The sequence below is a fragment of the Hibiscus syriacus genome, unplaced genomic scaffold (assembly GCF_006381635.1).
Source record: "Hibiscus syriacus cultivar Baekdansim isolate YM2019G1 unplaced genomic scaffold, ASM638163v2 tig00111088_pilon, whole genome shotgun sequence".
Taxonomy (NCBI): Eukaryota; Viridiplantae; Streptophyta; class Magnoliopsida; order Malvales; family Malvaceae; genus Hibiscus; species Hibiscus syriacus.
The window spans coordinates 2148848-2293026 of record NW_024062978.1 but is presented as its reverse complement, the minus strand read 5'-3'; the positions used below and the strand labels follow the sequence as shown (position 1 = coordinate 2293026).

The following is a 144179-nucleotide window of genomic DNA, read 5'->3' as shown; positions in this document are numbered from 1 at the left end:
CATGTAAATAAAGATTAATCTTGAATATTCATCCCCCTGGGGATACCTCTTTTTACAAAGGCTTCTGTGTATGAGATGACGAACGACATTGTTTTATTTATACTTTCAAAAATATGTATATATATCCCTTGTTGTCCCCTTTTGAGACTATAATATATTTTTTCTGATTCAACCCTAACCAAAGATCAACCTCCACATTGGGGGGCGAGAAGAATGATATCTGCTCACAAGAATAAAGATTGTCAAATCATTTTTATTATGAAGACAAATCTTTATGAAATAAAGAGAGTTTTGAACTACAAGGTATGTCAAATACAAAGTACTTGAAGATCAATCCATTCAAGAATAACAAAAGAATTTTTGAAATACAAGAGGAAAAGGAGGTGCTCAAAGCAATTGAAGAGAAAAAAAAAGGAAAAGGAAAAATTGAATCAAGATGGGTGACTCATTTGAGCCTTAAGTTACAAGGTTGATCAAGTGCAATAGGTTCAAAGATTCATATTCAACAAGAAGAGCAAGAAATGCTGGAGATGAATGGATCTTATAGAAAATTCCCCAACAAAGCAGATCCAAGTCAAGCAAGGCAAGATTGAAGGCATCAGAATAAATTGACCATTGGTTCAATTACCCTTAAACACTTGTTTGATCCTTTTTATCCCTTTCTTTTAAAACCATGAGCCTTAGCCTACGTTACGTACCTGAAAAGTCCATTCTAATCATACATGGATTTCTATGTGAAATAGACTATCTTCAGATTTCATTTTGCCTCTCAAGATTGATTTTTTATTTGCAAAAATTGGTTTATTTAAATCTTTAATGCATGATATAAAAAATGATAAAAAGGGGGGTTCAAGATGTAAATTTTTAAATAACATCTTGGAACTAAAGGAAGATTTGAGTTGAAAACCTGAAAAGGCAGCTCGAATATTGAGTATTGCAACAAAGACATAAGAGATGATCTTAAGCTCTTGATGAAGCACCACATATCCCAAAGACGTTCCTGAGATTCTGGAACCAAGAAGTATCTCTATGAGATTAGCATAACAACCATTCCTTCAGATAGTGGAAGCTCAAAGAGACATATATGCTGGAAAAACCTGAAAGACCTTACTTTACCAGAATCAACCTAAACCTTAAATCAGTCAATAATTTTGACACTTGCTATAGGACTATGTTTTTTGATTTAAAAGTGTAGTTGATTTATTTGATATTCATTAAACTCATTGTTTATGATTTGATTCTATTGTGAACCTGTAGGGGGTAATATTTTACAAAATTCTTTCATTCTTCAATAAAGAAAGGGGAAAAACATTTTCAAATAGGACAGTCTCAAATAAGGAAAGTCCTTGAAGCAAGTTGTTGTTTATTCTATCTCTATTGTAGAAAAACAATGCCAGAATGATGAATCATTTCACATTTCTTGAAAGTAAGTGGTTCAAGGAGCCAGAAAGTTTGGAGAATTGAACCTGTTATGCTCTCCTGTGACATTATTAGAAATTCATCAAGAGAGATTATCACTTATCTCATGTTGAGGGCGATAAGCATCACCAGACAAATTATTTTCCCCAGCCATCAATCCATGTCTCTAGCAGATTCTCCAATCACAGAGTCATTAGTCCCATTAAGGTGTATTATGGGAATGAACAAGTCACCACTTGCACTCTGGTTATATCATGATACTGGCTCAAGTCTTGATATATTATTGTTGCTTCTTCCATGTCGATCATTTTCCTTATCAGGATTGTATCCATTATGTCCTTTAGAAGATTGTTGAACTTGAATTTGAGGACTCATGGCACAAAATAAGACCTTGGAACAGATTCTATACTTGTGGGCCTTTCATATGTGATAACATTGGTTATAAGATTCTAAAAGTGGAGACAACCAGTTTTACCATCAACTAAACCTTTCCATGGTTCGGGAAGAGTGAGATATAGCAATGCGTATTGTGAAGAAGCAGAAGAGGCAGTCATTGTAGCAGTCATTGCAAGAAAATGCACCAACAAAAATCTTCTAGTTCATCCCAATGATGTTTATTTCTTCCGGTAAGGTTGTTACACTGGATGCCACCAACAACAAGGTCGAATCCATCAAATCTACTCATTAATTACTCCAACCGATCACCATTCAGTTCTTGCACATTTGCTTTCAAAGGTATGCCAAGACAGTAGAAGACAACCTCTACATCACTAATTCCAGAGAAAAGAGACAGGACATTGATACCACCGAGGAACATGTCTCTAGCAGATTCTCCTCCTTGTGTATGGTTTTTAGGGAAACCTGGAATCATGTCCACCTCATCAGGTTCAAGAGGAACAACTTTATTCCTTCCAACCCATACCAGATTCTATTTTCGACACTCACCAATAACATACTTTTGGACACTCGAAGGTGGCTCATCGTCATAAGCTTCAAGAGCTTTACGGATCCTTTCTGTCAATTTTACACTTCATGTATATGTTTGTAAACAGTTCAACTTTGTTTTTGGATCCCAAGAAGACCATCATTTTTTCAATGAAAAAGCGTCATGTATGGTGCGTGAAGGAAGCGGAATAAGAGGAAATTTGTTCTCAATTGGCAGATTATGAATATAGCCCCTTTTCAGTACAGTAGAACAAAGATACTTCGAATCTACAAATTATGGCTCTACATTGTATAAGTACCGTGACATTTCGGTCCAAACACCAACTGGAGCAAGTGCCACGTTCTCGTAGTAGAGATAAGGAGGCCCAATAGCATCTTCTCGAAGTGTTCTTTGAGTTATCTGATCTAGTTCGGTATGAACTCCCAAAACCAATCATTAGATTTAGAAGATGAACTGCATGATCGTCTTTATTAAGAAGTTTCTTTTTAAGCTTCATCTGCTTTTTCCTTTTCCAAAAATCATAGCCTGAGTTTCGTCTTTTCTTGTAATTGGGGTCATTGCATAATGACTTCTTATCTTATACCGGAAGAAGTGCGTCAGCAGCCTTAGCCATTTGAGCAGCACATATAAAATCTGTCAACTCTGCAATTGATGAATCCGGACCACATCTCTTCATGGCTATCGAAGCCTCAACCTCTGAGTACCCCCATTTACGTCCAGTATAACAGTTTATTCTCCTCATCAAAATCAGAATTCATGATTTCCTCAGTATCAAAAGCACTATTAATATCTATGAAATCATCCTGAAAGATTTCTTCATAATCAAAGAAAAGTATATTCCAGAAATAGCCTTCACTGAACACAAGGTTCACTGTGTCAGCCTGAAATTAATTACCAAACAATTTATACCACTCTGTCTGATTAGATCCCTCCAGATCCAAAAATGGGCACCTCATTCAGAAAAGGCACATACCTCAGACATTGCCGTCAAAATGATTTATTACTTCTTAAGTTTGTGATAACATGAAGAGAATTCCTCAAGTTACTTGACGACTGTTGTTTAGTGACATCAGAATAAGAGTATTCAAGATAAACAGATTTGAGGCACAGATAAAACCACAAGTACCCACAATAGTACATTATCAAAATTGGACCTCGTGGGGATCATGATATTGAAATCAAACATACATTAAAAGTAAGCCTTACAATTTAGAAGAATAAAGATTGAGGGAATTTTGAAGGCCCAATTCAGACAGATCTATGGGGGACATCATGAAAGCCCATTTCAACCAGAAATAGAATGGTGGGGCATTTTGAAGGCTCATAGTAATATGAATATTTGGGCATTCTTGGAGGCTTATCTCAGCAAGAAGTAATGTTGAGCACACTTTTAACATATGTATCAGCAAATGTTAGGGCATTTTAAAGGTTACTTCAGACAGATCCATGTGGGGCATTTTGAAGGCTCGGATCAACAAGAAGCAAATGTTGGGGCATGCTGAAGATCCATATAATCTTATGGAAAGATCATTGACCTGAGCAAATATTCCAATGAGACAAAAATATATGAAGAATGAAAATGGTGAAACAGTGACAGTCGAGCTGACTATACATAATTTCTTCATTCATTAGGCAGTTGCATCAAGGTCCTGTTGTTGAACGAATATTTACTCAACAAAAATGGTTTCAAATACCTAATCTTTTTAATCATGTGTCACATGACAGTATGTTCTTTGTTAAGCTACATCATGGTTGCATGAATAAAGATGGTCCCCATGCAGACCATTCGATCTAGGGTTCAGTTCTTCAAAATCTCAGCTTTGAATTTTGTATTTCGTGTGTTAGTGATGATTGGAAATATGTCTTTGAGATTCCTGGCCGTTAGTTTCAACCATACTGTTGAGGTTACGAAGCTGTTTTTCACATCAGTTGTTGTTTACTTGATGACATTGAATAAAGAGGCTCAGCTTATGTTATTCCCGTTGTTATTGGTGTTATCATTGCTAGCCATGGTGAACTGAGTTTTCATCTATTTTGGTTTTATCATGTGCATTTCATCCCCAACGGCCAAGAATTTCATGGATATCATTTTGTACATGGATCCTATAGCTGATGTGTTTCTATTTCTTAAAACACTTATTTTAGAAGAAAACGTGATTGGTATCACACTTACCCGAGATGATATCAAGATCAGTTGGTATCTCTTATTCAATTCAACACTAGCATATTTTGTGAATTTGACCAACTTTTTGGTTGTGAAACATATCAACATCTCACTTGTATTCCCACTGAGTTTTGTTCTCAAATAATCTTGTGATGTCATACAAAAGTTCTAAACACTATGAAAGAGCTTCCCTGATCAGAAATCTATGCAGAAGTCACAGCTGGATAAATATGTTTAAACTAGTTATTTTGATGCTGAACCAATATTATAATCATATGGTTTCCATTTATTGATGCAAGATAAAGTCTAACTTCTTCAACCCCAAGGTCAGAAGTGAGATATGATGAAGATTTCTTTCCACAGAAGGGAAGCATAAATTTTAACAACAAGAAACTAGTGGAGCCAATTAATGTTGAACGACAAGTTGTTGTTAAGCATCTCGACATGATATGGTCCAAGTTTCCTTGTTCGAGATCTGATTAGATGTGGAGACATGAAAGGAATTAAGATAAATCCTCCTTGTGATGTGTTTCAAGAGTCAAATCAGAACAAACTCTACTCTCCTAATTAATCCGCTGAGTCAGACATATCTACATCTACACTCTTCAAAGATGATAGATTTTCTTTTCAAAGATGATAGATTCTCTTTTCAAAGATGAACACTTTTTTGGATTTTTACACAAGTCCAAGCAAAGAAAGCCGATGATATGAAAGAAAAAAATGGGGCAACAAGATCATAGTTCTGATTACTGCAAGAGTTCTATAAATGAAACATTTCTTCTGAGACTCACATTAAGCAAAGAAGACACAAAAATACAAGTTGATCAAAAGGTTCTTCAAAGATACAAGCTTGATAGCATAGGTTGCTACACTGATGTCCAAAGGTAACCCTGGCAATAAAAGATGAAGTGAATGAAGACCGAGTTCACCACTTTGAAGTCATATGAAGACTGCATCAACATTCATGCATTCATAAGAACATCATTTGCACAATAGACAATGCATTACATTGATACATCTGATTGCATTCAAACATGAAGTTTTACAGATCTTCTTATGAAAAAGAAGATTCATGATGAAAAATGGCTTACAAGAAGAAGGTAGAATTCAAAACCTCAAATACAGGAACTACGCAAACATCTGAAGAAGAGATGGACGTAATCCACAAGAATGAGCATTATCTTGAGATTGGGGCATGTTACCCAATCAACCAAGTTATTTCAATAAGGAAACGCTTTCCAAAGTTTCTCATTTAATCTTTTCTAAAAATGAAATTATTGAATAGTAAGAAAACGATTTCTATAGTTTCTTACTTAGTAAACTATTTCCCACATCTGTAAGACCTTCAGTGCATGATGCTTTCAAAACCTTCGGGTCATCTGTAAGCCCTTCAGTGCCATGATGTTTTCAAAACCTTCGGGTCATCTGTAAGTCCTACAGTGTAGGATGTTTTCAAAAAGCCTTCCGGAGCTTTTTGATATTTTCAAAGCCTTCAGGTCATCTGTAAGCCCTTCAGTGCATGATGTTTTCAAAACCTTCGGGTCATCTGTAAGTCCTACAGTGTAGGATGTTTTCAAAAAGCCTTCGGGAGATTTTTAATATTTTCAAAACCTTCGGTTCATCTGTAAGCCCTTCAGTGCATGATGTTTTCAAAACCTTCGGGTCATATGTAAGTCCTACAGTGCATGATGTTTTCAAAAAGCCTTCGGGAGCTTTTTAATATTTTCAAAACCTTCGGGTCATCTATAAGCCCTTCAGTGCATGATGTTTTCAAAGCCATCGGGTCATCTGTAAGCCTTTCAGAGCATGATGTTTTCAAAACCTTCGGGTCATCTGTAAGCCCTACAATGCAGGATGTTTTCAAATCCTACTCAAAAGTAGGGATGGTAATATGACCCGAACCCGACGGGGAAACCCGAAACCCGGTTAAGTTCGGGTCGGGTCGGGTTGAATGATATCGGGTCGGGTTCGGGTTCGGGGATATTTTTCGGGGATTTGTTCGGGTCGGGTTCGGGGCAAGGTATCCCCGCCCCGACCCGCCCCGATTATATATATATATATATTTTATATTTTTTATATTAATTATATATATAATTTTTTATATTAATTATATATAAAATATTTTCAGGTTCGGGTATAATATTTCGGGTCGGGTTCGGGGACGGGGCAAAAAAACCCCGACGGGGCGCCCTGATAAAAACCCGTCGGGGATCGGGTCGGGGACGGGGACAGGGATTCATTTCGGGTTCGGGATGGGGCGAGCAAAACCCACCCTGAATCCGACCCGTTTCCATTCCTACTCAAAAGAAGCCAAATGAAAAAATTATTGTCTTTTTCGTCTTTGCTCTACAAGAATAGAGCAAAGATGGGCATCTGTAGACAATAATTTTTCAGTTTTCTTTTATTATTATTATTTTTTAAAATTATTATTATTATTATTATTATTATTATAAATATAATTATAATTATTAATATTATATATATTATTATTATTAAAAATACAGGCCCAAGCCCAGTTTACAAGCCCAACATCGGTGGCCTAGCTCAACCCTAAAACCAAATTAGGGTTTTCATCTTATCCTAGCCGCCTCAATCTCGGCCGTTGGATCTGGCAAGATCCAACGGTCCAGAAGCCTCCAAAGAAAACCCTAGGGTATCATCACCCTAGGGCCACATTGTCGTCTCCCTTGTTGCTACCACCCTGCCGCCTCAGGAAGCTGCTGTCACGCCTCGTCGAAGATTCCAGCGGCTACCACGACGCCCTCCACACTTCAAGCTATGGTGAGTCACCACCATAGCTATGGTGACTCACCGAAACCCCTTCTTGGGATCGGTCCGAAGAACACACCGACGAGGCTTATAAAAGCCGACCATCTGCAAATGAGAAAGAGGAGAGTAAGAACCCGAGAGGAAAAAAAATGAAGAAACCACGACATCAAACCACAACGAGACCAATAGCAAGAAAAACCCGAACCCAATTGCAAACATTAAAAGAAAATAGAAGAGAGTGGAGCAGTTTACCCTTGTAGGAGTCTCCAAACCGCCGTGCAACCACCAAAAGCCGAAGATAAAAGACTAGATCTAGGCCGAACAAGAGACTTTTAGGAATAAAATGACTCAAAATCGGAATAAGGAGAGTGAGAGCTTTATTTTGGTGTATTGTGGGATTTTTCGGCCACCGTGGTGGTGATCGGCACCAGAGCACGGTGGTCGGCCGGAGATCATTTCTCGTCGATGACAGAAATTTAGAGAGAGAGGGGGAGAGAAATTTTTTATCTCTCTCTTTAAGAGAGAGAATGAGAAAACAAAAATGAGGAAGCTTGGCCCTTAAATGCCAGATTTTGGGTTTATATACCCCTCTCCAAACGACGTCGTTTTGGGGAGGGGTATCTGTGTAATTTCATAGGGGTAAAACCATGTCCGTAACCCTTTAGAGTTTGTAAACTGTCATTTTAGTCACTGAAATCAGTTTATGTTCCTTTTAATTTCAACTTTCAATTTTACTTTATTATATTTTAGTCACTGCACCGTAGTTATAAATATTTAAGGGTAAATACTTTATTTAGTCCCTGGTAATTTGAATTACTTTTATTTTGATCCCAAATAATTAATTAGGTTAAATTACACTATTAGTAATTATATATTTTTATAATAATTCGAATTATGTCCTTTAATTTTGATATTTTACTTTTTAGTCACCAATATTTTGTTTCTTTTCATTTTTGACCCTGATTTTTTTTTGCAATTTAATATTATTGCTTTTAATTTATTCTATTTTAATCATTATTTATTTGCAATATTATTTTGTTATTACTTTTATATTTTAATTATTGCTTTAATTATTATTTTATTATTTTTATCTTAGTCTTGTAAATATATATATATATATATATATATATTTGTTTAAATAATAATATTTATTTATTTTTGATATCAAAGAAAATGACAGTCTTAAAGCAACTAGATGTACTATTCTGATATTTTAAATAAATAAATAACTTACTTATAAAAACCAGAAAATACATATTGTTTTATTTAAATTATTTTCTTAGAAAAATAATCATATTTTAATATTTATATATTTTTTTAATATTAAGAAATGAGTTGTCTTAAAGCACCTAGAAGTCCTTTTCTGATATCCTTAAATAAATAAATATCATATTTTTATAAATTATATATACTAATTTATTTTAATTATTTTTATAGAAATGTTTTATTAATATTTATTTATTTTTTAATATTAAGAAATGAGCTGTCTTAAATCACCTAGAAGTCATTTTCTGATATTTCTAAGTAAATAAATATCTTATTAATATATTTTCTTAAAATTATATTAATAAATTTGAAATAACAGGATTATGAATTAAATATATTTTTGAATTTTTTAAATTTCCAATAATAGAGACAATTTATAATTAATGAGTACCAATTTTGGGCGTTGTGAGAGTGTTAATCCTTCCCCAAACGTAATCGACCCCAAATCCCTTTTTATTATTAAAAAGAATGAATTTTTGGTTAAAACGCAGATCAATTTATCTTTTAACTAATGTTTTCTTAAAAACTCTTTTAAAAGATAATTTTTAGGTATTCGACCTACCTGACCCAAAAGGTCGATGGCGACTCCTTAAACATTTTAAAAAAGCCATTTAGTTACATCACTTTTTCCGCCAAATAAAATTTCGTGCCCGAACGAAAACCGGTTACGACAATAATAAGCCTGAATTTGAAAGTTACTGCTAGTAAAGCTTTCCATTAAAAACAGGGGATGAATGATTAATACATTATTGACATAAGGGCAAATAGTTGATGATGGACCAGATTAAAGGAAACAAAGGAGGGGAAACATATATAGAAACTAGCTTTATAATTGTGGTTGTCGTCATCATGCAAATTGGAAAACTGGGTTCCTTTCTGCCCCTGGTCAAGAAGAAAAGGCAAGCCAAATAATGAAAAAAAGGAAACTCAATCCAATGGACCTGCTTTCTTCCCTACAAATTCAAACTCTTCACTGACACTATTGTCTCGGTTTCGTTCATCATTATTGTTTGTTTTCTTTCAGCGATTGGCCTTTCGTTGTAATTGTTTAGTTCCATTCAAATGCAATGCTGAAACCAGAATTTTTGTGGCTAAAATTGAATTATACTTTTTTATGGGAGTCAAAATACAATTTTGCCATTATATTAGTTTATAGCTTTATAATTTTTATAAGCATTAAATTGCAATTTTATTATTTTATGGGAATAACATGTAACTCTACCATTTATACATAATTTTACCATTTTGGAAGAAAATAATGTATGAAATATTTTTTTCGTTCTTTTTTTATCTTGAGATTTTCATACATACAATCTCATTCATTCCACTGATTTACGTTATTCATTATTATGTGTGATAATTTTATTGGTCTAAAAAATAATAAGTTAATTATTATATTATTAAAAATCCCAAATATTAATAAATTATTTCAAGATTATTAAAACTAAATCAAGAAAAATAGTGAATTTTTAACGGTGACATGTGTAGGATAAAAGAGAATATACAAAGCACAATGATATAGCTGATGAGGCCATTTTATCAATGAAAAGAGCCCCGTAATAGAAGCAAAATTCCATGCTCAAACAAAAAAAGAAGCAAAATTCCAACATCATTTGTACAACAAGCTTTTACCATTGGGTGTTTGTCATGTCAGCCATACATGTAAAATCCACATAAAGCCAAGCAAGTCTAGAATGTGGACAAACATGAACATCATGGATTAAAATAGGCCTTTGATTCCAACAGCGTGGCTTTATGCCATTTGTTGTTGTCGTGCTGATTATAGGGGTTGCTTTTAGGGTCTAAAAATTCCAGAAGCTAAGATGATTAGATAGGCAATGCTCCAAAAAGGTTAACATGTGATTAGGCGGATCGACCAACCCAAAAACAAAACGGACGACTCAACTTTCCAAATTAATGAGCAAAATCCGGTATGTAAAACACCAAATTTCATCTGGATAGGTCTATACACATGGCCCACGTCGACAACACCAGTTGGTGTCGACGGATTAAAAAAATACTTTTTGAGGATATACATATATTAATCACATTTTATTTTATGAGATTATAAATAAAATTTCAGGATGAAAATAATTAATAAAGTATATAGCTAATAGAAAGAAATTTGAATTTGAGGGTGGGCAATGAAGGCATGCATCCACCACAAAGCTTAGACAGATATGAATTATGGCAAGTGAAGGGAGGATATGAACTTAAGCTAAGATCACCGGTTTTCATGCAAAGATTGTCCGATCCTAGAATGGGTTTTAATACTCTGAATGTGTAAAAAGATTGTTGTTGTCTGAGGCATTCAGATTTAAAACTTGCAGTACTTTCCTTTTTGTTTGAGGTTTGCAGGTACATGGAAATACAGTCCAAGGGAGGATATTGCATGGAAACTCAACGTTGGAGATCATGAATGATATCTGGAGCAGTGGTTGGCGTGAAAGGGGGAACCCAAATTGTAGGCTCTATTTGGGATAAACTGATGGCTTAGAAGGTTCCCATTTTGATTGCAGGTAAACGTTCTTGGATCTGTTTAACAATGAAGCTGACTAAAATCATCAAGCTTTCTTTGAGTTTTGTTAGTTAAAGCCAGAGCTCACTTCTTTAACACCCATGAAAACTAAGATTCACAGCTGAACCTCTAACTCTTGTTGTCCAAAGTTGAACATGAAGTTATTACTTGTAACACAAGCTACTTCTCTAATCGACCTAAATGTAACATTAACCGGAAGTTTGATGTGAATTTATGAGTAGCTGATAGCTTTCTTCTGGTAGGGAAACAAACCTTCATGCAATATCCAATTTTACTCCATTCACAAAACTCTATAATATTTAACACGCATGGCTAAAGTGTACAAAGCTTGGAAGTTTTACAGAATCCAACTTGCAAAGGTAATGCTATAAATACACAATCGTGTAACTCGAGCAATATATATTGTCTTGGGTGGGGAATCAACTACCAATTGATTGAGATGGATGAGATAATAAGTCTCTTAAATAATGTTTAGGATTTGAATTATAGTAATATGAATGAAAAATGTTGATTCTAAGAGAATCGTCAAATGGTAGATCTTATCGGTGTTTAGTATGGAGTATCATTAAACCAAAATATGACATAATTGTGTGAATGTTCCCAAAACAAGGAGCTCTTTCTTCACTGCCCGGATGATGACCGAGTTCAAAGCTCGAGTTACCAGCAATTCTCCGTGGACAGTGAGATTCTAGTAGTTCCTGTCCATTATTTTATTCATCAAATTATCTCCAAACATAAGCCTGAAAACATTGATTAGTTGTCTAATGACCCAATTATTTCAAATTCATGAATTTAATTGTAATGCTAACTCATTTATCCAAATTCTTCTAAATATAAATGTAAATACATTTAGTATTTGTCTAATAAATTGAGGCCATTTTACTTTTTCTTACCAAGCGGCGTAAGTGTACTGCAATATCAGCCACAGTTCTGCACCTTATCCAAGTTCTCCCTAAAACCCTTGCAACCAAACCCCTTCTTCGATGGCAACCTAACCCAAATTCTCCATTTCCCATTATCAAACACTTCCAAAAAAAAATGCTTCAATCTTTTAATTCAACCAATCCTTTAATGGAACTCTCTTCTTCTCTTACGCCTTTCCCAAAAAAGCTATCCGAAATCTCATTCTCTTCATCCCTCTCTCCCTTCCCACTTCAACTCTACCAAAAGCCATCGAAACCCAATAATCTCCGCGTCTTCGCTGTTGCCGTCGACCCATTGCAAGATCTTCCCAGAAACAGCCCGCAAAGACTCCTAAAAGAGCTTGCCCATCGTAAAAAAGCAACAGCTCCGAGGAAAAAAGTACCCCCAAAAAGGTTCATTTTAAAGCCTCCCCTCGATGACAAGAAGTTGACAGAAAGATTCCTGAACAGCCCACAATTATCCTTAAAACAGTTCCCTTTGTTAAGTTCTTGTCTGCCTTCTTCGAAGCTTAACAATGCTGACCAGACTTGGATAGACGAGTATTTGCTCGAAGCTAAGCAGGCTTTGGGGTACCTTTTGGAGAAATCCGAAGAGTTGGGAGATGATAATCCTGCGAAACAGTTTGATACTTTGTTGTATTTGGCGTTTCAGCATCCCTCCTGCGATAGGACTAATGCCAGGCACGTTAGGTCGGCCCACTCCAGGCTTTCGTTTTTGGGGCAGTATGTTCTGGAGTTGGCCCTGGCGGAGTTTTTCTTGCAGAGGTATCCGAGGGAGTCGCCGGGCCCCATGAGGGAAAGAGTGTTTGGTTTGATTGGGAAGAGGAATTTGCCTAAGTGGATTAAAGCTGCTAGCTTGCAGAATCTAATCTTTCCTTATGATGATATGGATAAATTGATTAGGAAAGACCGGGAACCGCCTGTGAAGTGAGTTCTTTCATCTGTTAATCATTTGATGAATGATTTGCTTATTAGATATCAGTGTGTAGAATTCATAAGTTTTTGAAGTTTCATATGACTCGAGGGTGGGGCAGGCCATCTGTTGGTATTTCTAGCTCCAAATCCAATGTGTTGAATGAGTGATTTTCATTTTGATATTTGATGCACTTAAGTGTTACAAATATGGGATAGAAATAAAACCATTAAAGGCCTCTTTAGCTATGCGATGGTTTGACCTGTCTTTTTGTTGCACATGGTGGTTGTTTTTCCTTGTATCATAACTCGAGTAGAATTTTAGTTTCTAGAATCCAGGCTAGGTTAGAGCAGGACCTACTGCTATGCTTTTTAGCCATGTTGGACTCATAACTGCATGGCTTTCTAGTTTTTTTGTCTTGGTGCTGTGCTTTTTGCAAGCCACACATCAATTTGCAGTAGGTACATTCCTATGTTGTCCTTATGATTTCATCTTCTTGGTTCACTGCTAGTTTTGCATGGCAATGTGATTTGGAACTGATAGCATTTGACTAAAATAAGACTATCAATGCTTGCTAGGAAAAAGATATGTATTTAGTTCTAGTTTAGCTGCTTGATGGTTGCAGCAACTGCTCAAATGTATATCTTGAGTATTACAAAGTTGAAGCCAAAACTTGCTCAAGCATATCAAGTCTTGCACTTGGTAAATGCTGCATATGTTTGCTTTGTGCTCTAGATAAAACAGAAAGTGTATCAAATTGGAAACATATGATAGGAACTGCTGTGCTTTTAAGGCGGCTCCCTTCATTATTATGCATATTCTTTGTTATCTGCTAGTGATGGAAGCTTCCAAATTTATTTGTATTTGTGGGGAAAGGGGTTTTGCACATTAAGCAGTTCATTGAGTAAGATCTGTTTGTTAGGATGTAAAACATATTGAAGAGATAGTCTCAAATTTCCTATTTTTAACTACAAATGCCCAATAACACCAGAACAGAGAAGATCTAGAAGATCAGAAGTTATGGACCTCTGCTAAATATCAATGTCAACAATACTATAAAAATGTCAGGGTAGAATAGGAAAGTGATGGCTATCTTGTATTGCAATCGTTCGGTGGTTGACGTAAAGTTATATTACCTTGTATTTTGATAGGCATTATGTTGCAGTAATCTGGTTTACTGGCAAGAGCTGTTTAGATTTCATAAGAGAAACATTTTAAGTGTGGGTGCGTGCTGCATGTATGTACCGAATACGCTTGAGCTTCTTGAAAGCTCATATCACTCAATGCATTGGTTGATGACATTGCGAGATATGTAACTGCTAACAACATACATGTATTGGCTACTTACTTTCGTTCTTATGTCCAGGTCTGTCTATTGGGCTTTGTTTGGAGCAATATATTTATGTTTTGGTATGCCGGAAGTGTATCGTGTTCTTTTTGAAGTATTTGGAATGGATCCAGAAGCCGAGGAATGCCAGCCACGGTTAAGGAGACAACTTGAAGATGTAGATTATGTTTCTGTTGAATTCGAAGGGAATAAGCTCAGTTGGCAAGATGTTGCTACTTATAAGGCAAGCTTTGATTTTCTTACCCTTCGTTTGTAGGTAGCTTATTAGTTAAAATGGAAAGCAGTAGAGGAAAACCAAAATATAAGAAAATGGATGGAGTAAAGGGATTATGTGTTGTTGCCATGTTTCTAGGCATGAGAGCCTGGGTAAGCATTTCATTCACACTGATAGTACGAGGAAACTTACCTAATTTGTTTTTGTTACAGCCACCTGAAGATGCCCTTTTTGCTCATCCAAGGCTATTCAGGGCTTGTGTTCCACCAGGTATGCATCGGTTTCGGGGAAATATCTGGGATTATGACTGCAAACCTCAAGTTATGCAGACACTGGGGTATCCCTTGGCACTTAAGGATAGAATTCCCGAAATTACTGAAGCCAGGAACATTGAACTTGGACTTGGGCTACAGGTTATTTGACTGTTTATTCTCATTCTCTAGATCCAATACATCATTTACTCATCTTTCTCCTGCTTGATTCTTCATGTTGTTTCGTTTATGGCATTACAGATTTGTTTTATGCATCCATCAAAATACAAGTTTGAACATCCTCGGTTTTGCTTTGAGCGGTTAGAATATGTTGGCCAAAAGATCCAGGTAATTGTTTTTGTAGCTTTTGCAATGTTGGACACATGCTTGGGCCTGTATTTTCTTTCTATTATTCAATGATACTGCAAAGAAAAAGAATGTTATAAGAGTAGCATCTTTTTATGGTTTTCTGTTTTCAAACTTTTAGGATCTTGTTATGGCCGAGAGATTGCTGATGAAGCATCTAGATGCCCCTGGAAGATGGTTGCAAGAGAAGCATCGCCGCGTGCTTATGAACAAGTTCTGTGGGAGGTATTTGCGGGAAAAATATCTCCACCGATTTATCATCTACTCGGAGCAAGTTCAAGATGCATATGAGCACAATCGAAGGCTCCGAAACCCTGCCACAACTGCTGTTAATCAGGCCCTCCATGGACTTTCATACACAGTCTATGGGAAGCCAGATGTGAGGCGCCTTATGTTCGAGGTTTTCGATTTCGAGCAAATTCAACCGAAATCTGTGTAAATATCTGGGGAGTAATTGTGAAAGCCTAAATCAATATATACCCTTAGATGATACAATGAAACGTATCACAAAGCTACAAAGTGTTGTTATTCTGATGGGGGGGAAAACCCGGACTAGCTGCAATTGTGATATTAGGAAAAAACCGACCAAGATTGGTAAGCAAGAAACACCGTTATCACTGGTGATTATTGTTTTTGGAAACACGAAGTAAGTTTGTTTTGTAGTTTAGGTAGGAAATATTTCGTTAATTAAACTCATTTAGTCTGATAAAAACAGCAGGTTAGTCTTATTATCGGTTCCGCAAATTTACTTTCGGGAGGCAATGTCCGATAATGTTATTAATGATCCAAGTTAATATAATGTTAGATTGGTTGAAGGAAAACAATATGCATGATATATGTGGAAAGACAAGGGATAGAAAGTGTTCGAATATAGCCTATAATCTTTCCACCAACTCCATCAAGTCTGAATCTATGGTTTGATATGCCTCTTAAATAAGAACTTAATACCTGTTGTAAATAAATTAATAATTTTTTTTATATAATCACTTGTATTTATCCATAAATTATTTCATTAAATAGAATTAAATATTGTAATGATCCTTTATTTACTCTAATTTATAATAGTAAAATTTAAACTCTAAATAGTATTTAAGCTCAACCTCATATTATTTGACCAACTAATTGGTATAACGACTTTAAAAGATATGTGATATTGTCATCCAATTAATCAGTGACATGTGGAGGTCAAACAGAAGTAAAATAAAGTTTAAAGGTCAATTTATATATAAAACCTAAAAATATTTTACTTTATTTTTTAAAGAAATAAAAGCAAGACAAAACATCATGGTAACAAAACTAGTTAGGATGAGTTTTAAGCATATATACATATATATTCTTTATATACAAATTGATCCCTGAATTATTACTTATTTATAATTTGACTATGTAACCCCTTAAACCCGACCTAAGTGATACATGCTGAATCTATAGAATTTACGTTGAAACTTGTCCCTCAAGAAATCCGTATTTGATTTAAAATTAAAAATTACCATTTAGCTTAGAAACATTTTCTTCCAATTTCAAAATTCAATATTTTATTGAAAATAATCGTTCAAAGAAAATATGACATAAATGATAAATATTCGAAAAGTCATGATTGAATAGTCCAAAAATAATTGTAAGGTCAAATGTCCCAAATTACATAAATAATAATAATAATAATCCCCAAATAAAATTATGAATATAAATCCGAAATAAGAAATTTGAATAAAATCTCACACTGAAAATAATAGTTTTTCTGAAAATAAATATCGTAACTCTCTAAGTATTGGATCGCCTAAGTACTAGTATTTGAAAGAGAAATTATAGGGTGTAAGCTATAAAGCTTAGAATGTCTCTAAAGTGCAATTAGACAAACAAGTTCAAAACACAAGCATATTCATAATCCGAGACATAATATTCATAGTCCGAATGAAATGCAAATGTAAATGCATCCATACGTCTTACACACCATCCGAAGAGTAGGTTTTCCAGAGCCACTCTTGTAATGTCCCGAATCTCAAGTTAATAGTTGTCTATGTTTTTCAATATTGTTGCTGAAGATTAAATTTTTGTCATAATTTTTCTTGTTAAACTAACATTTTGGTTTATATAGTACATCATTAGTTTGTTTCTTTGTACCTCGCCCATCTCAGTAATCAACCTTTGTTTTTACAATCTACATCTGGAGCATCACTTTGTAACCTTTCTAGCACCTGCTAGGGTTGTTTATTCCTATCTTTCTTGGACTCGGGTATGAGTGTCAAACACGGGTGTGTTCAAGTTTTTTCAAGATTATGTATTTGAAGGGTCCTTGGAGGATCACATCTCCTTTTCCATGTCCAGATATAAATTGAATGCAGATGTCAGACACATGTACTTCTTGAAAAATGAAGAGTTGGAGCAACGTAGGTTTATTCACTACTCTTTCTAGGTTTTGATTTGAACGGTTATTCTCTTTGTGACTATCACTTGGTAGGAGATAGATACCAGGGGATACTTTACATGAACTGTCAAACAAAATGTTCTATTTTTACATTTCCCCCCTGTTTTTTCTTAACAATATATCGCCAGTTTACCAAGAATGCAACAGAGCTTTTGGCTGCTATTTATGTAATTTCAGGTGGTAGGAACTCATGAGTTGAATGCATATCTAAATAAATATCATTTAGAGCTTGATCCTCAACTTGAGGCACTTGTTGGAAGGTACATTAAGCATGAACTTATCAAATATACAAGTTTGCTTTAAATTGTAAACTAAAGCTCTGATTATCCTAAACAATGTTGTTGCACTTCGAAGTGATGCAGTTCTGCACACAGATTACATCCCACTGGTTGGGATTCATAGTGTCAAATGGCTGTATCATTAATTTATTGATATGTTGCTCAGGCACACCCGAAAACACTGGTCCAAACTTTTTAATGCAGATAATCGGCATCTTGTTTCGCCAGAGGTAATTTTTCTTCTTTTGGCAAACGTCTTGGAATTGAATATAATAAGCTCTGTTATGTTACCTTGTTGCCTAATAATAATTATAATCCATATTCATTCTTTAAGCCCTTTTGACTTGCAGGCGATTGATTTTCTGGACAAATTGCTTCGATATGATCATCAAGAGAAGCCAACTGAAAGAAGCTATGGTATAGATCGATATAAGCTGGGATGATTGATCGCGCTTCATGCTGCATAAAGTTAGTTATTTTGTTTGTGAGCATAAAATGTATTTCTTTTTTTGGCTTTTAACTTTCGACTTTCTTCGAAGTGTTTGCCCATGATGTATATCGAACATGAACATGTGTCCAACATATATATATATATATATCAATTTATTTCAAGGTTTCATGCGTTTAAAGTCTTCCACTAATCAAGTCTGTAGTGGGCTGATAGGGTATCTTAATTTAGTCCAACTGATATTGTTAGTTTGATACCAAACAACTCTTCTCCTCCCCTTATAAAATTAATCTTTTCAGAGATACCATTATTTTTTTTATAATTTTGGACTAAATACAAGATAATATCTATTCAATAAAATTTAATAAGATTTTCAACTATTTAATGATAAACACTCATACCCTCAACATATGTAATGTTCGAGTTTGAAATCTCTATAGATAACAATAATTCTTTAATCATTGAGATCGCTTGACTCGTGGTATGATTACTATTCATATCTATTATTATTACCATTACGCTCGTTATGGTGTCCAAAAGCGTATACCTCGACTTGACCTCAAGCACGAAATGCTCCAATTCCTCTATCATGGCAAACCCTTTGGCTATTGAATTCTCAAGGGTAGAAATCGCTCAAGTCGGGTTCTTGGATTCCCGGGACGAGAAAACAGCATATTGTGGTCTATGTTAGACGGAGTGGTATGAATAAATGGAATGCAAAATGAATAATTTCAACAAGTTTACGACAGCAATTCTCCAGAAACAAAGCTTTAAATAAACAACAATGCGCACTTTAACATTGATGCAGGATTGAACCAATATCCAATTTATCCATTTGAAAGGTTTTGAGGATCAGTCAGTTACTTTAGGTTCACAGGTCGTCCTTAGTATCATGATCAAGGCTTTTACATGACTAATATCCAGATTTAAAGTCTATATTCGATACAGCTACATCACTTCTTCAGATGAGGGAAACATGCATATGCATCAGACTTTGGATGCTTTGCTTCCGCATGTTCCCGGCACTTCACCTCAGATGTTGTGCAAATAAATGTCTGCATGCAAACCTTGCACTGCATTTTGCATGAATAGATCGCCACAATCAATCACCGATTATTAGAGCACCAAACAGACAGGAAGCTCGAGTGCTAAATCATTGTAATTCCTTCAATTACATCCGTATGTAGAATGGCTAGATTTTAATGTAATCATCTAGGCCCAAGTTCAAAATAATGCTTTCCTCTCACTACAGCCTCATCTGCTAAAGGTTTGAAAATCTACAAAGTACAAATAACAGGTACTTCCTTTTAAAAACCTAAATCTGATTAGAACTCACTACTGCATCACACCAGTGATTCTCACACTTGCAAATGCTTCATAAATAATGCAGAGACATCTCAAGCCACTAATGAACTGACAGTACTATATCAAACTCAACATTCTATCCGTAGCATGATAGGAGAGAAATTGAGAGGACAAAAAAACAACCAGCTCCCAACACAAACATTGCTTACAGAAAAGAATCAAACCTAAAAATTCATAGACTAACCATATACATGAAAAGAAACAAAGCCATTTCAATTTTCAACTAAGAAGTAAGAACTGTATTTAATATTTCAGACACTGGTCCAAAGACAGCTTGTCATTGTAAACACAAGCATGGCGACCATTCTACAACATGAAGATTAATTAATTGCATGAGAAGATCACTTGGAGCCACTTTCATAAAGGGCATGTTAGCTTTAAGGGTTGGGGATGAGAGAAATTTTAATCCAATGATTAAGCTACAACATAACAATTACATTATAATATTTAAATTCTTATCCATTTTTTATCTTTCTTGCAGAACAAACCCTTTTTCAAAACTAACCAATAACTAACCAGCCAAAATAATAATAATAATAAAACAACCCCACATAATTTGAAGGGACAAATTATAAGAAAATTCTATTGAACCTTTTCCTCTGTCTAAAGAAAGATATCTTCATATTTCCCCGGGAGGGGGATTAGAAGATAAAGCAATTGCAACCCACAAAAGAATTAGCAAACGGCAACAAAACAAGACCAAAAAAGCAAAATTATATGGACACCAAAATCACCTGAATCGTCATAGCTTTCTTGTTTGATTCTAGCTGGCTTCCTGAAAACATATAAATATATAACCAATAGAAGGATCTAATTATCTGAAAGCAAAAAAATTCAGCAGTTTATACATTTCTTTCTAGTTTCTGATGAGAAAACAAAAAATGAAACCTTTAGCGGCGGCTTTAGCCTTCTCGAGGTTTTTCTCACGCGCCATCTTGGACTTTTGGGCATTGCCTCCTCCCATATCTGATCGATTAGGCGATAATATGAACCCTAATTTGGTGATGGAGAGAGAGGGAGAGGATTCAAGAGACAATTGCTTGTTTTCGGGCAAAAATAAATAAAATTTTGGAAATAATAGAGGAATATTTATAGAGTGGTGAGAGAACAATGATATCACTTTGCCTTTCTGTTTTTCACTCTTTATTTAAAGTAGTATTTGTTTTAATTAATCTCTAACGTTTAATTAACGTTCAGTTATTTTATTGTAGTTATTAATGTTTAAATCTATTATTAATAATAATTTATATATAAGGATAGTTTTTTATTTATGAAAATTTTAAACATGTATTTTTAATAATATTTTTAATGGTATTTTAATGATTTTATATTTATAAATTAAAAGTTACTTTATTTTTTAAAATTAATTTAAAATAATTTTATTTAATACCAACAAAATATAATAATTTTTATTTTAAAAATATTATTTTTATTACTTTTAGTGTCAAAAATAATTTTTATTTTTAAATATCTAAAGGGGTTACAAGTAATTTAAAGAACAATAAAGAAAATATAATCATACAAATGATTATAAATAATATGTTGTACTTTTTATTACTTTTAGTGTCAAAAATAATTTTTATTTCAATTTTTATTTTTAAATATCTAAAGGGGTTACAAGTAATTTAAAGAACAATAAAGAAAATATAATCATACAAATGATTATAAATAATATGTTGTACTTTTTAAAATTATAAATGCAATGACTGTACATTCAAGTCCTAATAAATAGAATAAATTAATACAAAACATCAATTAAAGAAATTTAAATTAGAATAATTTTAGATAAAACACATATATAATTAGAGTGAGTTGAAATATTTTTTAAATAATTTCTCCTAAAAGAGAAAAAAAAGATTTTATTCGTAATGAATATTGTATTCATAACCTAAGAGAAGATATAGATGTTATCTAAAAATTTTTAATCATATACTCTAAAAATTATTGATTGAATTAAAATAAATTAAAATAATATATATATGATACTTAATATTTTAATTATATATGTTCAATAATGATTGATTTATAAGTCCTTTCTACCCGGTATTAGGGTTCTCTGTCGCCTTGGTCAGTTTGTTATTGTTCATTTTTTTGCTTCTTTTTTGTTTTTTGATTCGCTGATTTTATTTTCTCCATGGGTGATTTGGAGGAGGCTCTGGATAATCTTGATCTTGGTGAGGAGGAGGAGGTGATGATTAAAATCGAAAACTCTAGCGCACAACCCATGTAAGTTATAATAAGTTTGTAAATTAACGTATTGACACTACGTGTGCAAACTATAGAACTTATAATGAATGGAAAGAGTTAAGTGATATTATGAATAATTATTAGAGTAAAAACAGTTCTAAAGTAAAAGATTAATGGTCTAGTTGTGCATTTGGCAGAAATGTGTCAATTATGCCAGTTAGATGAACGATTAAATACCGTTGAGTAAAAGATTAATGGCCTAGCAGTGCATTTAGCAGAAAGGAATCAATTATGCCAGTTAGATGAACGGTTAAATACCGTTGAGTAAAAGATTAATGGCCTAGCAGTGCATTTGGCATAACGTGTCAATTATGCCAGTTAGATGAACAGTTAAATACCGTTGAGTAAAAGATTAATGGCCTAGCTGTGCATTTAGCAGAAATGTGTCAATTATGTCAGTTAGATGAACGGTTAAATACCGTTGAGTAAAAGATTAATGGCCTAGTTGTGCATTTGGCAGAAATGTGTCAATTATGCCAGTTAGATGAACGGTTAAATACCGTTGAGTAAAAGATTAATGGCCTAGCTATGCATTTGGCAGAAATGTGTTAATTATGCCAGTTAGATGAACGGTTAAATACCGTTGAGTAAAAGATTAATGGCCTAGCTGTCCATTTGGTAGAAATGTGTTAATTATGTAGTTAGATGAATGATTAAATATCGCTGAGTAAAAGATTAATAGCCTAGCTGTACATTTGGTAGAAATGTGACAATTATGCTAGTTAGATGAACAGTTAAATACCGTTGAGTAAAAGATTAATGGCCTAGCTGTGCATTTGGTAGAAATGTGTCAATTATACCAGTTAGATGAACAGTTAAATATCGTTGAGTAAAAGATTAATGGCATAGTCGTGCATTTGGCATAAATGTGTCAATTAGGCCAGTTAGATGAACGGTTAACTACCGTTGAGCAAAAGATTAATGGTCTAGTTGTGCATTTGGCAGAAAGATGTCAATTATGCCTGTTAGATAAACGGTTAAATACCGTTGAGTAAAAGATTAATGGCCTAGCTGTACATTTGGCAGAAATGTGTCAATTATGCCAGTTATAAGAACAGTTAAATACCGTTGAGTAAAAAATTAATGGCCTAGTTGTGCATTTGGCAGAAAAGTATCAAATATGCAAGTTAGAAGAAAGGCTAAATGCATCTGGATGAAAGACTAAAGGAATACATAAGTGGTATGAAAGGATGACATATATATATATAATGTACAACAATGCATAATTGGTATGAATGGATGTTATAAAGGAAAAAAATAAACATTATATAATGGGCATGAAAGGATGTCCCAAATAAAAAATACAAAATGGTGTATTAACAGTATTTAAGGTGTCGCCCATAATGATTATAAAAGATACTTGATCAATTGACACTTTGGTGCAATACATGTATAGTACTTTCTCATTTAATGTACATAGGGCAAGAATAATGGGGGGGGGAATATTTCGAAGGATAAATATGATGGGTCTACTAAGAATAATTGCAATGATTGTATTAAAGAATTATTTTTGAACTGAGAAGGGCTTATCTGGTCCTTAGGGATTATACAATTTAATTCGTCATTCATTGGTTATAAGATATTTATGTATAAATTGTGATATCTTTACAGTATTATGTCTCACTAAGTAAATACTTAACGTGTGTTGATTTCACGTGTAGGGAACGATCAAGGTTTTACCAAGTAAGGAGTTTAGCAGTAACAACTTTCATTAATTAAAGGTTGACTCATCAGTAACATTAGAACAATCTTATTCATTTTGATAACTTAGTTGGAATGTAATTAAACTACAGTAAATATTTTGTAATGTATTTAAGTGATTGTTTTAGTATTTTACTTCTATGAATATCATATTTTGTAGTTGTTCAAATTGAAACAAAATTTTACGAGTTTGCAAATGACAAAATGTTTTATAAAATGATGTGACCTTTGTATCTCGTGTATGGAAAGGTATATGGGATATGAGTGTTACAATAAGCATCTTGTAACTCATCAAAAGAATATGAATTTAATTCATTTAAGTTAGAAGATACATTTGAATCTTCTTCGATGGCCATAAGGCATAGGTTGACTACTTCATCTTCATCATTGGAGTCATCTTTATCACTCCAAGCTGCCACAAATGCCTTCTTCTTACTTGATCAATTCTTCTTTAGGAGGGGACAACCATACTTGACATGCCCCGTTCTTTGACATTCGAAGCACACCGGGAAACCCTTATTTTTGTTTGATTCATGCTTCACTTCCTTAGAAATCATGAATCTCTTAAATCTTTTGAAGAGCTTGGCAATCACTTCTTCATCATCATCAACTTCATCTACCTTTTCATTTGAATCTTGATTGCTCTCATTGGTGGATTTGAAGACAATGCCTACCTCATTTTTCTTTTCTTTTTTCTTTTTTTCATCATCTTCATCTTCATTCACCATCAACTCATGAATGAGAAGAAAACAATAAGCTCATCAAGAGTGAGAGTCTTTAGGTTCTTAGCTTCCATGATCTCTATCTTCTTCGATTGCCAAGACTTTGGAAGAGAGTAAATCATCTTCCTTACAAGCTTTTTATTATGGATCACTTCTCTAATTCCCTTGAGACCGTTGACAATCATGGAAAATCTAATCATCATAGTTTTGATGTCTTCATCCACTTTCATCTTGAAATTCTCATAGCTATTGTTGAGAAGACTGATTTTGGTTTCCCTCACTTCGTTGGTTCCTTCATGAGTGACTTGGAACTTGTCTCAAATCTCTTTGGCATTAGAACAAGAGGAGACTCCTTCATATTTATCCGGGCTTAATGCACAAAATATAATGTGCATAGCCTTTGCATTAAGTTAGAATTTCTTTTTCTCTCCATCACTCCAATCATCCATCTCATCGGTTGGAATTGAGTATCCCTTAATGATTGAGTTCCAGGCTTCTAGATCGTTGGCTTGAATGAAGAACATCATCTTATTCTTTCAATAGGCATAGTTTGCTCCATTGAAATAAGGTGGCTTGTTGACCAATTAAGAGTCTTCAATGTAATAAGAGTCGGAGGTCGAATTCATCTTCTCGATTATGTCTGGAATTGATATAACTTCTTCAAGGATTGTCTCAAGGTTGTTAAATCTTCTAATGAGTCAAGCTCTGATACCAATTGTTGGGATATTTGAAGCTCAAATTGATAACCGAAAATGTGCCAAGAGGGGTGAATTGGCTTTTGAGAGTTTAGGGAGTAATGAGTAAAAGGATAGAACAATTTTCATAGCGATTTATAGTGGTTCTACTTATCAACCAAGTCTACATCCACTACTTAAGCTCATCACTTAAGGTTTTACGACAAATCTACTAATTTGTTCTTTCTTTTTCAATGATAAAAAGATAACTCTTACAATTCCCTAATTTTTCAATTGACTAAACTAGAACCAATCCCCTTTACAAAAGGTAAAAAGAAGTAAACAATAAAACCTCTCTAAGGTAGGTGTTTACAAAGATTAGGCTCACAAAAACATAACTATTTACAAGAAAAAGGAAAATAAGAATGAAAAACTCTTATCTTGTGTTTGATTACTTGGATAGGTGTTCTAACCCTTCTTCAAGTGTTCTCAACTTGTTTTTATATGTTGGAAAATGTTTGTGGTTGTTTCTAGCTGTTGGGGATCATTTTTCAGCAAAACAAAACTGCCCATGACAAGGAGTATCGACACTCCTTTAATGAGTATCGGTAATTCCTTTATTATTTTTAAATCAACTAGTCGTTACTAGTTGTTGGGCTTGACCAATATCGATATTGTGATCATGGTATCAATGCTACTATGTGAAATAGTATCGATACTTATTTTGTATTTTGGAATTTGAGCAAGCTGGTAATATCGATACTACCTTGAGAGTATCGATACTTCTCTTACCTTTGGTATTGCTACCACATGAATAGTATCGGTACTGTTCATACAATATCAATATTGTAAGAATAGTATCGATACTAATTACTCAGAAAAACATTTTGAGCTCAAATTCTAGTTTTAATGGACTTTGAATTATTTTTGAAAACTTTTAACAAATTCAATTCAAGTCTAAAAACATTTTGCCTTAATTTGTTATATCAAAATATTATAAAACATGGTTCAACAGTCGTGTTTATATACTGTGAGAAATGTCTACAAAATGTTAAGCAACGCAACAATGGTTTTGGATCAAGATTCAAAATAGGTGATTTATCAACTATGGGGTTTAGACTTCCCTAGAAAGGTACACATATTATTATGGAAATGTTTTCATAATTATGTGCCTACGTTTAACAATCTTTATACCAAACCAATTGCTTAGAATAAATTTTACCCCAGATGCCCCTAAGTGATCGAAACTATACTTCACAATGCTATGATTATCCTTATGCCCGTCAAGTTTGGAATGGCTTGGGTTTTACTTTGCAAAGTGTTGGGGAACATGTAAATTTTGTAGGCTGGTTTAAATGGGTCATACAACATGTAAACAATACCAAAAAATGACAATTCATAATTGGCATTTGGGCGATATGTCATTCTAGAAATTATTAATTTATGAAGGAAAATCTCAAGAGCCTAAGAAGTGATTAACTTCATCCTTGGCTATATTTCTGAGCTAAATTCTCTGTTCGACCCCCTCCTTTATCAGCCCCCGTCGAATGATGCTGTTTGGACTCCCCCACCAGCAGAGCTTGTGAAGGTAAATGTTGATGCAAGTTTCCTGCACCAATTAGAAAAAGCTTGTATTAGTAGTGTGATTTGGGATGTGGAGGGTTAAATTATGAGAGCAATCTGTAGAGTTTCTTACATGGTTAGCTTTGCGTTCACTGCATAAGCTTTGGCATTCATGCATGGCATTAATTTTTCTGTTGAAATGGATTTTCATCGGGTCTTGGTTGAAGGAGAAAAAATAAAGGCTTTTGAAATTTGCCACGTCCATTATACCCCAAGGCAAACAAATCAAGTTGCTCATGCACTGGCTAAGAAAAAGGGTAAGTGAGACTACTAACCATTTTTGGGTGGAAGAAGCCCCACCGTTTGTCACCGATTTAGCAACAACTACTCGTCGGTATTTAGATCCACCTTAAGGGTGTAGTTCTGGGTGCGGCGCCTAAAAAATGGCTAATATACGGCGTGACCGGTTAAACAAGTGACCGGTTAAAATTTAGACCGGTTATGTTATATTATTTAACCAGAAATATTATCAAGTACAATAACATATTAGGTAACGCTTATATAATGTAATAGATAGCGCTTATATAATAAAATAGGTATTTAACGGGAAATATTATCAAGTACAATAACATATTAGGTAACGCTTATATAATGTAATAGATAGCGCTTATATAATAAAATAGGTATTTAACGGGAAATATTATCAAGTACAATAACATATTAGGTAGCGCTTATATAATATAATAGGTAGCGCTTATATTGACCTATTTTATAAGTAAATCGGTATATTTATACCGGTAACATTGCAAATTTATCTATTACATTATAATTATCGGTTTCGATATTTCATAAAGTGTTGAAACTTTTTATAAAAGTATCGACACTTTATGCTTGCACCTCGTTGGGCATTAATATTTCATTCTGGACAAAAATATCGACACAAACTAAAAAAATGTCGATACATGATTTAGACATATTCTCTCATAAAACCGGTATAATTATACCGGTTTAATTGACCATTTACCTATTACATTATATTTATGGGTTTCGATGTTTTAGGGATCGATATTTTTTTAATAAATGTATCGACACTTTTTAAGGGTACACCTTTTTTTGCATTCATTCTAGACCGTAAGTATCGACACTTTATGCTTGCACCTCGTTGGTTTTAATATTTCATTCTGGACAAAAATATCGACACAAACTAAAAAAGTGTTGATACATGATTTAGACATATTCTCTCATAAAACCAGGATAATTATACCGGTTTCATTGAACATTATACTTATGGGTTTTGATGTTTTAGGGATCGATACTTTTTTAATAAATGTATCGACACTTTAAGGGTACACTTTTTTTGGCATTCATTCTAGACCGTAAGTATGGACACAACTTTAACAAGTGTCGATACTATATGCTGACCTATTTTAGCATAAAGCCGGTATATTTATATCGGTTACATTGTAAATTTACCTAATACATTATAATTATTGGTTTCGATGTTTTCGGGATCGATACTTTTAATAAGTGTCGATACTTTATGTTGACCTAATATATTATGCGTGCACCTCGTTTGGGTCGATACTTGTTACATTGTTAATTTACCTATTACATTATAATTATTGGTTTTGATGTTTTTTGGGTCGATACTTGTAGTTATTGTACATACCTAAATATGTACTGCGAATTTAATGTTGTACCCACCCTTTAACTACCACTACCAATACCACATCCTATTGAAAGCAGCACGACTGAAACATGTTCAAAATGAACCTTTGCTTACATCTCCATCAACTCCTGGACCACTGAACTTGCACAACAAAATTTTTGCCATGGATAATACTGATGTAGACAATGTTAAGCCAACCGAGGAATGCCATGAAGTACATAATGTTGATGAATCTGACAGATTGGTTGGTCAGCTCTTCTGTTCACGTGATCAAGCTTGGTACTTTTACAAGGGATTCGCACGGGAACATGGGTTTAGTGCATGTAAGGGAACAACACGGCTTGACGTGAAAGGGAATGTGAAGACACAAGAATTTTGTTGTTCCAAAGAAGGGTTTCGAGTATAAAAAGTCAATATTGTTGATCATCAACGTGCTCATACGCCAGTCACAAGAACAAGATGTAAGGCTAGAGTCGTAGTTACAGTAACAAATACAAACGATCAGCGGGTTATAAGTAAGTCTGATCAGAAACATAATCATGCATTATGCACACCTGCTATGACACCATTTATGTGTTCTAATAGAGCTGTAAGTAAGGCTGATATCGATGAGGCAACAACATTGAAAGAGGTCGGTGTTGGCACGTCACAAGTAATGAACTATTTAACGCAGCAGGCAGGGGGCTATCATAATGTTGGATTTACACATAAAGACCTCTACAATGCACTTCAAATAGGTAAAGCAAAGGAAATCGTCGATGGGGATGTGAATGCGCTTATTGCCTACTTTGATTATAAGAAACATGATGATCCCGGGTTTTTTATGACATACTCGGTAGACGAATCGGGGGCATTGTATAATCTTATTTGGTCGGATTCTACATCGAGATCGGATTATACATGCTTCAGTGATGTAATTACGTTCGACACAACGTACAAAGATAATTTGTATGGTCGACCAATTATGCCTATTGTTGGTGTCAATCATCACCATAACACAATTGTGTTTGCCACTGCCATAATCGCTGACGATACGTCTCAATCTTTCGAGTGGTGCTATAGAATTTTTAGAAGCCATGATGAATAAATCACCTATTTCAGTTGTCACCGATGGGGATAGGGTAATGCAGAGGGCTATCAAATCTGTTATCCCTTATGCTAAGCACATATTATGTTCTTGGCATCTTTCTCGCAATGCACAAGCTAACATTGGTGACCCAAAGTTACAGCAGCATTCTCAAAATGCATGGCTTCCTGGTGGACAACCAAGGAATTTGATATTCAATGGCGTTCGGTTGTTTCAGAATTCAACGTCCAAAAGCATCCATGGGTGATTGAGAAGGGAAATACACGACGCTTATGGGCACAATCATATCTAACCGGTCATTTCTTTTCCAATATTCGCTCAACACAAAGGTGCGAGTCTATGAATGCTTCACTAGCTATTGCACTGAAACACAAGAAGACATATTTAGATGTTGTTCGTGCAATTGAAGATGGAATTAGTAGAATGCGTATGAACGAGTTGAAAGCGGATTACTTAAGTTCCCATACGAAGCCCTTCCAGATCACAAAACTGGTCGACCTTGAAAGCCATGCCGCTGCGATTTTTACCCGCGAATCTTTTCGTGTGTTCCTAGATGAACTTATACGGGAGACATTGTACCGGATTGAGGCAGAGATTAAGTCCTTATCAGATGAATATCAACATTATATTTTGTCAAAGTACGTAGAAAAAAATAGGAAATTTGAAATTAGTTTTGATTCTCGTACGAAAACTCTAATTTGCTCCTGCAAAAAATTCGAGACCGTTGGACTTCCGTGTCGCCATCAACTTCACATTTTGAAGCACTTGGACTACACATATTTTCCCGGGACTTTGATTCAAAGTAGGTGGACTAATGATGCGAAGGCTTCTGCACCCAGTTATGTTGATTTGAATGTGTCTCCAGAAGTGATGCAAATGGCAAGGTTCGCTGCTCTACGTTCAACGTCAAGTAGGTTATGCTACATTGCATCAAAGACAGACGAGTCTTTCAAAACCGCAAGAGATGAGATGAAAAAACTAATAGAAGAATTAGAAAACTCGTTTGGTTTGAATGATTCAGTCAACCAGAGCATTGTAGTAAACAACGTTCGTGACCCTCAACGAAAACAACGCAAGCGAAAAGAAGTGCCGAAGAACAAGGTCGAGAAGAAAATTAGTTGATTGGGTACTGCAACGGTGAGGGATATAACAAACTAACATGTCCTCAAGTCAAGCTCAGTTTGAGTACAAGCACACAGCCTACATCAACTGATTTTTTCGAATACAGAATGGAATGACAACGATCTCCATATATCGTAAGTATCAACATGACTTCTATTGTGTATAAGAAACATGTACATATAAATATTTTGAATGAATGAAGAAAAACCGCGTTACTTAAAATTAGCGACACAATATTAAAAAGTGTCGATATAGGTTGTAGACCTATTCGCTCATAAAACCGGTATATTTATATCGGTTATATTACAAAATTATCTTTTATATTATAATTCTGGGTTCCGATGTGTAAATGTCGACACTTTTTGACAAGGTATAGACACATTTTTCTTCCATTCTGAACATAAAGTACCGACACAATATTAAAAAGTGTCGACATAGGTTGTAGACCTATTCGCTAATAAAATCGGTATACTTATACCGGCTATATTACAAAATTATCTAGTACATTATAATTCTGGACATAAAGTACCGACACAAAATTAAAAAGTGTCGATATAGGTTGTAGACCTATTCGCTCATAAAACCAGTATATTTATACCGGTTATATTACAAAATTATCTATTACATTATAATTCTGGGTTCCGATGTGTAAATGTCGACACTTTTTGACAAGGTATCGACACCTTTTTCTTCCATTCTGGACATAAAGTACCGACACAATATTAAAAAGTGTCGATATAGGTTGTAGACATATTCGCTCATAAAACCGGTATATTTATACCGGTTATATTACAAAATTATCTTTTACATTATAATTCTGGGTTCCGATGTGTAAATGTCGACACTTTTTGACAAGGCATCGACACATTTTTCTTCCATTCTGGATATAAAGTACCGACACAATATTAAAAAGTGTTGACATAGGTTGTAGACCTATTCGCTAATAAAATCGGTATACTTATACTGGTTATATTACAAAATTATCTAGTACATTATAATTCTGGACATAAAGTACCGACACAAAATTAAAAAGTGTCGATATAGGTTGTAGACCTATTCGCTCATAAAACCGGTATATTTTTACCGGTTATATTACAAAATTATCTATTACATTATAATTATGGGTTCCGATGTGTAAATGTCGATACTTTTTGACAAGGTATCGACACATTTTTCTTCCATTCTGGAGATAAAGTACCGACACAATATTGACACAATATTAAAAAGTGTCGATATAGGTTGTAGACCTATTCGCTCATAAAACCGGTATATTTATACCAGTTATATTACAAAATTATCTATTACATTATAATTCTGGGTTCCGATGTGTAAATGTCGACACTTTTTGACAAGGTATCGACATATTTTTCTTCCATTCTGGACATAAAGTACCGACACAATATTAAAAAGTGTCGATATAGGTTGTAGACCTATTCGCTCATAAAACCGGTATATTTATACCTATTATATTACAAAATTATCTATTACATTATAATTATGGGTTCCGATGTTTTTCAATCGACACTTTTTGAAAAGGTATCGACACATTTTTCTTCCATTCTAGACATAAAGTACCGACACAATATTAAAAAGTGTGAAAACTTTGTTGTGGATATCATGGAAAACAATGATATAGTAATGTGTTTCGATACATTTGCAAGCAGATGTAAAATACATTAATAACTAGTATTGATATTTCAACAATCCTCAAATGTATATGTATACAGAGAAGCAAATATGGAATAATTAATGAAAATATACACACAATATAATCACACCAAAATATACATACACAGTAATGTTCAAATAATGTACCAACAAACGAAATTAATCCGATGAAAAAGGGTTATTTCTAACGAAGTCCGGAACATTAGAGGCCTTCAACAAATTTTCCAAATACTCTCGTATGTTTCCGCCTTTTTCTGAGGACATACATAAATAATTTCAATTATCAAACTAATGAGGTGCAATTTTACTAACAATAAACTAAATTCGCATAAGCATGAATAAATTTGTGTCATACCTAGAGCATTGTCATTCGAATGCGAAGCAGCGTCAAAGGTATGTGGACATGTGTAATTGTATTTCTATATAAACACATAAGTTGTTAAAATAATCAATGTCTGAACACCTGTTCAACTGGAAAAATATATTGCATAAATGCAACTTACCGGATTATAAATCATTTTTTCTGCTGAATCATCGACCAAAAGTGTATTTAGCTCGTTAAAATCTGGACACGCGTTCCAAACATCATTGAGATCTTTACAGTAGGTAACAGTATCGTATGTTTTGCATTTTGCTTGATCCTGTTCACAAACAGTCGAACATAAATATATAGGAATCATAGACAACGAAAAGTCAGCAAACTGTAATGACATTCATCTTACCCACACGAATAGAAAATGCTCAGAAAATAAAGGTAGTTTCTCAAGTACACGGTCGACGTTATGCCTGAGATTGTAATCAAGTTTGAATGTTAACATTCAAATGTATATTAACGATTTTGACTACAGTAATTCAATTGCTCCAAACATGTTCTAACCTCATCTTTGAAGACCAAAAGGCAACAACAAAATTGTCGACACAAAATTGCATAAATTCTAATAATCATGTTCTGAGGACAACATCTACAACATGAAGAAAATGAGATTAAAGTTCTACGCTTATATGTTAAAATAATGGATACAAAAGAATAGAATTAAAACCTGCAGGCAGTCTTGGGATGTAGGCAAGGACACCATTGAGATCAAAAATTAAAAGTTTTCTTGAAGGCAGCGTTGCAGACACGATATATTTGTTTGGATCATCATCATCATCTTCATCGTCATCTTCATCGTCAGCTTCATCTTCATTGACCGCTTGGTTGTCCACATCTGTTAAAAGAAAATAAAATACAGTTCAGAACGTGTAAATGTTTAGAAACATAAATAATGAATTACCTAACTCGTTTGATGTCGTTGACGTAATTCGTCACGCAACATGGAGACTTCATGTTGCAATGATAAAATATCGGATCGCATTCCACTCACAAGGGAATCAATTTGCTCCCGGAAATTGACCATGTATTCCATCACGGTCTTAATTGTGACATCCTCTGCAACTGGAGCTTCTTCCATCATTGCGTCTCCACTTGGTTGCTCTTCTTCATGACCAACGGGGTCTATTTCCTCCCTCTATTGATCTAATCCGACCTCCTTGACACGCTTCCAACCGAGTTTTTCAACAAAATCATATCCCACTTTTTTAATAAATACCATGTCAATCTTGCGGGTTAATCGAACAGTGGCGTCATGCGAAAAATCAACTTTCTTCTTCTTCAACAGATGGGTGATGACACATCCATATGGTAGTGTAGTTGAAATTGTTGCTCCCTTTGTGACCATATATACAATTGTATTAAATATGAGTTTTGCAATGTTTGGAGCCGTTTTGGATTTGGATTTATACTTTGTTATCCACCAATAATCGATGTCTTGAAGCGTTGAATGTTTTCCCCCACTAGGCCGGATATACCATGTGAGCATTTTGTGAAACACTCTCGACTCTACATCGAGGTGAATTGGGCTATTTCTAGCAACTCGTTTAATTGTAGACCAATCTACACCATTTTCATCTGAATCCCCTTTATTCGCTACACCTAAACCATCCGCAATAGTTTCCGGAGATATATATATATATCCTTCCCCATGACATGTGTATTAATTCCTATTATATTAGTCTTATTAGGCTCGTGCTGTAAGGAAGCATTGTTGTAGAAGACTCTAACTAGGTTGGGATAATATCTTGGTTCTACACCAAGGAATTCAAGCCAACCCCAAGATGTAAATATGGATTTAAAACTAAATGCATATTTATCATCAAACAAGAAACCCAGGTTAATGACACGTTCGGGACGAATCTTCCTTACTTTAAAACTCGTCTGCCATCTTTGTTTCTCCATAACGGATCTAAAGTTCAGAGTTTCAAAGGACCTGATTTCCTCAGAAGAATCGTTTGTTTCAGAAGGAGGTTGTGGTTTAGAAGAACTGGGTTGAGAAGAGCTTTGAGAAAGACCGCGCTTCTGACGCTGACGTTTTGGAGCCATTTTGGTTGGATGCTATTACAATGGAACACAAACACATTCAGGAAAAAAACTCCAATATAGAAATCAATCAAACCCATAAAATATCGATAAATTTACCTGAAGAGTTATCTTATGCCTGCTTGCCTTTATGTTTAGGGTTTTTTGATTTAGAGTACTATATATAATGAACGGTGGAAAAACACTTGATATTTAAATTAGTATCGACAAAACATTAAACAGTGTCGATACATATTATATACCAATTCTCCCATAAAACCGGTATACTTATACCAGTTAGATTGAAAAATTACCTAATACATTATACTTTTGGGTTTCGATGTTTATGGGATCGACACTTTTTATATATGGATCGACACTTTATGGTTGCACCCTGTTTGCCATTCATTCTGGACCAAAAATATCGACACAAACTACAAAAGTGTCGACACATTATTTAGACCTATTCTCTCATAAAACCGGTATACTTGTACCGGTTAGATTGAAAAATTACCTATTACATTATACTTATGGGTTTCGATGTTTATGGGATCGACACTTTTTATATATGGATCGACACTTTATTGTTGCACCCTGTTTGCCATTCATTCTGGACCAAAAATATCGACACAAACTACAAAAGTGTTGATACATTATTTAGACCTATTCTCTCATAAAACCGGTATACTTGTACCGGTTAGATTGAAAAATTACCTATTACATTATACTTATGGGTTTCGATGTTTATCGGATCGACACTTTTATATATGGATCGACACTTTATTGTTGCACCCTGTTTGCCATTCATTCTGGACCAAAAATATCGACACAAACTACAAAAGTGTCGATACATTATTTAGACCTATTCTCTCATAAAACCGGTATACTTGTACCGATTAGATTGAAAAATTACCTATTACATTATATTTTTGGGTTTCGATGTTTATGGGATCGACAACTTTTTATATATGGATCGACACTTTATGGTTACACCCTGTTTTCCATATTGTAAATTTGCCTTTTACTTTAAAGTTAATTTTGTAGTTATTGTACATACCCTCAATATATATGGAATGGCCATTCATTCTCGCACATGATGACAATTATGATGACATTTGGTATAATACAGACAACAATCTCCATATATCGTAAGTATCAATATGACCCTTAATGTGTATAAGAAACATGTACAACAACATACTGCTAACTTTTCTCATCTCATTCATAATTATATTCACATACAAAATTAAAAATCGTATACAAAATTATAAATCTTATACAAAATTAACCCTACATTTACATCATTGCATCCTTTTGTTATTCTTATGTATCATGGCAGCTTTTGTTATCTCTTGTCTTCGTTGATTTTGATTGTGGCTTACGAGATCGTTTAATATTCGCGATCGATCCCACTCTCCAACAACCTATATTCAAATTGTCATAACGTTAAGTATTGTAAACTACAGCATTCAATCTACGACTTTTAACAATTTTACCACAAACGAATTTTTCTTTCCACTTACAAAATCACCAGTTGCCCCTGTAGAACCGATCGATTCCATCCACATCATCACATACATCCCGCAATCATGTCTGTTACAAAATTTGAAAACCACACATGTCAATTATGATGAATACTGCATAAATTAAGCTTTCTATTTGTGATAACATCTCATACCCATTCAATTGCTTATTCTTCTTATGCTACACAAATTTGAAATTTTTCAAGGGATACTTTCCTAGAGATCCACAGGATTCAACCCAAATGTGTTTCTTATTATAAAAATCTAATATTTTAATCTGCATTAAAATAAAAGAAGTTATGATCCAAAAAAATTATGCATTATAATTTACATAATGTCCTGTTGAAAACATTTTGATATTTCGATATAACAAATTAAGTTAAATGAATTTTAAGATTTTCCAAAATGATTTTCCAAGTATATTCGATATAATTATTCGAATATCAAAACATTACTCAAAATATTTCAAAAATTATTTTTAATCCTTACTTAAGTGTAAAATTAAGTTTTAATCTTAAAACAATTTCAAAATAATCTTTCAAAGTATTTCGAACCATTTTAAAGCCAAAAATTCCAGATTGCTCAGAGGGAACCGATTCCCCCCCAAGGGGGTACCGATTCCCCCCTGAATGGTTTGGCTCCGAGATTTCCAGAATGCTCGGAGGGAACCGATTCCCCCATAGGGGGTACCGATTCCCCCCTGTTCAACGGTCGAAATATTTGAATTTTACACTTAGGGAACCGATTCCCCATAGGGGGTACCGATTCCCCCCATGCTCCAAACTGGTTTATTAATTGTTTTCACACTAAAACGGCTATATGATCTTCACTAATCATCCCCAACGTTCAGAAGAGATTCAAGGTGTATTTAAACAAGTTCTGAAGCCCTTGATCAAAAAGAAATCATAGAGAAACAAGAGAGAAAGCATCAAACACCAAGTTTGTGCAAATCAAGCCAATTTTCCTTTCAATATTCATTTTGCTTTCAAGAACACCATTTGTGATCATTTGTAATTATCTTTGAGTGTTCTTTTCTTGTTCTAGAATTGTGCAAACATCTTACCTTGTGAGGTTTTCTTGTAAGTTGGCAAATTTGGAATCTTCTCTTTGGGAAAAAGAGTGTTCTCAAGAGTTGGGGTATACTCTTGAGGGATTTTGTAAGGTTATCTCTTTGGCCTCAAAAGAAAGAACAAATTAGTGAATTTGTTGGAAAATCCTTAGTGTGGATAGCTAAGGTAGTGGACGTAGACTTTGTTTGAGAAAGTTGAACCACTGTAAATCGCTGTGCAATTACTTTCAATTTTTCTGCAGAAGCTTCCACGAAATATTTAATTGCCAATTCACCCCCCTCTTGGCCGATTCCGTCGATCGATTAACTCAACAATTGGTATCAGAGCTTGACTCATTTGAAGGTTTAATCGCCTCTTGAGTAGATCCGGGAAGAGTTAAATCGATAAAGATGGCGTCCACTTCCGGTTCATTCTCTATGGATGAATCCAGACCAATTGACGTACCTCCTTACTTCAATGGAACAAATTATCGTCGTTGGAAGAGGTTCATGATGATATTTATCCAAGAACATGATATGGAAGCTTGGATGATAATCGAGAAAGGATATTCCTCTCCTACGAAGAAGGCAAAGAAGTGGAGTGATCAAGAATGGAAGAAAGCTCAACAAAACACAAAGGCCATGCACATGTTGTGTTGTGCAATTGATCCTAATGTATATAAAGGAGTTTCTTCTTGTTCAAATGCAAAGGAAATGTGGGATAAGCTTGAAGAGATCTATGGAGACAAGGAAGAAGAAGAACCAATAAAGGTGATGTCTCTATTAGCTCTCATAGAGCCAAATGTATCTTCTAACTCAAATAGATTAAATTCAAAATCTTTTAATGGGTTACAAGATGCTTATGATGAATTATTTTCGGAGTTTGAGACCATGAACTCTAAATAAAATAAATTGATTTCTAAATTTATTGCTAAAAATGATCTTCTTTTGAAAGCTAAAACAGACTTGGAAAATCAAAATGAAATGTTGAGAAAGGAGTTAGAGCTTTCAAAAATAAAATCTGAAAACTTTGAAAAAGAAATTTTCAAATTAAACAAACTTCTTCTAGAAACGAAAATGGATTTTGAAAATCAAAATGAAATCTTGAAGAAGGATTTAGAGCTTTCAAAAATGAAATTTGAAAGTATTGAAAAAGAAAATTTCAATTTGAAAGTTAAGCTTGAATGTTTAACAAAAGAAAAAGATATCATTTTAAATAATTCATCTAGTTCAATAATGACAATATGTTCACATTGTCATTATCATGGTCATAAGGAACATACTTGTCCTTTAAAGAAAGGAAAACGATTTAAAATTAGACAAGTATGGGTTCCAAAAGGAACAAGAGGCATTGAAACTAATGTTCAAGGATCCAAAGCAATTTGGATACCAAAATCTACTTAAATGTCTCTTGTAGGTGTGTGGGAGTAATGGTGATGAAGATGATGATATTCAAGATGCTCTAGCCACACATGAAAAAGGAATGAGTAACCTCTAAACTTAAAATTTTTATTTTATTTGGTTGCTCATTTAGTTTATGCATGCATGAGGTTTTAAATGTTGAATAAATGATTATGTTTTATCTCATGTATGTTGAAAAATATTGTATGATGAACATAGTAATTTTTGGTAATGTTTTATAAACTCTAGTTCATCATATTATTTTTTGGTCAAAATTGTTTTTAAAATGTAATTGATATCTCTTTAACAATTGATATCGATTTTTCAAGAACTTTGGTTTTGTAAAATTTTGACCTTAAATTTTTCTTAATGATTATGTATTTTTTTATAAAGTTTTAATGCATAACTTTTTCAAAAAAAACTTTATGCATGTGCTCTTAATCTCGATAATCAACATTGCATAATGTTTTGTGTGTGAATGGATTAAAGCATAATCCGATTAGATGAATTTGGCAAAAGATACAATGTCTTATTTTTAAAATTAAGTGTTTGCAAAATTGATTGACATTGCATCTACTTTTATTATGCTTGTTGGTCATAGAATAGGAAACATTTACATGGTGCATTTAGATTCTATTGATATGACTAATTTATACCTAGTTGCTAAGGATGAGCATGATAGTTGGTTATGGCATAGGAGACTAGGTCATGCTAGTATGAGTGTTTTGCAACGGTTAATTTAAGGAGACTTAGTAAGAGGGTTGCCTAAGCTTAAATTTGATAATGATAAAATCTGTGATGCTTGTGCTAAAGGAAAACAAAAACGAGTTTCTTTTAAATCTATTAATGATGTATCAACTAGTAGAGTATTACAATTGATCCATTTAGATCTTTTTGGGCCAACTAGAACTACTAGCTTGGGAGGAAAACAATATGCATTTGTCTTGGTAGATGACTATTCTAGATACACTTGGGTTCTATTCTTAAGTACTAAAGATGAAGCATTAGAAAATTTCATCACATTTTCAAAAATAATCCAAAATGAAAAAGGTTACTCTATCACTAGTGTTAGAAGTGATCGTGGAACTGAATTTGAAAATCTTGGATTTATTGAGTTTTGTAATTCTAATGGTATTAGCCATAATTTTTCAGCACCTAGAACCCCTCAACAAAATGGAGTTGTTGAGAGGAAAAATCGAACTTTAGAAGAAATGGCTAGAACCATGCTTTGTGAAAATAATTTGCCAAAATATTTTTGGGCAGAAGCCACAAATACCGCTTGTTATGTTGTAAATCGAGTAATGATTAGGCCAATTTTAAATAAAACAGCATATGAAATTCTCAAAAATAAAAAGCCTAACATTAGTTATTTTCATCCTTTTGGATGTAAATGTTTTGTTTTAAACAACGGTAAAGAAAACCTTGGCAAATTTGATGCTAAAAGTGATGAAGGAATTTTTCTGGGTTATTCCTTAAATTCTAAAGCTTATCGTGTATGTAATAAAACAACTTTAGTTGTAGAAGAGTCTATACATGTTGTTTTCGATGATAATCCCCTTCCGAGGAAGGATTCTTCTGTTAATGATGATGTAGGTATTGTACAAGCAAATGACGTTAGACATGACGTTAGAGAATCATCATCAAAGGAAGAAACAAAAGATGAGGAAACTCATGATCCCCTCGAGAATCCAACCAGTGAAGAAAGGGAAGTATCTTTTCCAAGAGAGTACAACTATGTCAAGGATGGTGAAATTATAGGTGATCCATCAAAAGAGGTAACTACTCGATCTTCTCTTAGAAATATCTGTAATTATGTTGCATTTATTTCATGCATAGAGCCTAAGAATATCAAAGAAGCATTAAAAGATGAACATTGGATTATGGCTATGCAAGAAGAATTAAATCAATTTGAGAGAAGTAAAGTATGGACATTAGTTGAAAGGCCTAGTAATAAATCTACTGTAGGTACTAGATGGGTTTTTAGAAATAAACTTGATGAAAGTGGTAATATAGTGAGGAACAAGGCTAGACTTGTTGCTCAAGGCTATACTCAAGAAGAGGGCATAGACTATGATGAAACATACGCTCCCGTAGCTAAGATGGAAGCAATTAGAATGTTATTAGCATTTGCATGTTTCAATGAATTTAAATTATATCAAATGGATGTTAAAAGTGCATTTTTAAATGGTTTTATAAAAGAAGAAGTGTACGTGGAACAACCTCCAGGTTTTGAAGATTCAAATTTTCCGGATCATGTTTTAAAATTGACAAAAGCTCTTTATGGTTTAAAACAAGCTCCTAGACCTTGGTATGAAAGATTGTCAAAATTTTTAATTGAAAAAGGTTTTTTAAAAGGAAAGGTTGACACTACATTGTTTTTAAAGAGAAAAGGTAAAGATTTATTAGTAGTTCAAATTTATGTTGATGATATAATATTTGGTTCTACTAATGATGTTCTTTGCCAAGAATTTTCTAAGCTAATGCAAAGTGAGTTTGAGATGAGCATGATGGGGGAGCTCTCATTTTTCTTGGGACTCCAAATCAAGCAAAGAAAAGATAGCATCTTCATTAATCAAGCTAAGTACGTTAAAGATATGCTCAAGAAGTTTGGACTGGAAAATGGGAAACCTCATAACACTCCAATGAGCTCCTCAACAAAGCTTGACTTAGATGAAAGAGGTAAATGTGTGGATGTTAAATTATATAGATCCATGATTGGCTCATTGCTTTATCTAACCGCAAGTAGACCAGATATTATGTTTAGTGTTTGCTTGTGTGCTAGGTTTCAATCATGTCCTAAAGAATCACATTTACTAGCTGTTAAGAGAATCTTTAGATACCTTAAGGACACTCCTAGTTTAGGACTTTGGTATCCTAGAGACTCTAGCTTTAGCTTGCATGCCTTTTCTGATGCGGATTATGGAGGATGCAAATTAGATAGGAAAAGCACCTCCGGTACTTGCCAATTCCTTGGAAATATGCTGATTTCTTGGTTTTCAAAGAAACAAAATTGTGTTGCATTATCTACCACTGAAGCGGAATACATTTCAGCCGGTAGTTGTTGTGCACAAGTTTTATGGATGAAACAACAACTTTTTGATTATGGAATTGAAGTAGGTACCATTCCTATCAAGTGTGACAATACTAGTGCTATTTGTCTCACTAAAAATCCCATCCAACACTCTAGAACTAAGCACATTGAAATAAGACATCACTTCATTAGAGACCATGTCACTAAGGAAGATGTAGTTTTAGAATATGTTGATACTTTGCATAAATTTAGCGGATATCTTTACAAAATCCTTAGACAAGGAAAGGTTTTGGACACTTAGAAGAGAATTAGGTTTAACTAACCTATCTTCACTTAGTGTTTAAAATAATTTAGCACTTTTAATAAATACTAAAAAATGCTTATAATAATAATTTTTGATTGCATTCTTGCTATTAGTTAGGGGGAGTTTATTATTCTTAGTGAAAATTAATTTTATGTTCAAATAATGTTTAAAGATTAATTTAATTGTTTGAACATAATTATTTTTCAATATATGAGTTGCCTATACCACTAGAGAAGATTAATTTAGCATTTTATGTGCTTAAAAATCAGATTTTAGCATTTTGGTGCAGATGGAATCGATCCCCCCATGAGGGAACCGATTCCCCCTTTGAAGGGGAACAGATTCCCCCCACAGGGGAATCGATACCCCCTGGGGTTCTGTTAAAATCGGGCAGAACCCTTCAAAACACGCAAAATCCCTCCTTTTCTTCTTCTTCCACCGTTCTTCATCTCTAAATCTCTCAAATCTCCATTTTTACCTCAAATCAACGATATTAATCGGAATTTGCTTCAAATATCATCTTCTAAACCTGTTGAAATCATTAAAATCGTGCAAACAACATCTAAATCCCCTCAATCTTCATCTTTCAAGGTAAATTTTTCTAAACTCTCTATTTCATTGTTTTTGAACATAGGATTAGTTTTAATTAGTTCTAGGTTGAAATAGTGATCGGGCATTGATTATTTAGTGATTAGAAACTAGATGTTACAACTAATTTCATCAAAAACACAAGAATTTTCAAAAAATTTTAATTTTTCGAAATAAAAAAAAATGTTAATTTTCAAATTATTGTGTTTTGATTAAATTATGTTGTTGTTATAAAAACTATACATATATTGTTTCTCAAAACCATATTTTCCAAAAGTTTTTCAAAAACTTTGCCCATTAGGATTGATTTAGAGAACCTTGAAATATTGAGGACTCATTTGAGTTTTGGGATTAATTGAATTGCATACATTTGTTTTTAAATTTGCAGGTTATTCAATCTATTCCAATTTCCTTCACCATGTCTAATCCTAAACGTGCTAGGTCTTCATCTAGTCGTTCACACCGACAACCAAATCCACCTCCAAATCCTCCACCTATTCCAATTTCTAATCTTAATCCTATTGATCCTAATTTGACTATCCAAAATTCGTGTTTCAATCATCCTGGTCCTAGAAATCATCGTTTTTGGTATTATCAATATTTCGACTCTTACAAAATCCGGGAAGAAAGTATTCCTTCTCGTCAAGCTATGTTAGCTATCAATTTTAAATATCTTCCTCTTTTACAAGAGTGGAAATTTGATAAACTCTTTGACCTTGAACCCATCGTTTACCATCAACTTGTTCGTATTTTCTATTCTAATGCCGTTTGTGTTAAAGACCAAACTGAAACCGAAACCATATGAATTCGTTCCTACCTTCTAGGACAATTCTTATATATTGACTCGGCTTACATAGCCAATACATTCGGATTAGATAATGAAGGGATTTCGAATGAAAAATAGGTTTTAGGATCTCGTTATAAAAGAAGGGATAGTGCAAGTGTTCTAGACCTTCATGAACGTTTTCTTCATCTAATGATTTCTTGGTGGTTTCGACCATCTGGAGGTCGTTATTCTACTATTAGAGCCTTAGATCTTTGGTGGTTACATTGTTTCGAAAACAATATTAAAATCAACCTACCTCAGATTATTTTTGCTGAAATTGTTGAAACCGTAAATCTTGTTCCTAATAAAAAACTTTGTTCATCTCTTGTTTACGGTTGTATTTTGAGTAATCTGTTTTCCAAAGCTGGGCTTAGAGTCAGTCTAGATGTCGTTTTTCCTCTTAAGAAACAAATTAACCTTCTTTCCTTAACGAGAGCGGGATGGATTAAGGATAAGGAAACCGAGGAATGGGTTCGATCTTCTGCAACTACTCCGGGAGCTAGTTCTTCACAAGCTCCACCCGAAGCTGATGAAGATCTCGAACTTGAGCAACTAATGTGAGACATCGATGAAGCTGAAGCTGAACCTGAGAAGGCCGAGGAGCAGCCCGAAGAGCAAGCACAACAATCGACTCAAATGCCTCCATATTTTCAATCTTTTATGGAGACATTTGATTACCGATATGCGACCATGGATTCGCGCTTTATATCTATAGAGTCTCATTTATCCACAATGGGAGCTCAACAATTAGAAATTCTTCGGGAAATGCGTGCAAATAATGAAGCAACCAACGCACGTATTAATGACCTCACTAACGAAATGGCCGCTATGCGAGCTCGTTTTCCTCCTCCCGATCCTCCTACGGATGTTTGATTCTATGTTTTACTTTGTTTTCCAAACTTATTGTTTTAACATTTTGAATATTTTGGGATGTTTGAATTTGAGGATTGTGAATTTGTTTGGATTTATGGATGGTTTGAACTTATATGTTTGGTGTGATTTATTTATTATTGCATCATTTACATCATTATTAGCAATATGACCAATTTTGCCATATCACATTATTTATGAATTTTGATTACGGAACTAATGGCTAACGGTTCTCTTGATTGTGATCTTAGCAGCTTATGCATACATATACCTAATCAATTGGCTTAATATTTTTCACATTTATTTGAATCTTTTTGATTTAACAAAAAGGGGGAGAAGCGTGTTTTAAGTGTGTTTTTAAAATGATAAATGGGAGAAGTGTTAAAGTAAGGGGGAGTGTTTTTAAAATGATAAATGGGAGAAGTGTTAAAGTAAGGGGGAGTAATTTCAAAACTTGATTTCAAAATCTTAAAATTACTAAAATGTTTTGTTATATCAAAAAGGGGGAGATTGTTGAAAACATTTTGATATTTCGATATAACAAATTAAGTTAAATGAATTTTAAGATTTTCCAAAATGATTTTCCAAGTATATTCGATATAATTATTCGAATATCAAAATATTACTCAAAATATTTCAAAAATCATTTTTAATCCTTACTTAAGTGTAAAATTAAATTTTAATCTTAAAACAATTTCAAAATAATCTTTCAAAGTATTTCGAACCATTTCAAAGCCAAAAATTCCAGATTGCTCAGAGGGAACCGATTCCCCCCAAGGGGTACCGATTCCCCCCTGAATGGTTTGGCTCTGAGATTTCCAGAATGCTCAGAGGGAACCGATTCCCCCATAGGGGGTACCGATTCCCCCTGTTCAACGGTCGAAATATTTGAATTTTACACTTAGGGAACCGATTCCCCATAGGGGGTACCGATTCCCCCCACGCTCCAAACTGGTTTATTAATTATTTTCACACTAAAACGGCTATATGATCTTCACTAATCATCCCCAACGTTCAGAAGAGATTCAAGGTGTATTTAAACAAGTTCTGAAGCCCTTGATAAAAAAGAAATCATAGAGAAACAAGAGAGAAAGCATCAAACACCAAGTTTGTGCAAATCAAGCCAATTTTCCTTTCAATATTCATTTTGCTTTCAAGAACACCATTTGTGCTCATTTGTAATTATCTTTGAGTGTTCTTTTCTTGTTCTAGAATTGTGCAAACATCTTACCTTGTGAGGTTTTCTTGTAAGTTTGCAAATTTGTAATCTTCTCTTTGGGAAAAAGAGTGTTCTCAAGAGTTGGGGTATACTCTTGAGGGATTTTGTAAGGTTATCTCTTTGGCCTCAAAAGAAAGAACAAATTAGTGAATTTGTTGGAAAATCCTTAGTGTGGATAGCTAAGGTAGTGGACGTAGACTTTGTTTGAGAAAGTCGAACCACTGTAAATCGCTGTGCAATTACTTTCAATTTTTCTGCAGAAGCTTCCACGAAATTTTTAATTGCCAATTCACCCCCCTCTTGGCCGATTCCGTCGATCGATTAACTCAACATGTCCTTTCATACATACATACATACCAATCTCTTAGCATCCTTCACTCTCTGTTTAGCTGCTTCAGTTGTAAACATACTATCATATATTGTTGCAACACGATCTACCATATCCAACACCAACAGATACCAATATGAATTATGGTAGTTTATTGTGATCATGATCTGCAACAAATTTCACACCCAATTTGACAAAATTCAACATTCTATATCCGAAAACATCATTTGCAATTGGTATGATGTCTTACCTTCTCACAGTCGGTGAATTTCACATAGATATTCAATATGGGACCCCAGAAGGTAGCAATACTCTCAACACTTTCTTTGATGTTGGCATCCAACGCCTGCTGTTGCAATTACGCAACAAACATTATTAATTTACCGTCTATAACACTACTGATCTCCATTTATTAATTTAACTCACCGCTAAGTGGTATGGAAGGTAGCCAATCCTCCGGAGTGACTTCTAAGAATCGTAACATACTGTCCAGGCGAGCAAATCAATAACCTAACAAAATTAATTACACAATCAGAACATATTCAATAAGTTTTAACATTTTCAAGTTTCTACTTACCACACCGCCAACCCATTCCGTAGGCTTCAACGTTGCAACGTCGTATACACTAGTGAATTGATTTCCCATTGAGATTACAGAATATCTGTATGAATCATTAGGATTAATATGTTGTCATGAAATATTTAAATATAGCTCACAAAGCAATATATTTCACTTACTCTGATTCTAACTCACTATTCTATAAATAATCACAAATTGCAGCTTCGATGTCATCAATTCCGCTTGGAATATCTGCTTTTTCAACCTATAATTTTGCATACAAATTTTTGTCACAACAACATAATAAAAATCAAATTAAGTTTTCTTTTATTCAACTTACCTTCTGCTTCTTCTTCTGGGGTGCAGGACATTCCGAATCCAAATCTGCTGCTATAACACTCTCCGGTGTATAAATGACATCGACTTCCTTCCTCCTCATTTCTTCCATCTCCTCTTCTTCCTCCTCCCACTTTTCTTCTTCATATTTTTTCAGTTCATCGTATTTTTTTTCTACATAGCTCTTCATCTCTTTTATTTCACCCTTCAATTGATCTCTTTCATCCAAGTATTTATCAACCACCCCCTTCACCCCCGTAAGTTCACTCCTCAATTTCACAACCTCCTTCACCACTCCCTCAAATTTTTCACCCGTCACCATCTTAATATCACCCCTTAACACCCCAACTTCTTTCACCACTTCACCCCTCAACACCTCTACTTCTTTCACCACTCCATCTATTTTTCCTTCCACTACCCCCTTATGCCTCTCAAGTGTATCTTCGACTCTCTCAAGTTTCTCTTCGACTCTATCAAGTTTCTCTTCGACTCTTGATTATCTTTGCATGATATCATATTGGATTTTTTTGATATCAGCCAATTCAGACATCAAAATGTCGAAGTTACTATGTTTCCCTCACCGTCATACCCCAATACAACCATCTCTCATTTCTTCTCCTCTGCCTCCACTGCCTCCTCTACATCCTTGCCAATAACCTTTAAAATTAAATTACAATATTAAGACATTGATTATATTCTTAATATTATTTAATTACATTTATTACCCTTTCTTGCTTCTTCGCTCTATCCAACTTCAACTAAACCATTACTCTAACCACCTCTTTCTTCCCCCATGCACGGATGCGTGCCACTCCGGTTCTTTCATAAGCCGGCACTGCCTCACAGCCCGACCAAAAATCGAACAGTGCAACCTGCATTTATAATAAAATTTATATTTTTATAAAAAAACACAAAAAAGTTCTTCAACTCATTTACCTCTAAGATTGCTATGCACCCTTTGAGGTATCTCTGGCTGCCCTTTTTAAAGGTGATTATTGATTCAATCAATCTCGAATAGATATATTCAGCCCAATTGAATTCACCCTTCAAGCCTTCATCGCAAATGAGCTTCATATGTTCCTTGTTCGTTGACGTATGACCCGTTGGACAAAGAAAGATACCGACAAGGTATAATAGAACTCTGGCCTTCAGCTCATCCCCAACGTAAGATCCACTTTTTATTTCCTCTTTAATTTCAGCATATGTCACCTTCTGCTTCAAACCATATTTGGAGGCAAGTGCTTTCCAGTCCTTACTCTTACAGACTTCTACAACACTTTTGCCTTCATTTTCTACCCCCAATACGGCTGCAGCACATGGGATCCCTAGAGGAAATGAAAAATCACCATACTTAGCAATACATTGTCTGACATCAAATTGCGCCATCAAGGATCGACACAATTCCCTCCTAATAGGTCGATCCCTTACTCCTACCAACGATCCAAAACCTATTTCTCCCAGCACATTCAACTGACCCTTCTCCTTAAGGTGTTTAATTAATGAATTCACCCTTTTAATGCTGCATCTTGTCGACACTTCCTACATTTTTTAACAATATATAATGTTATAGTTCTTATATATTTTGTATCAACGTATTTACAAGTTTAATGAATACCTTATTTTCATGTGCTTTCCTCCGTTCTTTGTATTCTTTACTATCATTCCTTGATTGTGTGATGTAAGGTTCCTTTTCAGCATCACTCATTGAATTTCATTTGGACCTTACATCTTTTGTCACCTAATATTAAACATAAACGTTTCTTAATCAATACATTAACACTAAATACTACTCAATGTTAATTTCATTTTACATACCGAACCGCTCTGTGTGCCATCTTCCTTCATCATTTTGCATTCGGCCATACTGTCAACATTTAAAATTTGTAATCAATTTAAAGTTTATCGATACTTTAATCCAATTACCATTTCAACAATAATAACAAAAAGACGTTGATACTTACTAGAAGTACATATATCCACCCTTTGGTTGCTTTCGAGTCTCGGCCTCAATTTCAAAGTCATCTGCGCCACTAACAATTTTCCAACCCATTGACTCCATTTGTCCTTCATATATCAGTTTACGCAAATCAAATTATTTTGTTACATACACTTTATTCAATATACAAATATAGATAACTACTCTTGTGGTAAAACGATTTTCTTCAAAAGAATTTGAATGGCCACTACAAAATGTGTCGGCACATTTATACAACCTATAATATCATTTTCTACTTATAATATTTAATAAAAGTATCGACATTTATATTTTACCTTCAATATCACTTTCTACCTGCAATCGGTCCCAAATGCTTCTTTACTCCAAAACCCCAAACAACACATAAAAACCCTATTCGCAATTACTGTAATAATAAAAAACTAGGGTTTTGACAACATACTTTTCGATTCGACTGCATCAACAAACAAACAAACATCGCTTTAGAAACGCCTTCTGAAATGCAGCAACAATTACGCTTCGATTTCAAAAACTCGTCCGTTCTATCGATTTTCAGAGGATATTTAGATATGGCCTCTATATTTTCATCGGATATGTTATTTATATTTAATCGATACAAATACAAAAGTGTCGATACTTTTATGTCAGGTGTCGATACTTTCGAAAGGATAATTACCTATTTCTTTGAAAGTGTCGATAATTTATTACACGTACTTACGAAAGTATCGACACTTTCAATATATCCGATATCGTTTTACCGGTTTTATCATTTTGATACCGGTTTTATCATATTTTTACCTGTTATACCGTTGTGGATCGATATTTTTTTAAAAGTATCGACACATTATAGGCGCTAAAACTGCTTCTCTTTTAAATTCACAAAGTGTCGATCCTTATATAAAGTATTGACACTTTCAATATATCCGGTAACGTTTTACCAGTTTTATCATTTTGATATCGGTTTTATCATATTTTTACCTGGTATATCGTTTTGGATCGATATATTTTTTAAAAGTATCGACACTTTATAAGATTTAAAACTGCTTCTCTTTTAAATTCACGAAGTGTCGATCCTTATATTAAAGTACCGACACTTTAAATGTATCCGGTAGCGCTTTACCGGTTTTATCATTTCAATACCGGTTTTGTCATAGTTTTACCTGTTATATCGTTTTGGATCGACACATTTTTAATTTGGATCGACACGAACCGACAAGTTAAGTTTGCCGGTTGCACAATTTTTTAATATTTCTTCTTGACTTAGACCTACTACATTATTATTAGTCAACATTTCCGGTAGCGCTAAACCGAATTTATCACCGATTTAGCAACAACTACTCGTGGGTATTTAGATCCACCTTAAAGAAGTTTATTTTGTTTGAAAGTTTTTTTTCTTGAGAAGGGTGTTTTCATAATCTTTTGGAATACCTTCTCTCCCTCTCATTCTCGCTTTTGTTGTTGCATGCCCCGATATGATGGAGCAAGAAGTCATCGTCGTTTCATTTCTAGGTTTTGTGTCCTGTTTGTGGGTAGTTTCAAAGGTCCCTATGTTTTTCTCCTCTGTTATGTTTCCCCGATTTTTTCCTCTCTGATTTTTGCGTTTGAACTTTTTTCTGATTGTTTTAATGCCTTGTTTTTGTAATGTGTGATGTTTTATATTAATAAAATCTAACGGCTGATTTTTCAAAAAAAATAAAAAATTATATTCAGTGTAAAATAAATTGGGAAAATTCATTTAATTTTTAAAGTTTAAAGACATCATATACTAATTTAACCATAAAACTTGTAAAAAAAATTTACTAATTCAAACCAAATATTGCATTCCAAATCAAATTTAAACTCCTTCGAAAAGAACAATTTTCAATTTTCCCGAATATACCTTCCTCTGCTTCTCAAAATCATTTCTTATACCATTTTTCAACCAACAAAAGCAAATTCAATCTCTTTCTCCATGGAGATTTTCCTTGAGTTATTGTTCACTGTTTCTTTTTCTTTTATTATTTCCTTCATTCTCGCCAAGCTTCTTTCTTTTTCGTCTGCCATCGATCAGCATCTCGAAATTTTGTCGAGATCGTATGTCGAAGTCACAGCTGAATCAGAAAAACATGTTTTTGAATGTGAGAACGGAATTGGGTTTGATTCAGAAGCTGTAAAAGTTTATGCTTTTGGTGAATCTATGGAAGAAATTGATACACGGGAAGAGTCTTTGAATGGTAGTGAAGGAACAAGAGAAGTAAAAGAAGGAACTACCGAAGGAGAAGAGAATTTTGTCAGTGAAACCACTGAGATTGGATTAGCTAACGAGGATGAAGAAGAGATTGAGGTTTGGGATTGTGAGAAGGAGAATGGAAAAGGTTACTTAATGGAGGGGTTATCTGATGATGATTGGGAGGGAATTGAAAGAACTGAATTGGAGAAAAAATTTGGTAAAGCTGTGTGTTTTTTGGAGTGTAAAAGTAATGCTAATAAAGATTTCAAACTTGGCGATGATTTGAAAAAGTGGTTGTATGGACTTCACAAGATTGCCACTGAAGGGCCTTGCTATGAGCCTCAGCCAATGACATTGGAATTCTCTGCTCGTGCAAAGTGGTAAAATTCCCCTCTGAAATTGGGTTTTTAGATTTTGTGTTGAATTTGGCAAAGAAAACCTTGATTTTTAGTATTGAATTTCTGGGTGTTGTCTCATTTTAGATCTGATGTTTCTCATCCGTGTGTGATCCACATGGTAATGTGTTTCTTTATCTGATTAAGAACTCCATGGATAGAAACTTGATGACAAACAATGTATAGAATTGACTTGATGAAGAGTGAAAGCAAAAATATGAGCAAGTAGATAAAAAAACATATTTATAAAGGAGAAAATAATCACTGAAAAGAATGGGTTGAAACTGATTAAATGATATTCCTAATTGCTTTGTTGGTTCAATTTAGATCCTTTCCTTTTCTTGCCTTTGATAATTACCGAAACTGATATTTTTTGTAACAGGAATGCCTGGAAAAGACTTGGGAACATGAGTCCAGAAGCAGCCATGGAGCTGTATATCACCCTTGTTTCAAGTAGCATCCCTGGGTTCGTTCAAGAAGATATTCATGTAAGCGTGCTTCAACATCCCGTAGTTTTCTGATCACTTAAAGCGAAAATGGACTTGTTGATTCATGTTCCTTGCTTTTTTTGATGTTGCAGGGGGATGATAAACAGGATTGCGCAGATGCCAAAACCTCTGGGGAGCAATGGAAGATAACCAAGCTATAGATGTGGATTACAGGTAATAGTACTTGTACTTCTAACCTAGGATTGACTCAGTACATCCCAAACATATATATCACAACACATTTGGGACAAAAGAAGAAAATAATCACCGAAAAGAATGGGTTGAAACTGATTCCCAATTGCTTTGTTGGTTCAATTTAGATCCTCTTTATTTTCTCGTCTTTGATTATTATCGAAATTAATATTATTCATTCCAGGAATGCATTGAAAAGATTCCGGAACATGAGTCCCAAGGCAGCCATGGAGCTGTATATCACCCTTGTTTCAGGCGACCTTCTTAGGGTCGTTCAAGATGATGTTTGTGTAAGCTTTCTTCCACCTCCTGTGGTTTTCTGATCACTTAAAGTGAAACACGGACTTGTCGGTTCATGTTCCTTGCTTATTTTGATGCTGTAGAGGGATGGTAAACAGGATTGTGAAGATGCCAAAACCTTCAGTGAGCAGCCTTCGGATGTCAAATCAATGGCAGATAACCAACCTACACATGTGGATTACAGGTAATAGTACCCAACTATTCTAGGGTTGACTCGGTACAAGAATCCTTAGTCTCCATGTATTCCAAACAAATATATCAGCACAGTTGGGGCAAACCGGTGCCTCAGCTTCAGTGAACTGAGGCCCGTTTGAATCCAAATGGTCCCTTGAGTTCTCTTTTGCTGCTTGGCTTATTTTCAATTGTGACAACTCCTACAGGACTTCTAAAGAGTTGACGGCTGATGTTCAAAACTCGGACAGGATAAAGTCTTCTTCCTACACTCCATGAATAAGGTATTACCATTGCACATTGATGTTTTGATTTGTATGTTCATAGTTTCAATTTGCTTGTAGTCTAGCTGCTTTAAGGTATAGAGGAATTTCAGTGAATGGTTCTTCGTTTCGATATACATATATATCTTAATTTCGAATTTGTGGTACACAAGGAAACAACTTAGGGTGATTAGTTAGGTTGACTCATCCCTTGTAGTCACAGGGTAGAACTAAAAGCTGGAATGTAATATTATCGATGGAACATTGAAGAACTCTTTTACAGATCTTCGATAATTTTCCCTTTAATCTCAACTGTTATATCACAAAAAACACACATCTAAAGCTTTGATAATATCGAATATGCTGACATATTTGATAGTGGTATGCTTTAAACTTGTAAAATTTTACAAATTATGCTACGAAAATGCCTCAAATTTGGAAATTTTGAGGAAATTAAGGGTGTTTATTGAGCAAGTCGATTGTGAGTTCGGCAGTGCTTGACTTGTGCTCATTAAATTTTTTTTTGCTCAACTCGACTCGTTGCTTGTTCAAAAACCTTGTTGCTCGACTTGTTGCTCATTAAGCTTGATGCTCGTTACTTGCCTCGTTGCTCATTGAGCTTGATGCTCGTTACTTGCCTCGTTGCTCGTTGAGCTCACCAAAATTTTTACCTTCTTTTCTTAACTATTGGTAAAATCTACTAATACTATATAAAACTTAATATAAACATAAATTAATAAATTTAACAAAAAATTATCATGAAAGTGTATAAAGCGATTTCAAAGTCTAAACTCTAAAGTAATAGTCTACAAAAACATTAAAATAGTAAATATGGTTTGATTTTTTGGGTGTAGTAAAATACTAATTAATAATTTTTATTAGAAAATTAATAGATTAGTAATTTATCATTTTTTATTATATATTAGTAAATTAATAATTTTTTAAAAGAAATAATTTTTTAAGATTACTAAAAAATTATATAATAAAAAAATTAACGAGATATTTGCAAACATATCGAGTTGGGTTGGATTTTGCTTGACTCAGCTTGTTAAGGTCTCAAATTCGAGTCAAGTCAACTCGAATCGAGATTTTACCAAGTTGAGTTTGTGTTGCTCACAAGCTGCTCAACTCATTAAGCACCTGTAGAGTAAACCGAATGACTGTCAAATGTACTTCCTGATCATGCAACCATTATAGCGGTTTGTTTGTGTGGTTTGAGCTGCAGTTGCTGGTTGCTATCATTCAGGTCCTTTTAACACTGACGAGTGTGCCGTAATCACAGGCAAGCAATAGGATTGTTCTTTTCCTTTGCCGGTTTGTTCTTCATCAACCAGCTTGGATCATCTCAGTCATAGCTACAAGCAACCATGGATAAGGAGGAGCTTCTGCTTAGTTATACATGCATGCACACATATATATATACATACATACATGTTACATTGATAGTAAACAATAAAGCCGTTGCATTTGTACAGCTTTTAGCTTTTAGGTTGAGTTTGGATTGTGAACCCCTTTTCCATTGATTCTTTATGAAGTTGTTTTCTTAATTATTTTCTTGAAATATTCATGTTTCATATCCATATTAGTTATATATAAACATCAGTGTAAGAATATAACTTTTCAAAGACCTCCCAAATACTTAGGATTTTTTTTTTATTTTACAAAAATTCACAGACATATAGCTCTGTATTTGACACACTTAAATCCAAGTAAGAAAAGTATTACCATATTATTCCAATTTTTTTTTTTTTTTTTTTTGCGAAAACATGGACATACATAGTTTTATTGAAAAAAGAAACAGAAATTGAAAATCAAATTTAAGAATTGCAATTATTCTAATTGTACCGAAAATTATTTTTATTTATTTATTTGTTATTTTGTTTCTTATTATATAAAATAAAATATTTTATGTTTTAAATTGGGGAAATAGCCTGAAAATAATGTATAATAATTATTGATTGTTTTAATTTACTTGAAAATTTCAAGGTTCCTTTGATTTAAGAAAAACAAAGGCTAAATTGAAAAAAAAAACCTTATATGATTGAAAATTGAAGTTTTTGAAAATTAAATTATGTGACCTAAAAACATTTTCGAGATCTGAAAATATTGAAAAACAAAGTTTGCAACGTAATTGTTTGATTATGATTTAAATCCACTTCTAGTAATGTAAATAAATTGAGTTTGAATAAATAAAGTTGTATTTGTGTTTATTTATTTTTTTAAGATATTCATGTTTGATTAATATTTTTAAAAAAATTTAATAGCGTATTTATGTCGTCTCTTTATTTTTAATGATATTTGTTAAATTATTTGACATTTATGAACATGGTCATTTAAATATTTTTAAATTAACTATAAAGCATGGATCAAATTACTTTAGTTATTAAAGAAATATTTGTTATTTTTGGAGGTTCCGAGTTCGAGCGCCAACAACCCCAGCATGAGTGATTGAGTATAGAGTATTTAGAACATATATTGCTTTATAATCACCTTAACTTAAATAAAAAATTAATTATAAAAATAAATTTAAAAAGTTATAAATTAATATTCAAAAAGTATAAAATAAATTTATTTTTATTAAAATAAAATTTAAAATAAATATGAAAAACCCAGAAGTAAATAACATGTAACTGGAAGAACTAAGTCTTTGGTTTAAAAGTTGTTCACTTAAAAAAAAAAACGTTAATTAGAACGCACCGTTTCAGTTGGAACAGTAAAACGCCGCGTGTAACGAATTCCACTTCTTCCTCGGGTTTCTTCTCACTTCAAAGTTGCCTCAGATGCGTAACTGTTAACTCCCCATCTCCTCCCAAATCCTAATTCCCTATCCGATCTAGGGTTTTCCCGTCTGAGATTGAATGGGGATAGTAATCGAGACCTTCGTTTGGGAACCAAGTTCCTCCGTGTTCATTTTCATTTTCATTTCTTGTTTCCTCTCACTTTCTCTCTTCCCTTTCTATATCTCGAAACACGCTCCGACCAAGTCTCCTCCTTTCTCCGATCACCCATCCTCCTCCTCCCCTTCTCTTCGCTTTCCAATTCACTTTCTCTTTCTCTATTCCCTCGCTTCAGGTACATTATATATATAAAAAAAATTCAAACTTTGTTTTTTTTAACCCGTGATCGCTTAATTCAAAGCAATATATATATATATAGTTGGTCTGATTTCTACGCCTTCGTTTTTCTAGTGTTGGAAGGATTATGGTCGGTGTACGGAGAGTTTGAGCTGCTTTACCATGGAATAGGCAAGGAAGATACGGTGACGTTTTTGCTTATTGGATTTGGAGTTGCTCTTTTCGTTGGTAGTTTCTTTGGTCTTATATCTGATTTAATGTGAGTGAAAACTAAACATTTCCATGTTTATTTAATAGCTTTAGTGCTTTTTTGAATGAATTAACCATTGTTTTTATGGATTAATTAAGGGTTGCATAAATTATGAAAACTTTGATAGTTTTATTTAATATATATTTATGCAGAGGTCGAAAGAAAATGTGTTTGGTGTTTTTTATCTTGCACCTTATTGTTGGGATATGGAAGATGATTGCATCAAGTCCTAGCTTTTGTATAGCAAATGTATGTTTTTCTTTGGCAACATCAATATTTGCCTTCAGTTTCGAGACATGGGCTGTTGTTGAACATGACAAGGTTGGCTCAAAGATTCGTTTCTTTCTTTCTATGTTTCTTTAGTTACTAAGAGAAAAATGAGAAGTTTGAACATGACGGTATGGACATTTTCTTTTCTTCTTTGCAGCCGGGTCATAGGCAAGATGTTTTGAACGAAACATTTTGGTTGATGATTTTTTTCGAGTCTGCATCTTTAATTGGAAGTCAGGCGATTGGTAATTGGATGGTGGGTGGTAATTTGGAGAAAGGGATTGGATCTCCTTCCATTGCAGCCACCTTACTGGCAATAGTGGGCATCATCTGTATGTACAGAGATCATGATGGAACTCCAAAGACAATGACATTTAAGGATTACCGGATGTCCTTTTATGCATTTATCCTCGGTGGTAAGCATTTTGTAGTTTTATTAATTTTCTTGTCTTATTCATGGAAGCAAACTCATAGGGGTGTAACTTTCTAAAAATGACAATTATAACATCTCTTTGATATTAGCCTATTTGTAACTGAGCACTTAAAGCATAGTTACATAAATCGCTCAATAGCCCACGATCTACGTACTGTACGTTGCGATCCAAAATGCGGTACGAACGCGTTCCACCTCACGAATCTCGTTTCAGTTCGTTTGTTCCAATTCGCGGTTCGTTCGCGTACCGGAACGGTGAAATTAGTGTACCAAAAACCCATAGCGAAAATAATAGAAGCATAAACCCCATGAAAGCAAACCAAAGAAAGAAGAAACCCACCACAACAAACCAAATAAAACAAAAACCCTCACAGCAGAAGCAAAGGAAACAAAAGCCCATCACAAAAAAAACAAAGAAGCAAATATAAGGGTAAGGATTCAGTAGGAGAAGGGGCGGTAACGAAGACGATGGAAGGGCCGATCTTGTCAGTCGGCGGTGGAGTCGACAGTTTTTTTGATAAGTAATTTGGTAAAGGAAAAGAAAGGAAGATGGACTGCCATTTTAGAGAAGGAAAAGAAAGGAAGAAGAGGAAGCGTTGAAGTGTGAGAAGAAAAAAAGTAAAGTTAATATTTCAAAAACCCAAGCAAAGACCAACTCTTTTTACTGTTGTATTTTTACTGTTTAAGATATTGGTTTAATTATAAATTTAGTCCTTCAACTTTGAAGTATTGAAGTTACTGAATGAAATCTATAGTATTGAAGTTACTCTAAGATATTTGAAGTCTTGAAGTTACTTATAAAATTTGATGTAGAAAAATAGCAACCTATACATCGTACCGGAGCGATCCGAAATGAGTCTACCCCCCTCGTACCGAATTTTAGGGACCTAGCGAATTGCGATCCCGTTCCACGTTCCCATACCGGAGTATACCGCGATCCATGTGACTATGACTTAAAGTTATGAGTATAGATGTATGTCACATGATCAAATACATGTAATCATTTATTCATTTAAGGTAGATTGGATTTTTTTATAAGCTTCCTCTCCTTTTTAAGTTCCTTTTATTTGTCTTGACTAATATGAGTGCTACATTATTGATTATTGGGTTTCAGAAAATCCTGCCTTTGAGTCTTAGTTTTCATCTCTTACCATAAAAGAAAAAATTGTTATTAAGAGCTTGTCTTATGCAGATAGAAGGATATTGCTACTAGCATGTGCACAAGCCTGCCTTCATTTTTCTATTGCAGTTTTCTGGATTCTTTGGGCCCCAACACTGGTGGTAAGATCGTATCTGTTGTTCACAATGTGTGATTAGTGCTCAGTTTTTGTGTTTCTTCCCATTAGGTTTCCAAATTATCATCTTGGAAGCTTGATTTCTTTGAAGTATAATGTTTGAAGGTGATTTTTATATGTGGGATAGGCTGATGGTCGAGAAGTGTATCTAGGGCTGATATATCCATGCATGCTGGGGGCAAGGATGTTAGGAAGCACGGTGTTTCCCTGGCTTATTGATGCTTCATTTCAGACCGAGGATTGGTTAACGTACGCATTTGTCACGCAGGCTTTTCTTTTGTCAATTATAGCTTATGATTATCAGGTATGTTTCTGCTGCCCCTCTATAATTATTTGTAAATTTATAAATTTGGGCCCTTAGTGTTTATTCCAGCCATTGCCTCAGAGTTCTGTGGTCTGGATTGCAGGACATTGGAGTTCTGGTGACACAGTTTTCTTTATTCCATGCCTGCATTGGCCTAATTCTGCCTTCACTTGCAAGATTGAGGACAATGTATGACAAACATTTTTCTTTTATGAAGTTTGAAAAGTAACTTCTTCTTGCTTAGTGCCTTTTATTTGTAGAAATTAGTTTAAATAGTCTGCTTGATAATGTTTATGTAGGTATGTGCCAAATGAGTTGCGTGGAGGAATGATAAGCCTTTCAATGGCTCCTGCAAATGCAGCAATTTTGTTTCTTCTAATGCAGGTGTGTCCCTGACTAATTTATGCTTCCACACCCATCTGCATGCACGTTTTTTTTTTCGGGTTTGGGGTGGGGGTTCAGTTGGGAAATGGTTATACAAAACGAAATACACCTACCTGTGCAGCCTGCTTTCATCTGCTGCTGTTATAAATTGGATAAGAATGACTTTAGGCATTGTGTTTTCCTTGGTGCCTGTGCTTGCCCCTAGCTCAGAGCACTTGAGGGTAGGAAAGCGATCTCGAGCATCTCCTCAATAAATCTTGTGGGAAACTTTGGAGTATGATATATGATACTTTTTTTTTCTGATGAGCTTACTGGCTAGCTTCTTCATGTTGCAGAGAGGATATTATAGGACCATCGAGAACTCAACAATGATAGCCTTAGCTGCGGTTGGATTATTCATAGCGGCAGGTTGCATGTATGTTTTGAAGCGGTGCGGAAAGCAACCTTATCAAAACAGGCGCAAATTATGATTCGTTCATTTCCCATTTTTTGACAGCATCGATGGTTTTCCTGGAGTCGGTCATTAATCACTGATTGAACCGAAGGATTAAACAAGAATTACCATCGACCTTCAAATTACTACTTGTATGATACTTAATTCCAAGTTGCAAGGATTAACTAAGTTATTGTGATAACCTCCCCAAGATGTCGACCTGAGAAATGCAAGCGAAGAGATGTCAGCTGCTAACAATGGCCCTTGAATAGCATTGCAAGTTTTATCCAATAAAATACAAAATACATGGTTCTGCTCTGCAAGTTCGCTAGGAGGATGCCGCAGGTTTAAAGGTGAAATAGTGCAGCAGTTGACTTCTGATTGTTAAGAAAGTTGCTATTTTATATAGGAATCTATATTAATAGAGCTGCAAAAGCCTGGGGCTTGAAATATTCATCGAGAGAATCATAACTAGTCTGAGACTGGATTTTATCTGTTTGTTTAGAATAAGGAGAATAGATCTCTTGCCTTGTGTTGATGGCCGACAGGTTCTTTTTGTAGAACTGAAAATGTGATTACTGATTCTGTTATGTTATACGGAATTGAATGAGTTTTGGATACGAGTCCAATTGTTAAGAACCCATCCAAGAAACAACCAAGTAATTATCTGGTTGTTCCTGCTCCAAGCAAATCATGTAAAAATAAGCCATCTTTAAACCAAGTCGATTATCAATTGTTGCTAGCTCTTCTTTTGCCTCCCCTAGACCCAACTTAGTTGAGAAATGAAATGTTTAATGTTCTCTAAATATCCCTACTCCGGCGCAAATATGGTTCTGGCTTAGCCAAGTGTCATGGAGGAACGAAGCTGCCTCCTGGGGTTTCACTCAGGGCATTAAAAAGATGCATTATTTAATAAAACAGACGTGTTTATCATAAAATTTAATATTTTTTTGGATAATTACTTGATTTATTATTTGGATACGTTTTAAATTTTTATTTATATATATATCTATATAAAAGTTATACTATCAATGTTCGTGTCTACTCTAAAAATATATTTCTGTAGAAGTTATTACGTATGAGCTGCGGCTTTCAGGGCCGGGGCGGGGAACCTGGTATGGAGATCGAGGTTCCTTTTGAACAGAAACTCTTGGGCTAAAATATCATTCACGGTTCTTGGAGCTCCAACATCAGCTGCGCAAGCTTCAATCCTTGAAGAGTAAGTCCAAAAGATCAGTCTATGTTGTTCGGACCCTTGGAATCACACCCACATTAAATTACATTCTATTTCTCACCTTGCAAGAACCTCTCTAATATTTGTGCTTGCTGCTGGAACATGGACCCTTTCCCGATTGTATTAAGAATTTATCTGGTAGGATCGTCTTCTTTTTGTTGCTGTTGTGCTTCAGAATGTTTCAGTCATGGCCATTTCTTAATCATTCTAGGGAACTTGATTGATGGGATTTCTATTACTTAATATTAAAGAAGATTTCTTTTATAAAAGAATAATAAGACAAAACAAAAAACTAAAATAATTGAAAATATGATTAATGGAGATGAACACTCACATGCGTGGGATGTGAATTTTTCATGAAAAGCAAACGCTGAAGTAGTAGTAACCACTCCAAATACTTTTAGTCCTAATTATCAGAGGCCCACATGTGTCAATTGTAAGCTGCTGGAATGGAAATAAAATAGAGTGCAAATCGCCGAATAAAAGAAAAAATTCTCCAAAGATTTAATCGAACTTTGATTATCAAGCTATGCAACAGAGACAAAATCTATCATTGCTTTTCCCTGTGTAATCGCGAAATCATCAAAAACAAGACATGGGATTTGGAATTGAAAGATATAATAATTCTCCAAATGCGTTGAATTTAAAAAATAAACACTACTTTATGTTACTTGACATTAATTAACATTCCTCCTTTCCAATATTTTCATTTGTGTCTCTCCTTTATTACTTCTTTTTATTTAAACTATATATTGAATTACTATATCGTTGTGTGCTTTAGTGACAGTCACGAATTGCCGTTTTCATGTCTGGTTAAAAGTCGACACTTTAATCATGTTCCATCACTACCACGTCACCCTCTTCATCTTCCTCCACCCATATCGACTCTACTAGTATTTTCCAATCATTATCTTTAACATGACAACCCATAATTCATATTTTTTTCATTAAAAAGACTTCATTAATAATATAATAAACCTCATGAGACAGATTTTATAGGTACAACCACCTGCACTTTGAACTATATGGAAAAAAAACAAAAATATAATCCAAAAGGAAAAAGAAAAGTTGAAAAATAATGACAGAAAAGAAAAAGAGAAGCATGCGTGATATTTTGTTCATGAGCCCTTCTTTTCTTTCTTTATTTAAGCCTCATCAACAAAGCTTGCATGTCAAAGCTCCTTTAACCATTCATACGTTCGATGACGTGATAAAGTTTGCTTTCCTTCTGGCTTTTCTTTCATTTTCTTCTTTATCTTCCGTTCATGCTGCAGCAGCTTCGTTTTCTCTTCCATGGCGGCATGCAACATTGTTCTCTCTTTTTCACTGTTCTTCTTCATCATATTTTTGATGACCACTATTTTGTTCAGTAGAACTGTTTCGACTACATTAACTGAACATTTACATCCACCGAACAACCCTTTTCTTAACAACCCTTTGATCGAATCTAGCTGATTAATGTTACTGCTATTGCAACTGCTGGTTCGGCTGACAGAATTTCGATTCGAATTGTTGTTACGGATTTTCATATAGTCCAGTTCAAGTTCTGGTGCTCGAACCAAGCCCAGCCTAAAAAAATCCCACATTGATGATGTCTGGTTTCGGCTGCTGACGTTTACTGGTCGAGTTTTAGACAACCTTATCTGTGGTTTTGGACTTGGATGTGTGTTGAAGTTGTTTCTGGTTTCGTTCGGCTCTGATTTAGGAGTTGTAATTGAATTGAAATCCCTTGCTGTAACCTTGCTGGAATTACTGCTACTATTCGTTGAGTAATGGCTACTTCCGGTGCTGCTGCTTCTGCTACTGCTAGTGGCACTTGTGAACCTACTTAACGAACCATAGTCCATGGACTCGGACCTTGGCAAGAACCGACTCGTTTTCTGGCTATCTTGAAGAAGGCACCTTGTTGAGCCACGGTCTGAACTAACAGAGACACGAAAGGGTAAAATTTGGCCTTTCAAGAACACGTCATCAGCTGCACACATTTCTGGTTTTGTGGACAAAAAGTCACCACATGAGCCAAAGTTGAAATCATCTTGGGTTTTAATGGCTTGGGATTCGCCATCTTCTTCATTCCTTGGTTGGATTTTATTCTCTTCTTTAACCAAATTGAGTGGTAGATCACACAATGACAATGCTTCTTCTTCTTCTTCCCCAGCTTCCCATTTTTGTTGTTCATCACAGTTAATTGCAGCACTCTCCATGGATTGGAACCCAGAAAATTTCATATAAACTTGAACTTTTTTCTTAATTCAAAGTTGAAACTCTGTTTGGTTTTGGCTGGGAAGTAACAAAGGGTGATGAATATGGGGGTTTTATATAGGAAGAGCAAGGTTTAATACTGAATTGTTGAGAGGGAAAGGGGAGACAAATGGAATATAAAGAAGTAAAAGGTACTGCAAAAGGAGCAAAGAAGAAACAATTGGGCAACGACCAGTGCAGGTGAAGAAATCAGGGTGTTGCTGTGTGAGAGTGAAACATAGAGGACTATTCAGGTTGGCCACTGACCAAGCTACTATTTATGCACTCTCACTTTCATTACTACTGTTTTGGAAGACAAGAAAGGGATTAGATTTCATGTTCTAGTGGGGCTTAAAACCTCAAGGGCCAAGGACATTGTTAAAAAAAATGATCTTGGCATCCAATATCGGTGTATATTTTATTCTATATTCTGGAGTTTGATTTAATTTATTTCAATTTCAACCTTTTAAAAAATAAATTTGTTTTGGAGCATCACATTTGGAATGAAAAGTTGAAATTGCAATGTTGAGTTTAATTCACAATGATATCTCTTCCCTGCAGCAAAAAACATGAGATTTAAGGTTACCTGACAGCTTCAAACATTCTGTTTGAGAGACAAAAATATGTCAAGGGAGAGAAAACATGTTCAGTTTAGACTTTATTCTCTTATGTTTTTCTTTCTAGAAATATCTGAGCATATGTACGGAAGAGGGTTAGATGATGGAATTCAAATATTAGACCTGCTGATGTTATTTTATACAATTAATTGTATTAAAGCAAGGAACTTAAATCCATGACAGTGCAGTGGACTGGAGTTGGAAAATTGAAATTGGAAAGACTCTGCATGATCAATGAGTTGGATACATCAATTAAAACTATTTCAAAAAATTTAAAGAACTGAAACCAAAATGAAACAAGCAGTAACTAAAATTCAGATTGCTATTCAACCAAACTAAAGAACATGAATTAAGGGTTTTTGACAAATTGATAAATGAAATAACGCACAATCAAATAACTCATGGAACTACATAGAACCCTAATATGCCTGCTCTTGTTTGGCTGTCTGTAAATGCATAGCTTACAAATCAATCTGAATATCTAGTTTAATCTGAAAAACAGTTGAGTCCAAAAAAAAAAAGAAGAAGCCAAGGGACATTATTCACCGATTCATAAATTCACCCCCGAGCTATCTACGAAGACCAGAAAGACTCACATGTATGAAATTCCGTTCTTACATTCACAACTGCACATATAAAAAGAAGCATTCGGACAAGAGGACTCCATCGAATCGTCTACAAATTGAAAATTTTCTTTTTTATTCCTAGGCAAATTGTAAAACCATGCAGCATTGCAGCAAAACCTTCAAAATGCACTATTTGAAACATCAAATGTATACAAACTGTATCAGACTCAATGCCTTGGGTGCCGTGAAAGTTGTTTTCCTAGTTTTAGCCTCTGCCAGCACTACCATGTCGTTGGCTTCTAAAGTAGGTCAGAAGTGCCTGAGACTGCAACCAACAGCAGCTTATGATGATTTTCAAGAAAGGTAAAAGAAAGAAGGTTCTATTGGAAAAAAGAAAACAGGAGTATACCTTCTCTCTAGCTCTTGGGGTGCCGGACTGGGACAAGGCCACTAGTGGTGGAACAGCTCCTTCTTGGAGCACCATACTGCAGAACCTACCACTGGTTGTGCAGAGTTGTAAAAGAGCAGCAGCTGCATTTTCCTTCCCTCTAGCTGAACCCAATTCAACAACCTCGACCAGCACAGGAATCCCACCCTCCTGCCCAATAGCATTCCTCCCTTCGGGAATTGTAGCAAGGTTAGCCAAAACAGCAACTGCCTTATCAACCATTCCAGCTGCTGGGTCCATCAAGTCTACAAGGTGTCTTACGGCACCAGCTTGCACAATTCGGGCCTTGTTTTCATGAAATATTGACAGATTAAACAAGGCAGTAGCTGCGTCTTTCTTTCCCCTAGGAGTACCGTTCCCCAATAAATCAACAAGAGGCTTGATTGCCCCAGACCTTCCAATCTTGACTTTGTTACCCTCAATGACCGAAAGGCTGAAGAGAGTAGCAGCTGAGTTTTCTTTAGCTTCAGGGCTTCCTGTCTCAAGGACATGAATCAGAGGCTCAATTGCATTAGCATCAGCAATAGCTGTTTTGTTGTTATCATTAATTGATAAGTTAAGAAGTGCTGTAACAGCATTTTCCTGAGTCATTGTATCTGGTGAACAAAGCAAATCAACTAACAAGGTAATGACCCCACAATTTGCTATTATAATCCGATTATCCATATTGTGCTTAGCAAGTAACCTGAGTTGAGCTGTGGCCTCTCTTTGATTATCAACCGAAGTGCTCTTCAAGTCATCTACCAACTTCTTAACATGGGTTTCAATGCCAGAAAGGTCAGCCCTGTTCTCAACACCAGAAGAAACTATCCTTGGAATAAACCTCTCTGATGGTCGACGCCAGATTGTTTGGCTTCGAGATCGTGCTTCTACCAATCGAGGATGAAATTCGGGTTCTCTCTGTGGGACGGCTGTGCTGACTGTAGGTTGTGGGTCAGATTTAACCTCCCCAGAAACATCACTATTGTAGGCTGCGAAATGACTTTCAGAAGTCTCATTGGCATCTCCAACCGATCCTCGAGGAGAATCTGAATTAGGAAGTGCACTAGAGGCTGAATCAGATCTTGAATGGTTCTGAGATGAATCTCCAGCATTGTTAGAAGGTGACACAGGGGGTTCACCAACAGAATCATTATACCTTTGTTCCAACTTTGAACTGTCTTCAGCGCTATTTATTGATATCCTTGCAACATCCAGACCCTCTCCATTTCCAGCTATACCTGGCAAGGAACCCACTGAAGTAGAACAAGGACGTAGTGGGGAGGTTCCCTCCCGATGAATTCCACTGGATGTTACTAGTTTCTTACCAGCTTGACCTCTAGACCTTGGCTCAGGTGATAATGGTTGGCTGCTTCTAAGAGTAAAACTATTTGAATCCCTTGGCAAGCCAGACTCTGCAGCCACAAGAAGGGGATAGGACTGGTTTAAACTGATGGACTTCATGGGATTAGGCAACTTCACATTGTTTGACTCACACCAGTTTGCAATTAGTGCCTTTACTGTGTAATTAGGTATAAGATTGGTATGAGTCAAAGCTTGCCGTGTCTTGGGGCACACAGTGAGCCCAAGACCTATCCAGTTCTTAATGAAAGCCCGCTCATAGGTTTGTCCAGATGCCACAATCACTGGGTCAGTCATTAGCTCTAGGGAAAGAGGGCAGCAGAAATCAACAGGTATGGGAACCGGACTACTGGTCTCAGATTGTTTCATTAATCCAAGATGATCATGCATGCGGGTTACAAGAGCAATAATTTGATCAATGAACTCAGCTTCTGCAAGTTTATCAGCTTGTTCAGCATTCTCCTTCAACTTTTCAAGGGCCACAGCTTCTATCAGAATCTCCTGGTGTGACCTCAAGCCCGAGCTCTCTGCAATTTTCACTATTATGTCTGTGGATGGTCCAACACTATCCACTTGATCCTGTATGGCTTCCCTGATGAAAGATGATACTTGGTCATAAGCTACATGCTTAATTTTCTGCAAGCAGTGCTGCAAGCAATTGCCAATAGTTAAACATCCTGAAATGTGGATTCCCCTTTAGCATTCTTCTAACTCAGAAATCAAATCAAAATGAAAGCTAAATATCCTCACATCTCAAAACTGTATATTTGCATGCCATTCACTCTCCAATAGATGACTTCTTTAGTAATCATTGTGATTTGTGAGAATACAATAATTAGGCTCCATTCATAAAACTTAAAACACAATACAAAGAGTAAAAGCTTCAAATAAAAGCAAAAAACCTCAAGTAACTTGGGTCATAAATTACCTCAAGAGATGCTGAACTCAATTCATCAGGCAGGTGCTGATAGGAAGACTTCAAGAAATGGAATACATCCAGGCTAGAATTCCGAATCTTTGATATTAATGACTCAACTTGCAGAACCTAGAGATCAAGTGGAATAGAGGATGGTTATCCAAACACATTTTTTTTTATAGGAATAGGAATTATCCAAATGCATTTAATTAAAAGCCAACACTAATTGACTAGTAGCTAATAAGAAAAATCTATTCTTCTAAGTATAATATTATTTTCTGAAAAGGCAACCATCCATAGCATTTTTTCCACCTAAATATGATACATTCCAACAATTACTCTTACGGAAAACATGATAGTGTTCTAATAACCATAAGAAATGAGAAGAAAATGCGCACATCCATAGACCATAGGGGCAGAAATATGTCTTACAAGTTATTGCACAAGAATTAACTGTAAAATTATAGCAATAATCTACAACATTCATCTCAATATCAGGGGTATGCCAATGCCTAAAAGGTTAACTAGGTACCTCTTCCAGCCATAAGTGGATTGAAATTGCCAAGTGAAGTTGTGAACTTAAAAAGGAACTAGTAACTTACAAAGTAAACTTTACTCGAAAGGGGTTGCCAGCTTTCGATTTGCTCCCTCAATTCTTCTATAGAGAGGCTTAATCCTTCAAATGCCTTACCAAGCACTTCATTGGAAGTAATTTCTGAATCAACAATTGCGCTAAAAATTGGCTTCAACAACTTTAGTATCTCTTCTGCTCTCAGGTAATACTTCTGAACTGGTTCTGAGTTAATGTTCTCAGAGGATGACACATTTAAAAATGAGGAAATGTTACTGAGAAGTGTGTTCAACAAAGATATCTCCATATGATCTGGGTAACCAAAAATAGAAGCCAGAGAGATCACAACTAAGAAAGGGGAGTAGAAGCAGAATTGATAATAATAGTAATAATGATGATGATAATAATAATAATTAATAAGCAAACTACCATGCATAGCATGCAAACAATATGATATAAGTATCTTTGTCTCTAAAATACAGGAAGCTTGGAGCCTAATTACTTTGGTTCAACAAAATGATTTCTTTCTCAGCATTCAATTTAACCTAATGCAAAATCATCAGTGAGAACGAGCATATTCTAGCAACACCACCATTACCACAGTTATTTTTTTCATGACAAAAGTGACACAGAGGCAAAATGAATAAAAAGTGGAACGGGAAAGTCCACATAAAGTAAGGACAGAGCACATACCGTGATTCATAAATTCCAACAGAAAAATCCTTTCTCAAAGATGGATTTTGGATCCTTTGGAAACCATATCATTCCATAAAACTTAAGAAAACCCTTTGAACACCAGTACCGTAGCTTATGTAGCACACTATCTTGATACCAAGAAACAGACAGGTTCTTGAAATCTCATCTAACCCAACTAGTAATCCTAATACAGAATCAAAAACAATAAATAAATCAACCAATATGCAAACCATCAAATATAATATTTACCAGCAAAATACAAACCTAAAAGAAATAATCAAAAACGGCCTCGAACATAACACAATGCCTGCCCACCCACCTTCAAGGAGTGAGAGTTGACTAAAAACAAGCCAAATTCTTCTAAAAAATTATATGAAATAAACAAAGGCTAAGGAATAATTGAAATTTGGTAACTGTTCCTTCAAATTCAATGGATTCATCTTTACTCCAGTGCCTCATAAACTTCGGTAATACAGGCAGAGTCCCTCTTCACTCAAGTCCAGGTTTTTAGGAAATTAACAGTTAGTTATTAGGATGTATTTTTTCTATTTTTGGTAATTATTTGCACTTCTATCAAAAGTTAATGCACATCAGATGTACCTTTTGGAATAGAGAAAAGACACTATTCAAACAAAAACAACCATATGATGATGCAAACCCAGAATTAGCATTCTTCACGTCAATGATATAAAGAGAAACATAAAACATTACAGCAACAGCGTTCAAATTCCACGTGCTACTGGATTAAAACTAGCGGCAGCAATGAAACCAACAAATTCATCTAAATCGTTACTCCCAAAACCTATCTCTAAATGGTTTCTAATATCATTTATATGTCATAGTTTATAATTTATGTACTTTCCAGGTTCCCAATAACAGTTTAGCAACATCACAACTTAATCAAATTCTTTTAGACCTGGATGATTTTGTCATTATTCATATAGTATTCATATAAAAAGTAAAAATAATTTGTGTGAAGAACAAACTCAAGATGTTTTTCACAATTTCCCAGCAGCAAGTATCACAAAGAAATAAAAATTAACCCTAAAATCCATATCGTTCCTTAAAATATCAGTTATCCAAAAAAGCACGTAACCTTTCAAATTCATGCAATAAAACAACATGATCATAAAGAAAGTAATTAGATCAAATGGGTTTCGTTATTATTCCAAAAATACCTAACTCGAAAGAAGTAAACAGATAATTAAACCCAGGAAACAAAGAGAAAGTTTCCAAAGCCAAGGAAGGAAAGAAAAAAGGAATGGTACCTTAACGCAGCTTTTGAATTCTGGGTTTTCCCCCTTTCGTGGTCCGCTAACCTTTCCAAGAAAATAAATAAACAAATCCCAGATTTCGCTATTCTGTTGCTGGGTCTTCGGGCAAAATTTTCCCTTTTTTCCAGTATTTTTTTGGGCATTGGCTAATGTTTTATTATTTAATTGCATTGCTTTCGTTGCTTAGTTGGGAGATTGGCGGATTCTCTTCGTTTTTTATGAATAGTCTGACTTGAACTTGGGAATTCATTTTAATTATATTTTTGCGATTGGAGTAATCCTACATAAATCTGTAAATATCCAACAAAACCAAGAATATTCATATATACTTAATTTCATTTTCCTTCTCGATGCTTCTTTTTCTTTATTTTTCAAATTGAAATTAGAAATGAAATTAGAAAAGGAATGTCATGTGTCTGCGTTATATCCGAATCCGTCAGCGTTAATTATTCAAAGTATAGGAATTGCAATTTTTTTGTTTTTCAAATAATTAATTATATGCTTAGTGTTTAAATTTTTATTAAAATAATCGTCTATAATTACATTAGTTGATATTCTCTATTAAAAAGATTTTCTAACAAATATGTAATATGTGACATTAGTCATCTTCTTTCTTTATTTTGATTTTAAGGAAGCAAACACAAAAATAAAAAAAAAATTTATTTTATTTTCATAAAATAAAAAAAAAAAAATAACCTCAGTGACCGAAAATGTCTTATAATATATGATTTTAACTAATTTTTTTTGGATTTGCCAAAATGACCAACAAAATCGCAACGAAAACTCGAATTCGCAACGCGAACTCCAATTTCGCAACTCAGTTTCCAAAATCGCAGTGTGAATAGTAAAAATCGCAACGTGAATAGTAAAATCACAACCCGAATTAGAAAATCGCAACGCGAATTAAAAAATCGCAATGCGAATTAAAAAATCGCAACGCGAATTTAGAAAATCGCAAAATCGCGTTGCGAATTTGAAATGGTAACTCTCTACTTCTATACTGGGATTTTAAGTGAAAAATAAAACTTATCTACATGTATACAGGAATCAGCTTTTTCTTAATATAATTCAAAATTTAATTTTTTAAATGTATTTCATTAGTCTGAGTTAAGGATTTTTTCAAATTTCAAACTTTAATTAATTGAATTTAGAATAATTTGTAATGAAGATTGACAAATGAAATAGATTTGTTGTTCATTTACGTATAAATTTTTTCACTTGTACGAATATTTTTAATAAAAATTATTTATGTACTTTTCCAACAAATTATTATAGATAGATGATAAGAGATAATTTACATATGGATTCGTTGCAATTTTACTATTCACGTTGCGATTTTTACTATTCACATTGCGATTTTACTATTCATGTTGCGATTTTTACTGTTCGCGTTGCGAATTTGACTTTTATATTGCGAATTTGACTTTTGTGTTGCGAATTTGACTATCGCGTTACGAATTTGACTTCTGTGTTGCGATTTACAAATACGCGTTGCGATTTACAGATTCGCGTTGCGAAATTGGAAACTGGGTTGCGAAATAAGAGTTCGCGTTGTGAATTTGTTGGTCATTTTGGCAAATCCAAAAAAAGTTGATTAAAATCGTATATTATAAGGCATTTTCGGTCACTGAGATTATTTTCTCAATAAAAAAATCTTAAGTTTTAAATTCTTTGATTTTTAAAAAAATATCAATTTTAATTGATAATTTCATTTTTATCTTTTTATTTAATAAAAAATCTTAAGTTTTATAATTTTATTAAAAAAACATTCCCAATAAAAATTAGCAAAGTCGCTAATCATATGACATTCAAGGTTATACGAAGATAGTTGGCACATAGTTCGTAGGGCTTTGCCCTCCACGTCAAAGAGGGAATTTGTATATACGCGAGGAAGAAGGGGGTGGGAGCACGAACCCTACTAGAGGGGGTATGGGCAATAGAAAGTCTTTTGCCAAATATACTACTTTGGAACAAGGGAGCAATTGTGCAACGTCCAAAAATGTTCATCAACGATCAGGAAATCCCTCCATTGAAGACAAAAATTGACAGCTAGCTCAACTATCAGTCTCTGATGTAATAATAACAAAAATAGAAGAGGATAGTTGATGCTTCAAATAATGTAATAAAAAAAGTGCAAGCATACACTATCATTTATCAAGTAGTAAAAATGAACGCAACAAGTGCGTCGAGTATCGGATCCATAAAAATTAGTATTACTTTATAGAATTGTTATTGAGCAAATGTAAAATTATGTATTGTTGACGTACGAAACAATGTTGTAGGAATGTAATGGAAAACATAATAAAATGAATGGGATTACATCACAAGTAATGAAGCAATGATCGATTTAGGCAAAGGATTGTAGGATGTCAAAAAGTAATATCCAATTAACAATGTTGTAGAGTTACTACTGATGTGTATAACATTAACCTAGCAAGTTATACTTATCTCGAAAATATTCACCAATAATTAGCAAGTTATATTGTTTTATTAAATAAAAATAATATTTTTATTATTATTTCGAGTCGGGTCTGATCAAATTTGATTTTTAAGTTATATATCGAGTCGGGGTCGGATCTTAATTTAGTCCAATCAAGTCGGATCTCAAATGAAGAATTATTTATTCTCGGGTCGGATGAACAAAAAATCCGACCATATCCATCGGGGGAGGGCATGTTGAAATGATGGACGAAAATTGTCTTTTACGGCTGACACATTCAAAGCACAGACGGCGTTGGTGAACATGACATGGCAAATGGCAATAGAGTTTTTATCCTTTGGGCAAGTTCTTGGCGTCATTTTCTTTGGAGAAAAAAAATGATTTACGGCATCAATCCGCTTGATATACCAGAGAAAAGCCTTGATATTTTCAGCAAAATCCTAGTGTTGGGCAAATTAAGATGGAACCAATCTTGATATAATCGTTGCTTTCAGCATTACTTTTTATATGGCTGGCCACCGAGTTAATCATCTCAAGACGCAGAAATCTACCACCGTGGCCGTTGGCTCTTCCCATTCTGGGCCACCTCCATCTCCTCAAAGAACCCCTCCATCGAACACTCTCTTCCCTCTCACAACAACACGGTCCCATCTCAAGTTCGTTATTTTAGACTTTTTATTGCTTTTCCAGGATCCGAAAATCATTGGACTAAGGGGGTGTTTGGTTCAAGGATTGTAGGATTCTCATGGGATGGGAATCTCACATTCCCATGTTTGGTTGGCCGGAAATCTCATTCCCGGTAATATTTTATTACCAATAATAGATTTTTTGGGGTATATTATCGGGAATGACATTACCTCTCTTCCCTTAGGTATTGTAACATTACCGGCGTTTTGGACTAAAATACCCTTAAATTTTTAATTTTTTTTTCAAAAATATCATTCTTTGGTCATTGAATAATAAAAATTCTACGAAAGTTAAATTACAAATTTATCCTTAAATTATTTTAGATTTACAAAAAAAGTCTATAATTAAAATTTTATATGAAGTTCAGAGATTAAAAAAAATTTACCCTTTCATTAAACCTTTTTTATATTTTTAATTTTTTAAAAAAATTATATAAATATTATGAATTTAATTTTTTAAAGAAAATATATAAATATTTTACCATTTGTAATATTATACAAATATATAATAAGGAAAATTTGGTCAAATATACATTCCAATAATCTTTTTTTCATTTAACCAAATACGATAATCTTACATTCCTGCTAAACCAACCAAACACAAAATACAACATTCCCAGTAATCCTATTCCCTAGTAATCTTTTATTCCCACTGGTAATCTTACATTCCGTGAACCAAACGCACCCTAAGTGATTGAATAATTGAACTTCGGTGATTGGTTGAGTCAAAATAAAATGTATGGAAAGGGATCATGGAAATAAAATTTCAATTATGTTTAATGGGAAAAATAGTGAAATATAATGTTAAAATAAATTAAATACTATAGATAATTAATTGAAAATACATTATAAGACACTAGATGTTTTAAGTAACTTTAAGAGAAAAATAAACTAAAAGAATTACCTCATAATTAAAACAACATTTGCTTAAATAAAAAATATAATACAATAATTAACAAGCTAATGTTAACTAGTTCAGTAACAAATATTTTTGTAAATTTATGTTTGGCTGACATGATACTAATCACTTCACACACTCCCAAATTTGAGTCTGCTTTGATTGTAAAAAAAATGCTTATATTAAACAAATTCGTATCTTATGAATTTCATTTTCAGGCCATTTTAAATGCTGGAACTGATACTACAGCACTAACATTGGAATGGGCATTCTCCAATCCGCTAAACAATCCTCAAGTGTTGGCAAAAGCTAGAGCTGAACTTGACAAACATATTGGTCAAGAAAAACTGGTGGAAGAAGCCGATGTCGCAAAATTACCTTACTTGCAATGCTCCACTGTTAGTTTTTCATTCGGCATCTGAGATTTGCAAGATGGAAGGCTACAAAATACCCAAATATGCAATTTTGATGGTGAATGCTTGGGCTATACAGAGGGACCTAAGTTATGGGATGATCCGACAAGTTTTAAGCCAGAGAGGTTCGAACAGGGCAAAGAAACGAGTGATCTGATATATAAGTTAATGCCGTTCGGGTTGGGAAGAAGAGCTTGCCCAGGAATGGTGTTAGCCCAACATGTGCTGGGGTCGACATTGGGGGCATTGATTCAATGTTTTGAGTGGGAAAGGGTGAGTGAGAAGGCAATCGACATGGCCGAAGGGCAAGGGTTCACCATGCCTAAGGTTGAACCATTGGAAGCCATGTGCAAATCAAGTCGGCTCGGTAAGAAGCTGCTTGCTTAGTTTCTGAAGTTTCTTTCAGTAATTCTTCATAAAGATTGTAATTCATGGCTGTGTTTTCATTGCATTTCATGATTTTGCCTTTTGCACTGCAACAACTTGCGAGCAAGGAATAGTTTAAACCATTACGAAATCTCTGTTCTTCCAGGGGTACAACAAGTGTAATTTATTTAAGCAGAGTTGATAACATCCAGTGTTGATATAACAACCCTCACTTCGATTAGGCTTGGAAGAAACAAGGACCTGACCATATACATGCAAGCAAAACTGTCTCGATGATCATTTAATTATTTTTCCAGTTAGAAAAATATTTTTCGGCCAATAAGATGTTGTCACATCACACAAAACTATGTATTTATTTTGATTAAAAAATTAGTTTAGGGGTTTAAAGAAAAAAAGTAAGAGTTTAGGGATTTATTTTGACAAAAAATAGTAAAAATACTTAAAGTGATAATAGTTTAAGGACTTAGTTTGACTAGAAAATCAAAGGAAAAAAATTATAATTAGAGTATTTTTTTTAGTTTAAGCCTTATTAAAATCTTATTTAAAGGATTAGTGTATTTTTCATTAAATAGTTTTGTTGAAATCACAAAATACTGTTGAATAAATTTTATTATTTTATTAAATTAAAGTGATTATAAAATAATACATATTTTAAATATTTTCAGTTATTTAACAATAAATACTCAAATTGTATATGGCCCGACACGGACGGTGGTTGATGATGAGTGATACTCATATATCGGAATCGGAAAAATAAGTTTGTGCTCATACTGCGCTGACGTGGCGATAAGAGTTTTTGTCCTTTTGGCAATATGAGCGTCATTTTATTTGGATAAAAATATGTTGTACGGCACCAATCCTCTTCATATACTCGTTACAACAGACGTGCCTTGAAAGTTTCAGCAAAAAAATGGAACCAATCTTGATATACTCGTTCCTTTCGGCACTTTTTCTAGCGCTGGCCACCGAGTTAATCATCTCAAGACACAAAGGTCTACCTCCGAGTCCCTTGGCTCTTCCAATTCTGGGCCACCTCCATCTCCTCAAAGAACCCCTCCATCGAACACTCTCTTCCCTCTCCCAAAAACACGGCCCCATCTTCTCTCTCAAGCTCGGGTCCCGGTTCCTCGTGGTCGTCTGAACAATGTTTCACCAACAACGACATCGTTTTAGCCAACCGCCCTCGCTTCGTCATGGGCAAGTACGTCGGCTACAACCACACCACTCTCGGTTTGGCACCTTATGGAGACCATTGGCGCAACCTCCGGAAACTATCCACCATCGAGATCTTCTCGTCGACTCGTCTGAACATGTCTCTAAACATTCGAAGAGACGAAATCAACCGTTTATTGCTCCGACTGTACCGGGTTCCGCCGATGGGTTCGCCAAAGTGGAGCTGAAACTGATGTTTTCGGAGCTGACGTTTAATATAATCACGAGAATGATGGCGGGTAAACAGTATTTCGGCGACGATGTCCCAGAATTCTGAAGAAGGGAGGCGGTTCAGGGAGATGATTAAGGAAGTCTTTGAATTGTCAGTGTCTTCGTATCCGGGAGATTTCTTGCCATTTTTGCAGTGGGTTGATTACAATGGTTACATCAGGAGGATAAAAGATCTGGGTAAGAAAACAGATGAATTGATGCAAGAGATGATTGACGAACATAGAAGGAACAAAGGTGATTTAAGCATCGAAAACACTATGATCACTCATTTGCTTTCTTTGCAAGAATCACAGCCTCAATATTATACTGATGTAATCATCAAAGGACTTGTACAGGTCAGTTGGAGTTTTCAAGTTCATTATTTTATTACAATTTTAAGAGGCCATAATTAATACTCATCATTTTCAAGTTATGAATTTCATTTTTTGCAGGTTATTTTAAATGCTGGAACCGATACAACATCACTAACATTGGAATGGGCAATGGCTAATCTGCTAAACAATCCTCAAGTGTTGGCGAAAGTTAGAGCTGAACTAGACAAACATATCGGTCAAGAAAAACTGGTGGAAGAAGCTGATGTTGCGAAATTACCTTACTTGCAGTGCATAATCTCCGAGACTCTGCGGCTATATCCAGCAGCTCCACTGTTAGTTCCGCATTCGGCATTTGAGATTTGCAGAATTGGAGGCTACGAAATACCCAAAGATTCAGTTTTGATGGTGAATGCTTGGGCTATACAAAGGGACCCTATGTTATGGGATGATCCGACAAGTTTTAAACCAGAGAGGTTCGAACAAGGCAAAGAAACGAGTGATCTGATATATAAGTTAATGCCGTTCGGGTTAGGAAGAAGAGCTTGCCCAGGAATGGTGTTAGCCCAACATGTGCTGGGGTCGACATTGGGGGCATTGATTCAATGTTTTGAGTGGGAAAGGGTGAGTGATAAGGCAATCGACATGACCGAAGGGCAAGGGCTCACCATGCCTAAAGTTGAACCACTGGAAGCCATGTGCAAAGCAAGTCAGCTCGGGAAGAAGCTGCTTGCTTAGTTTCTGAAATTATCTGGGATTCGTCAACTTCCTTTTCAGCTCTCTGTAACTCTTCATAAAGAATGTTATCAATGGGTGTGTTTTTCATTCAAATTGCATTTCATGGTTTAACCTTTACATTGCAACAACTTACGAGCACAGAACACTGTTTATACCATTCCAAAATCTCTGTTCTTCCGGGAGTACAAGTAAAATTTATTTAAGAAAAGCTGGTAAGTGGTAACATCCAGTGTTGATCTAACAACCCTCACTGAGATTGGGCTTGGAAGAAACAAAGACCTGATCATATACATACAAGCAAAACTGTCCTGATAATCATTGAACAAATGACCCTTTTAATTCTTCTATTTGGTTCAGAATAAGCCCTAAATGAATACCTGATCTTCTTCAAGGGTGGGAATCCAGTCATTTGTTGCTGGGTTGCTTTTGCAAACTGGATTGTTGGTTGAATTCCCAGCACCCTGGCCATTTCCCAGCTGAATAACATATTCATTTGTTTCACCTCCTTTCATCACTCTAATAAACCCACTTCCTGTCTGTCAACAATAAGAACAAGACACTTCAGGGTTCAGACAAAGCAATATCAGTGTACGAAGATAAAATGTCAAACACTTAAAAAGAAAGAAACCGTGTGATGCTCTCCGTCAATGGAATTCATCTCCCTGTAATATACTGTCTCCACAAATTCATCTTGTTCCACTGTAACTCCCCCTTCTGAAATCTTCACCTAAGAAATCAAAATACAGAGCTGAAACAAAGGGACCCAAAAGAGAGAGGGTAATAAAGAAACCAAAACGTTAAGGAATTGTGCATACGTGGGACTGAGACTGAAGGGACCATAACTTGTCGAGCTCGGGTAGGGTTTGGACGAAGTGTGAAGGGAGATTGGAGCCGGTGGTTGATGGTAAATCAGGTTCACTCCTGTTGGGTTTGGTGGGTCGTTTTGGGACCATCCAATCGAACTGAGCTCTGACTTGATTAGTGATTTGCTGTTGTTGATCAGCGTCCAAAACTTCATCGCTCCGGCTTGGTTTAGTCGCCGTCCATTGACCCACCATCTTGATCTTGGTTTTTTTCTTTCACCGGTTGTTAGATTGTACGAGAAAGAGGAAGAAGAACAATGACTGTTGATAGGGAAATGGGTCGGCCACCTTAATAAATATTGAGCGAAAATAAAAATGGAAACCGTGGGCTACAAATACTGCTTACATTGACGTTTTCGGCCCGAGCATATGTCAAATTCCACATTTCTGACTTGGCTTTTAGAATGGTATCGGTAAGGTTGGTGTATTCGACGACTCATTAAATTGAGACCAGAAGATGATCGCTTGTTTCGTGCCTTAAGGGTTGGCTTTTAGAATGGTATCGGTAAGGTTGGTGTATTCGACGACTCATTAAATTGAGACCCAAAGCTTGTTTGTACTTGAGCGTTACACTTGTGTTCATTAACGCTCCCAGGTGACGAACCTTGTGCCTTAACGAAAAAAGTTTTTTTTAAGACTCCATTGCCCTTAAGTTCATTATCGAGGAATTGCCATTTGCAGCATTCAATAAAGAACAATCAACTAGGGATGGCAAACGGGTATAGTTTCGTGGATTCCGCACCGCATCCGTTTCAATTGGAGCGGGGATTGGTATAATTTTAGCGGGTAGTGGGCGAGTGTGAATTTATAAAGTGGTACCCGCCGTGAGTGGTGGGCGGGTAATGGGTTTGAGACATTATCCGTCCCACATCCGCCCGCCCCGCATCCGCCCACCCAACTAAATATCTATTAAATTTTGAAACATTATGAATTTAGGTGTAATTTTAGAAACTAATTTATAAATTTTAATATTGTATAATATATAACATATAATTTATCCAAATATTAAGGATATTTAATCTTTAATCTAATCTTTAATTAGGAAAATATTCGGCTCTTTGATTAAACCTATAATCTCACTAACTACACCTTCCATATTATTTAGTACATGCTGCCCATCCAAACACAAATTAGTCGTACTATAAGCATTAACATAAAAAACATCAGTTTCCATGTTCTTTAGCCCCTCAAAATCCATATTAAGCGCACTATGAGCATTAACATCGAAAGCAACACAACAATCCAGCTCTGCGACTACATGCTCCCTACAATCTGTTTCCATAACATTCGTAGAGCTACTCCTCTGACAATTTGAAGCATGTGCTGCTACCCCATCACGAACTGTCTAGGAACCAACTCCAACATCCCATTAGTTTACTGTCAGACAGGTCTAGATGGATATGTCGCTAGTGGGTAGTGGATGTGGGGATGAATTTGAAAATATACCCGCGTGGGTAGGTGTAGATTTAAAAATTTATACCCATCATGAGTAGTGAACGGATGATAGATTAAAAAATATTAAATGGATATAGGTATAGGGTATTCGTACCCGACCCGCCCATTAGCCATGCCAATCAACCCTCGTGATTAATAAAGAAACTCGTTGTCAACTGTTGAACAAGGAAAGATAAAAAACAGTTGGTTCTTTAGGACAACGAATGGGTGTCAGGCCGTGAACAGACTTGAATTGACATTTCCTCTGCACTAAACTATTTCGCTTGGCAATAGTAGAGGGCCTGAATCTTTTCATCTTTTCATAGGGCATGAATCATAGTCGGTTCGTCAACCAAAGTCTTCCTCCATAGCCATTAGTGTCCTTCACCAAACCTGGTTCACAGTCGCCCTCAGATTGCAATGGAAAATCTACTGATTCTTACCTTTGTTTCGTGCCTTTGTTTTTTCTTCAATTATACCCTGTTTTGGTTTTCTCAGAACCCTATGTTTTCCCAGAAAAATACTTCATCAACTGTGGGTCAGATTCTCCCGAGACACGACTAGGAGTTAACAAATTTGTGGGTGACAAAAACCCAAACTCCTCCTCTGTTGCCAATGGCAAACCGATCACAGACACAACCTGGCAGTCATCATCAACCTCGGTTGTTTATCAAACAGCAAGGTTCTCAACTGATCCTTTTTCCTATGAACTCGACGACATCGTTGACAAAGGCCTACACGTAGTACGCCTCCATTTCTTTCCTTTCGCTCAACTAGGGGATGCCTTGTTCAATGTTACAGCTTCAAGTAAGTCTCTGTTATCCGATTTCAGTGTCAGAAACACTACTTCTTTCCCTGTGATAAAAGATTTCTTTGTGCCTATAAGTTCATCCAAGTTCAAAATCCATTTCATCCCTGCTAACCAATCATCTTTGGCCTTTGTGAACGCCATTGAAGTTTTCCTTGTTCCAAATCTCAAGGATAACCGAACTCATCTCAGTCTTACAGGAAGATTGGGTCTTTACCAGGGTTTGCCCTCTCAGTTGCTTAGAACAGTTCATAGAGTTGCTTTTGGAACCGATCCCCAACCCATTAGTGACCTAGATGTAGTTTCATAAGAATGGGTAGCCGATAGTGACCACATAGTTGTTGGAAATTGGGCAACAAATTGCTCTTATAATATTAGGCTACGCTATGATGAACAATTTCCACTAGATAGTGAAAACTATAATGCAGCCTCTCAAAACTTTATACCAGATGGTGTCCACAGAACTTGCAAAGAAGTAAGCCTAAATGATAATCAGACGTCGAATTCTCGCAACATTGCTTGGCATTTCAATGTCAGTAAGAATGCACATCATTTATATTCAATAACTTCACCCAACAAATCGATCCTTACCAATATAATGTCCACACGGCCCTTCCATTCTATTTGGATTTCGTGGTTGACTTGGGTGAATCTGATTTCTTTAGTGTTGGTGTTGTTGCTTGGGCTAACTCGACCGTGGATAAGTTTGCTTACCTGAATGGACTCGAGATCATGGAGTTCAATGGACACGAGATCATGGAGTTCATCACTGAACCAGGTCAGGAGCTAGAGATTAGTGGGCCAAAAAGGAAGACTTCAGTGTATATCATAGTTGGTTCTGTCGTTGGGTTTGTTGTCATCTGTTGTACTTTGTTGGTGGCCTTCTTGTTGTTTAAGAAACGAAGAAAAACTAAAGCTTTGGAACCGATGTCTTCATATGGTACCCTTCCTTTCGGAGGAGCAAACCCTTATATCGGAGTAAGCTCGAAATCTGGCAATCTTCCTCCTGTTCCGAACTTAAACCTGAAGTAAAAGATGCCTTTTGCTGAAACATTAGAGGTAACAAAAACTTCGATGCTAAATTCTTGATTGGGGAAGGAGGCTTTGGGAAGTCTATAAAGGGATTCAACGAAATGGTCTCCAAGTTGCAGTCAAAAGAAGCGAGTCCAAACATGGTCAGGGTCTTCCAGAATTCCAAACGGAAGTCATGATTCTGTCCAAGATTCGACATCGCCATCTTGTGTCCCTAGTCGGATATTGCGATGAAGGGTCTGAGATGATACTGGTTTACGAATTCATGGAGAAAGGGACTCTCTGGGATCATCTTTACAAGTTGCAAGGGAATCCTAAGAAACCATCTTCATTATCTTTATTGACATGGAGGCAAAGGCTCGAAATTTGTATAGGTGCTGCAAAGGGTCTTCATTATCTTCACACCGGTTCGGATGGAGGAATCATTCACCGTGATGTCAAGCCCACAAACATCTTGTTTGATGAAGAATATGTAGCAAAAGTTGCAGATTTTGGACTTTCGAAATCCGGCCTTCTCGATCCAGATGGTTTCAGCACTGGCATCAAGGGCAGCTTCGCGTATCTTGATCCAGAGTTTTTTAGCTGCCTTCAGTTTACTGAAAAATCCGATGTTTATTCTTTCGGTGTTGTACTCCTTCAAGTGCTCTGCGCTAGACCAGCTATCATTAACTCGCATAGGAAGGAGTAGGGGTAGGGATAGCAAACGGGTACAGTTTCGTGGATTTTGCATCGCATCCGCTCTAATTAGAGTGGGGATGGGTATAATTTTAGCGGGTAGTGGGCGGGTGTGAATTTATAAAGTGGTACCCGCCGTGGGTGGTGGGCGGGTAATGGGTTTGAGACATTACCCGCCCCACATCCGCCCGCCCCGCATCCGCCCACCCAGCTAAATATCTATTAAATTTTGGACCATTATGAATTTAGGTGTAATTTTAAAGACTAATTTATAAATTTTAATATTGTATAATATATAACATATAATTTATCCAAATATTAAGGATATTTAATCTTTAATCTGATCTTTAATTAGGAAAATATTCGGCTCTTTGATTAAACCTATAATCCCACTAACTACACTTTCCATGTTCTTTAGCCCATGTTGTCCATCCAAACACAAATTAGTTGTACTATAAGCATTAACATAAAAAACATCAGTTTCCATATTCTTTAGCTTCTCAAAACCCATATTAGGCGCACTATGAGTATTAACATCGAAAGCAACACAACAATCCAGCTCTGCGACTACATGCTCCCTACAATCTGTCTCCATAACATTCGTAGAGCTACTTCTCTGATAAATTGAAGCATGTGCTGCTACTCCATCACGAACTGTCTAGGAACCAACTCCAACATCCCATTAGTTTGCTGTCAGGCGGGTCTAGATGGGTATGTCGCTAGTGGGTAGTGGGTGTGGGGATGGATTTGAAAAATGTACCCGAGTGGGCAGGTGTAGATTTGAAAATTTGTACCCATCATGGGTGGTGGGCGGGTGGTGGATTGAAAAATATTATGTGGGTATGGGGATGGGGGAGGAGGTATCCGCACCCGACCCGCCCGTTTGTCATCCCTAAGTAGGGTTGTTTAAATAACCGAACTAATTCGGTTAACCGATCGAACTGAATTAGTTCGGTTAATTCGGTTCGGTTATCGAATTAGTTCGGTCGGTTAACGATTAAGAAAATTTTTAGAATTCAATTAATGGTTAATTCGATTCGAATTCGGTTAATTAACCGAAATTAAAATTTAAATATTAAATATATTATATATAACATATGGGCTCAGCCCAAATCATTTAAAACTCAATTAATAATTTAAGATCCAATAACTTTTAAACCTAATTCAATATTAATTAATTAAAAAATTATATAAAATTTTTATTTTATAATTATATATTATTTAAATTAATTGTAAACTGTTTTTTTAATTAAAAAATATTAAATATATTATATATAACATATGGGCTAAGCCCAAACCATTTAAAACCCAATTAATAATTTAAGATTCAATAACTTTTAAACCTAAATCAATATTAATTAATTAAAAAATTTATCTGAAATTTTTATTTTATAATTATATAATATTTAAATTAATTATAAACTTTTTTTGAATTAAAAACATTTAATTTTTATATAAATTAGAAAATTTTAAAAAAAAATCGGTTAATTCGAAAATTAACCGAATTAACCGAAATTTATTCGGTTCGGTTAATATGTTCGAAAAAAGTTCGGTTCGGTTAACGGTTAAAGAAAAAAAAAGTTTGATTAATTCGGTTCGGTTTTAACCGAATGAACAGCCCTAGGAAGGAGGAGATAAACTTAGCCGAGTGGGGGATGATTTGGTTAAACAAAGGGGAACTCGAAAAGATCATTGATCCTGCAATGACTTCCCAGATCAATCCTAATTCATTGAGAAAATTCAGTGAAATAGTTGAGAAATGCCTGATGCCATCGATTCATCTTTCAACATGTCTTCAAGACCTTTTCAGCGATTGCCTACGAACAACTACCCGATAGAGAAAGCTGAGGTGCCCATGGAAAGAGATGATGGTTCAGAAAGTGGTGTATTCTCCCAGCTGAAGATTGATGATGGCAGATAGTCTAATTCGGCAGGTAATTTGTCTTCTTAGTCACTATCACTGTACTGATGTATGAATCTATCTTTTGCTGTCTAAAAAACTGTATCTTAGTATTCATTCTGTGAAGATATTGTCGTATATATTAACCATGTAATCTGGATATCCTGAAGATAATTTATTTAATTTCGATGTCGATTCAAATGATAGAACATGAATACTAAACGAATTCAGATTTTAAAATAGATTTATTAAATTAAATTCAAATATTATAAAAATTACATAAAAATCCCACCCCGTCTGTTGATACAGAGCCATATATTTCCACCAAAATGCACGTTAAATTATCTTGGACGCTTCCTAGATATTTTTTATAAATTGAAATGTATTTTCTAAAATTAAATTGACAACTCCAATGAAAATTGCTTAGAATTTTCTCAGAGCCTGTTTTGGTTCATAAGTCTAATCTCCTTATTTTGACTTGTCTTCAACCTTTCAAATAATCATTTTGGTTCACAGAATGTCATTAGACAGAGTGAAAGAGAATTTTCTGCAAAAATACTGCAAATCAATGAAGGATAAGCTTCATCAACCTTTAATTCTTCTTCTTTTTCTCGTCTTTTTCTCATCATTTCAACTACCCTCTTCAGCATACACTCTTCCAGACAAGTATTTCATCAACTGTGGATCCAACATCAACTTAAACATTGCTTCTCGGGCTTATGTTGGTGATATGAATTCTAGTCTCGTCTCCTTTACCAAACAGAAGAGTTTTGTCTTTGACAACAAGCGGGCGACAAAGACGCCATCAGATCTATATCAAACGGCAAGAATTTTTTGGCAGAAGTCTTCCTACGTGCTTGGAATCGACGGTAACGGTTCTTACTTGGTACGTCTTCATTTCTTCAGTTCGATGAATCTCTCCGCTGCTGTTTTTGATGTTTCAGCTTCTCGTTTCGTGCTCCTACATAATTTCACAGTCCAAAACCGTAACAACACTGCTGTAATAAAAGAATTCATTTTAAGCATACCGATAGGTGACTTTTCAATCAACTTTGTACCTCAAGGATCTTCTTTCGCCTTCGTAAACGCGATCGAGGTCTTTCCGGCTCCTCCGGACTTCATTAATGATGAAGCTAGCAATGGTAACAACGGTATACTCTCCCAAGCTCTGCATACAATTCATAGGATTAATGTCGGAGGCCCTACTCTTACACCGCAAAACGACACTTTATTGAGAACATGGCTTCCCGATGATGGGTATCTGTATAATGCCCTCACTGCAAAGAACATACAAGGTTTAGCAGGTCAACCTAATTATTTGACCCCGGTTGACAAATTTATTGCACCAGCTCCTGTATATATGACTGCCAAAGAGATGAATATAGATACTGATAGACCATCAAACAACTTCAATGTTACATGGTCCTATGATGTAACTCCGAATGCCCGGTACTTGGTTCGGGTTCACTTCTGTGACGTTGTTAGTCTTTCACTAAGTAACTTCCAGTTTCTGTTCTATATAGATAGCCACTACAGCCAGAAAATCAATCCTTATAACATAACGGGGCAATTGGCAACTCCATTTTATGTCGACTTTGTGGTTGATTCTGATGATTCAGGATTCATGAACATCTCCGTCGGGCCTGATAGTAGTTCTTTGATGAAAACAGCTTTTCTAAATGGGGTTGAGATAATGGAAATGGTGGGAGTATCTGATCTTGTTACTGTTAATGTTAAGCCGAAACAGATGTCTCTCTTTGTTATTGTCGGTCTGGTCCTTGGAGGTCTAGTTCTTGTCTGCACCTTCGGAGGTCTGTTGTGTATTAGATCAAAATGCAGGAAGTCGAAATCCGTTGAAACTCCGGAGTGGCGACCATTAACTGCCTATAAAGGGAGCACTCACAGTAATAGGAAGATGTCTCAACAGTCGAAACTAAGCAGAGAGGGCACCACCAATGCCTCACCTGTCCCTGATTTGAATCTGGGTTTGAAGATACCATTGTTTGAGATTCAGTTAGCCACAAGCAACTTTGATACGAAGTTGCTGATTGGTAAGGGTGGATTTGGTGATGTCTACCGAGGAACTCTTAGAACTGGCATCAGAGTGGCTGTGAAACGAAGAAAGCCAGGGTCAGGTCAAGGCCTCCCGGAATTTCAGACAGAGATCATGGTTTTATCCCGAATTCGTCATCTCCATCTCGTTTCCTTGATCGGATATTGCGACGAAATGTCTGAGATGATCCTGGTGTATGAGTTCATGGAAAAAGGAACTCTAAGGGAACACCTATACAACTCAGAATTGCCTTGCTTACCTTGGAAGCAAAGGCTTGAAATTTGCATTGGTGCCGCAAGGGGACTTAATTACCTTCACAAAGGTGCAACTGGAGGCATCATTCACCGTGATGTCAAATCGACAAACATCTTGCTTGATGAGAACCTTGTGGCGAAAGTAGCCGACTTTGGCCTTTCAAGATCAGGTCCTCCTGACCAATCCCATGTTAGCACAAATGTTAAAGGAACTTTCGGTTATCTCGATCCCGACTACTTCAGGACACAACAGCTGACAGAGAAATCCGATGTTTATTCGTTCGGTGTGGTTCTTCTCGAGGTGCTGTGTGCAAGGCCAGCTATCGATCCTACACTTCCAAGAGACCAAGTCAGCCTATCCGAATGGGGACTGCTATGCAAGAAAAAAGAACTGTTAGAGCAGATTATCGATCCCTCCATAAAACTTCAGATCAATCCCAACTCATTAAGGAAATTTGCAGATATAGTGGAGAAATGCCTGGAAGAAGATGCTGCTGATAGGCCTACCATGAGTGATGTGGCATGGGACTTGGAGTATGCTTTGCAGCTTCAGCAAACTGCAGTTGCACAACTGCCACATGAGGACAGCATGTCCAATGTTTCCGCCATGTTCCTGGTGTCCGGTATCCAGCGTTTGCCTTCAATGACTGCTCAGTTTCACAGCTCTGATACGTCCATTATAAGAGAGGGTGACTCTGATTCAGTCCCATCAGCAAGTGAAGTTTTCTCGCAGTTGAGAATCGATGATGCCAGGTAAACCAATCGGGTTACAAGCCACCTCTTTGCCAGTTGACGTTCTTTAAGTATTATCTGAAATCAAATTGCCAGTTCTGTATTAATGTTTGAACTTGTAGAGTTCATAGATTTACCGGATACCAGCTAGATGAATTGTACTACAAGAGCTTGTTTCTGAGATATAAAGGGAAACATTTAAAATCTTATGTATATTCATATGCCTTAGTAGGCCTAAGCACCATTTTTACTCCTTCTTACAGCCAAAGGGGAAAAAGAGAAGTCATTATGATGGAATAGATAACTTGTGTCGCAAGACAATATTCCGGGATTTATGAAACTAATAAAGTTGCATCCTGGATAGAACATCCCCAGGTAACAGTTATAAGCCTTCTTCAGGGAAAAGAATCCCGGAACACGATAATCCGGAAATAGGTGATCGGTCGAAACAAAGAGTGTGTTTGCAGTGCTTGTACCGATCACTCGGTTGAAGATCGAATCTGATTCATTATGCTTTACTTCATTTGCAATGCAAACGCACCACAAAGCATGTGGCTCTGATATTTGTTAGTAATTTACGGTGAATATAAGAAACACAGCCTGTTTCGAAGTTGGAAAGGAAACAAAAGCCAAAAAGAAAAATAGTGTTTGCAACTTATAAAATACTCTAAAATTCGGGAAAAATAATAATCTCTTTTTAACATGAAATATTCATCCTAAGAAAGACCTAACAAATTTTGAGACATTTGCTATGACATCTACCAGACAGAATCAATAAATCTTCTAAACTGTACCCAAAAATACAGGGCTTATACCATATACCACAACCCTCACTAATTACAAACCAGAATACCTGGGAAAAAATGAGCATGAATATGTAGGATAAATCACTAATGACCAGGGCCTTTTCTACTAGGTCCGGCAGCCATATCAGCCACCACTAGCTTCTCTTCTAAAACCCGACCCCTCCCATTTTCAGCCGAATCCAAACCGACCCGAACAACTTCTCCGGTTGCATCATATACCCTTTTTGTCGAACGAATATGCCTACAGCAATTGACAGAAGGCGGTTCAGAAAGAACAACCATAGCCAATACAAGGAGTAGGAGACAGAAGCGTCTCATTGTGAACGTAGATTGTTCCTGGGAGACGATTGAGTATGAAGCCCTTTGTATAATATAAGTTTCTTTAAAGGACTTTCAAAATATTCCGTCAATAAAGTGTGGAGCCAAAAAGAATGGTTAAGCTGAGCATCTCCATTGAATGAGGTACCGTCACCTTTTTTACAACAATGGGGTTTGTTCCGAGTGGGAGTGGCCTAGTAAAGGACGGTTTAAGGCTTTTTGAAGTTGTTCCATCAATGGAATGTATTTGACTAAATTTTGTTCCCATTTTTTATTAGTATTTTTTTGTGATCGTAAAGAGACGCTAAGTTCGAAAAGCTAACTAGTTTTACATTCACATCTTGTCTTTGTCACAACTCTTATGAGTTTCTACGCTTTACAGCTCGTCTACATATATATTTAGGGTTAATTTTAAAAGCTGCAGTATTATGGATGCCCATAAAGAAGATAGCGGTGGTATTCAAAGATGAAACAAACAATTTGGAAAGGAATAATGGGGGGATAGAAAGTGAGAGGTGGAAAGAAAGAACAAGAAGTAGACATCATTGGTTATTCTTGATGCCATTTTATTGGTAAAGGAAGGAAAGTGAAATCACATAGCCAGACAAGGACGAACCATTTTTTATGTTTGGAAGTGTTTTATGCTCCACACTCGGAGCAGTGTACGTGTATACTCCCACTCTTAGGCACCTAATACTTACCGTATTATCCTTGTCAAATACACTTCCCGTATCAACTTGCAAGACGTAATTCAAGTCCTATAATTCGGCTTCCTCGCCCATGTAGGGCGTTGGAAAAAAAAAAATTCCTCATATAAAGCTCTAACCAAATTATTTCTTGAACTGGGGTGTTTGCTACAGTGACCTCATTAGTCGCCAAGTGCTCCATAGGTCGCTAAGTGTTCCTTGCAACAAAGCCTCCTCTGTTGCAGCAACTCTTCTCTCTTCCCTCGTTGTTGCAGCTCCATAGGTCGCCAAGTGCTCCATAGGTCGTCGTGTGCTCCTGGAGACCTATGGTGATCACTGTAACAATCACCCTACTTAAGCAAATAATTGTTCGACTGCACTATGTGAGGAATTTTTTTCCATTGCATTATTCAACCACTTTTACCTTATAATTCATTCATTTTATCTTCCACCACATCACACATGACTATATTGTTTGTTCGTAGAATAGATACAGATTATATTAATAATTCAATTTATATTTGCTTTATTATTGGTACCGTACAATTTATGTTATGTAAATTAAACTAAATCGAATTAGTAGCTATTAATTAAACATAGGTGCTGACCGAAATATGGAGGTGAACAAAATGGTGGCGTCTGTAATTTTCCTCAGAAAGAGCCAATCAATGTCGGGAATCTAATATGAGACGAGTGAACATAAGAAAACTTCAATTAATTGATCCCCGAGAATTGGACGGTCGGGGACTGTTCCATATGTTAAAAAAACAACAAAACAAAAATAGCAAAAGGAAAAGCATGCTATTACATTCTTGTATGGTTATTGTAAAGTTTTCCTTCTAAAAATCAATTAAAAGTAAAAATTGATTAAAATTTTTATTTTAAAAAGAAAATATTGCGCAAACGATATCAACTTACTTACCCCTTAAACTAACCTATGTTGGCAAATACTTTTTATATTCATAATTATTTTTCTTTTTAATTTTATAATTTTATATATATTTTTTTTAGAATATTATAAATTCCCTATAATTCATCCCTAATAAACTTTTTATTGAGATTAGTGACAAATGTAAAGTGCAGTCGGGATGGGCACGTGCTCACTTTAAAATTCAAATTTTTATATTAGTTTTTTATTTTACTATAAATGTTCACCCTGAAATTTTGTTTATGTTTATTCTATATGAAAATTTCAAATTATTAGTATGTATGTGCATATCCTGATTGTGATAGATAATGACTCATGTTTATTGAGAAGGTAATTTTACAACCGATGCCATGGCAAATGGTGGGCTGTAGTTCTAGCCCTAGAAATACCAAAGAATATTAGTATGTAACATTTTGATGCTCTTTCTACACAAAAAAAGGGGGGGAGAGTAATGATCTCTAGGCGCACGTTAGCGGGACTAACGGAATTGAGAACCGGGACGTCTCCGGTGTTCTTTCTCGATATTCTTTTTTCCTTCTCGTCTCTGTGTTGTTTCTCTCCATTTCAATGGACTGGAGGAAGCTATTTGGATGTCAATCTGGACAAGAGCTACAATATTTCCCACCTAAATCTCGTGACTCAAACCCTATTGTCCAACCTCCACAAGAAGTTTTCGATGCTGGAATTGTTGAATGGAGTTCATCCTTGGTGGGTCAATTCCTGGGTGCTGCTCCCAATTTTGCAACTATGCAAAGGATGGTCGAAAGTTTGTGGAATAACCAGTCAAAAGGCGTTCGTGTCCAGGTAAGCTTCGCAGGCAACAATCTTTACATTTTTCATTCAATAGTGATTCTACGAGGGATTGGGTACATAATGGTTCATGGCATATCTTGAATAAGCCTTTAATTATAAGGAAATGAGAGCCTAATTCTAAAAGACTTCAATTTGATCTTTCTAAAATCCCACTGTGGGTTTATCTTTTCAATGTTCATCTCGAACTGTTTTCAAGAGAGGGTGCCATTGGAAACCCGCTAACCATAGACTCAGTCACTACCTCAAAATCTAGATTAGAGTTTGCTAAAATATGTGTTGAGATTGGAGTGAAGGATGTAATCCCTAATACAATAGAAGTTATTCTCGCAAATGGCCAGACAACTATTATTTTTGTTGAAGTTCCTTGGCTTCCACATAGCTGCAAAAAATGTAATAAACTTGGTCATACTGAGAAAGCTTGTTTAGATTCTAAAGATTCAGCTCCTACTAATTTACAAATTTGGAGGAAAAGGGTGAACCTCTCCCTGCTGTGCAATCTAAACTTCATAGTATATCTAATTCTTCCCAAGTTCCTCTCTCTTCTGGTTCTCTTGAAAAAAAATGAGAATTCATCAAAAGAAAAGGAACCTATTAAAGGAACTGCTAGCACTTTATTGACATACTCTGATCCTGCTGCCAAGGATGATCAACCTATTTCTTTTCCTGATTCTAATGAGGTCTGTAACACTTCAACATTAACACCATATGATTTGCTGCCAATGATGATCAACCTAGTTCTTTTCCTGATTCTACTAAGGTCTGTAATACTTCAATACCATCTTTACCTCAAATTGTCTCTACTATCTCTGATCCTACTGCCTCAAATGATTCTCCTCATATTCCTAATTCTAATGAGGTCTGCAATACTTCAAAAGTTCCTCTACATCAGATTAACTATTCTACTGAAGGACGGACTAATTCTCCTCTTGGAAACATTACTAAAGTTTCTAATGTTTCTAAAAGAGGAAGGGGTCGACCTGTAAAAAAACAAGGCTTCTTCAAAAGGATCCTCAAACAGATTTGAGGTCTTAAGTATTGTTGATGAAATCTCTCCCTCCTTTGAGAATCACAGCAAAAAGCCTAGATCTGCTGCTTTGGGAGTGGCTCTTCTTATCAAAGACCTAAAATCTAAAAAGAATAAACACTGACAAAGTAATTGGGGGTGAAATAACCTTTTTATCTCAATGATTTTCAGCTTATAGAATGTCATAGAATTGAATAATCCTCAAAAATAGAATAAGGTTCTGTATAGGGCCACTCTTTACAAAGTTGATGTTCTTTGTCTGTTAGAGACCAAGGTTAAACCTGAAAAATTTGAAGACAATATAAACCTCAACTTCAGTAATTGAAACTACTACACAAACTATGATTATGCTTCAAATGGTAGGATCTGGTTCCTATGGGAAAAAAGGCTTGGATTTATCTTTCTGTCAAGCTACTGCCCAGAGTATCACTGCTAAAGGGCTTAGAAATGGTGTTCATTTTTTTATCTCAGCTATTTATGGCAACAATGATGGTACTCAAAGTAAACAACTTTGGCAACACCTAAAAGACCTTGACTCTAGTTTTAGTTCCTTTCCTTGGATCTTAGGTGGTGATTTTAATATCTTTCTTCATTCTTCTGAAAGCTCAGGCCATGACATCCTGGGTTCCTACACTTCTAATGAAAAGAAAGATTTCCAAGACACTATCCATGATCTTCTTCTTCAGGATCACCCATTTTTTGGACCAACTTTCACATGGAGCAATAAACAAAAAGATTCTTACCTTGCTAGGAAACTAGACAGAGTTCTTGTTAATTCTTATTGGGTCAGCTCCTTCCAAAATTCCTTTGTGGAATTTCTTGCTCCAGGGCCCTTTGATCATTGTATGGCTCTTGTTTGGCTAAACAAAGAATCCCATACTAATCGACCCAAACCTTTCAAATTTTTTAACTTCTGAACCAAGAACCTTAACTTCCTTCCTAAAATTTAAAGCTCTTGGTAGCATCCAATGCAAATAAATCCAATGATGTCTATTTTCCTCAAACTAAAAAATCTTAAGAATTGCTTGAGGAATTTAAACAATGATTGCTACAACAATATTTCTGTTAGGTTAAGCAAAAGAAAATTGAACTTGAACAAATTCAACTCTCTACTCTAAACAGAACATCTTCTATTGAATCTGAGCTAATTATTCAGAGTGAGCTCTCTTCTCTTGAACATGAAGAAAACATGTTCTTAAAGCAGAAGGCTAAAATTCAATAGCTCAAGGAGGGTGACAAATGCTCTAAATACTTTCACTCTGTCATTGCTTCAAAGAATAAGAGAGAAACTATTAGAGTCCTTGTGAATGATCAAGGCAGTAGACTGAAAGATTTTGATGATATGGTTTCTGAAGTAATCCAATTCTTTAAAAACAGTTGAGCAATGCTGATTCTAATGTAAAAGATAGTGATCCTAATGTTCTAAAAAATCTGCTTCATCTTAATCTGTCTCCTGAAGCTTTAGCAGATTTGGATAAAAATATCACTGATGAGGAGATTAAGGATGTTTTTTTTTCAGCCAAGGAAATGATAAGGCACCTGACCCTGATGGTTACACTCCATTCTTCTTTAAATCTACTTGGCCAGTGGTTGGTGAATATGTGATAACTGTTGTAAAATACTTCTTTCAGAATTCTTCCATTTTACCAGCTTTTAACTAAACTATTATTGCTCTAGTTCCTAAGATCACTAATCCTAGCAGGGTTAAAGATTATAGACCCATCTCTTGTTGCTCTGTGGTCTATAAGGAAATTACTAAGATTCTTGTCAATAGGCTGAAAAACCTTCTTCCTGATTTAATTACTCTTAATCAAGCAACCTTTGTTAAGGGAAGAAATATTATAGACAATACTCTTCTTGCCCAAGATCTTGTTAAAGGCTATGGAAGAAAATCTATTTCTACAAGGTGTGCTATTAAGATTGACCTTCAAAAGGCATTTGACTCTCTTCACTGGGGATTCCTTTCTACTATTCTCAAAGTAATTGAGTTGCCTCCTAAATTCATTGCTTGGATTGAAGCTTGTTATTCTGAAGCAAGATATTCAATCTCTTTCAATGGTTCTTTAATTGGTTATTTCAAAGGAGAAAGATGCCTTAGGCAAGGTGATCCTTTATCACTCATTCTTTTTGTTCTAGCTATGAACATACTCTCTAAGCTCCTTAATCTTGCTGCTGTCAGAGGTTTATTCGGTTATCATCCTAAATGCAAAAAAAAATTGGGCTCACTCGTCTTACTTTTGCTGATGACCTTCTAATTTTTTGCAAGGGAAATACGGAGTCAATTGCTGGAGTTATTTCTGTTCTCAATAAATTTTATGAAATCTCAGGGCTTCAACTTAATGTTGCCAAATATGAAATTTTTGCAGCAGGAATTTCTCCAAAGAACCTTGAAATCATCAAAATCTCTTTTGGTTTCAAGTTTGGTCTTCTGCCAGTGAGACATATGGGGGTTCCACTTGTTTCTCGGAAACTTACTGCTAAAGATTGCTCTCCTCTTATTGAAAAGATCATATCAAGAATCCACCAATGGTCTGGGAGGCACTTAAGCTATGCTGGAAGGTTAGAACTCATAAAAACTATCTTACAAAATATTGCAAACTTCAGGTGTCGACAATTCCTGCTTCGTCAATCTGTTATTAATAGAATAAACCAGCTTTGCTCAAGATACTTATGGAAAGGCTCTGACACTTCAGCCTCTGGAGCAAGAGTAAGTTGGGGAAACTTATGCAAACTAAAATCTGAATGAGGTCTAGGATTAAAAGATTTAAAATCTTGGAACAAGGTTTGCATGATACAGCTTATTCGAAACCTTCTTGCTGGTCAAGGTTCCTTATGGATTGCTTGGACCCATTCCTATGTGATCAAATCTAATGATTTTAGCCAAATGTCTACAAGTGCTTCCTCAAGTTACATCTTCAAAAACTTTTGAAACTGAAAACCGAGGCCATTCCCATTCTAAATGTTGGAATTATGAATGCTAAAGGGATTTGGGAAGAAGTACAAACCAAGCATGACAAAGTTCCATGGCAAAAGCTTATTTGGTTCCCCCTTCACATCCCTAAATTCAGTATTATTACTTGGTTAGCTATCCTTGATCGTCTCCCAACTAGGGAGAGACTCTTACGAATGAGACTCACCACTATTGGTCAATGTATCCTTTGCAATGATGCCCTTGAAACGAGAAACCATTTATTTGCTGACTGCACTATGGTTACTTCTCTTTAGAATGACATTTTGAATTTGTCTCACTTGTCCATACCTCATATGTCATGGGAAAACAAGCTTGCTTGGGCTTCTTCAACTTGGAAAGGTAAATCTCTCTTAACCTCCATCATGAAGATTGCATGGTGTGCTTTCACTTACAAAGTTTGGGATGAGAGAAACAAACACATATTTCAAGGAAAAACTCGAATTGTTGATGATTTGTTTGGTTCTATTAAAGAAATAGTTGGTGCTCAACATAGGAATAAAGAACTCAATAGGCTTGACAATATTAATATGCTTCTTTGTAACAATTGGAATATAGGCTAACCATTTTTGTTGTATATAGTTGTCTTTGACCCTTCTATGGGGTTTTTTGTAAGAACTCTTATTTGGATAATAAAATCTTACTTATCAAAAAAAAAGGGAGAAGAAACAAATGTTAACCAAATTCGAACAAAGGAAATCTTAGTATTGTTAAAAAAATAAATTAAATTAGAAGAATTGTTTCTATAAATATCTTATTTCAATTAGTTGACTAATACACTATAGTATCTTATTTCAATTAGTTGATTATTACATAAGATATCAATGGTTATATATTAGTATATAAAATTGTTGCTTAACGGTTTAGGTTATGTGTATCAAAGATTGCATTTGATTTTTATACAAATTTGAAAGTGAGGGATTAAATTGATGGCAATTGAAATAGATGGCACAAAAAGAATATTCTATTTTAGTTTGGACCTGTCAAAAAATTATACCAGTAATTATACGTTGCAAATTGCAATCATTCATTCCCTCAAGATTCCAATTGGTAGGTATACACTTCAGCTGGACCTCAAACCAATACTTGGAGAAATTTATGAAGAACTACAATCTCATGAGATATTCTGATTGCCCGCTTATGGTAGTTTTAGATATAAAAACACAATACAAATATGTTATATTCAATAAATACACAATATGCGTTTAAAACAAATATAAATATATTCATTAAATATAAAGAATTTACCCTAGTCGTTCTGTTACTTTATTTCTTTAATGTCTATGTCGTTTTCTACCGATCAAATTAATTTTTTTTCTGATTATATATTTGACGTGTCGATTACTGATTGTTGGTTTTTTTCTAATTTTTAATAAAAATAATTTTATCTTGTTGCATGTTTTCTATGCCTTTGTGGTACATTTGTTTGTTTACTTTCTCGATCATTTTTTTATTTTATGTTTTCTCATGGTTTGATTTTACAATGCAACGACTGACCCATATAATGTTTGTTTGTAATCATGTTGATCTTCTATGTTATAGATTCTCAGATTGAATTTGGATGCTTTGTGTTCGTTGATATTTTCTCATGACGTTCGACTTTGATTTATGGCTCTTGATGGTATTTTAATTGTTTAATCTTTTTTTATGGTTTGTTTATCGATACATGCATATTTGTTCGTAGTCTTTTAGTTGAATTTTTAATCTTTTTCTTATGTGATCCTTATATAATCTAAAGTGATTAATTTCAATGTTATAGAAAAATATCTAAATTATGTATTTAGTTTAGGATGATAATCGCAAATCTTTATTGTAATTTTAAATATTTTCACTTTTTAATAAAGTTAATGCTTTCTACTAAAAAGAAAATGTGTTATTTAAACTTTTTACATATTTACTAATATATAATTAATATAAAAAATAAAAATAAAATAGGTATAGATACATTAATCAACTTCAATCATAATGTTCACCTATCAGGACTGATAATTTCTTTTACAAGTGTTTAATAATTTTAAAACAATTAAACCTGTTCGAACGGCATTGATATTACCCTCCATGATTCGCAATATGGAATTTTAGTGTGGGCATGGCTGCTTTTATGGACTTTCAGTTAAACGAATGATTATTATTTTTAAAGGTTTTAGATTTGAGTATTTATAACTACAATAAAGGTTGTTAATTATTCATTATTAAATAATTGAGTGCATTTAAAACATATACTATTTTATAATCACCTTAATTTAATTTAAAAGATAATAATAATGGAAATAGCATTAGTATCATCTTCAAAGGTCATGTCAAACGATAATAAATTACAAATTTAATCATTTTCATTTAAATTTTGCATGTTTTTCCTTATTAAATTCAAAAGATATTATATATGATCATTTTTATTTTGATTTAATTAAAATTTAGTCACTTTCGTTTTTGTTTAGCTAGTGATCACTAAGAGTTAAGTGTCTTTAGACCTTTAATATATTGTTGATGTGACACAATAAATTTATAAAATTAAAAGGGGTGAATTACATAAATGGTCACTTATGTTTAAGTAAGTTTTTATTTCTTTATTGGAGTTTCAAAAATATCAGATTGGTTACTAAAATATTAAATAGGTCATTGAATAATAATTTTATATTCCATTTATTTTAAAATTTCTAATTTTTATTTATATTTGATTAATTCATATAAAAAAAAGATAATTTCTAAATTATATTTTTAAATTTTATAAATATATATATATATATATATATTGAAAATTAGAAATAAATTAGAGTAAATTAGATATAAAATCATTGTTTAATGACTTATTTAATGTTTTAGTGACCAATTTATTACTTTTAAAATATTAGTGGAGAAAACTAAAACTTAATCAAACATTAATAATCATTAGTATAGTTTACCTTTTTTCAATTTCATAACGTTCCATGTTGTCAACACACATTTTTCGTCCTATTAGGATTCAAACTCCTAAAAATAGGATAGAATTTTAGGATTCAAACTCCTAAAAATAGGATAAAATTTTGCTAGGATTCAAACTCCTAAAAATAGGATAGAGTTATACTATTATATAAATTCCTAAAGATAGGATCCACAAGCACTATAAATAGCCATTGTAACTCACCATTGTAAGACACGATTTACACACAAAAACATAGAGGAAAGCATGGAAAGATACAAAGGCAAAACTATTGTAAAGGATTCGAAAAGGAAATAAAAGGTAGCATTTTCTTTTTTCTTTCTTTTGCATGTGCACGTTATTTTTCTTGAAATTTGGTTCGAATAACCCAAAACGTAGGTTGCGCCGATGACCAAAACGGGTGGGGTTTCGAAGTTTCGAACCTAGATCTACCCCGAGGCTTATTTTTAAAAACTGGTTTGATTTTCGGTTAAAGGAGGGGAAGAGCTTTTTAAAAATCTATATTAGTCCCTTTATTTATTATATGGATATTTTATTCATTTATTTTTATTATTCATGTTATTATATATATATATATATATATATATATATATATATATATTAAATTATTTTCATTTATTTTTTACTATATTTACTATTATATATATATATATATATATTTCTTTAATATTTTACTTATAAGTCTAATATTACTATCTATATATTGTAATTATCTTTATATAGTCATATTTTTTTATACTTTTAATAGTTTATTTATATACCTATTATTAATATATATTCTTAATTATTTTTATTTGATTATTTTTTTATTTACGTAATATATCTTATAACTTTATATATATATTTTTTATTATTTTCGTTTTTTTATTTATTATTATTATATTATTTTTTAAAAAACCTTGTGTCTTTATCATTATTATTATTAAACATTATATTATATATTACTAACCTAGAGGGTCCATTTTTTGTCTTATTTCTTACTAAAGCCCCCACTTTCGGTGAATTGAGAGGGTATCTTTTCTATTTTTAAGTATTTGGTGTACATATATAGCTTATTTTTTATTAATACTTTGATATATATATATATATATATATATATTATATTTTTCCTTTTTTCAAATATTACTATATACAATTATTACTTTACTATTTTTTTCTTATCTTACTTATTTATTTTATTTTTCCCTTGTATCTTATTTGTTTTCTTTACCTTGTTTATCTAACACATTTCTCGATTTTTTTTTAAATCAATCAAGGGTAAGTAATTAGGATCGAAACTTTACTTTTTAATTTAACTTGTCATTTTTCTTAATTAAGACAACTGGAAATTACGTAGTACCGAAAGGGCGGTTCAAGGGTGCTAATCCTTCCTTGACCGTAACCGACTCCCGAGCCCGACATATTTCTGGTAAGACGCAGATCAGGTAAGAAATAGGGTATCCGATAAACCCATTTATTTTTAAATAAATGATCGGTGGCGACTCCAATCCACATTTTTCAAGTCGAAGCCCAATTCTGGGGCCCAACCAAAAGACGGTTACGACAGCTTGGCGACTCCGCTGGGGACACAGGTAAGTGAGTCAGGCTAAGGTAATTTCCAGTTGTCTTTTTAACGAAAAGGGTAAGTTTAAATTTTAAGGTAACCTTTCGATCCTTATTGCTTACTTTTGATTATATTTTTTCGAGTAAATAGTTGTACTAATCGTTTTCTCAATGATTTCAGCCCTTAAAGTCTTTTTTCATCTAAAGCTCTAAACCCGAGCTCTGAACCCATTTTAAATGGGGGTGAAAGCGACGTATTCGTGTGAATTTATTCACCGCATATGCCTAGCAAGTAGCCTTCGGGATTCATATACCTTATGTCTTCGTGTGAATTTATTCTCCGCATAGACATAAGGGAATGTGTCCTCTCGAGTTTAACTTAGTCCACACAAGTTTGTAATAGGCTTAGGACTAAGGGTCTGGCAAGCCCAAGGGGCACCAGCAATGAGAACTCGGGTACCAATTTTTTAGAACCTAAACCGGGAGACGATGGAGAATTAGAGCCCACCCCAAAACCTCATTCCAAACCTTAGGCTGCTTTGATTTTATTTCATGCCTTACTTTCTGTTCAAAGCATGCGAACTAGACAAATATGCGGTTAGGATTTGTTTGAGATTAGCATGCGGGATAGAGATCATGTCCGGGTAGGAATAATAAGCATGTGGGGTAGATATCATGTGGGGTAGGACTTTCATTTTTATGATCTTTTTTTATTATTTTTTTCACCTCACTAACTCTTTTCATCTTTCTTTTATTTTATTTTATTTTATTTTCATCACTTGCATCATAAAAGAGGTCATTGATCCACTAAAACGTATTTGTTAAAACTCGAATAATCTGAATCCATGGACAAAGGTGTTGTAATACAAGAGATTAAAAACCCCGAGGTACGACTATGGTCCGAGAAGACTCAGAAGGAAAATGGAGATAGTCTTCAAGGAAGCTATGTGTCAGAGCTAGTTAGCTACGCCTCTATCAGTTTAAAACAGAATAATGTGCAAGAACTTCGAGACATATGAGATAGTTGGAAGAATGATCGGAAATAGAAGTTCAATTAGCGGTATGGTGACATTGCACTTTTGCTTCATGTTAAGACCAATGAGCCCTTAATCAGAGTCTTGGTTCAATTTTGGAACCTGGGATACAGTTGCTTCACTTTTAACCAGGAGGACATGGTACCTACCATCGAGGAGTATACTACACTATTGCACTGTGAAAGCATTAAACTGGAGCGAGCCTACATCAAACACATCAAGAGTCAGCCTTTCAAGAACGGACTGGCTAAGATTGCAGGAGTTGATGAAAAATGGGTGACTGACCGACTCCGAAACAAAGGTAACGGGCAAGACTATAGACCTTTTTGCACTAGGTCTGTATGGCTTGATCATCTTTCCGAAGGTTTTAGGATGCATTGACGCAGCCGTGGTGGAACTGTTTGAGCAACTTCCGAAACGAGTCAACCCATCACCGACCATCTCAGCCGAGACCTTTTGGTCTCTCAACCATTACCGAAGAGCTGGCGGAGGTAGATTCATTGGATGTGTTCAGTTCCTTCAAGTCTGGATTCACATCCACTTCTAGAAGACTAATGGGGTTGCCTACTGTAGATTTAACACTACGTATTCACCTTTGAGAGAGTTCATCACCATGACAGGATATGAAGGCGCTTCAAAAGAGAAATGGATGAAAGTCTTCACTCATCTACAGGACCGGGATATTACCTGGAGAGCCCCCTGGTTGTTCCTCAGTGATGTTCTTTTCAAGTGTGGGAATTCTGACACTATGACCCTATTTGGACTTTGAGGTGCAGTTGGGTATGCTCCGTTGTTGGCACTTAGACAGTATGGGACACATCAGTTTGTCCCAGCAACATATGGATTATCTATATCAGAGTTTATGTATCACGGTGACAGTTATAAGAAGATGATCAAAGAAGCAGTCGAGTCATGGAAGAAAGTATCTCGGATGGATGTCTAGAAGATTTAGTCCGAACATACCTTTTATTGTTTTTATGTCTCTTACAAGATAAAACATTTTTGTCTGAATAAGGATTATTTATGATAATGGACACTTTTCTGGATCAATGCCTCGAACATTTCATGCATTCTTGCATTCTTGCATTTTTGCATCTTCATCTACATTTTTAAGCATTTTCATAAACATGAAATTAAATCACGGAGGATTCGATGAAGTGGTCTTAACCACATTACACCACATGGAAGCCAAATTTTAACAATTAAAGAAAAACTGAAATCAGTACAGGGGGAGCTGGATCAGCTGATTGTAGGACTAAGCCTGCCAGGATGATCTGAGAAAAGAGTACCCATCTCCTAAGGGCTACGATGTTGAAGTTGTTGCCACATAAGGATTCCCAAACATTCTTCTGAAAACTGTAAGGCGCTTGCCGAAGAAGGGGGCATGGCATATACCATTTGCACTTAGAGGATTATTTTGTTTGAACACATCTTTTAAACGATTGAATTCATGTTACTTTCTAAGGTGGAGCAATTGAACAAATTTTAATCTTTAGTTCTTTGAATATTAAATGAATTGAGGATTCTTTTAATTCTTCAAGAATTATAGATTTTTGACATATGACAAGATTAGACCTTTCTTACCCTGTCTCAAACCCTAGAATAAAACACCTTGATTCTTTACCCAAAATAACTCATTGTCATTATCAAAAAACCAAATTTTGACATTACCTCCATTTGAAATTCTTGAACATTACCTTTATCTTTTTGATACACCCACACCTTTCTTTGAGTCAATAAGATCACACAACTGTCTTTTTAGACTCAAAATTAACCTTTTTTACCAATAAAACCCAAGGCATTGAGTTGTTCATTTGAACATGAGCATTCTTCCAAGATACAGTTTGGGGCATCTCGCCAGGAGCCTGAACATTGAGACATGTTGGGAGCAAGGAGCAGAAAAAATAATTCATTCGAAATAATTCTATCATGCATTAATTGCACTGTTTTCATGTGAATAGAATTAATCCTGAAAATCTATCCCCCTGGGGATACCTCTTCTGTGAAGACTTACATGTATGAAATGATGAACGGCTTTCTTTCTTTATCCCTTCACAACAGGAGAAAATATATATCCCTTGCGTCCCCTTTTGAGCCTATAGTATTTTTTTCTTCTGATTCAACCCTAACCAAGGATCACCCTCCACACTGGGGGGCAAGGTGGAGAAAATCTGCTCACATGAGTGAAGACATTGATTCAGATGAGATACCGAAAGGTGAACCAAATGCCAAGTGCGATGATTCAATCAGAACAAAAAGGGCAAAAAGAAAAAAAAGAAGCAAAAAAGGAAAAAACAAGAACAAAAAAAGAAAGAACAAAAATAAAAAAGGGAACAAAAAGTACATGCAAAAATTCCCTAAAGAAAAATGGTGCATCAAGCTTCAATAAGATTGATCAAGCACAATCATTCCCGAATCACTGAATCCCTTCACTCGAAGATCATAGAGCATCAAGAGAAAGAGACATTTTGAGCAAGACAAGATCGATGGCATCAGAATGAATTGATCCTTGGTTCAATACCCTGAAACACTTGTTTGGGCCTATTTATCCTTTTCTTTCATAACCACGAACCCTGGCCTACATTACGTGCCTTAAAAGTCCCTTCTAATCATACATGGATTTCTAAATAGAAGAGACTATCTTCATATTTCATCCTGCCCATCAGGATTAATCTTTGTTTGCAAAAAAATAATGTAATTAATGTATGGTAGAGAAAAATAACAAAGGGGGGTTCAAGACGTAAATCCCGAATAACGTCTTGAAACCAAAGGAGGATTCGAGTTGAAAACCTGAAAAGGCGGCTCGAATATAAAAATTGTGCAACTGAAGCGATCACACAAATTCCTTGATAAGGCATCGCACAATCCGAGTGTGACAACGAAGGTTGAGAGTCAGAGAACACTTCCAGTAGAGAAGCATGCAAGCTACCCCATCAATCCTTTGAGCATCAAATGCCAAACCTTTGACCAAACACAATGACCTGAGACTTTTTATCCTTTCCTTACTTGACCATCTCTCAAAGATAGCTTTGATCTTGACACTTGTCAAATAGCTATAATTTATTGAAGTATTAACATTGTAATTAATTCTTTGATATCCAATGAACTCTAGTTTTATGATTTGTCTCAATTGTAAAACCATTAAAGGGGCAATATTTTTAAAACTTGGGATTAAACATTTTTTGAAACTCTTTTAATTGATAATAAAAGAGAAAGAAAAACATTTTTTCAAACAAGACAGTCTCTCTAGAGTGGATCTTGGTAAATGACATGTGACTCTTAGACACAAAACTCATGCTCAGAATCAATGCTGAAGCAAGAAATGAGGAACATTTGGGGCATCTTTGAAGATTCAACATGAAATATTGGAGCATTTTTTTGGGCATCTTTGGGGATTCAACATCCTAATGCGAATTATCAGGCCTTTTTCAAGAGATAAAATATAACCAATTCATGTTATATGCATCTTATGCATACATTTTAGAGCATCATTTTTTCCCACATACATAATTTTTGCAGCTTTTAAAGTCAAGTTTCGACTTCAAGACGAAGGATACTCGATTCAAAGCGCCTTTACAAATTGATGTCGGTTGCTTAGCTCAGCAGCAAGAAGCTACACTTCAACCAACTCGACAGATAGAAAGATCGACATTCATTTTCAGATTCGACATTTCCAATATAAATTTTGTCTCGCTTGAGACAGTCTCATTTAATGCAGATGATTATCTCACTTGAGATTGCTTTTTTAAAATAGACTTTGTCTCACTTGGGACTATTTTACTCGAAAGAAGATTTATTTCACTCATGATTGTTTTTCTTAAAACAAGATTTGTCTCGCTTGAGACCGTTTTCACTAGAAGAGTTTTGTCTCTCTTGAGACAGTTTCCCTTGAAACAAATTTTGTCTCCCTTGAGACAGTTTCTCTTGAAACATAAACATTGAAAACATTTCCCTTGAAATAAATTTCGTCTCTCTTGAGATAGTTTCCCTTGAAACAAAATTTTGTCTCTCTTGAGACAGTTTCCCTTGAAATAAATTTTGTCTCTCTTGAGACAGTTTCCCTTGAAACAAAATATTTGAATATGTTTTCTTTGAAACAAATTTCGTCTCCCTTGAGACAGTTTCTTTTGGAACTAAGTTTTGTCTCTCTTGAGACAGTTTCTCTTGAAACAAATTTCGTCTATCTTGAGACAGTTTCCCTTGAAACAAAATCTTTGAATTTATTTCCCCTAAAACAAATTTTGTCTCCCTTGAGACAATTTCTCTTGAAACACAAAATCTTCAAATTTATTTCCCTTAAAACATAATTTTGTTTCCCTTGAGACCGTTTCTCATGAAACAACAGATATCTTTGAGATCGTTTCCCTTGAAACGAATTCTATCTCTTTCAAGACAACTTCTTTTGAAGCATCATCTGAACCGTTACACTCAGCTCAGGCACATACTTGAGATGGTCGAGAAGCATTTCTCAAATCAAAAATAGAATGTGCACATCAAATTTGAACATTTGAAGAATTCAAGATCAGGGATCAAAATTTGAAGATTCAAGAATCAAGATTCCAGACAGGCAACTAGAGATCGAGATTTCTCTCCAGAGCCCCAAGATAACATATGTTGCATATGCATTTTAGGCACACCTAAGAGCATTGCATCCATAGCATCACATATATGCATAACTTTTTCAGGTTTTAGCTAGAGTCAATTTCAACTTCGCGGCGAATGATATTGAACTCAAAGCGACACAATTTGCTCGAGAGTGGATTTCAACTTCACGACGAAGGATATCTAGCTCGAAGCCAAACTTCACAATAAAGGGGTCTCCACGGTTTCAACTTCACGGCGAAGGGAATTGTGTCCACCCGCAACATACAATACTTGAATTTCAACTTGACGACGAAGGATATTCAAGTCAAGGCTCAACTTCACAACGAAGGGGCCATCTGCGATTTCAACTCCACGACGGAGGATATCGTGGCACTCGAGACAACACAAGTTCAACTTCACAACGAAGGGACGACTGGTTGTCAACAAATAACTTCTCAATTTCAGAGCCAATTTCAACTTCACAACGAAGAATATTGGACTCCAGACAACGCAAGTTCAACTTCACGGCGAAGGGACCGCTGCCTGTCAACAACAACTTCTCAATTTCAGAGCCAATTTCAACTTCACAACGAAGGATATTGGACTCCAGACAACGCAAGTTCAACTTCACGACGAAGGGACCGCTGCTTGTCAACAACAACTTCTTAATTTTAGAGCCAATTTCAACTTCACAACAAAGGATATTGGACTTCAGACAACGCAAGTTCAACTTCACGACGAAGGGACTGCTGCTTGTCAACAACAACTTCCCAATCTCAGAGCCAATTTCAACTTCACAACGAAGGATATTGGACTCCAGACAATGCAAGTTCAACTTCACGACGAAGGGACCGCTGCTTGTCAACAACAACTTCCCAATCCCAGAGCCAATTTCAAATTCACAACGAAGGATATTGGATTCCAGACAACGCAAGTTCAACTTCACGACGAAGGGACCGCTGCTTGTCAACAAAATTTCATTCAGATTCAATTTCAACTTCACAACGAAGGATATTGGACTCGAGACAACACAAGTTCAACTTCACAACGAAGGGACGACTGGTTGTCAACAAACAATTTCCCGGTTCCAGAGCCAATTTCAACTTCACGACGGAGGATATTAGACTTGGAACAATGCTACTTACTTGGATTTCAACTTCACGACGAAGGATATCCAACTCAAAGAAGGATTATTGTCGAGTTCGACTCCATTCAGCTCGATAACACATCAATCGCACTACTTTCCGGTTACAGTCGAGGTTTTCAAGTCGAGAAGAGGACCTGGGTTAGCCGTGCCTTAGTGACAAGCAACCATTTTCAAACAGCATAGCTTAAGTCAAGAAAAAGCTATCTGTCAATGAAGATTTCTGAGTTCGATTCCGATCCAAGGTCTTTAAACCGAGAAGAAGACCGAAGGGTAACGGGAAGCCACGTGCTGATTCAAATTCCGAACTACGACTTTAATTTCATATCATTTCAAGATGAACTCGACTCCACGATGGAGGAGTCATCCGTAACTCAATTCGACAGGGAGTTATTAAAACATCAGAGTTAATTTTCAACTCCACTGAACGAAAAGTGTGTCTTTTAATCTTTGCCCTATCCCCGTTACACGACTATGGGCAAAGAGGGGCAGCTGTCAACACACATTTTTCGTCCTATTAGGATTCAAACTCCTAAAAATAGGATAGAATTTTAGGATTCAAACTCCTAAAAATAGGATAAAATTTTGCTAGGATTCAAACTCCTAAAAATAGGATAGAGTTATACTATTATATAAATTCCTAAAGATAGGATCCACAAGCACTATAAATAGCCATTGTAACTCACCATTGTAAGACACGATTTACACACAAAAACATAGAGGAAAGCACGGAAAGATACAAAGGCAAAACTATTGTAAAGGATTCGAAAAGGAAATAAAAGGTAGCATTTTCTTTTTTCTTTCTTTTGCATGTGCACGTTATTTTTCTTGAAATTTGGTTCGAATAACCCAAAACGTAGGTTGCGCCGATGACCAAAACGGGTGGGGTTTCGAAGTTTCGAACCTAGATCTACCCCGAGGCTTATTTTTAAAAACTGGTTTGATTTTCGGTTAAAGGAGGGGAAGAGCTTTTTAAAAATCTATATTAGTCCCTTTATTTATTATATGGATATTTTATTCATTTATTTTTATTATTCATGTTATTATTATATGTATATATATATATATTAAATTATTTTCATTTATTTTTTACTATATTTTACTATTATATATATATATATTTCTTTAATATTTTACTTATAAGTCTAATATTACTATCTATATATATTGTAATTATCTTTATATAGTCATATATTTTTTTATACTTTTAATAGTTTATTTATATACCTATTATTAATATATATATTCTTAATTATTTTTATTTGATTATTTTTTTATTTACGTAATATATCTTATAACTTTATATATATATTTTTTATTATTTTCGTTTTTTTATTTATTATTATTATATTATTTTTTAAAAAACCTTGTGTCTTTATCATTATTATTATTAAACATTATATTATATATTACTAACCTAGAGGGTCCATTTTTTGTCTTATTTCTTACTAAAGCCCCCACTTTCGGTGAATTGAGAGGGTATCTTTTCTATTTTTAAGTATTTGGTGTACATATATAGCTTATTTATTTTATTAATACTTTGATATATATATATATATATATTTATATTTTTCCTTTTTTCAAATATTACTATATACAATTATTACTTTACTATTTTTTTTCTTATCTTACTTATTTATTTTATTTTTCCCTTGTATCTTATTTGTTTTCTTTACCTTGTTTATCTAACACATTTCTCGATTTTTTTTAAATCAATCAAGGGTAAGTAATTAGGATCGAAACTTTACTTTTTAATTTAACTTGTCATTTTTCTTAATTAAGACAACTGGAAATTACGTAGTACCGAAAGGGCGGTTCAAGGGTGCTAATCCTTCCTTGACCGTAACCGACTCCCGAGCCCGACATATTTCTGGTAAGACGCAGATCAGGTAAGAAATAGGGTATCCGATCAACCCATTTATTTTTAAATAAATGATCGGTGGCGACTCCAATCCACATTTTTCAAGTCGAAGCCCAATTCTGGGGCCCAACCGAAAGACGGTTGCGACACATGTTAACAATTCATTTATGTAATTTCCCCTTGTAATCACATTTTAATTAAATAAAAACGTAAAAACATATAAATTTCAAACAAAAATGATCAATTATATGACAAAAGTGATCAATCATATAATTTACCTTAAATAATAAGATTATATATAAGCCAAACTTATAATGTTATATATAGGGCAATAATTTGATTATTTTTCAAACACTATTAAATACATATATTTAAATTAAATTTTTTTTATATTTTCAATCAAGATTATGTTTTCATACATATAATTAATATATCATAGTATAAATTTTCAAAGGTGAATGTGTAGCTTTTAAAAATACGAAGTTACTAACAAACTTTTGTTTAATTCTGTGGTGAAATATAATATACATAATTTGGATGATGGATGATGGATGATGGATGATGTTTTGGGTGACACTTCACCCTCCAACCATTTTGAAATAAATATTTCCATACATGGATATGGAGGGGGGGGGGGATAACAAATCCCTGAATTCCAGAAACATGTTTAAATCTTGGCAGTTTTAGCGGTTGAGGTTGACCATCCATCACTTGCTGATTTTCTTTAAAAATATATCTAAATTTTTATTACTCTTTAGAGACTACAGTGATATTTAAAGGAAAGAGAAAATAAACTCAGTGACCAAAAATCTTAGATAATATACGATTTTGACCAATTTTTTTTGGATTTACGAAAATGACCAACAAAATCGCAATGCGATCTCCACTATCGCAAATTCGCGTTGCGATAGTTGAAAATCGCGTTGCGATTTATCATTTCGGGTTGCGATAGTTGAAGATCGCGTTGCGATTTTCCATTTCGCGTTGCGATAGTTGAAGATCGCGTTGCACTTTTCTATTTCGCGTTGCCATAGTTGAAGATCGCGTTGCGATTTTCCATTTCGCGTTGCGATAGTCTACAGTTGTCGTTGCAATAGTCTACAGTTGTCGTTGCGATTTTCCAAATTCGTTGCGAAAATTCGTATTTTCCAATACAATGTGATTATTCATGAAACAATTAACAATCATGCACCTTAAAACAACTGAATCAGCAACCAATTGCATTAGTATTATACGATTAAATATGTCATAATTAAAAGTCAATCTACAATCAATCGCGATTATTGCAATTTTAAGTAAAACATTCAAAAATAATATCACTATTTAAGGCTCAATCCCACATAGTATTGAGAACAAGTGTTGGTAATGCTCAAATCCCACATAGTATTGGAAACACTATTGGGAATGGTATTTAAGGCTTAACTTTCCCACTTCCTTGTTGAGTGATAGAGAACAAGGGGGACTCTCGCGCGCCGCCGCCGCCGCCGTTCGTCTCGTGGTCGTGGTAATACGTGTCTTCGACACGTCCGCGCGGATACTATCTTTTTAGAGAAAATTCTTAAGAAACAAAATCTTTTTTTTAACTATCACAACGAATTTTCGCAACGAATTTGGAAAATCGTAACGACAACTGTAGACTATCGCAACAACAACTGTAGACTATCGCAACGAATTTAGAAAATCGCAACGAATTTGGAAAAATCGCAACGACAACTGTAGATTATCGCAACGCGAAATGGAAAATCGCAACGCGATTTTCAACTATCGCAACGCGAAATGCAACGCGAATTTGCGATAGTGGAGATCACAATGCGAATTAGAGATCGCATTGCGATTTTGTTGGTCATTTTCGCAAATCCAAAAAAAATTGGTCAAAATCGTATATTATCTGGGAGTTTTGGTCACTGAGGTTATTTTCTCTAAAGGAAATTTTCGTTTTTTATCCACCCATTTTCTGTTTCCTAAAATACTAAAGGTGCGTTTGGTTCACAGAATGTAAGATTACCAGTGTGAATATAAGATTACCCGATAATAGGATTACTGAGAATATTGTATTTGTGTTTGGTTGGTTTAACAGGAATGTAAGATTATCATGTTTGGTTAAAAGAATAAAATATTATTAGAATGTATATTAGATCAAATTGTCCTTATTATATATTTGTTTTTTTAACAAAATGAAAATATTATATTTTCTTTAAAAAATTTAAATTTATATAATTTTTTTTACAAAATTAAAAATATAAAAATGTTTAATGAAAGGGTAAAATTTTATTTTAACCCCTGAACTTCATATAAAATTTTAATTATAGATTTTTTTTGTAAATCTAAAATAGTTTAAAGATAAATTTATAATTTAACATTCGTAGAATTTTTATTATTCAATAACAGAAGAATGATATTTTAAAAAAAAAAATTAAGGGCATTTTAATCCAAAACATCGATAATCCAACAAACCTAAGAAAATAGAGGTAATGACCTTCTCGGTCATATACCCAAAAAATCCACTATTGATAATCTTACATTACCGAAAATGATATTTCCAGACTAACCAAACAAAAAATATGAATTTTATTCCCATAGAAATCCTACATTCCCCGTCCAAACACCCCTAAGTAGAATTTTTCCATCACTTCCGAAAGGAATTTACTCGATCTGAGTCTGACTCAGCCCCCCACTCGGACCAAACCCACCTTCCTAAATCCGTCACTCAAACACATCCCATTCCACCGCACCGTTTTGCTGTTGCACCTGCACCATGTAATTCCTCACCTCCACCCTTATCATCTCTTGAACCACCGCCATAAACTCCGTTCTGAATCTCCTCACTTCACCTTCCCTTTCTTCATCTTTCCCTTCGTTTATCTTCTGAGTTGACTCGGTGACTGGGTGTGTTGACACCTCGCGTGACTCGGCCCCCGTTAATGACAGGCTCAGCGAGGTCGGTGGATCGTTGCAAGACGCCGCCGCTTCGAACCCAGCTGGTATAGCGTTCACGTCAAAATCAATCTTAACCCCTCCGGTCGTCCTTTCGATGGGCTTGTACAATGGCGAAGATGAGAAATCGGGAACACAGGAATCGCTCACACCGGATCCTGATGGACTTCCCGGGCTCCTATACTGCCCAGCACTCAACGCTCTTTTCAACGGCTGTCGCTCTTCCCCTTCCAAATTACCATCATGCCCATCGTTACTGATATATTTAATCTCTTCCCCAACCGACAAGAACTTACGTTTTAGCGTCGAGTTCCAGTGGTTTTTAATGGCGTTGTCGGTTCGGCCGTTGAGGAGTCGAGCTATGGTTGCCCACTTGTTACCGAACCTGGCATGCGCACGAATGATGGCCTCGTCTTCTTCGGCGGTGAAGGCACGGTGCTGAACTTGAGGTGACAGTTGGTTGCACCATCGGAGACGACATGATTTTCCGGATCGACCCGGGATTGATTTGCTGATCAAAGACCAGTTTCTGGGTCTGTGCTTTTGGACCAGTTCTTGAAGCAAGTTATCTTCGCTGGCGCTCCATGGCCCTTTGATCCGATCCATTTCTTTTCGATTTGATATGCTGGTTACATCCATAGAAATCAAGATCAAAAGCAATGCAACAGGAAAATTCGATGATTATCGAGGGTTTAATTAAGGGGAGGCCAGGGGATATATATAAGAGAGGAGAGGAAGTAATCGGTTGGAATTGTAAAGGGAAGCAGAGCTCCGTGGGCACAAACCGAGTGGTTCATTTGAGTGGTTAGCGGAAATGTTGTTTGGGATACAGCTGGCTAACTGACACGCGTTAAATCTGAACTGCACTCACTCTCTTTTAAGCTTTTTTTTTTATTGTTTAAAATTTTGGGACTCTCTAACTAGGAATCTTGTTTATAAATAGATAATTTTTTAGATTTACTGCTAAAAAAATTCAAATGTTTGCACCTACCGGAGCTACCTTTAATTTTCTTTTCTTTAATTTTTTTTTTACTAATATAAGATAAATGTATGATGATATACGTTTAAAGATAACTCTTAATTTTTTTATATTAAACATTTTCACTTTTAATATTTATAGTGATTTCATTCTTAATATTTATAATGTTTGAACCGAATATTTAAAAATAACAATAACTTCTTTCATTCTGAATCAATTTAATCTGGCAATGAAGACGATGGAGTGATGCCACAAACCGGATGGGCTATTTAATATAACTGACACTAATTTTCTCTAATATATCATTTCTGACATCGTTTGACCAATATTTTCCGAAGTAGCACCCTTTCTGCTGAGCTGGCGAAAGGCGCGTCCCCGGGGACGCGCTTTACCCGTGTTTTCGCTGAGTTGGATGCCACGTGTGGAAGGCGCATCCCCGGGGACGCGCCTTCACTGACTCGACTGCCACGTGTAGAAAGCGTATCCCCGGGGACGCGCCTTCCATTAAATGCCATAAATGCCCCCATCCGTTTTCTCTAACTACCCCCTCCTCCCCTATATAAACCCCCTCAGCCCTCCCTCATTCTTCACACCAAAATCATATTCTCCTCTCTTATATAATTCAAATTATCCAACTATTTGAGTTTTAAATTTGTTATTAGTGGTAAGAAATTTATTTTTATGTTAGTATTTTTTTAAATAGTTATTATATTTTATATTAATATAATTATATAAATATTATTTTTTTTATTAAAATAATATTTATATAATTATTATTTATTTAGAATTATTAATTTTTTTTGCTAATTATATTATTTTGTCTACAGTTATAATGGAAAACGAAATGCTGTTGCGATTGGATATTGCTATTGAGGGACTCAGGTCGTCCAAAATCTACTAGAATACATTGTGATATGGATATTCGGGAGAAGTCAACAGAACAAAAACGATGTGGGCATTGTAGAAACATCGGACGCAATAGAAAAAAATGTTCAGCTCTGTTATCATCATATAACCGTTAACTCTTATGTAATTAATATTGTATTTAAATGAATGTTTTTGTTTCTAATAATTTAATGTTATTGCATTTATATAATTTGTCGTTATAATTTTTTTAAAAATATAATAATAATTTCACCTTCTAAGTAGAGAAAAATATTAAATTAAACAAATTAAAAGTTATTAAAAAATTTATGTATACGATGACACATTTCATGTTCTGATTGGAGGATTAAATTTATTAAATTAAATTTTCAATAAGACTAATTTCATAAAATATGTAAGTCTTGAAGATTAAATATGTAATTACACTAATTTATTAACTTATGCATCAATATTTTTGTTAAATATTAATATGAGATGACTAGATTGATAACATTTAAATAATTAACTGATAAAATTAATAGATCGATAATCAAAATAAAAAATAATAATATAACCATATGTGTAATATTATAATTTCATACATTTTTCCTATAACTACAATAAAGTCAAAACTGGTTTTCATATATTGTTATATCATATTAATGTAGATAATTCACTCTACCTTTAACACACATTAACAAAATACATTTGATAATTCTTACATTATAATCGAAACACTTTACATAATATATTATTAATTTATAATAATAATAAAAATAAAATATTTATTATTAAACAAAATACGTGGCAGTCGAGCTGGCGAAAGGCACGTCTCCGGGGATGAGCCTTCCACACGTGGCATCCAACTCAACTAAAACACGGGTAAAGCGCGTCCCCGGGGATGCGTCTTTCGTCAGCTCAACAGAAAAGGTGTTACTTCAGAAAATATTAATCAAACGATGTCAAAAAAGAGATATTAGAGAAAATTAATGTCAGTTATGTCAAATAGCCATGACAATGAGCAATTGATGGCCTCTGATCGGCCTGCCAAGCATCATATTCTGCACTGAGAAGAAACAGGGGGGTCTTTTGTCTGGTACAACTATTCGGTACATTCTTTTGCTCACAGTTTTGTTGTAATGTAAATTTTAAGGAGTTAATTATCTATTTTTACGTTCATCCATCTCTATTTAAAGATTATTTTTTATTCTTTTATTTTTGTCTCATAACTCAGAAACTTTTCAATTAAGTTTTCAAGTGATTGATTAATACTATGAGTTTATATTTTATGATTTTTGAGGAATTTAATCATGTGAAGAATGCTATAATAGAAAATTGAAAAGTCAACTGGCAAATTTAAGGTTAGAATTTTTGGAGTGATTAACTCGAGACAAGATCGAATGAGATCGCATCATGAGTGGAAGAAAAAAAAGATCAGATTATTTAGACTTGTGTTTTTCATTTGATATTACATCATTACATGAAATTGTTGTTTATTAATCTTTAAACTGTCTTTGAAACACAGTGATAACTTTTGATAAAGTTTAGAGACTAAGGGGATGTTTGTTTACTACTGAATGGAACCATTCAGCGTTGAATGATGAACCGTTCATCATTCAGCGTGTTTGATTCTCACCTCTGAATTAAGATTATACTGAATGAATCAACAAAACACTGCTGAATGATTCAGCATTAAAGTACATTTTGAATCATTAAGCACCCGGTATTTTACCATAATACATATTTTTTCACATGTTGTCTTATTAAACAATCATATCTTATAATATAATAAATCATTATGAAGGTAAAAATGAAAATATTTATAATTTAGATTGTACATTCATAACCATTATCAAACAACATGTCACATTCAGAGCTAATTCGTACAGAGCATTTGAATCATTCAGGCCATTGAATCATTCAACGTTTAATCATTTTATTTTATCAAACAACCCCTAAGACTAAACTAAATGGTTAGTTGAAGCCTACTTTTATGTATGCTTAATTATGAACAAAAATTATTAAGCATAAATTGTAATGAGAATTTTTATACTAGTGTGATAGAGTGAGAATTCATGTTTAGGAATGGTTCTGGAAAAGATTCGGTACTTAAGTGTACTTAGTGCATCACTTCTCTTTTTTCGGAAACCTACTTGGTGCATTATTCATTTCTATGCTTCAGTTCATAAAATACTATGACAAATTTACACTCTTCTTAACATAAAAAAGAAGTAAAAAGGTGAAATTTGATAATCTTATTAAGATAAAAAAGATTTGGTCATAGTAGTTGAACTACTAATAGTCTCTTCAATATTTGATTAATGTGATAGGCGATGCTATGAAAAATATTAGCTATTAAAATTCTATTGTTATACTTCTATAATTGAGAAAGGAGAATTGATTGTCTATCCATGTGATTTTATGTTTAAAATCTAACATGAATTTATTTTTACTTGAGTAAAGTTGAAGGAGAATATTGTTTATATGTCATATATGATATTAATATAGACACCTTGAGGGTAGAGGATGTGGGGGTAATTGAAAATCTTCTACCCTAGAGTATGTGGGGGTGTTTAAAAGAAATTAATGATTTCATGTATTGTGTTGTGAAATATATAAAGTGTATGAGAATGGCTCTTTAAATTGCATGAAACTAAGAGAATTTTAATCTTAAAATTATAAATGATATATGTGAGATTATAGTAGGTATATGTTTATCTAAGTAGAGCAATTTTTATAAAAGCTTGTGAAATTTTGTTTTAATAGCTCTACTGTGAATCATAAGATGATAAGTCTTAGCTTAGTCAAACATAAGGTTGAATGCCTTAAGAATCTATCTTGCTAAGAATTTTTAAAGAAGTTTTTTTTTATTCTTTGTATTTTTACGTGACTCATGAGATAACATGTGAATGGTTTAAAACCAAATCTACAATGGTAAGAGAATGCATGAGTTCGTAAAATAAAGAGATAGTACTTAAGATGTACGAGAGGATAAAAAAGATTTATATTAATCCCTTAACTTAATAGTTGAGGGGAAATGGTCTTAAGACCATTTGGTTAAGGAATTCATGTATTCATAGCCCAAGTTTTAGGTGGTTCTAGTGAGAAAGACTTGATAAATCCATCACCGTGAAATGATGAGTTTTACACTCTGAATGAATTAATAGTCCATGATTTGAGTGGTCCTAATGAAAGGGACTTGATGGATTCACCAACTTGAGATGTTGAGTTTTACATTCTTAATGAGTTCATAACCCAAGATTTGGTAGTCCTTATGAGATGGATATGATGAACTCATCAAATTAAAAAGATGAAATATTGAATGTTCTTAATGAATTCATATCCTAGGCTTTGAGTAGTCCTTATGAGACGGACTTAATGAATTCATTGATTTTTAAATTGAGAGGTTGCGCTTTCTAAATGTTCTTAATGATTTTATATCCCTAATTGGATGGTCTATTTTGAGATAGACTTGACGAAATCACCTACGTAAGTGTGAAGAATTAGCCACCTTCTATGAAAGAATATGGGCGGTCTTTTTAGAGTACTTACTAGCATCATGAGGTATATAGGCTAAATTTGTTGATCTATCGTAGAACTTGGTGAAGAAATTAGTCCTATATTTTGAGTTTACTCCTATTTTAACAAGTTTCAGATTCATTCACTTGTTAAGAGAAGAATTGTTTATTCCATTATGTATTAGTTCTAAATACGTTCACTAGTACTTAAGTGACTAATTTCATTGTTGCCCTTTTCTCGTATTTAAAAATTGTTTACTTATTTGCATTAGTGGGGTTGTTAGTAATGCAAATATTAAGGGATATTTTTAGGGAGTTGGTTATCTATTTTTAGGATGTGGTTGAAGGTGGATAATTGTCAATTGACAATTATACTTTTAACCACTCCTGTAAAAGGGATGTCTCTCCTTAATTTTACATACAATTGATGGCTTATGTATTTCCTTCTTGAAACGTTTTTGATTAAAGAGGGCAGCACAAGTGGGTTCCACTTCCTCACTTCAAGTGTACGATATTTGGAAGATTGTATTAATCTTATGGGTAACTTCAACTTCTATGATTACACCAATTCGGACGAAATTACTTTTAAGATAATGACTTCCATACCACGACACAGTAAATCGATCTATTTCCATCGTTTAATAGTCAATGCTAATGATTTTGTTTTGCAGTAGTATTGTTTCCAACAATCGTAAGGTAAACCACAGCTGCATACATATCCCTTAAGGTACGGCCACCAGCCACATTTGTGGAATCGAGGAACAAGCCTGCACCACTTGGACATTTTACTTGGGTAGTTTCATGACAATGAAGAATGGAAGCTACACCCCCAACTGAACATCCAGAAACGAGTGCCTGTCCTGGTTAGCATTTCGCATTCCCTTGGGACATTAATTCATCCTCTAAAATAAAGTTGATTGGCCTCATCTTGGCCCTCTCAAGCAAAAGAACACCCAACACCCTTACTCTATTCCAGTTGTAAAAACCATGATTTTCTTCAGGTTTATTGCTCAATATTCCAGTGAAACTTAATTGCTTCTCCATAAATTTCACAATGAACCACGTCCAGTAGTTTTACAACTCCAAATGTTATTGCACCATCCACCACCTTCCAAGTGGATAACCCACCTGATCCGAACCCACGATGCAAATGATAACCAGGAGGTGTCTCACCCTTCAAATTCTGATAAAAGTAAAAAATTAATAAATTAAATCTTATATTTTGAAAGAATTGAGGTAATACATCGAACTTTTAACAAATAACATAGGTTTTGATCACTGGGCAATTGAAAACATCAACTTTTTAGTTGGGCCACAACGAGCACTCGAATTTAATAACATGGACTAACCCATTGTGATGGAAGCCATATCCTGTCGTTCCATAATTTAAGCAACAACATTCGACCAATTATTTATTTTCATGATTATGGGTGTCATTAGGCAGCCCTAGAAGTTAAAGCTTGCTGGGAGCAGTAACTGAATCTATTCATTCTATCTATTTCACTCGAATCTGATATTAATTTGTCACAAATACAAAGAGTGTGCAGCACATCCACTTGTATACCCCAATCCCTGCTTATTTTGGAGCGCAATACTTTACAAAAGGAAGCAAATCTATTACGAAATCTAATTGCATTAAACTTAGAAGTCCTTATATGCCAAAGAAAAACTTAGAAATGCTTAAATAATGTTTCCTTATCCCAACGAGGGACTGACCCTACCCCTAAAAGAAGAAAAGAAAATGCTGACAACCCCAACCACCCCGTTGACTGCCTGTAAAAAGTTGTGGCTATTGAGACCCTAACAGAGTGATCAATAACAAGTGGGTAAGCATGTGGGATTACAGATTAGATTTTACTTTGTTGATTCCATTACCCTCCCTTGTTGCTTATTTCAGTAGTAAAACACACACACCCCATTTCCCATTGTCCCACCACAGCCAAATCAACCCAAGTCATTGTCTTATCGAATAGCAATATAAAGGGAAAAGAAAAGAAAAAAATAGCTCAATTATTTGGTGCACGCATTAATTAAGCTGTGCAAGTAATGTTTGTCCAAACCTTACTCCTCCAATAATGGTCTTCATTCTTTCTACATACACGTTGGCTGTCAAATATGGTAGTTTCCAAATTCCAACGAAACTGTAAGAAGATACGAAAGGCACAACTTTTAGTTAAGAAAGAAGAAAAGAAAGGCAGGAGTTGGCATGACCCGCAGTTACACAAGCAAAACCGTTGATATTATTATTCAAGCAATGCTATTTGTCTGTTTCAACTGATAGATAGCACTTCTCTCATCGGAAAGCTTTTCATAAAGGGACAAAGGCAATAACTTGGCTTGTTGTGTTCTGGCAACACATCAGATCAAAATCATACTGATCGCTTTTGTTTGCACCTTCTGATCTTGAATTTGATATATATTATAACTGGATTTAGAATTTATAATTAAAGCACTGAAGATATGTATTTGCGAACTTCTTTTTATTTGATATGTATTCGGAAACATAACTTTGAGACTGGAGATTTTTCAGGGTATTATTATAACCTAAAGGTCGCAAATGTTTGTTCTCACCTAATTTCCTAGTTTGCTCAGTATTCCATTCCAGAAAACGATTATGGGAATTTCATCCGAAAGCGAAAAGATGGAAAGTGATAGTGTGTAGGAGACATGATGTGCAAAATGTAAATTCTGTACCTTTCTCAACTGATGGCTGATGTTAATTACCAAGCTATCCAAATCCTTGATGTAAGGCTCTGGTGCCTGGTGGGTCCAGATTTACCTTTCCAAAAGTTAATTTTCATCCTCTTGGGGGAAAAAAATAACATGGCATGGGCCATATATGTTGATTTCTTTACAGAGATTGAAAAAAGCAAAACAAGAGTTTAAATATAGTAAAGATTTTTTGTATTCTTCTAAAAATATAAAAATTGCACATCTTTCACAAATTTAAACCTAAATGAAGCATGGCAAAAGACAGTCTTTTAAGATTAAATAATATATTATAACGAGGTGGGTAAAGCTGCCACAAACAATTTTTTAAAAGAATGGTAGGATGAAAAATGCAGTCCTCTCCGGGTGTGAACAAGATTACAAGTTCAGATCAAATGATTCTGCGGTGAGAAGAACAAAAGCCAAAAGCTTTCCACCACCGTCATCAAAAATCAAATCTGGGTTAGTGCCAATAAATTAAAACAATGCGGAGATCTTGGATAAGGACAATTTGGCGACGAATCATAGCTCACTGATTATTGGTCCTTAACCCCTTATTCCATGTTATGGAAGCTTGGGAGTGCTGAGCATAAAACTGGTACACAGCAGAACATGCCCTGTTAGGCTTTCAAATTCTAATAACACTCCATTAACAAATTTGAGTTTTGTTTCTCCCTCTCGAGGTCATTTTTAGAAACTACCAATTCTATGTTTTATAGATTCTTTTGTTTATCGGAACTTTTAAGGAACTATTTCGTAATCTCCTAATTAGTTATAATGTATAAATAACATCCTTGACATGTCCAAATAATCTACTATAATAATATTTGAAATTTGACAATTATATCTACTTGATCTGTCAACCTACAAATAATCATAATTATCTTTTATTTCATATTAGGGTTAACTACATAGTTAATTGTATATGTTTGTGTTTTGTTCACTTTTTTTTTACTGATTTAAAATAAACATAATATATAGTCACTTTTATTTTTATTTAATAAAGATACAATCACTTTTGTTTTTATTTAATTAAGATGTAATCACCACGGATTAATTGCAGTTAAAGGTTACCATATTAGGTGGCGTGATATTTTATTATAATCACACATTTGGTATATGTTATTTATATATTCTATCAATTTAGTCATATATTTAATAAATTAAAATAAATTTAATCCTCCAATCGAATGATTCTACGTGTCACATGTCATGTCACATGTTACCATTCGGTTGGAGGACTAGCTTTATTTTAATTTAATATATATTAACTTTAAAAAACATTTTTTTAATTTTAAATTAAAATAAATATATTAAATTAAAATAAATTAAAAAAGGTTAGTCCTCCAACTGAATGGTGACATGTGGTACAACACGTGGCAACAGTGACACGTGACATCATTCGATTGGATGATTAAATTTATTTTAATTTATTAAAAATATAACTAAATTGAGAGAATATATAAATAACATGGATTGCTGTGTGATAATACCAAAATATTTAATTGTTGTTAATAACAGTTAACTCGCGGTGACTATATATTAGTTAAATATAAACGAAAGTTGTCATATATTATGTTTTTAAAATAGGTGAGAAAAAATGAACAAAACACAAACATAAATAATTAACCATGTAGTTAGCCCTTCATATTATGAGTTACATCTTTGTTTGATGCTTCAATATTTTTCATATTAAAATATCGACCCACATTTATTATCTTATTTATTATAAATAAAAATGAATGACCTGATCACAACATCAAATTATTATCATAAAGAAGTTTGAAAGTATTTTAGAGTAAAACCATAATTAAACTTAGATTTAACAAGTTTAGCACTGGTAGTTGATTGTTGGGCCCTGGTCAAATCAATTTCTTAAGGGATTTTCAGATGTAAACATAATGATTTTACCAGACGGTCAAATTTTTGGGAACGGTGGAGCAAGGAATGAAGCTGGTACTTGATGAGGGACCCCTCCACGATAATGTTACACATCAAAGTTTTTGATTCATTTCCCAATTCCCATCCCAAACTGTGTTTAATTTTCCCGAGCAATAGCCGAAACGCACACAGTATGTGTCTTAGACACAGTCATCTAAATTTGACAAAACATGAAATATTACCGATCGAGATTTGAAGAATATGTGCTCACTCCCTTGTCTTCGTAACCAATAAAAAATGGAAACAGCATTATTCCCATTTCAGTGAGTGGAAAAAGAAATCCCACCTTAAACTTATTCAAGAAATATTGGACCGTAGCAAAGATGTCTAGCATTAATGTCTTGTAGCAAAGATGCCATTCTCTTATTATTGTTATGATCTAGTAGCATGTAGCTGGTACTTGATTGTATTTGTTTATTTATTTATTACCCGTGATATCATTAATCCATAATCATTTTTATCGAACCTTAAATATTCACACACAGAGCAGCCAATCCGGAACATATTTGTCGATACGAGACAAGTTTGTGTTGGTGCCGTGTATTTTATTGGCTTTTTTGTTTTCCATCACATGGCCTGGCCTCTCTGCAACTTCATGGACATAAATGAAACTCTCAGTTATTTTTCTTAGTTCCCTTCTCTGTTTGTCCCTCTTCTCTCTTCATATAAGAATTGTGTGGTCTGTAACTCAATACGAGAAACCATGAACTCATTCCCCAGTTTCAAACTCCATTCATGGCGGAGAGTTCTCTTTGTTCTTGAGTTTCTTGTGGTTCAATCTCTGGGGCTGAACACAGATGGGGTTCTCTTGCTTTCTTTCAGGTATTTGATTCTCAGTGACCCTTTAAACGTTCTACAAAGCTGGAATTATTTCGACCAGACGCCTTGTGCTTGGAACGGAGTAACCTGTGATTCCATTGATGGATACCTTCGAGTTACCGGCTTGTCTCTTCCGACTTGTCAGCTCCTTGGTTCGATTCCATCCGATCTGGGCATGCTTGAGCACCTTCATAGTCTTGATCTTTCCAACAATTCACTAAATGGGTCTCTTCCTGTTTCGTTGTTCAATTCGACCAAGCTTCGGTTTCTGGACTTGTCGAACAATTTGATCGCCGGTGGAATACCGGAAACGATCGGAACTTTACAAAACCTTCAAGTCCTTAACCTCTCCGACAATTTATTGACGGGTACTTTGCCTGCAAGTCTCACCACTATCCTGAATCTAACCGTTGTTTCTTTGAAGATCAATTATTTTTCAGGCAATCTTCCAACTGGGCTTCAATCGGTTCAGGTTTTAGATCTCTCTTGCAATCTCATCCAAGGCTCTTTGCCTCGTAAATTCGGGGGCAACAATCTCAAGTACTTGAACGTTTCTTACAACAGACTTTCCGGAGAAATCCCGCCGGAATTTGCCGAGAAAATTCCCGGTAACGCCAGCGTTGATCTTTCTTTCAATAATCTCATGGGAGAAATCCCGGATTCCGTTGTTTTCAAGAACAGTGAGCCCGAGTCTTTTTCCGGGAATCCGCTTCTGTGTGGCAAAGTAACGAAGCGTGATTGTCCAAGTCCTTCACCAACTTCCCCACCAGCAATAGCCGCCATCCCGAAGACACCGGACACCGGAGGTAAAACATCACCACGAAACAAGCTCAAACCAGGGACAATAGTGGCAATTATAGTCGGAGATGTAGCAGGGATTGGACTCCTAATCATGGTGTTCTTTCTCATCTACAAAATAAAGACCAAAAAGAGAGTACTATTCGAGACTACGCTGAAGCAAGAAGCTAATACAGCCCAAGACAATCGGTCTTTAACATCTCCATCGTTGGAACCAAGAGGGTTTTTGAGATGGTCGTGTTTGAGAAAGAGGGGAGAGTACGAAGAAGAATCCGGGACCGAAGAAGAAGAAGAAGAAGAATGTCAACAGCAGCAAGAGCAAGAACATGACAAGAAAGGGACATTTGTGACCGTCGATGGGGAAAAGAAGCTCGACCTAGACAAGTTACTCAAAGCGTCAGCATACATATTGGGTGTCACGGGGACTAATATCATGTACAAAGCCGTGCTCGAAGACGGATCCTCGTTGGCGGTCCGACGGATCGGTGAGAACAGTGTGGACCGTTTCAAGGATTTCGAGACCCAGGTTCGAGCCATTGCTAAACTAGTTCACCCCAATTTGGTCAGGGTCCGTGGGTTCTATTGGGGAGTCGATGAAAAGCTCATTATTTACGATTTTGTACCAAATGGCAGCCTCGCCAACGCCCGTTATAACAGTGAGTTCCCCGCCCCTCCCTCTCCCGCCCCCAGTTTTGAACCTTGAAAGGTAAAAAACATGCGCACGTCATGACGATGTAGTAGGTGTAACTAAAACGTTATTGTTCATGCATGAAAAAGTCAAACAACGATTGATGTTTACATAAGAAAACGACCCATCTTTGTTATCTCAGTTTATTAATTCTACCGTTTACACCTGTTTAGTTTTTTTTTTTCAGGAAAAGTTGGTTCTTCACCATGTTATCTTCCATGGGAGACTCGGCTAAAGATTGCTAAAGGTGTGGCTCGTGGTCTAGCGTATCTCCACGAGAAGAAACACGTGCATGCCAATTTGAAGCCCAGCAATATCCTCTTAGGCTATAACATGGAGCCCAAGATTGGAGATTTCGGTCTCGAAAGGCTCGTAACGGGCGATACGAGGTCTAAAGTAGGGACGTCGGTTCGAAATTTCGGTAGCAATAGGTCTATGGCGTCGAGGGATAGCTTCCAAGAACTAGTTGGTCCTAGTTCAACTCCGAGCCCGAGCCCAAGCTCATTTGGTTTATCGCCTTACATTGCCCCGGAGTCGCTTCGGAGCCTCAAGCCCAACCCGAAGTGGGACGTGTACGCATTTGGGGTGATTTTGCTTGAGCTTCTGACGGGGAGAGTTATAGTTGTGGATGAGTTAGGGCAGGGAAATGGGGTAGTGGTTGAGGACCAAAACAAGGCATTGAGAATGGTTGATGCGGTGATTCGTGGGGATTTAGAAGGCAAAGAGGATGCATTGCTGGCTTGTTTCAAATTGGGCTACAATTGTGCATCTCCAATACCACAAAAGAGACCCACCATGAAAGAAGCCTTGCAAATGCTTGACAAAATCCCTTCTTCACACCACTATGGATACTAATAAACCATTGTATTAAAATTTGGGCTGCCCTTGGAATCAGAAATGTATGTAATTATTGACTTATAGGTTTTCATTTTACTCTCATTTTTCTATCTAAACTTTTGTTTCTAAGTGGGTTAAGTTAGAAATTGCATAATAAGGCGTTGGGGTTTTTTTGTGTTGTCTATTTCTTTTAACAAATACAAGATGTTGAATTTTATTAAAAGCAAAGAAATTTCATATCAGTATCACAGTTAATTTTTTAATGACAAGTGATCAGAAGAGGACCAAAATATAATGTTAGGTATTCCTATGAAAAAATAATAATTTGACAACCAAAACAGAAACTAACTAATAGATTGGTAACCAAATAGGTAGTTTTCCCTAAATTATATTATTCAAACGAATACCTAATACAAAGACCGAATACATTTGGTCTTGATATGGGTACATTTTTAATGGACCGACACTTCCAGTCTTTTTCTAGGGCGGCTAAGCTACCCTCGGTTTTTGAATTGCAAAAAGGATCCCGCTCCTCTCATTTAAAAAAGAACCCTTTCAAACTCACATAGCCGTTGAAAGGAAAGGCAAAAGGCTTTGTTTTCCGGGAGAAGAAGAGAAGAAATTGAGAGCAATGGCGACGAATATTGGAATGATGGATGGGGCTTACTTCGTCGGCCGATCTGAGATTCTTTCTTGGATCAACTCCACTCTCCATCTCAATCTCTCCAAAGTCGAAGAGGTTTCATTCTTCTGTTTTCTCTCTCTCTCTCTCTCTCCAAATTTTGATTATAAAATACATAAATAAGAATTTTGTTCATGTTTTCCGATCCCGTGCGTTTCCCAGGCATGTTCCGGTGCAGTTCACTGCCTGCTGATTGATTCAGTTCACCCGGGAATGGTGTCCATGCACAAAGTCAACTTCGAAGCCAAAAATGAATACGAGATGATTCAAAATTACAAAGTGCTTCAAGATGTCTTTAACAAACTCAAGATCACTAAGGTTTTTTTTTCATTTTGTTGGAATTTGTTTTTTAATCTATTCGTTGTTTTGAATATTGATTTAACTTTCTGGCGGTTTTAGCATATCGAAGTGAGCAAGCTGGTGAAAGGCTGGCCGCTTGATAATCTGGAGTTCATGAAGTGGATGAAAAGATATTGTGATTCTGTCAATGGAGGCGGTCTTTATAAGTAAATCTCTTTTAATCCCAAAATTTTATTCAGTCCGCAAATGATTTTAGTTGTTTGACTTTCTTTTGTGGGGTTTTCTGTTCTCATTGTGAATTGTTTCTCTTTACCCCCGTTTAATTTCAAGTTACTTAATATAGTTTTAAATTTTCAGAATAATTAGCCGTCTCAAATCTGTTTACTACTTTACTGTTTCTGTTTGTTTGGCTAACGTGTTCTGTATGTCGTGTGTTAATTTTCTCCATACAACCTTTCAGCCATTACTAATTTCATGGTTTTATACACACTAACAGTAAATGATTTCCCTATTTAGTGTTTTAGTGCTTCATTGAAGCTTATATTTTCCTAGTAGCTCTGTATATCGTGAATAAGAAGTGAAAAGATCTATGAATGAGCCTTTGCTATTTCATTTAGTTACAATCCGGTAGAAAGGAGGGAGGCAGCTAAAGGAGGAAAGGAAGCAAGCAAGAAATCAGCAGCACAGCAATGCACAACCAAGGGTTCCACCGCTGCTCCTAGACCACCATCTTCTTATGCTCGAAGGAGCAGCAATGATGTTTCATTATCCATGAACCCTTCCATTGTATCAGCAAAAACTCAATCCAAACAATCCATGGCATTGGCTGCCTACGAAGAACAGGTAACTTGGGTATTCTGCAGATGAAATGATAGTATTATTGGTTTAAGAATATAAAAAAGAATCTAATGTATTATGTTATCCTGCACAACGTAGATCACGGAATTGAAGCTGTCTGTGGATAGTCTTGAGAAAGAGAGGGATTTCTACTTTGGAAAGTTGAGAGACATTGAGATTCTCTGCCAGAATCCTAAAATTGAACACTCGCCGGTATTTTTCTCTTTTGACATTCAGATTTTGGAAAAGGAAAAAAAATGGGTTAGTAGTAGAATACAGTGTTTACAATTTTAATGCTTTAATTACACATGATTGCAGATTGTTGCGGCTATACAAAGGATCTTATATGCTATAGATGATGATGATGACGCATCAGTGGCGGAGCCAATTGGTGAGATATCAGAAGAAAAAGGCAGTTTTGAAAGCCATAAGAGGAAAAACAGTTTGAACATTGATGTTGATGCTGCTGGAATTGGAACATCGTCTCAAAGGCAAAGGCTTTCTGATGCTTCTGATGTCCACTGCAGCACGTCGCCACTTATAAGTTACTGATCAACAATCAAACTATAAGCCTTTTCTAAGATCTGTTTGAGTCCAACCAGTAGTGTTTTAGGACAGGACATATTGTAGTCATCAGCTGGAATTCTTAGAAATGTGTGTTCAGATGCCTGCGAGTCAAATATTATTGACTAAATGGATTTTACGTTTTTCAGTTAATTCAACCACATTCACCAAGCAGCCCAAAGACCAGTGACAGTGTCCTCGCTTCAGAATCTCTTAACAATTTTCCTTTTTCCTTTTTGGAGACTATATGGTTTGTATAGGTAAAGTACACTGTGACCTTAATTGTGGTCAAACGAACAATCAACGCCATTCTTTCTAGCAATGAAATATATGTAGACAGATAGGTTTGCGTCGGAAATGAGACTTTTTTTTTACGAAGTCTTTCAAATATATGACACATATTGTCCTTCACTGTATAGTATAGTATAAGTTTATGATAAATCATATAAACCATAATGGGTTATCATCCTATATATTAGCGGTGGAAAAAATGTTCCATAAATGAGATTCTAAAATCGATATATCATGCATCTTATTTAGATTTTATGAATCAGGGTTTTAGACTTTAAATTTACACCTTAAAAACGTTCTATCAAGAATTGTAAAAGAAAAAATTATAAAATATTATTCTCATGTTCAAGACATCATCAAGTATTGTTATTAGTTGAATATTATAGAATATTAAAATAAAAAAACAATTATTAGTTGAATCGATTAAAAAATGTTTTATAAATTGCCTGTTCGGTGAAAATTAATGACTAAATTTAATTTGACCATTAATTCGATCCATACAATATTAATTACTATATATCTACACTAAAACCATTGCTGATAGGAAGTACTTTTATGGTGAAATTTTCTCTTCATCTTTTTCATAATGATTTAAGGATGAGCTGTCGTTTCAATCTCAAATAGTAATCTCATCAGTCGTTACTAGTTACCCCTTTTTTAATTTGAACGGAGAGTCGCAGTTTATAAAAAAACCGTTGATCGATATTTTTTTGTGAAAACAAAAAAAAAGGAAAAGTAGTATGAGAGAGAAAATGAATGATGTAGATGAAAACTAGAGAGATCAATTTCAGTTTTGTCTCGAAGTATAAATATCCCGACTATAAAAGGTGACTTGTGCTATATTTGGATCATCATGTATGTAAATAATTTGTTAGGATATACAGATACGACCATCTTGTAGTTAAAAGTCATGTCAATGACTTAGGAGTGGATGAAAGAATAACAATCCGATGAAGAGTGGTTGCGGGATAATATAATTTCTTAAGAGAACTTGTAAAGGTTTTAGGGATTTTGATTAATGAAGATTTAATATATTTTTGAAGGACTTTCTCTAGAGGTATAACAATTCTATATTTAATATGCATACACGAGATCAAATGACAGTTAATAGATGATTATGTAGATCTCTTAGTTAAAAACAGTTGGTGATCGAACAAGATTGATCAGACCTAAAAGACCAAATCATTGAAGCTACTACAAATAACTCATAAATTCCTACCAAACCAAACAAGACATGTTTGTTGCGTTTGAAATTATGCCAACGGTTGTACATTTTGTCTGTTTTGCTTTAAGAGAATCCAGTGTGTTGAGCTGCTACATTTATAAAAAGCAGTAATAATAAGCTCTACTTGTTTACACCAATATCATAAAATAAAACACCATTAAGATACTGTTTTTTTCTGCAAGTTTGAACCTTGAAGGGTCAGTCTATTGGAGCTTGTGAAACTGAAATCTCAATTATTTTTGTGGACAAAGGAAGCATAGAGGAGGCTTCCTTGTACTTGATTGATGAGAACTTTCCTGCAGTTTGTACCCTAAAAACATGGGCTCCTAAATTTTGTGTCTACGTGTCGTTTATAATAAATTATTTTTTTCGTGTCAATCGTATAAACATGGAGTTGCAAATAGTTGAATTCTTACATAATGTCAACTCTTGAAGATGTTCTTTACTTAAGAATATGGCATCTAAACGAACTTCCCATTACAATCGCTGCATGATTTTATCAGTTAAACGAAAATGAAAGCGAAAATCCTCTCACGCCAAAATAAGAGCAGAGAACTTGAGGATGGTGATAAATGGGAAGACTGTCAAAAACAATTACCTGAAAGCAAAGGGAAATGAAAAGCAAACAAAGGACCACAAGGCACAAAAGACATCCCCAAAAACGAAAAAGCCTTCCCTGCACGTCTATTGATTTTGCCCGCCCATTTTCTCCAAATGTTCACTTTCTGATGACTGATGATAAACCAGAAAACATTTCACTCTTAAACACTATGCTCTATGCAAAGCCAATTTGCTTATCACAATCATCTGTGCATTCAAAGTTCATTACCAATGTAATGTCTAAGCCTTGGGATTTTACATATAATTGCAGACTAGTTGTTTCTTCTGCAATTATATATTGGCAAATCCAAGTATATACGACCAGAAGCTTCAAAATGACAAAACAAGAAAGTAACTCAAATGAAAAGGTCCAAAGACATGCAAACAAGGAAAAAAGCAGTCGTGATAGGTAATAAGGCCAGATGACAGCTATTGTTTTAGCCTGTAAGAAGGATACCAAAGACCATTAAGAGCAAAGAGGGTTATGGACTTGAAAGGTTAAAAAGATTGGCAGATCATTAAGGTTGATGGTGGGAAACCCTGCCTGTTAGTGGGGATATGATTGTTGTTCTCTAGAGGCTTTTGCTTCTATGTTTGACCCTGAATTTATTTTAATCCCAGACCCCAAATCCCAAGTTTCCAAACACAAGCATTCATCTGTCTATCCCCCCCCCCCAACGAACAGAAGTTACAGGACAGTTATGATTTTGGTTGCCTACCTTGACCTTAGTTCTATTTTCACACCGATTCCAAGATAAATGGCTAAAAATATAATATAGATATATACAGATAAAGAAGGCTGCCCTGGGAACATTTTCTTCCGGAGCAATACATTAGAAGAATCAAAATCCATAGCTTAACGAATCAAAGTGGAATTTAGCAGATACTGATACATCTCTGATCCATGTCAGAAAATATGATAATAGAAGGCAACGAATTAGTTACGAAATACATATCAATTGCACATTAAAGATCGATTACTACTGACTTTGCAAAAGAGGAACTTTCAATAACATGTTTGACAGTACTAGTTATAATGATCAAAGGAATGATTTATCGATGGCTACTAAGCACATCCACAAACAGACGATTTTGTGAAACAGTGGCTGTGGTGATGAAGAGACTGAAGATGTCACAACTCACAACCCACAAACCATCCGAGCTATCACAGCTGAAAGACACGTCGATGACACCACTAGGGCTGCTCGGTATTGATCTATGCTTCCTTTTGTTGCCTAGGTTTCCTTTGTACTGCCTTTCCAGTAACTCTGAGATGAGCTCATAGCAGGCATTTACTTTATCCTGTTCGAAACAAAACCACAATTAAATAATGGAGAATCTAGTTCCAACATAGATAGAATAGAGGACACTGCAAGAAATTGTGCACAAACCTCGCATATCTTGAGCACTCCAACGAGCTGTTTCTGATATTCAAGATAATGGCATGGTTCAACCTCTTTAACAACATGCAACATTGTTGCAGCAGCTAAGATAGAAGGAACATAAAGCATGAATCTTGAATCTGTATTAAAATTGAATTGGAAAACCTACGTTAGAACTCATGAAAAAACAAAAGCTCACCAGTTATGAGGAAGAGAAGCAAACGCTCACACCTACAAAGGAACTCCCAATGCAAATGGGTCTTTAATCCAAGTCTCCTTGTGATATGATCGAAGAAAGAAATTGGTGTTACCTGTTTCATTCTCCATTGCAGTGTCGATAACACCAAAAGCTCCATTCTTTGTATGGTCTTTGAATCAAACACATACTCTGCTTCCTCCATCTAAAGAAAAAAAAAACTTTATTTACTCAATAACAAGTTTAGAAACACAAATTGGGACTATAATTCTGATGGCATTTGAGGCATACTTGGAGGTCTAGAAGAAGTGGCACTGTTATTTGGTTCTGTCATTACTTGTCAACTTTATCAGTAAGTGGTCACAGTCAATCCTCTTCCACAGCTGAACAATTTCATTGAAGCAGGGCCATTTTCAAGCACGAAGAAGCAAAGAAACCAACAAAAGAAAATCAAATTTGCATATCCTTACATTGAAAAGTAACAATAACTTCAATTTTACGTAAAAAGAAAAACATTTTTCCTGCTCCCAACGGCCTACAAAAAAAGTAACATTTTGCATATCCTTACATTAAATAAACTATATTATTGGTTATTTTTTTAGCTGATGTTCGAAAATGCCTTCAAGGCATCCTTAAAGCTTCAATCTAAGCCTACAAATGCTCCCAACGGCCTACACAAAAAGTATAGATTAGTGTATTCAAATGAAACAAAATTAAATCTCTAGCCATTAAGAAGCATGCGAAGTCGCCATGATCTTAATAAAAGCTCTGCACTTTGAAAAAAAAAGGCAAAATGTTCTGAGATTGTCTTTAAATCTTCCTGCTCCCTTTGGCAGTCTCAAGATACGAAAAGCAGAAGCTGTACAGAGCATAAATATCAACAAAACATACCTTCTTTTTTTCCTTGTGGTTACTATATAATAATCACATCCTTTTCAGTTTAAAGAGATTACTTTTGGTCAATATATACACGATAATTGATATTTAAATTTTATTTGAACTGTATATTAAAAAAGGGTAAAGTACGAATTTAGTCATCTAACTATCATTTTTGTTTTATTTTGACCACCCAATTATTATTTTTGAAATAATCACTAATGTGATGTTTTAGTTTCATTTTGTATTTGTTGTTAAAAATTAACGATGTCAACGTTAGGTAATATCACGTCATCATTTAAAAAACTAAAAATATATCACATCAATGATTATGTTAATTTTTTAACGACGGGAGACCAAAATAAAATTAAAATGTAACATTTATGATGTTCTTTAGAAAATAATTATTTTTTAAGGTCAGATATTTAATTATCAAGACCTTCAAAAATGAATAAATTTTTTAATTAATACAATTAACAACACATTAATGGAATGATCAAAATATAATGAAATTGATAGTCAGAAGGATTGATATAATATATTTTAAATTTAAAGATTAAGTTAAATAAGAGTTATATTTTTAAAATATCTTATATAATTAATTATATTATATTTATATGTTCAAATAACCCAAATTACTTTAAATTGAACAAATAACCCAAATTACTTTAAATTGACTTTGCTTTTATTGTCGTCCACCCCATCAACACAAACACGAACCCATTAAAACCTATACCCAATCATGAATCACACAACACAAAGCAGGCGTTTGGATAGGGAATGTGGGATTTTCACGGGAATGAAATTCACATTCTCCCGTTTGGTTAGTCGGGAATCTCATTTCTGGTAATGTAAGATTACTAATAGTGGATTTTTTAGGGTATATTACCGGGAATGTCATTACCTCCCTTTCCTTATGTATTGTTAGATTACCGGCGTTTTGGACTAAAATGCTCTTAAATTTTTTTTATTCAAAAATATCATTCTTCTTTCATTGAATAATAAAAATTCTACGAATGTTAAATTACAAATTTATCCTTAAACTATTTTAGATTTAAAAAAAACAGTTTGTAATTAAAATTTTATATGAAGTTCAGGGGTTAAAATAAAATTTTACCCTTTCATTAAACCTTTTTATATTTTTAATTTTGTAAAAAAATTATATAAAATTTATGAATTTAAATTTTTTAAAAAATATATATATATATTTTCTAACTTGTTAAAAAACAAATATATAATAAGTACAATTTGGTCAAATATACATTCTAATAATCATTTATTCCTTTAACCAAACACGGTAATCTTATATTCCTGCTAAACCAACCAAAAACAAAATACAACATTCCCAGCAATCTTATTACCTGGTAATCTTACATTCTCACTGATAATATTATATTCCGTGAACTAAACGCACCCTGAGAGCTTAGAATTAGTTTTAACTGAAATGATTTTTAAATGAAAGGTTTATACTGTACACATGCCCGTATTTTAGCATGGGCAAGAGGGGAACTTGCAGGGCCTCCGCTTGCCTGGACTCAAAATTATAGAATTCATATAAAATTAAAAAATAATAAACTATTTATTTAGTCATATATCTATTTTTTGTTATTCAATTATTATTTTTTGCAAAATTTCACTTAATATTACATTTTAATTTTGTTAATTGTTCATCATTAAAAAAATCAACGATACTGATATCAAATTTTACTTTCTTTTTTTTGCTATTAGGGGTGCAGATCAATTGTTCATGCCCCTTATTTTTATATGACCTCTATTTTTTCTATTATATTATTTATATTTATAATTTAACCCTTTAATTTTTTTTAAATTTTAATTTTTTTATCTTTATGATTGAGGTTTCTAATTTTTGTAATCATACTTTTTATTTTTATAATTGAGACTCTTAATTTTTTTTCAATCCAATTTTTTACATTTATAATTGATGATACTATATTTTTCAATCTCACTTTGTACCTTTATAATTATGCTCGTGATTTTTTCAGTATCACTTTTAATCTTTATAATTGAAGCCCCTAATTTTTTTCAATACCGTTTTTTTACTCATATAATTTAGGCTCCTAAATCTTTTCAACCCTACCTTTTACCTTTAAAATTGAGGCCCCTAATTTTTTTAATCTCACATTTTACTTTTACAATTGATGACCCTAATTTTTTCAATCATACTTTTTTTACTTTTATAGTTTAAGGCCCTAATTTAATCATTTTTATATGATTTATTAAAGTAATATTAAATTAATTATTCAAAGTATTAAAATATTTGTTTTTATAAAGGTCTATATTTTAGTTTCGTTTAATGTTCTGAAAAATATCTGAGATAGCTCTATATTTATTAGATAGTTTATTAAACGTACTAAAAAAATAATTTGCAAACAAATTTATTTTATTTTCTTGCTCTTAGAATTTATTTATTTTTTCGATACTTATTATTGGAGGCTTAATTTTTATATTGGCCCCGGGCCACTAAAATTTCAGAAACGGGTCTGTTCGTGAGCTATTGGAACGTGTAGATATGGGTGAAGATCGAGCAGTTCCGACACTAAAGCTTTCCACACCTAAATTATCTTGGGATGATGGTCGTCCTCTTGATGATCCTCAGCAATATAGGAGCGTGGTAGGAGAACTGTTGTATTTGAGTTACACTAGATCTGATATCTCGTTCAGTGTTAGATGTGTTGTTCAATATATGTATCAACCGTGTGAGTTGCATTGGTTAGCAGTAAAACGTATTAACGTTACTTAAGTAGTACAATAGATTATGGACTGTTGTTTCGTGCTTCTGGAGATAATTTGGTGCTATGTGCTTTTTCGGATGCTAATTGGACCAGTAATTCGAATGATAAGAGGTAGATATATGGGTTTTGTATATATATATATATTGGTGTTAGTTTGATTCTTGGTGCTTGAAGAAACAAAAGTATGTCTCTCAATCCACAACAGAAGCTGAATATCGTGGAGTTGCCAATGTGGTGTCTGAACTTGTTTGATTATAAGCGTTTCTTAGTGATATGAGAATTGTTTGTGGTGATGTGTCAACTGTTTAGAGTGATAGCACAAGTGCCGTTGCTATGAGTGTAAATTCAGTTTTTCATGCTAAATCTAAGTATATTCAACTCGATGTTAACTTTGTTAGGGAGAAGATTGCAAACGATTCTATTCGTGTGAATTTTGTTCCTGGGAGGTTTCAACTTGCGGATGGCTTTACCAAACCGCTTCCAAAGCTCACTTCTCTGTTTTTCGACAAAAACTGAAAGTTGTAAGCTGGTCTAGCTCTCGAGTGTTGACTAAGCAGGGTGAATGTTGCTTAATAAAAGAGTGACGTAAGCTGAGGGATATATGAAAGAAAATTTTTGAAAAAATTAAAAAAATTGACAATTTTGGACAAGTTACATGTAAGAAACAAAAATGTTTGATTTTATTTTCTCATAATAATAAAATTTAAACCTGTTTTAATTTGTTCTTGGGTGTATTATGCATGGAGCTTGAAACTCACATTGGACTTGGGCTTTCATTGCTTGAAAATGGGTGAAGAAAGAGTAGTCCTCCATCAAAAGTCATTTTTAAAAACTATGCCGTAAATCCTTAAATATAGGGATGGGAAAGGTTCTAAATCCGATGAATTCTGACATTATTTTATTAAATATATTATTCTAAAAAAGCTGAGGTTAAGGGTCAGGCTACTATAGATTTTGAAAATTGAATTAGAAACGAACTTTTAAAAATATTATATAAAAGTATAGTTTAAAATTTAATTATCTGAAATTGTTGTTAAAAAGTGAATTTAAAAAGATAAGATGTTAATTATAGAAGTTATGTTATAAATTGAAAATATAATATTTAAATTATATTTCCACTTATATAAAAATTATATCAATTTAAAATAAAATAAGTTCAAAATAATTATTATTATATACAAATTATATCAATTTAAACTATAACAAAAATATATTTTATATAACTCACAATTAATAGTTTAATATATAAATCATAAATTTTATTTATTTTTAAACAACTAAAATAAATTATTAAAAATAATAAATTATTTTTTAAGGATGTTTGTATTAAATTGTTAAAATAAAATGTTATACATAATTGAGTAGAGTTCATGCATTAGTAAAGCTAAAATTATAATTTAATCCAAACGCAAAGTTGAAAATGAAAAAGCTAGGAGTTTTTGTCTAGCTTTTGCGGTTGGTTTGAAACTACAGTTTTCACCGTAATTTTTTTATTCTTTACTCATTTGATAATGACTTTGTGGCCAAAACGAGTTTTTTTAGCTAAAAGTGATTTTAGGGTCTGTTTGTTTCACTGAAAATATTTTCCAGAAAATGAAATATGTAAAATTAATTACATTTTTGGAAAATATTTTCCAGAAAATATTTTTCAGTGTTTGGATGGTGCATTGTAAAATGTTTTACAGTGTTTGGTTAATTTTTCAGAAAACAGTTTTCAGAATCTCTTTTTAATAAAGATTTCAGAATCTCTTTTTAATAAAGAAACATACATATTCAATATGTTTTTATTCTTTACCTTAGTTTTAAAAGTTCATTTTATTTTTTTATATAATTATATTTTATAAAAAATTATATTTTTATAAATACATCAAATTATATTTTTAGATAATATTAATAATTTATGTTAATTGTGTTATAAATACACTATTTTAGGTTTAAAATCTTCATGATGCTTATTCATTCATTTTTTTAGAAAAGAATTTCAACGTAAAATTAATATTATGTAGGTTTATTTGATATAATATTAAAAATATATTAAGAAGGGAAGGTATTTCGAAAGGAAAAAGAAGGGAAGGTATTTCGGTAATACTTCAAATATGTCGGTAATGACACATACAATGGCTAAAGGCATAACTGAGGTAAATGAAACTACATGTCTAAGGTGTTCAGAGGAAGACTATAACATTACTAAAGGAACAACAATCTACACAGAACATTCCAGTAAATCATTACACCTTTCAAAGAAACTCAAGTAAAAATAAAAGTAAACAGCCTATGAGTTGCAACTGTGTTTTTCCTAATGATATAGGAATCAACTATGAAGCGAAACTTGGGTCGCATAAAATCCAAGCCTATACAACTCAGGAGATTGATGCCAGCTTAAGCAAAGAAAATTGTCAAGCAACATAGTCGTTTTAATGAAAAATGAAGATTTTAAGCACTCAAAGATGATGGCAGACAACAAAAACTGCACTCAATTTTTCAATATTCAGAACATACTTCTTCAATGCTGGTGCTATGACCAGTTGACAACTGCAGTGCAATCAATCTCATGGACCAAGCAGAAGCCTCATTAACTGGCTTAACTGTGTTTTCACCCGGTGCCAGTGTCTCCTCTATTATACCCTCCATGCTTGATCCATTTTCCTCGTGCTTTCTTCCCTCCATACTGGAACCAACATCTTCTTCTTCATAAGAAGATAAAGTGCTAGAGCAGCAGCCTTCTCTAGGAAGAACCTGTACAGATTACCAAAATCATCAAAACCCCCTCCAACGTCAGTCAACGTTAAGCAGATGAACATCAAATTTCAGTTCAAAAGCAACAATCAAAGCCACGTGACCATATACAACAATTCAAACCAAATATCCCTCAATTTCATAATCCATACGAATATCGTAAGTGCAGAACCATACGTTTTTAATCAGAAATGCAAAATCGTCATATAATTCAAGATCAAAGCATTTAAAAAAAGGTCAATAAATAAAATTTCAACAATAAAAAAAGAACCCAATTCACATAACAGAAATCAGGTGCTACAGTAACTCAAAAGAATCCACCAACCAACAAAAAATCGATTAAATAAAAAGCAAATTAAACCCAAAAAAACATAGAGCTGAACATAGTTCTTCAAGTGCTTCTCTTGACTGGACATCCAAGAAAACACCACAACTATGGAAAATGAAAATGGAGCTTTCAGAACTTTATTTTATGCCTCATCGGTGAAATTGAAAATGGAAAATGAGGGAAAATGAAACAAGAAAAAGAGATAAAGGAAGATGAAAAGGGAGAAGATGAAACGAGAGATACCTGAGAAGACGACCGCCTGCCTCGCCGATGAGAAGGATTCCAAACAGTCGATCGATTTTCTGGTGTGGAGCAAGGGAGGAGAGAACCAAAGACTGTGTTTTCTGTGTGGAGCAAGGGACAAGACAAAGCTGGAAAACAACTTACCCTTTTCCAAACGGTAAGTTGAAATACCGTGTTTTCCTCTCCTTTATCATTGACTGTAAAACATTTTACGTTGACCAGAGTGTTTTACGGGAACCAAACACAAGAAAACGGGAAAAATATTTTCGTAGTTCCAAACACACCCTTTAGAAAGTTTTACCAAACGTACCCTAAAGTAGCTTAGGTCAGATTCAGACTTAAAGTGAAAAATACCTAACATGATTCAACGCAAAGAAAAACAATATAATTATACCTTATATATTTAGAAATAATTACCATAATACTTTCGTTATATTATTCTTCAGTTAGATTTTTATTTTATAAAAAAAATTAAATTTTTAGTGCATTTGTTATAGATCATATCGTATACGAGTTTTATCTAAAAATAAATTAAATTTTAAATTAGATGAAGAGGTCTTAAATTGGGGTAAAATGAACTAAAACTCACGGATGTCGATCCTTAAAACCCATTGGCCTTGCCAATTTCCAACGATTTGTATTTTATACTTGTCCTATTGCATCAGCACTAGGATGAGTTGTCATACATTCAGAATATCTTATAATCGTTTCATTAAATTATTAGTTTTCTTTTCCAGCTAAATCAGAAAACCTTTTATAATGCATAAAATAAAGCAAAGAATCTCCCCCAACTAATGAGCTCTTAGATATACTTTGATGGTTTTGCTGTCAATAATTCATTATATCGTCTAAGACCATGTTGTCTGATTCCATTTGTGGAAGTGGAAACACGTAGTATAACAATGGTGCCATTATCATATTATTTATATATTATTTTCTCACGATTGCATTTAAGGTATCATGTCAATTATTTGTCTTGTGTGAATTTTAATACTTTTTTTTGAAAATATTCATATTGCTTTTATTTTATTTATTTTTTATTATATCAATTTGTAGGCAGTTGCGGGGATAATAATTCTTAATTGAGATCAATCAGACATTTGGACTGGATGTCAAATTGTGTGTGGCTAGGCTAGGGATGCGTCTAACTTAAGCCTACGGACAAAATTAGCCTAAAGTTTAAATGGCTACCGAACTTCGATTAGAATCTACCTACAGTTATATATATATATATATATATATATATATATATATTATGAAGTTCGACGAACACCATTAATGAAGAGTATTGTTGAACATTATTAATTTAATTTATAAAAATTTAAAATTATAAAAAAATTAATTATTAATTATGAATTAATTAAAATTTTAAAGGTAAATTATTTCAAATAAAATATTAATCATATTATTTTTCATAATCTTTTTAACAATTTTCTAAATAATTATATATATATATATATATATAGAGAGAGAGAGTCTACCACGTTCGATGAGCATCGTTGAGCACCATTAATTTTTTATTGTTAAAAATATTATAAAAACAATGTAATTAATATTTTATTTTAAATAATTTACTTTTAAATTTTTAATTAATTCATAATTATACTTTGAGTCTTTTAGAATTTTATTTTTTTATAAAATAAATTAATGGCGCTCAGCAGTGCTCGTCGTTAGTATCTATTTAGATTTTTTTTAAATTATTGATATCGAAGATATACTCTGTAAACGTAGTTGTTTGAATATAAGATCTTAAAAAAAAATAGCATTCCCTTTAATCACTAATGTCTTGATAAGTTCTATAAGCTTGAATTTATCTTGATAAGTTCTATAAGCTTGAATTTTAGAGTTAATCTTAATTAAAATGAAAATGAATTAAATATGATGAATTTCATATTAATTTACTTTGAATGGGATGGGGTTTTTTAAGGTAAATACGGATGTTCATTTGAATAGAGATAATTATGGTAAATGCTTGTTTACGGCTGTTTTGATATAATTTTTAAAATTATTATTTTACCCCTTTCTAGCCCTTGAAATGGTGCCACGTTGTTATTTTAGTACTTGGAGAACTTATAGTTAGTGTTACCCTAAACTTTTCACTACAACATCACTTGTTTTTTATTAAAAAATTATGTGACATTTTTGGTTTCGTAAAAAAAAAAGTTGTGTTTTTTTTGGGTGTTTTTTTTCATATTTGGTGTCATGAAAAAATAATAAAAATTAAAATAATAAATAAATAATATTAATATAATAAATTAATAACTTTTTATTCATTTAAACTGAACAAAAGATTAAAAGTTTGAAGATCTAAAAGAAGCAAAATAGAAGTTTGAAGGTTTAGGGTTTTGACTTGTAACTTATGGTAAACGGGCTTCAATATTTGCATCTCCTAAAATTGTAACCTTGAATAATAGCATGCTACCGACAACGTTATTTTTGTTATTTTCTTTCTGTTTTTGTCAATGAATGAATTTTAATTTTGTCATCTTCTAATTTCTCACAACTCATAAACTATTGTTTGTACTGATTTCGTTATTGAAGACTTTGATAGATATATATTTTTCTCCTTTTTTAAATAAAAACAAATAATGACCTTAGACTTTTTTAAATAAAAAATGAAAGAATTTCTCGATTCTTGTGTTCAATCTCATTGGAATTAGTGAAACCAAATTTATTCCAATGACGAATAGAATTGTAGTTTGATAAAATTGTTCTTTTACATTATTAAATAAATATAATCATACCTATATTTATATTATATTTATTACCACATTTAATTATTTTTGTTGTATCTATTTTTCTTGTCACCGTTAGTTTTTTCTTCATCTATTTGATCGATGATGGTGTTAATTTTGTTGATATTTATTATTATTATTTATTTAATATATTTTATTTTTATTAGTTTTATTTTTTAATAAACTTGTTTTTGAGCACTTTTTCTTTCATTTTTTACGCATTTTTTCTATATCTTTCAATATGTTTTCATTTAATTTTTTTCTCATGTTTGAGTTTTAAATCGTAACGACTGATCAAAATATTATTTATTTATTATCATGTTGATATTACATACTTTAGACCCTCAGATTGACTTTGGGTACGTGATTTGCGTTCATGGATAGTTTTCTCACGTCACTCGACTCTAATTTATAATCTGTTAATGTTCTTTCAACAGTTTGATCATCTTTTTCCATTTGTTTGTCGATGGTCATATATGTGTATCTATCTTTTGGTCGAGTTTATTTGGTTAAAAATTATTTTCCTTGTATGGTTTTTAGATGATCTTAATAAATAAGTTTTTTGTGTTAATAATTAAATGAGAATATCCCTACAATGTATTAGTTTAATATCATAATTATAATTTTTTTTCTAATTTAAATAATTTATATTTTTATAAAACTAGTGGATTCTATGGAAAAAAAAGGTGTTTTTATGGTTTCATATTACATCTCGTTATACTTTACCTACAAATAAATACATCAATATCTTATAGAGGTTATATAATTTTTATGAAAAAGTTAATAAATGATAACATATTTTTTTCATAAAAGTAGGTCCACATGACCATAATGGTCAGGGATGGAGCCAGAATTAAATATTGACAGAGGCCGAAATATTAGATTATTTAAGAAAAATATAAAGACTTGTTAGATATTTAAACTCGAAATTCAGCATTAAACAAACGACCTTAATGATTAAAGGATTGTTGTTACCTCTGAGGTCCCAAGTTCAAGCACGTATGTAGGGATATGAGCATTCATTGTCAAATAATTGAAAGTCTTTGTACATATATTATCTTGTATTCAGCCTAAAATTTAAAAAAAAAACTCAAAAGACAACTTCTAATTTGTATAATATTTAAACTTACAATGACTTAAATTGTAATTAGACCAAAAATTTGAGAATGTAGACTTGTCATTATTTAGTTCGACCCCTAATTAATTAAATATTTAGTAAATTTTTATATTTTTTAAATTTAAATATTTATTTTTATATAAACTAAAATATTATTAAATCAAAACTATATTAAATATATAAATTTAACAAGAGACTAAAGGAGCTCCGTCCCTGACAAAGGTTGCATTGAATGGTTAATTTATAGTCTCGTTTCCTTTATGTGATAGAAGGGCTGAGTGGGTTGGTGGTCCAGGTATTCATTATTTTTGTCTACGCTAATTTCTCTTTCTTTTTATCATACATGCCAATCACGAATTTCCTTTTTAAGAAAGTTTCCAAATCAAAATTATTATATTTTTATCGCCCCCCCCCCCACAATTACTTGTGATTTCATGTCTCAACAAGAAATCAATGTGAAACCATGCTATCTTCATTATTATTTTTCTCACAAATGGGGACACTTGTTTATTGCATATACATGAAAGGCTTGTTTTTTATAAATTAACAAAATGGCCATGGACTTATCATTTTTTGTCCGATAGACCCCTTTAGTCAAGCATAATTTTAAATAAGTTCCATCAATTCTTAAGAAAATAAATAGATATATTTTAGTGAAAATCCATCGAGTTAGGCGAATAACTAATTATAATGAGTTCCATACATTTTTTTATCTATTTTTAATTAATGAATCTGATTGAATTGTGTGCAATTGCATCAAATATTCGTAAGAATTTTATTTGTTTGATAATTCGAGAAAGCTTTGTTACAATTGTTGTCCAAACACACCTTGTCCATCCCTTTAATATATATATATATATTCAACCATCTATTTAAAAATAAATTACTTAAAATAAAGGGTAAACTTTATCAGTGACCCCTAACTATTGTCTCTTTTCATTTTGACCACTATTTTTTAAATTTTGTCAATCAGGTCATCCAACTATTTAAATGCATTGAATTAAGCCACTTGCAGTTAATATTTAACGGATAAATTGATGCGACAGTTAAAATATTTGGTATAATAACACATTTGGTACTATTACTTATACATTCTATCAATTTGGTCCTAATTTTAATAAATTAAAATAAACTTAACCCTCAAATCAAATGGTGCCAAGTAGTTAATTGGTGACACATGTTATTTATGTTGTATATTAGTGTAAACGTAAATTCTTAATATTTTATATATGTTAACTTAAATTCACATATTAAATTGATTTTAAATCTTAACATTAAAAATATATTTTATTTATATATTTTTTTAAGATAGGATTAAAATATATTTTTAAATTAAAATAAGATTAAAATATATTTTTAGATTAGGAAAAGAATAAAAGTATATTTAACAAGTTAAGATAAAACATATTTTTTAATGTTAAGATGTAAAATTAATTTAATATGCGAATTTAAGTTAAGATATCTAAAACATTAAGAGTTAAATTTTGCATTAATATGTAATATATATAATATATGTAGTCATGTTTAAACCAAGTAACTACTTTGGCTTAATTGTTGAGCTTTTCTTCTTTAACCTAGGAACCCCAAGTTTGATTCCCTTAGGTACCTTTTAAGCACTCAAAATTTTCTTTTTGCACTATCTAATTGGTGAGAAAAATATATTAAATTAAAAATAAATTAAAATAAATTTAATCATCCAATCAGATGGTAACATGACACCATTTGATTTTAAGTTTATTTTAATTTATTAAAATTAGGACCAAATTGATAGAATATATAAGTAACAATGACCAAATTTATAATTATACCAAATATTTTAACTGTCACATTAGTTTTTCTATTAAATATTAACAACAAGTGGCTTAATTGAATGTATTTAAATAGTTAGTGACTTGATTGATAAAATTTCAAAAATAATGGTCAAAATGAAAAGGGACAATATTAGGTGGTCATTGGTATAGTTTACCCTTTATTTTAGATAATTTACCTTTAAATGTTTAACTAATTTATAATTATACATTTGAATCATTTAGAATTTTAATTTTTTATAAATTAAATTAATGATGTTTATCGCTAGTGGTGCTAATCTGTCCTCATATAAAACTAGAGTGGTGTATTATTCATTTAAAACACGTCTTTCCCCATTTGTTGTAAACTAAAATTTGCATTTACTTAAAAAATATATATATATATTTGGGTGAATATAAGGTGATATCTATTCAAAAAGTCTCAATAATTTCATAATGAATACTCATACCCCTAGTATATACGAATTTTCAAACCTAACATCTCAAAAGAAAAAAACAAGCCTTTTAATCACTGAGATCATTTGGTTTATATGTTTAATTCTGAATCGATATATTTGCAGTTTTTTTTTAAATGAGACTATAAAGAGTAAGTTAAAAGTAAAATTTAGACCTATCTATTCCATTTCCATATGAACAATTCGAACTAAATTAGGGGTTGATTTTCAAGGTTGCTCCTTGTAGCATTTAATGAATGCATTGCTTCTAATTATGCACGTAGTTAGTAAATTGGCTATAAACTTCAAAAAATGGTCCCCATTTCTATTATTTGATTGTTACTATTAATTATCATCTCACAAAAAAATGTCATTAATTAAACTTTCTCCAAAAATAAATTGCTAGTAATAATACTAATAAGACAGCCACGAGCATATATATGTGCCACGCGTTGTCATAGCAATTAGTTGCAATATAATAGATGCCATTGTCTAATTAGAAAAATCAATTTTTTCTATTAATTTATAATATTTAGATGTAGTAATATTTATTCTAAAAATTCTCAATCATTTTATAATGAAATTTTAAATATCCTAAGATCTAAATAATAGTTATCCTTTCAACCATTAACATAATTTGATTTGTGGTAAAATAATCAATTTAAATAAGCATAAATCTACTTTAGTGATTTTTACTTAAATATTATCAAAATAAAGTTAAATATTGAAAATAATATTTTCTTAAAAATATTTTTGAATTAACAATATTTTGAATCACATAAAGTAAATATATATTTTTTAGAAATTTTTCTAAGGAAAATCTCGTAGGAAGCGTCTTTTGTTCATGTGGTAAAAGTCGAATCAGATTTTAAAATTTAGAATTTAGTTGAAATGAAAAAAAGAGAGGTAAAAACATATAAATATATATATAAACTTTATCCGAATTTCCAGAAAGCTTTTTCCTTACGTTAAATTAGTTGATCCTCTTCTCATATGTAATTGGGTAAGGAGAGGTACGATAATAGGTTATCTCCAATTTCAGGTTGAGAGCAGCTTCAGTAGGAGAGATCCAACAGTTAGAATTATGAATTATCCACCGTGAGACTCAATCTCACGACCACAAGGTTGAGAGTTTTGTGCTCTAACCAACTAAGCTGGACGGACAATTGTTATTATATTTTGAATCCTTCGACTAGTTGTTAAACTTAAATATTTTCTTCATTTTTACACAAATCAATTCATCTCAATTATTAAAGAAATAATAATAATTTTTAAAAATTACAAATTTAAATACGAACGACTACAATAATATAAATAAACATTTATTATTAAATGATGGATGTTTTAATTGAGCCCGGCCTTACATTGTTGTTCTCATTTCCTTTTCTAAATGCCCAAACGCTCCCATTTTCCTGTTTCATCCTTCCCCACATTATAAAACATTATTTAATCATTCGTTTTTAAAGGGATTTTATTTGTATTGGATTGAAGTAATTTTTATGTTGTTTGAAGTTGAAATATATGTTATTAATTTTATTTTTTAACAAACCAATTAACGTTTTTAATATTATTTATGTCATCAATTGATAAATAAACTAATTAATGGGACTTCTTTTCCGCTGTCTATTTCAATTGGTTGGGGGCACTATCATTTATATATAGAGAGAGAAACATAGTAAAATTGCTTTTCGATTTGGTTAACGTCGGAATAAAAAGATGGATAAATTATTGATTTAGTTATCCAATTATTTTTATGGTTTTTTGGGTTATCCAATTATTTTTATGGTTTTTTGGGTTATCCAATGATTTTTTTCTTGAAAATTATACATAAACTTACATTTTTATTTCATTTTAGTCACTTATCATTAAAAAATTAACGGTAATATTGATATACTATCATAAGATAATATTGCGTCGTCTTTTTTTTAAATAACACATTAGCATTTTTTTGTTTATTTTTTAACAATAGAGGACCAAAGTGAAACAGAAACTTAAGTTTATATATAATTTTGAAAAAATAATAATAGAGCAATCAAAATAGAACCGCAAGAATAACTAAGTTACTAAATACATAATTTATCCTAAAACGAAGGGTAAATATATATTAGATGTCATCAAATTATATTTAAATGGTTATTTTTATTATTAAACTTATAAAATTTATAAATTGCTCATTAAATTTGTTAAATTATTATAAAATAATCCCTACAATATTTTAATAAATTACCAAAGTTCGATAGATAATAGTTTTATAATATTTTAATAAAATATAATGATAATTTTATAAATTTTGAAAAAAAATATTATTTTATATTTTTAAAATTCACTGGCCAATATATGCATTTTGATATAAGTCCATATATGTATGTTTTAATAATTTTGTGTTAATAATAATTCTTTTATCTATATATATTATGAAAAATTTTAATGTCAGATAAGAAATTATTTAAGAAAAC

At 34.0% G+C, this 144179-nt stretch overlaps 12 protein-coding genes and 3 pseudogenes across 17 annotated transcripts; 9 read left to right on the top strand and 6 right to left on the bottom strand.

The window, feature by feature from the left end:
* The first annotated feature begins 10702 nt into the window (after positions 1-10702).
* Positions 10703-15846, top strand: LOC120152399 (ribonuclease III domain-containing protein RNC1, chloroplastic). Of its 3 annotated transcripts, XM_039164619.1 has the most exons (6): positions 10703-10828; positions 10923-11083; positions 14306-14510; positions 14714-14914; positions 15014-15100; positions 15240-15846. In XM_039164619.1, the coding sequence occupies exons 3-6, from the start codon at positions 14352-14354 to the stop codon at positions 15555-15557; spliced, it is 765 nt and encodes a 254-aa protein (XP_039020550.1). In that variant the 5' UTR covers positions 10703-10828; positions 10923-11083; positions 14306-14351; the 3' UTR covers positions 15558-15846. The 3 variants fall into 3 exon arrangements, with proteins under 3 accessions (XP_039020550.1, XP_039020549.1, XP_039020548.1); XM_039164618.1 differs by having other exon boundaries at positions 10703-11083; XM_039164617.1 differs by lacking the exons at positions 10703-10828; positions 10923-11083 and adding an exon at positions 12000-12953.
* Positions 15847-19024: 3178 nt separating this feature from the next.
* On the bottom strand, positions 19025-20679 carry LOC120152186 (uncharacterized protein At2g23090-like). The gene is made up of 3 exons (XM_039164459.1): positions 20523-20679; positions 20369-20409; positions 19025-19342 (listed from the first exon to the last, which is right to left on the bottom strand). Exons 1-3 carry the CDS (start codon positions 20596-20598, stop codon positions 19223-19225), a joined length of 237 nt encoding a protein of 78 aa, XP_039020390.1. The 5' UTR covers positions 20599-20679; the 3' UTR covers positions 19025-19222.
* Positions 20680-50377: 29698 nt separating this feature from the next.
* LOC120152176 (acyl-CoA-binding domain-containing protein 3-like) lies at positions 50378-53933 on the top strand. Of its 2 annotated transcripts, none has more exons than XR_005518662.1 (6): positions 50378-51058; positions 51456-51561; positions 51654-51691; positions 52175-52237; positions 52434-52571; positions 52723-52799. XR_005518662.1 is itself a non-coding variant. In XM_039164446.1 (6 exons), exons 1-5 carry the CDS (start codon positions 50421-50423, stop codon positions 52501-52503), a joined length of 915 nt encoding a protein of 304 aa, XP_039020377.1. In that variant the 5' UTR covers positions 50378-50420; the 3' UTR covers positions 52504-52508; positions 53770-53933. The 2 variants fall into 2 exon arrangements, 1 of the variants encoding a protein (XP_039020377.1); XM_039164446.1 differs by lacking the exon at positions 52723-52799 and adding an exon at positions 53770-53933 and having other exon boundaries at positions 52434-52508.
* Positions 53934-55261: 1328 nt separating this feature from the next.
* Positions 55262-59476, top strand: LOC120152266 (molybdate-anion transporter-like). Its single transcript, XM_039164521.1, has 9 exons — positions 55262-55559; positions 55676-55820; positions 55964-56132; positions 56239-56497; positions 57707-57795; positions 57937-58113; positions 58217-58302; positions 58413-58497; positions 58833-59476. Exons 1-9 carry the CDS (start codon positions 55346-55348, stop codon positions 58965-58967), a joined length of 1359 nt encoding a protein of 452 aa, XP_039020452.1. The 5' UTR covers positions 55262-55345; the 3' UTR covers positions 58968-59476.
* A 1860-nt stretch (positions 59477-61336) lies between these two features.
* On the bottom strand, positions 61337-62677 carry LOC120152389. The gene is made up of 2 exons (XM_039164611.1): positions 62456-62677; positions 61337-62397 (listed from the first exon to the last, which is right to left on the bottom strand). The coding sequence occupies exon 2, from the start codon at positions 62390-62392 to the stop codon at positions 61337-61339; it is 1056 nt and encodes a 351-aa protein (XP_039020542.1). The 5' UTR covers positions 62393-62397; positions 62456-62677.
* A 733-nt stretch (positions 62678-63410) lies between these two features.
* On the bottom strand, positions 63411-69077 carry LOC120152416 (U-box domain-containing protein 4-like). Of its 2 annotated transcripts, none has more exons than XM_039164638.1 (6): positions 68829-69077; positions 67558-67744; positions 66896-67176; positions 66306-66422; positions 63998-66013; positions 63411-63913 (listed from the first exon to the last, which is right to left on the bottom strand). In XM_039164638.1, exons 2-6 carry the CDS (start codon positions 67565-67567, stop codon positions 63854-63856), a joined length of 2484 nt encoding a protein of 827 aa, XP_039020569.1. In that variant the 5' UTR covers positions 67568-67744; positions 68829-69077; the 3' UTR covers positions 63411-63853. The 2 variants fall into 2 exon arrangements, with proteins under 2 accessions (XP_039020569.1, XP_039020568.1); XM_039164637.1 differs by having other exon boundaries at positions 63998-66025; positions 68829-69075.
* A 2704-nt stretch (positions 69078-71781) lies between these two features.
* LOC120152388 lies at positions 71782-73658 on the top strand (annotated as a pseudogene).
* Positions 73659-73754: 96 nt separating this feature from the next.
* LOC120152419 lies at positions 73755-77296 on the bottom strand. Of its 2 annotated transcripts, none has more exons than XM_039164639.1 (4): positions 76966-77295; positions 76779-76877; positions 76528-76686; positions 73755-73898 (listed from the first exon to the last, which is right to left on the bottom strand). In XM_039164639.1, the coding sequence occupies exons 1-4, from the start codon at positions 77206-77208 to the stop codon at positions 73773-73775; spliced, it is 627 nt and encodes a 208-aa protein (XP_039020570.1). In that variant the 5' UTR covers positions 77209-77295; the 3' UTR covers positions 73755-73772. The 2 variants fall into 2 exon arrangements, with proteins under 2 accessions (XP_039020570.1, XP_039020571.1); XM_039164640.1 differs by lacking the exon at positions 73755-73898 and adding an exon at positions 76219-76429 and having other exon boundaries at positions 76966-77296.
* Positions 74549-76205, top strand: LOC120152418 (annotated as a pseudogene).
* Positions 77297-78852: 1556 nt separating the features above from the next.
* LOC120152459 lies at positions 78853-82982 on the top strand (annotated as a pseudogene).
* Positions 82983-83354: 372 nt separating this feature from the next.
* Positions 83355-86092, top strand: LOC120152458 (probable receptor-like protein kinase At2g23200). Its single transcript, XM_039164679.1, has one exon. It carries the CDS (start codon positions 83380-83382, stop codon positions 85924-85926), a length of 2547 nt encoding a protein of 848 aa, XP_039020610.1. The 5' UTR covers positions 83355-83379; the 3' UTR covers positions 85927-86092.
* A 22933-nt stretch (positions 86093-109025) lies between these two features.
* LOC120152240 (transcription factor MYB73-like) lies at positions 109026-110237 on the bottom strand. The gene has a single exon (XM_039164503.1). The coding sequence runs from the start codon at positions 110100-110102 to the stop codon at positions 109233-109235; it is 870 nt and encodes a 289-aa protein (XP_039020434.1). The 5' UTR covers positions 110103-110237; the 3' UTR covers positions 109026-109232.
* Positions 110238-120037: 9800 nt separating this feature from the next.
* Positions 120038-122712, top strand: LOC120152230 (probable LRR receptor-like serine/threonine-protein kinase At4g37250). The gene is made up of 2 exons (XM_039164496.1): positions 120038-121747; positions 121967-122712. The coding sequence occupies exons 1-2, from the start codon at positions 120178-120180 to the stop codon at positions 122632-122634; spliced, it is 2238 nt and encodes a 745-aa protein (XP_039020427.1). The 5' UTR covers positions 120038-120177; the 3' UTR covers positions 122635-122712.
* A 486-nt stretch (positions 122713-123198) lies between these two features.
* Positions 123199-125133, top strand: LOC120152227 (microtubule-associated protein RP/EB family member 1C-like). Its single transcript, XM_039164494.1, has 6 exons — positions 123199-123355; positions 123461-123616; positions 123698-123804; positions 124216-124441; positions 124535-124648; positions 124754-125133. Exons 1-6 carry the CDS (start codon positions 123248-123250, stop codon positions 124985-124987), a joined length of 945 nt encoding a protein of 314 aa, XP_039020425.1. The 5' UTR covers positions 123199-123247; the 3' UTR covers positions 124988-125133.
* A 3035-nt stretch (positions 125134-128168) lies between these two features.
* On the bottom strand, positions 128169-135990 carry LOC120152386 (cyclin-D3-3-like). Its single transcript, XM_039164610.1, has 6 exons — positions 135984-135990; positions 135630-135730; positions 134822-135058; positions 128697-128898; positions 128507-128637; positions 128169-128417 (listed from the first exon to the last, which is right to left on the bottom strand). The coding sequence occupies exons 1-6, from the start codon at positions 135988-135990 to the stop codon at positions 128169-128171; spliced, it is 927 nt and encodes a 308-aa protein (XP_039020541.1).
* Between the last annotated feature and the right edge of the window lie 8189 nt (positions 135991-144179).

Bases quoted from the DNA above. Each gene is read 5' to 3' on its own strand.
- LOC120152227 (XM_039164494.1), top strand. From the start codon at position 123,248: ATGGCGACGAATATTGGAATGATGGATGGGGCTTACTTCGTCGGCCGA. The intron at 123,617-123,697 runs GTTTTTTTTTCA...TGGCGGTTTTAG, and splicing joins ACAAACTCAAGATCACTAAG to CATATCGAAGTGAGCAAGCT. The intron at 123,805-124,215 runs GTAAATCTCTTT...TATTTCATTTAG, and splicing joins AATGGAGGCGGTCTTTATAA to TTACAATCCGGTAGAAAGGA.
- LOC120152266 (XM_039164521.1), top strand. From the start codon at position 55,346: ATGGGGATAGTAATCGAGACCTTCGTTTGGGAACCAAGTTCCTCCGTG. The intron at 55,821-55,963 runs GTGAGTGAAAAC...ATATTTATGCAG, and splicing joins GGTCTTATATCTGATTTAAT to AGGTCGAAAGAAAATGTGTT. The intron at 58,303-58,412 runs GTATGACAAACA...ATGTTTATGTAG, and splicing joins CTTGCAAGATTGAGGACAAT to GTATGTGCCAAATGAGTTGC.
- LOC120152399 (XM_039164617.1), top strand. From the start codon at position 12,142: ATGCTTCAATCTTTTAATTCAACCAATCCTTTAATGGAACTCTCTTCT. The intron at 12,954-14,305 runs GTGAGTTCTTTC...TCTTATGTCCAG, and splicing joins GACCGGGAACCGCCTGTGAA to GTCTGTCTATTGGGCTTTGT. The intron at 14,511-14,713 runs GCAAGCTTTGAT...TTTTTGTTACAG, and splicing joins AAGATGTTGCTACTTATAAG to CCACCTGAAGATGCCCTTTT.
- LOC120152240 (XM_039164503.1), bottom strand. From the start codon at position 110,102: ATGGATGTAACCAGCATATCAAATCGAAAAGAAATGGATCGGATCAAA.
- LOC120152458 (XM_039164679.1), top strand. From the start codon at position 83,380: ATGTCATTAGACAGAGTGAAAGAGAATTTTCTGCAAAAATACTGCAAA.
- LOC120152176 (XM_039164446.1), top strand. From the start codon at position 50,421: ATGGAGATTTTCCTTGAGTTATTGTTCACTGTTTCTTTTTCTTTTATT. The intron at 51,562-51,653 runs GTAAGCGTGCTT...TTGATGTTGCAG, and splicing joins TCGTTCAAGAAGATATTCAT to GGGGATGATAAACAGGATTG. The intron at 52,238-52,433 runs GTAATAGTACCC...CAACTCCTACAG, and splicing joins CCTACACATGTGGATTACAG to GACTTCTAAAGAGTTGACGG.
- LOC120152230 (XM_039164496.1), top strand. From the start codon at position 120,178: ATGAACTCATTCCCCAGTTTCAAACTCCATTCATGGCGGAGAGTTCTC. The intron at 121,748-121,966 runs GTGAGTTCCCCG...TTTTTTTTTCAG, and splicing joins CGCCAACGCCCGTTATAACA to GAAAAGTTGGTTCTTCACCA.
- LOC120152416 (XM_039164637.1), bottom strand. The intron at 66,026-66,305 runs GTAATTTATGAC...AATTGCTTGCAG, and splicing joins TGAGTTCAGCATCTCTTGAG to CACTGCTTGCAGAAAATTAA. The intron at 63,914-63,997 runs GTATACTCCTGT...TGTTGGTTGCAG, and splicing joins CCCCAAGAGCTAGAGAGAAG to TCTCAGGCACTTCTGACCTA.
- LOC120152419 (XM_039164639.1), bottom strand. From the start codon at position 77,208: ATGGTGGGTCAATGGACGGCGACTAAACCAAGCCGGAGCGATGAAGTT. The intron at 76,878-76,965 runs GTATGCACAATT...TTGATTTCTTAG, and splicing joins CCCTTCAGTCTCAGTCCCAC to GTGAAGATTTCAGAAGGGGG. The intron at 76,687-76,778 runs GTTTCTTTCTTT...TATTGTTGACAG, and splicing joins TTGACGGAGAGCATCACACG to ACAGGAAGTGGGTTTATTAG.
- LOC120152186 (XM_039164459.1), bottom strand. From the start codon at position 20,598: ATGGGAGGAGGCAATGCCCAAAAGTCCAAGATGGCGCGTGAGAAAAAC. The intron at 20,410-20,522 runs GTTTCATTTTTT...ATATGTTTTCAG, and splicing joins GGCTAAAGCCGCCGCTAAAG to GAAGCCAGCTAGAATCAAAC. The intron at 19,343-20,368 runs GTGATTTTGGTG...TGCAAAATGCAG, and splicing joins AGAAAGCTATGACGATTCAG to TGCAAGGTTTGCATGCAGAC.
- LOC120152386 (XM_039164610.1), bottom strand. The intron at 128,899-134,821 runs GTATGTTCTGAA...TTTTTTCTTTAG, and splicing joins ATAGCACCAGCATTGAAGAA to ATGGAGGAAGCAGAGTATGT. The intron at 128,418-128,506 runs GTTTGTGCACAA...TGTTTCGAACAG, and splicing joins GAGTGCTCAAGATATGCGAG to GATAAAGTAAATGCCTGCTA.
- LOC120152389 (XM_039164611.1), bottom strand. From the start codon at position 62,392: ATGAAATTTTCTGGGTTCCAATCCATGGAGAGTGCTGCAATTAACTGT.